At 38.1% G+C, this 144,179-nt stretch overlaps 2 protein-coding genes across 6 annotated transcripts in view; one reads left to right on the forward strand and one right to left on the reverse strand.

The window, feature by feature from the left end:
• Positions 1–5,149: 5,149 nt before the first annotated feature.
• Positions 5,150–77,972, reverse strand: LOC120527653. Of its 4 annotated transcripts, XM_039751298.1 has the most exons (8): positions 77,871–77,972; positions 54,004–54,270; positions 42,450–42,683; positions 35,582–35,689; positions 25,003–25,044; positions 24,317–24,355; positions 17,132–17,205; positions 5,150–7,893 (listed from the first exon to the last, which is right to left on the reverse strand). In XM_039751298.1, the coding sequence occupies exons 1-7, from the start codon at positions 77,956–77,958 to the stop codon at positions 17,174–17,176; spliced, it is 810 nt and encodes a 269-aa protein (XP_039607232.1). In that variant the 5' UTR covers positions 77,959–77,972; the 3' UTR covers positions 5,150–7,893; positions 17,132–17,173. The 4 variants fall into 4 exon arrangements, with proteins under 4 accessions (XP_039607232.1, XP_039607233.1, XP_039607234.1 ...); XM_039751299.1 differs by lacking the exon at positions 24,317–24,355; XM_039751300.1 differs by lacking the exons at positions 17,132–17,205; positions 24,317–24,355.
• A 32,333-nt stretch (positions 77,973–110,305) lies between these two features.
• klhl5 (kelch-like family member 5) overlaps positions 110,306–144,179 on the forward strand; it is a 256,324-nt gene continuing 222,450 nt past the window's right edge. For both annotated transcript variants that reach the window (XM_039751303.1, XM_039751305.1), the window contains exon 1: positions 110,306–110,587. The gene's annotated coding sequence lies outside the window, so the exon portion shown is untranslated. The remainder of the gene's footprint in view (positions 110,588–144,179) is intronic.

Below are 144,179 nucleotides of genomic sequence, written 5' to 3' on the forward strand. Positions count from 1 at the left end.
AAGTGCTTTTAACTTTACTAAGCTTCACTATGCAGTGGTGAATTGTACAGAGACAAAGTCAGAATCTTTATTGTTGAAGAAGAGAAATCTACAGCATGACTCGCCAGCAAGTTTCAGGCCGCAGCAGGTTAAAACAGAAGTCTTCCTTTACCTAGATTATAACATAAATCATTGCCTAAATAATAGCTGACAGTAATTTGTTACTAAATTATTCTGCAGTAGTTACGGTATATAAGCATTTCTCCTCTCAATACTTTTTACTTCTTGTTCTCCAAAGCCTTACATTCAACAGTCCCTCTGCCCAAACACATTAGTGTTAGATGGCCTAATTTTAATAATAATTTCAGGAACCCTAACAATTCCTTTCAACAAAAAAAAAATAATTATAATAACCCCCTAACCTAAATCTTTACACTAATGCAAATCATACTTTATCTTCTGCTTCTTTAGTATTTTCTGCAAGTATTGCAACAGTTGACTCATATAATCAGAAAAAAACAAGTGTTCTGCAATTAAAATAGCAACATTAATGCTAACATTTCTTAAAACTCATAATCCAATGTGTTTCACATAATAAACATATAATTGTAAATAGTTTTCATAATTTTGAAGAGGTGTCTCTGTAGACAACATTTTTTTATACATTCTGTTACCTCTGTATTTATCTTTTTTACTTCCTTTGTAATCTCCATTATTTAAAGCATAACCAAAAATTTTTTACACCATGCTTCATAAAGTTTAACACGCAAATCACATTCTTTTTTCTTGAATTTTGACACTATGTTTTTGCTTTGGTAATGTATATTTGTTATTACATTTGTTTTTCATTTGCATATCTGCCCTACGCACCATGATAGCTTAGTTCATGATTTTTTAGACATGGCTTTTAAGAAATATTTATGGAAATTATATTTATATCAAGATTCGATGCTGGATTTCTGTCAGAAATATTCAAGGGATCACAGAGAAACAATCAGCTTTCTACATTGTTTCCTAGGAGACAACTTAATGCTGCTTATCAGATCTAACGCCTTTCCGTTCTTTTCCTTCTGTTAGCATTCAGAGAGTGTGCTCCTACTGTGTGGGATTTAACTATAATTCCAAGGCTTAGTGTCAAGGAGATTTCAGAAATAGCAGACCTGAAAAAATGAAGTGTTAAGGCAATAGAGGAAGCATTAGTCCAAATATCACACACAAGAAATACGATTTGAACTGTTTGGCTGACACACATTTGTAAGGATGGCTTTTTTGAGATGATGAACAATCGCAGAGGAGAGTGCTGGCCTAGCCTGTTAAGTTAACTGGTGCCTGTAAGTTGGCCTGGTGTTAGTGGTGTGGTGTGAGTGTGTGTGTCCTCTATTCTTCTGGCCTCCCATTCAGGGTTGTGCCAAGTGCTGAATGGCCCCAGTTCACAAAAAAAGGGATGGATGGGTAGCTGCAAATGGATAACAAGTTACTTATCTAAGGGGAAGGACTCAATTCACTAAAAGTCCAGCAGTCATTTTATCATTCCGATAGTGTTACTGCCTATCAAAACTAAAGACTGACACTGGTCATAATTAGCCATACTAATCCTCTATACTGCATCTATAAAGTCAACAGGCAAAGCATAATGTTGAGTAAAGAGTTGCCAGACTATAACACCAAACACATAGTATCTGTGGTCTAAGTTAACATATCTATGGTCTATTTAACATAATGAAACAGTCTTGAGGAAAATATTTATTTTAATCAATTATTATTTCTTTAAATACCTCAATTTTCCCTATAAAAAATCAAACCATTAAAAGCACATCATTTCCACCCTTAAGATATTACCATTTCAGCAAACACCTGAAATGTTGTACTACTTTCCAAAAATGTAAATTACATAAGGAGAGTGGATTTTATTTTTCACCATAAAATAACACTAGATTTGGAAATAAAATAACACTGCTGACGTAAAGTATGAAAACTCTGCATTCAAAGGTCAACTCAACAGCAGTGGGATTTCAACTGGCACCAAGACGTCATTAAAGTGCGAAATGAACTGAAGGTACCGTATGCTGCGTTTCTGACTTATAAATCTGATTGATTAGGGTTATTGTTAAATTACAGTTTTGGCAGCACTCACCTTTACTTGCATACCTGTGCTTGACAGGAATATTAACAGACCTTTATACCAAAAAGATACAAAGGCAAGACTCCAAAAACTTCTAGTTTTAAGTGGCATTTGGCATTTATAATAAATAACAATAGCACCTTTAGTATAAGCCACCTCCTGCTGACAACCAGTGGACTTCACAAATGCGGTCTGAACAGTACAAAATTAAGGATACGACTGTGATGAGTCCCGAAGAATACGTTTGTTTACATCCAGCCATTTTAGGATAAATTGTGCTGAAAATGAGTTCAGTATACTTACAACAGTACCCATCAGACTTTGTGCTTTTCACAGGGCAAATATTTTCACACCCATCTATTTAGTCAGGCAGTGTGGTGTAGCAGGTAAGGCTTTGGATTTCAAACCCTGTGGTTAATAATATAATAATACTAATAATATAATAATAATAATTAAATAATAATTTATTTAATAAGCACCTTTCTTAGCATTCAATGTCACCTTACAATGAATTAAACAATTCAATAATTGTAATAAAGTAATAAAGATAAAAACAAATAGGACAATAAAATCAAATAACAATAATGTACAGAGGTAGTAGCAAACAAACAAGGATAACTGGCAGTAACAGTGTTAAATTCACAGTTGGTATGCCAGTTTGAAAAGATAAGTTTTGAGGTTCGTTTTAAAATGTGTTATTGAATCAAGCTGACCTATATGAGAGGGAAGAGAATTCCCAAATTGAGGAGCACTAGGAGAGAATGCTCGAGCTCCCATAGCAAAGAGTTTGATGTGCAGTACAGAAAGTAGAGCTGCAGATGAAGATCTGAGTGAGCGAGACGACTGTAAGTCTGTAGGAGATTAGTGAGGTTGTGGAGATCTTTAAATGTTAAGAGTGGTATTTTGTATTGTATTCAGTAGTGAACAGGGAGCCAGTGAAGTTGAGAGAGAAGAGGTGTAATATGTTCAGTGGATTTAGAAGCAGGTTATTATCCTGACAGCAGAATTCTGAAGAAGTTGTAAGTGATGGATACGTTTTTGTGGGATGCCAGATAGAATAGCATTACAGTAATCTATACGTGAGGTGACTTGGGTATTATCCAATACTTCAGTACTGTGTTGCGTAAGAACAGGACGAAGTCTAGAAATGTTTTGGAGATGGAAGAAGGCAGTCCGAGAAATGTTATTTATACAGGAAGAAAAAGAGAGAGTACAGTCAAGAATGACACCCAGGCTCTTAACCTGTGATAGTGTTGTTAATTAAAATGGAAGAATGGTTAACTTTAGTGAGTGTAGATCTAGAACCAATGAGGAGCACCTCAGTTTTATTGCTATTTAATTGAAGAAAATTGTGAGTCATCCCATGACTTTATGTCTTGGAGACATGCCATTAGAGTATTTGAAGAGAAAACAGAAGTGGATTTAGTGGAAAAATAAGGCTGTGGATTGTGGGTTCAGATGCCACTGCTGACACTGTGTAGCCATTAGCTTGTCATTTCAGCCGACGGTGCTCCAATTAGAAAAACATGGTGTCAACTGTCAGATGTTATTAGTCACTTTGGATAAAGGCATTAGTCGCAAATGTAAAAATCATTTACTGTATCACTTAGTGAGTCTTCCAAAGACTCAAGTTCCATTTATGGAAGTGGAAGTTGGTTTACAGTTCACACAGTAAAGTTCTTTCAGTGGATTTAAGGTTTTGTAGGAGAAATGGACATTGAAATCAGGGTAGGAAATAATTTTTTAGAATAAGTGGTGAGGGTAGCAGTAGGTAGTGTGCTGAGGACAAACAGACTAAGGTGGTTTGGGTATATGGAGCAGAAGATAGAGTATTGAGTGAAGAGGAGCACCAAGATGGATGCTAAGAGGGAGGCCAAAGAAGAAGTAATTGGAGGTGGTGTCAGATGATATAAAAAGAATGAATCAGATCCAAAAAGATGATCTGGACCACAGGATTTCAGGTAGATGACTTGGGGAGCAACTAGTTAATAATAACAATAACAATACATTTTATTTATAGAGCACCTTTCCCATGCTCAAGGTTAACCTGTTTAATCCCAGAAAATGGCCGTTAAAGTGGAGATGATAAAAATGGTGAAGGTGCCACAGAGCAGTCAATTAAGTCCAATAACAATATACTGTAATTAATATCTATTTTTTATGTTATTGTTAAATAATGATTTTACTTAATACACATTATTAAATTTTTGATTTTTACAATTATTACATACATGAACATTGCAGTATTTAATTCACCACAAATATTTCCAAAATGAATTTATTAATGTACAAGTAAAACCACATGTGCCCAGCTGTTTGTGTAACCATTAAGTGTGATCTCAACATTAAACGCTGCACAGACTCTCTACTCCTGCTGGGAGACGCAGCTTTGTGCCACCTACTGCAGTGACTTGTATATAAAGGCGCTGGTTCTCAAAGAACTCGGCAGAAAGTCACGTAAAAGAGTTAAGCCTGAAGTCTGAATAACTTTTGTTATTTCTTTAACTGTTTTTGCAGTTTTGAGGTCTAAGTACTACAGTAATTGTCAATGTGTTTCTAAAATACATTTTTAAAAACAACTACCATATATAGTCGCGTTTAAGTTCTCCCGCGGATAAGTTAGGCCTTGATTTTACCGTATAATCTCCGGTATTTTATAATGTCAGTCGTATATGTCGAATATGGAAAACTCACACTGTTGGTCCAAGAGATTATGATACGGTAACACCCACATGAGAGAATAACCACGGAGCACAATGCCATTTTTTTTTCTATGTATTGTGCCTAAGTGACCACACAGTAATACCCGAAATATTGCGAAGCAACATTTGCACTGTTTTATGTATCTCACACCCTCATACAACTTTCTTGTAAGAGCATCCCTTATCTACGATGGAGCGTTCAATCAAAAGAAAATATGAAGCTGGTTTTAAATTAAAAGTCGTTGAAGTGGTGAAAGAAATTGGTAACTGCGCTGCTGCAACAAAATTTGATGTGTCTGTGAAACTGATGCGAGATTGGAGGAGGAAAGAAGATGTCGTATTTTTGAACGGGCGTATAAGTCAGAGTCTGATTTTATGATCAATTTTTCGGGTTTCAAGACCCGACTTATACGCAAGTATATAAAGTCATTTTGACAAATGTGCTGTACCAATAAAAACCAAAAAAATATAAAAATTGAAACCCAACATAAAAAGAGTAAAACAAGTAGGAATAACAATCAAAAACTCAATTAGAATTAAAAGATAGAGACTTTGAGGGAATTTTAAGATGTGATTAAAATGTACCTAAAGTAGGTTCAGTCCTGATGTAAAGTGGTAGTTTGGGTCGGTGACTAAAAAGGCACAACAACCCCGTGTTTCAACATCAATCTGGCAACATTCAGCAGCATTTGGTTAGAAGATCTAAGTGGCCTTTCAGGGGTGTGCTAATGCACAAGGTCTGAGCAGCAAGGTGTTGATGACCCATTCAAGGACTTTAAAATCAAACAGTGAAATCTTAAAGTCAATGCTAAAGCAAACTGGAAGCCAATGGAAGGAAGCTAGAACGGTAGTAATGTGTTCTCTGAGTAGCACCGTTCTGAACTGTTCTGCAGGTGGGAGATGAATGACTGACTGACTCCCGTACAGAACGAGTTAAAGTATTCAAGCCAAGATGTAATAAAAGCGTGGACCATGTTCTCCAATTCATTTAAAGTAAGAAAAGTCTTAACTTTGGCTAAAACCTTTAGCTGAAAATAACTGGAAATTATCTGCTTTTCAAACTTAAGGGTGCTATGAAATAGTACACCCAAATATTTACAGTAGGTTTACTGTTAGATGTCCGCAGGCCAAGGTTACATTTCGGTGTATCAACCAAGCCACGGGATCCAAACAATGCAATTTCAGTTTTACTTTAATTTAGGTTAAGAAAATTCAGTGACATCCAAGTTTAATTGTCTTCCAAACAGTCCACTCGGAATTTCACAGAGCCTTGATTGGATAATCCATATTTATAAAAACTAGATGCTAGGGAAACATGTATTGGGGGAAAGGAACTGGATCAAGAATGGATCCTTGTGGACTTGAGGAGAATGAACTGCCACTAAGGTTAACTGAAAAGCTTTGTTGGAAAGGTATCTCCAATCTCTTAATCTCTGTTTGTCCTTTGACAATTCTGACTTGTATGTGAGGGTCAAATCATAAAACTACTAAGCAGATATTTGTACTTTAACGCTCATGAGGCTTGTTTATTAAGTGTTTGTAGCCATTTTGTCACTTGTATGTCTGACTTTAAACTTCTCTTTTAAGGAAACTTTGATTCTATTCACACTCATAGGTCCCATCCATTCAAACACATTCTTTGTCTTCTTAAGACTAGAAGATGGTCTCAGAATTTCGTTTATCATATTACTCTCTCATTCATGTTTGCAGCTAGACATGGCATCTTCCTCAGGGCTGATGCTGGGAGCAATTCAATTTCTTTATAAATTTTCTGATGTAATCTAGAAACATTATGCTAACTTACATTTGTTAGTTAGATCACACCATCAGTTAGTTGATATAGTGAGGTGGACATCCTTCAGATAAGTAACCATCTTGGATTTCCCTTTTGCTAAATCTGCTTGAATGTTTCAGATTACTCTTGACACAGATTTACATTCCATATATTTTAAAACACTTGCACTTTCTCCCTGGTCTCTATTTATAAATAGTAAAGTCAACACCAATGCTTATCTGACAGAACGTAATCCTTGGTGAATGTGCATTAAGTATAGGAAACACAAAATTGTTTATCTTTGAGTAGATGCATCATGCATGCAGTGATTTGAGGATTTCTTCAAAGATTAGCATAGTTTTGTGAGTTTCTAAAAAAAGAATAATAGATAAGCTTTTTCTTATAACAGCACATACCGTATAACTAGACATTCATACCATTCTACAGCACATATTTGTAGGCTGCATTGATTATTTTCTACAAGCAACCAAAGGTGACCAAACATACATGTTACTATCAGCTTTTGCTTAGATCGTGCCAGACCTATCATTATGGGAGAGCCTCAAAGGGCCAGGCTTCTCCATGAATAAAATGTTTTGAATAAAAGCTGAACACAGAAGCATAGACACGTCAAAAAAGAAGAATGTGAAACAGACGACACACCCCAGGGACAAAATGAGTAAAAGGGATTGTGATAGTGAGGACCACAGGAGATTCATTGAGTTTCTGGAACTGTTTAATCCACTGCAGGGTCCAGACAGTGTTCTCCATCAGGCTGTCCACACTCCCTCCCGCACACTTCCATGTTCACTCACACCAAGCCAATGTTGTGGCACCAGCCAACATATTCCTAACGTCTTGAAATGAGCAGTAATCTATGACTTTTCTTAACTGTTCGTCCCCACAAATGTCATAATGTTTACCGTTAAAATTGGTTTGGCCACTGAACCTCATACTAAATGTTAAAATGATCAAGGTATCACATGGTGTAAAGTTTATTTCAAAGGGTAACTCATATGACTCCATTGTCCAAATGTACTTTAGAAGATGGCTCATAAAAAATCTCCTTTGGGTTTTTTTTTTTTTTTCTTCAGTTTTGGAAGTGTGAGTCAGGCACATTATACCAAATTGTCTTCCTTTTTCTCTCAGATTCCAGTAGCAGTTCATGGAAATCCTTCCAAACAGTCATGGGCAGCTTAATAGTGAACCTTTTCATGCAAAACTGCACAGGGTGCTGTAGGTGAAATCTCTGCTGTTGTAGCTGTTGGCTCAGATCCAGTCATGTGCTCCAGCAATTTCTGCCTATCTTTGCATTTCTGTAGGAAAGACAAGACAGATTTAAAATATTCACATGTACAGTTTAAAATTTGCAAATCACAGCATGGGAAACAAGCAGACAGAGTTCCTCCATCACTCACTCAAGCTACAATTTGTACTTTCTAACATGGCAGTCACTATGAGAATTCAGCACCATTGGAGAGGACATATTAAAAATTGGGTAGCCACTCTTCAGCAACTGAGTATAAAGAGGTGCCTCTCTTTCTCTTCTGATCAAAAAATATTTTCCCAAAAACCTCTGATCTGTAGACACAAACCAGCTTTAAAAACAACCAACATGTTGATTAAGGAAGCCACCTCAGTACTGCAGGACTGATTTGATGCCACAGATTGAAACACATTTGTTCTAGATGCAGAGCTAGAGGAACACACATCTGTAGTTCTCTCTTAAATGAATTTTTGTGTTGTGGATGTGACCTTAACAAAGATGATAAAAGTGCTTCCCAATCAGAAGCCGTGGCTGAATAATAAGATATAGACTCTGTTCAGGGCACGGAATGAAGTATTTAAATCTGGGGATGCACAAGCCTGGAAGTACGAGGTAAGTTCAAGAAGGGTTTTATAGATATAAAGAGTAAGTACAAACAGCACATTGAGGGGATTTTAATGTCAACAGCTCCCTGAATATGTGGATGAAGATAGAGACGATAACCCGCTGTAAGGACAGTTCCATTTTTACACACTCCAGCAGCATCAACACTCTCCCAGACACTATGAGCTAGTTTTTGACTCAGTTTGACTGTTAGAATGGAGAAGTCAACATTACAGATGGGCCAGGCCGTAAGATTACATCAGCACCAGGTCAAATCCACTCTGCGTAGCATCAACATCAGCAAAGCAGCTGGAACAGATTGAGTCTCTGGACGAGTGTTGAAGGCTTGTGCAGACCAACCACCTGACATTTTTAATCTCTCAATAGAAAAAGCTCCATGTGCCTTACGTTAACTACATTTGCTCCCATCCCTAAGAAGTCAGCAGTGAATTGTCTGAATGACTATCATCCGATTGTTGTATCCCCCCATTCTCAAGTGCTTTGAAACAGATACCTCCTTACAATAAGGCTGATGTTCCTGCTGATCTTGATCAACTTTAGTTTGCTTATCGGACAAAAAGGTCGATGACTGTTTTTCATACATTTCTTGCTCATCTGGAACAGCAGAATGCATATGGAAGGATGCTGCTTCTTGATTTTAGTTCCGCATTTAATACAATAATCGGATAAACCAGTCACAAAACAAGTAATTTATGCTTGGGAAGGGCACTGTCATACCTCTTCAACTCTGATCTTGCATATAGGGGCACTACAGGGGCTTTTCCATAGCCCGTTACTCTATTCTCTTTTCAACCCTGACTGTTCTCCCATTCACTCCTCCACCATGATTGTCAAATAAGCAGATGACACCACCATAGTAGGACTAATATCCGTCAATGATGAGACAGTCCACATGAAGGAAGTGCAACGTCTTTCATACTGGTGTTTTTATAATAATCTGAATAATAAACTAAGGAGATTCTAGAGGTCTTGGAAAAATGAGAATTCTGACCTTCAAATACATGGGGAGGAGGTAGACAGGGTAGAAAACTTTAAAATCTTAGGAGGACCTTAAGAGGTCGGTGAACATCTCTCACCAAGTGAACAAGGCCCAGCAGAGGTTATATTTCCTTAGAAATATAAAACAAAATCACCTCCCTTCATGGCAGATGTATATCGGGCCAACATTGACAGTATCCTGTGCTACTGCTGTGCAGCGTGGTAGGCCAGCTTGCACAGCAGCAGACATGAAAGAAGTATGTCATGTGATGAAGAGGGCTCAGCGAGTTGTTGGGACTACATTCCCTGCACTAAAGAAAATGTACTCTGGCCGACTCCAAAAGAAGAGCAGTGGTATTGTTAAATAGTCAACACACTTTGGGCACTGTTTGTTTGCCCAGCCGTCTGGAGAAAGATATACAGTAGATCAATCAAAACCAGAATGAAACAATCAGAATTAGGATCAGCTTCTATCCAAGAGCTCTTACTTCTGTTAACCCTGCACCACTTGAGACCGTTGTGCAGTATGTTCAGTACTTCAGTATTTCAGCTGTCTTTTTTCATATTTTATCTACTATTTTATTTTTATATATACTCTGCTCAAAATAATTAAAAACATTTTTTTAATCAGAGTATAGTATCAAGTCAATAAAACTTCTGGGATATTGATCTGGTCAGTTAAGTAGAAAATGAAATTAACAACAGGAGGGACAACAATGAGATGACCCCCAAAACAGGAATGGTTTAACAGGTGGAGGCCACTGACATTTTTTCCCTCCTCATCTTTTCTGACTGTTTTTCTCTAGTTTTGCATTTGGCCACGGTCAGTGTCACTACTGGTAGCATGAGGCGATACCTGGATCCTACAGAGGTTGCACAGGTAGTCCAACTTCTCCTGGATGGCACATGAATATGTGCCATTGCCTGAAGGTTTGCTGTCTCCCAGCACAGTCTCAAGGGCATAGAGGAGATCCCAGGAGACAGGAGGTTTCTCTAGCAGAGCTGGACGGGACTGTGAAGGTCCTTAACCCATCAGCAGCACCGGTATCTGCTCTTTTGGAGAAAGAGGAACAGGGTGAGCACTCCCAGAGCCCTACAAAATTACCTCCAGCAGGACACTGGTGTGAATGTCTCTGACCAAACAGTCAGAAACAGACTGCATGAGGGTGGTCTGAGGGTCCACTGATACCATTGACTAGCTCCCACACTCGCCTGACCTAAATCCAATAGAACACCTCTAGGACATTATGTTTCTGTCCATCCGATGCCGCTAGGAGCTCAGTGATGCCCTGGTCCAGATCTGGGAGAAGGCCCCCAGGACACCATCCATCGTCTCATTAGGAGCATACCCAGACATTGTCAGGCATGCATACAAGCACATGGAGGCCATACTGAGTATGATTTAGAGTTGATGCAATGAAATTTCGGCAAAATAGACTAGCCTGCGGCATCATTTGTTCACTTTGATTTTCGGGGTGTCTTTGAATTCAGCCCTCTGTAGGTTGATCATTTTCATTTCCATCAAACGATGTGGCATCCTTTTGTTACTAACACATTACCCAGTCCATATCAGTATTGTCTGAAAGAAAAGTTAACTGCTTGCAAGCTTCTAAGGGTTAAAAGCTGTTTTATTATAACAGGAGGTTATTCATACAGGCGTCTGTCATAAGGCAGGGTGCAGTAAGCTGACCTAGGACAACTTCTTTCTTTAGGAATGCGTCTGTTAGACACAGGAAAGATGACCTTTCCTTCTTTGGGGCCCCTCTTGACATGTACACAAAAAAGAAACGTTTGGCCGATTTGTGTAATATAAAATGAAATGCTTAGATACTGTTTCATAAGTAAGGGTGAGGGAAGAAAATTAATATAAAACAGATGACCAAAAAGTGAAATTTGCTCTTCTGCCTTGCAACACAGAATCCATGTGTGACTGAATAAAAGCTAATTGATTCTTCCTAGAGGGTTACTCCAAAATAGATATCCAGCATGATTTTTTTCCCTTTGAAATCTGATGTATTTTCAAGGTGTTTCTTTAATTTTTTTGAGTAGTTTATATATATTATAAAAAAAAATCTTGGGAGTAAGACGAAACGTGATCTTCTCGGAAGACACTTTGACATCACTTGAGATAAGGCAGTGAGAAATATATATATATTATATATTATATATATATATATATATTATATATATATATATATATATATATATATATATAATATATATATATGAATGACCTCCAAAGAGTGCAGAGACTTTTGATCACGTGAACGTGTCTGCAAAAAGTGGCGTCTCCTGCCTTGCAAAAGTCGAGCAGCCAGCGCGTGCGCATAGCTGTGCTGGCCTTTGAGACGCTGACTGCGCTTCTGCCTTAAGTCAAAGTGAGCACTTTTAATTTTTTTCCTCCTTCCTCTGAGCTATAGCCCAGACAACTGCAAACACGGGATCCCTTTTCTACACCACGAAAAAATAATATTAAGGAGTTTTGCACTTTCTTTTGCACGTATACTATTATGAGGTCGCGGAAGACACGCACAGGAATGGAGGACCGACAGTGCCATCCCAGCCAGTTAATGGCAGGGACATCTCATCAGTCTACACAAGACCCACCGCGACTGTCCCCAAAAGGCGCTCATATCGTCATCGAAGACATCTCTCTACACTATATAAAAGAAAAAGGCAACTTTCCTTTCTTTACACCTTTTATCCCAAACCAAAGCCTTTCTCTCTTAACAATGCAGAGGACACAAAACTAATTTTCTTTAATTGCTGGTAATGCCGGTAAGGCACATTACCAGAGGCAGAAATTTGGACGTTCACATAGAAAATGTAATTTCTATACCACAGCCGTCGTGTAGCGCCTTTCAAAAGGGATCAACTACCAAGTGATCATCCATATACATTTAAGCTGCTGTTAGTACTACCGTCTTTAAAATGTAGTTTACCCGAAACCACTCCAGTAATGCTCAATGTAGCTTTACTTCTTAAAACGTTAATGTTTTACTGTTTAATAACTTATAGACTACGTTTTATTTTTTTTCCCTTGCACTCAGTGACCAATGCTATACACACACATATAGACACATACATATATATACACATATATATACCTGTGTGTATGTATGTATATATATGTATACTAGCAGAATACCCGCGCTTCGCAGAGGAGAAGTAGTGTGTTAAAGAAGGTATGAAAAAGAAAAGGAAAAATTGTAAAAATAACGTAACATGATTGTTAATGTAATTGTTTTGTCATTGATATGAGTGTTGTTCTCATATCTATCTATCTATCTATATATATATATATATATATATATATATATGTTGTTCTCATATCTATCTATATATATATATATATCTATCTATCTATATATATATATATATATACCCGCGCTTGGCAGCGGAGAAGTAGTGTGTTAAAGAAGGAAAGAGAAAGAAAAGGAAACATTTTGAAAATAACGTAACATGATTGTCAATGTAATTGTTTTGTCACTGTTATGAGTGTCGCTGTGATATATATATATATAGCAAAATACCAGCTTTATGCGATGTCATGTGTTAAAGAAGTTATGAAAAAGAAAAGGAAACATTTTAAAAATAATGTAACATGATTGTCAAAGTAATTGTTTTGTGTATTTGGCAGCGTCACAAAGTTGTTTTCGGTAGCTGCATCAGAAAATGTACCACAACGTCTGACACGCCTCCTTTTTACTGTTTTCTCACAGCTTGGATTACTGCTGTCATATATATACACACACACACACACATACATATATATACATATATATATACACATACATATCTTCATATCTACATATCTATATACATATCTACAGATACACATATATATATACATACCTATCTACATCATATATACACACACATACATACATACACACACACAAATTATATATATGTGTGTATGTATGTGTGTGTGTGTGTGTGTGTGTATATATATATATATATCTATACTAATAAAAGGCAAAGCCCTCACTCACTCACTCACTCATCACTAATTCTCCAACTTCCCGTGTGGGTGGAAGGCTGAAATTTGGCAGGTTCATTCCTTACAGCTTCCTTACAAAAGTTGGGCAGGTTTTATATCGAAATTCTACGCGTAATGGTCATAACTGGAAGCTGTTTTTCTCCATTTACTGTAATGGAGATGAGCTTGAACGCCGTGGGGGCGGAGTTTCGTGTGACATCATCACGCCTCCCGTAATCACGCAGTACATAGAAAACCAGGAAGACCTCAAAAAGCGAAGAAAACATGCATTATATAATTGAGAAGGCAGCGAAACAATAAGAAGCGGCGAGTGACATATACAACCATATTCATGAGTTCTGCTACTTGAAACAAAGCACGATGTAAACCTACACTTTAAATTAAGTTCATAGACAGGCTGCGCTGGCGTTTGTAATTTAGTGCCTGCCCATATAAGGCCGTCCGTCAGCGGCAATCCAATAGCAAACTCCCACTAAATATTCACGGGTGAAGGACTGTGCTTATGGAGAGGAAGATGAGATGGTCAGGGTGGTGTTTGGCACAAACTCAGCGAAACTGCGAGATTTTAAGTGCCAGGACTAAGGTAACATTAAATACAGCTATGGACATAGCACGAGATGGCACCAGCACAGCTGGGAACCTTCGATGCATGTACACCGAGTGGCTCACGTGAACTGGCGCAGTGCACAGATAAAAGCAACAGTTCCAAAGAGCTGAACAAAACCGAATTACACAATTGAAAAGGCAGCAAAAAATATGAAGCGTCTCATACATACAAGCATATTCATAAATCCAGCTACTGCGGAAACAAAGCACACGTTGGAAAAAGTCAATGTCCCGCTAAAGGAAGACAGTGTAAAAAAAACCCGTGCATGCAGTGTGTCAGGTCTCAGATAAAGAAGAAGACGAGCTGTTTATTGATGCAGTAAGAAACGAATCGATGAATGAAACCTGTCATCTTTACAACGATTGACAAACACGGAATGTAACTTGAACACAACACATCCTACAAATACGAACCTGATTGAAAGAAATAATGATAATCAAATCCTTGATGACAGCAACACTCAGTAACACTCACAAAACAAATACTGTATATTGACAGTCATGTTACGTTATTTTTAAAATGTTCCCTTTTCTTTTCTAGCTTTTTAACACACTACTTCTCCTGCGATACGCTGGTATATATATATGTATATATATATAACCCGATCTACATACTCGAATAATGGATACTTTATTCGCCATCAATGATTGTTTTGGTAAAGCCATACTCAGTGTATTCATTAGATGAACGGTAAAAAGTAAGAGCGAGGGAGGATGACTTATTGAGGCATGCAGGCTGTAGTGCGTCAACTCTATCTGAATTGCGATCACATTTGAAAAAATATATCTTTTCAAGTTCTATTTAGTCCATATGTGTCAAACTCAAGGGCGGGGCCACATCCGCCCGGTGTAATTATATCCGCCCGAGATCATTTTATATACTGTATTATTGTTATTAAAGCCGGGTATATGAAGCGCTGGTAACACAATAAACTACAGATCCCATAATGCAGCGCTTCAGCTGCCTTGCCGAACACTTACGCGTTAATCAAGTCTAGCTTATGATGCTGCAAGTTATTGCGAAGCTAGCTCACACGATGCTGAAGAGAAAAGTTGATTCTGAAAATAGAGCCTTTAAAACCGATGGGAGGCTGAGTATATGTTTACTGAACCCGTGTGTCTCATTTGTGGAGCTAATGTGGCTGTAATTACAGAATTTAATCTAAGACGGCACTATGAGACAAAACATCAGGGTAACCTGAATGCAATGCAGAAGATACAGAAAGCAGAAGAATTAAATAAGAATCTGACACTTCAGCGGACGTTTTACCCGTGCACAATCACAAAGTGATTTCAAGTGAAGCTGCTTTTATGGGAGACACAAATGCACCAGTGCAACTTGCCCCACTTTCCCTGTTGCCAAGTAATGTTAAACCAAGTCGTCACTACGGTGTTCCCAAATCGCACTTTGCTGATAAACTGAGCGCACTGAGTTTGCACGGCGCTTTGGTGACTTTGAAGAACAAAAAGTCCGTCTACATGCGGCTCGAACCTTGTGCATGTTTGGTAGCACATATCTGTGTGAGAAGCTCTTCTCAGTGATAAAGACTAACAAAACAGCACACAGGAGTCGCCTCACTGATGAGCACCTGCAATCCATCCTGAGAATCTCCACAACACAGAACCTCACACCAAACAGAAACGAACCTGTGGCCAAAAAAGATGCCAGGCGTCCAGCTCTAAAATGACATATGAGCAAAGACAACTGAATGATTTGATTTGTTATTGCTGAAAGGAACACATTTTATTTATATTTCCAGGTTTTGTTATGCAGCATGTTCATATTTGAATTTGTATAATTTTGACAGGATATATTTTTATGGAGAGCAAAATCTTTTGGGATATTTAAAATCTAAGTTTATTTTTTATATAAAATTACATAAGAGTAAAGAAATTTGAATGTTTGTTCTTTTAACGTTTACTTTATTTCTAACTTGTATAATTTAGACAGGATATATTTTTATGGAGAGCAAAATATTATAAGTTGTTTAAGGTTTGAGTTGATTTATTCAGAATAATATTCCTGTCTGTTTTACCATTCCTACCAAAGATATTTCTGTCGACTAAATAAAAATTCCTTCTATTTAAAATTTAAATAGAACTTGAACAAATCGATAGTTCATAATATCCACGCAGACTTGCACGTAAGAGCGGGAGTTATCCGTTTAACAAGCAGCGTATTGCACTGATACAAAATAGCTGTGTGTGTATATATGTAGATATGTATGTATATGTATATATGTTTATATATGTGTGTGTGTATATGTATGTATATATGTGTATATGTATAGATATGTATATATATATATATGTTTATGTGTGTGTGTGTAAATATATATATATATATATATATATATATATATATGACAACACTCATCACTCACAACAGTGACAAAACAATTACATTGACAATCATGTTACGTTATTTTCAAAATGTTTCCTTTTCTTTTTCATTGCTTCTTTAACACACTACTTCTCCGCTGCGAAGCGCGGGTATTTTGCTAGTATATATATATAGCTGTGTAAACCCGTGCTGTAAAAGCCCGGGGTCCTAGAAACTATTGAAATCGTCAGAATAAAAATGAAATGTAGAAATGTCAGGTAATTGAAAGGAACTACTCTGGGCATCCCTCTCCTAGAAGGTTTCATTTTGCCGACGTGCTTGCCTCACTTGTGTATTAGCAGCAGGAGGACAAGTAAAAGAGATAATGTTTTGCCGATATTAATGGCTAAGTGACATTGTCTTTCTTCAGAGGTTTCGTTTTTCTGACATGCTGCCCTCGCTTGTGTTATTAGTGGCTAAGTGAATTGTCTGTTTACTTGGAGGTGGAGCCCTTACTCCAACTCCACCTCTCGCTTCAGGGCCAGACAGACACATATACACTTCCACGCGTAGACGTGTGTATATAAAATATCTTTATTGTGCTGTCTTAGAGAAATTGTCATTTTAATTTCAGTGACAATAAAGATATCTATCTATCTATCTATCTATCTATCTATCTATCTATCTATCTATCTATCTGTAGTCTCTCCTCATCTATCTATGTAAACATGTTTATTGTAGATACATACACACCTTCTACAACCGCTTGAGAGAGTAGCTGTGACAAAATGCATTTCACTGCTGATTTGTCCTTTGTGCTTCTCCAACTGAAAGCAAAATGAGAGAGCGCCTCCATTAATCAAATGTTCATTTTAAAATTGTAACAGAAGCCTTTGTTAATATTGGCAAGCAAAATAATTAGAAGGAAACGTGGTTAATAGGGGTTTCTTCATTTACAATGAAACAATGTTCATTTATTGCTTTTTCAAATATGGTCAATACAACAGGCATATTCAAATTTACTGGAAGGTACTATTAAGTCTAATATCATGTAAAATAAGCTTGGTAAAATATTAATTGATGTATAAAATCTGAAGTGCCAGTTTCACTTTTTATGTACCTGACGTCCCACTCTGTTTTTTAGTTTATTTTATATAGTTTTTTTGTTGATTTACTTGTACGAAGAAAAGAGTCTCAAAGTCACTGTGGATGCATGTTAATTGACTGCATGTTTTTGTAGTGTTGGTGGCAGTTTTGATGAAACAAATCTGCCAGGATGGTGTATCCTTTCCTGTTGAATGGTGACATTTTTTTCTCAATAATATAGAAAAGTGTTTTCTTAAAATTGGTAATCTGCACGTACTACAAAAGTATTATAAGCACATGAGAAAGTAAGTATTGTATTTCACTAAGCATTAAAAATGTAATAATTATGCCTACATATTTTTAATTATTCTCTATAAGCTCGAAACTGCCAGTATTTCATAAGCCAAAGCTTAGACATGCAGGAGAATTGGAAAGGATGAGCCCCTTCTTTCAGAGAGGGAATGTGAACTTTCCAACTTTAAATATCAGTGGTGACTGCTGAGCTAGTAGGGAGTAAAGATAAGCCTTGTCAGACAGATATGATAGAGTGGGGTTTGACACCCCCCAGATGAGACATAATGGTGGAATCAATTAGAGGCAGGATTAGAGCAGTGGAAAATTAGGAGTCAGATGAAGAGGAATAATGGCTTGTATGTTAAGAATTGTAATAAATGTAAGAGTTGCCCATGGCTGGGCGCTCATTCCATCAGAAGTGATTTTGATTTTTGATTCTGCTGCCTGTCCTGAGACTGCGAGTGCCTTCTTTGGGGCAGCGGGTGCCCGTGCCTACCTGCTTCTACAATAACATCAAAGTAAGAAATACTTTTTAATGACATAAACCCACATATTTGCATTTAAACAAAACAAAATTGTCATGATGAAGGGCAGCTTTCAAAGGACAAATGTGGCAAACAAAGGCTATGTCCACACTACTGCATGTTCATTTTAAATGAAAACGATCTCCGTACACATTAGCGCTTTCACAACGTTTACTGAAATAACTCCGTCCATACTAAAAGATGTCTGAAAATGCATATGACGTAGATACTGTATTTGACTACACTGGGAGTGAATGGATTTGTGGGAAAATCTTTGAAGGGACAGAACTGCCGCTGGCAACAAGATTTATCACAAAACTGTACCAGCTGGTAATTTATTTGCATTTTTGCCAGCATTCCAACTGTACAAAATTCAATTTAGTTGCATATAGGTAAGCAGCACAACAAGTGCCATGGAAAGCAACTCTTTAATGCCAATTATACTGGAATATCTTTTTCTTCTATGAAGGGTGACCAATCAGAAAACCACATTTTTAAAGCAAATGGCAATAAATGTGTTTTCTACTCCCTTTGATATCAGCATCTCTGCTCTGACCACCTACACCAAACAGTAAACTTCTTTATTGTTCTCTTGTGGAAACTCAAAGAAGCTACAGGTAGGTCTTTAAGCTCCATTTCATTATAAATGTTCCTAAATGTAGACAGCACAGAAGTGTGAGTATCTAAAACAATAACAATGAATTACATTTTTAATCATAAGTGCACATAAAACTAGTCATCTGCACCATTCTAGAAATGTAAAGCACATGTTTATAAGTAACTAATGGTGTACAAAAGCCTGTGTTGCTAACATGTGGCCTCTGCTTGGATTATTCCAGTCTCGTCATTGTGAGAGGGCCTTGGGGGCCGTTTCTATGAAACAGTGCTTCGCATAAAATATATATAAACTTTTGTTGAAAATGTAAGCACAATGAGTCACTGTGGGAGGGTCTCCTGGGGCCGTTCCATCCAATCAGAATGCTAGGTCCATCCATTATAATTTTTGAATTGCCATTCTTTTCTGTTGATATTAGTCTTTTGGAGTGTGGGAACTCTGTTCATTGTGGCTCTGATCTTTTATTATGGACCATCTCTTCATTCAAGTGTATCAGCATTGCTGCTGTTTTTTGATTTCAATTCTTTTAACATCAATACTTTATTAAAATAATTCTTGGCACCAAGCCTGGGTGCCTGTGAAAACCAAGATGCCATTGAAAAAGGCATCACAATCTTTAGGAAACAATTTTTATATCTGACGTTGAGAAAGCAAAGGGTTTAAAGGTCAGCACTGACGGCCATGTTCCAGCCGAGTTTGTGGATAACTCGGAGAAACAACTGCGTGTTATTATTTGTGTTCTTTTTTGGTGTCTATAATTCTTTTTTCAGACCTCAACTTTGATTTCTGATTTAATGATTTGGTGTGAGGAAAAATAGGACAGTCTGTCAGTATCAGCTCTTTTTCTGACGTTTCTTCTTTCGGTTATTTATAAAATTTTTCATTGATTCGGTATAGAAACATATGTTCACCAAAAAACAGGAAAATGCATACACAAAAAAAATATGATATATAAGCCTTTATGTACATACATTTCTACTCAATCTAGTAGTTTTCACCCCCTGCTCACTTTGCTCGCTTCACATCTGTGCCACTCGCATATGTGGATTTCACTTTAACCAATCAACAAATCTTTTAATTCTCACAGATAGGCCTCTTCATTGGGAAGAAGCAATACTTTTCCCAGATGGCAACACAAATTAGACGATCTACACGTCTCAGACTTCAAGTTTAACACCAAACAATATCTACATACTTTTGTCATATCACCTATGTCCATATATTCGATCTCTTTTCACTTTTACCTTTTCAACATCGCATTGCATTTAGAATCCGTGTTTGTAATTACATTGTGACAACGCAACGTATCACTGCCTGTGAGTGAATATCGTTTCTTTCTCTTTACACAAACTGTGTCTGGCAATAGCATTCACACAAATGAGAAATGATTGAACTGTTTGTGTGGTTTAAATGTTTTAGATGTGGGCAGGTTTTTTTTTTTTAAGTCTTGTCTTGTGAGATTTCACTTTCACCAAACAACAAATCTTTCAATTCTCCTGGATACACCTCCACATTAAGAAGAAACACTACTTTTCCCTGATGCCAACATGAATTAGTTGATCTACAAGTCTCCGACTTAAAGTTTAAATCCGAACAATATATTCAATCTCTTTTCACTGTTCTGTTATTTCACTGAGTAATAACTTCTGTTTGTTTGCGCTAGTGGGATCTTTACTATAATTTTTTTGAGACTTTCGAATTTTCGTACTTCCATTATATTTAACCTGCTCTGCATGTGTATCGCGCCAACATTTTTGAATTCTTTACGACATTCTACTTTGTCATTTACTCTTTGTCTTTTATTTCTGGCCCCGTGCGTTGTTAAGTCTCTTGGCACAAAGTCTCGTCTCACGGGATGTGTAAGTGTCTTTCTGAGAATGTCACGTCTCCTCTCTCTTCCCAAGATTTTTTTATTATAATAGAGAGATGTGCATACAGGGATACATTTTGAATTTCAACTAGTTGCCACCATCAACTAACCATATATGAACTATTCTGATCAACTTCATACAAGTGCAGTCACAATGTTGCAGCCTTTCATTGGCTGATAGAGCTGCCTCCTCCTGACAACACCTACATTTGAGGAGTCCTATGCAGCACCCCACAACCACATACTAAGAGCATTTGTGTAACTGTAGTGCCTCTCCTGTACCTCCTCTAGCTGGCAAAGGTAATGACATGTTTGCTGTTTGATAAATAGTGCAGGCCATATGAAAGGCTCAGTGTTCAGCCAATTACCTTACCAGCAAGCCAGCCAACATGTACAGCACCATCAGCATGTTTTATGTTTGTACACCCACACCACATGAAAACTAAATGTTGGTTAATGGCATCCTGATGGAGTGGAAGCTTAGCTAACATATACCTGCCCTGTTGTCCTGTTTCCTGTGAAGTCACAACAGTTAGCTGAAATAAATTGAAGAACAACCAAAAAAGATCTTCACTGCAAAGGAAACTAAAATAGAGTCTATACATCATATTCAGGGTGGCATGGTGGCACAGTGGTAGCGCTGCTTCGCAGTAAGGAGACCTGGATTTGCTTCCTGGGTCCTCCCTGCATGGAGTTTGCATGTTCTTCCTGTGTCTGCATGGGTTTCCTCCGGGTGCTCCGGTTTCCTGCCACAGTCCAAAGACATGCAGGTTAGGTGCATTAGCGATCCTAAATTTTCCCTAGTGTGTGCTTGGTGTGTGTGTGCCCAGCCCATGGTTTATACAAGGCAAGAAGGATCCATGCTCTCATGTTATTGACACCAAATTGTGACCCTACCATCTGAATGTTGCTGCAGAAATCGAGAGTTGTCAGACCAGGTAACATTTTTCCAATCTTCTTTTGTCCAATTTTGAGCAGCCCGTGTGAATTATAGCCTCAGTTGCATGTTTTTAGCTTACAGGACTGGCATCCAGTGTGGTCTCCTGCTGCTGTAGCCCATCTGCTTCAAGGTTCAATGTGTAGTGATTTCAGAGATACTCTTCAGCATACCTTGGTGGTAACGAGTGGTTATTTGAGTTACTGTTACTGTCCTGTCAGCTAGAACTAGTCACAAGGCATTTTCACCCAGGGAACTATTGCTCACTGGTTATTTTCCCTTTCTCAAACCATTCATTTGTAAACCCTTGAGATGGTTGGCATGAAAATCCAAGTAGATCAGCAGTTTGAGAAATACTCAGCCCATCTGGCACCAACAACTATGCCACATTCAAAGTCACTTAAATCACCTTTCTTTCCCATTCTGATGCTTGGTTTGAACTTCAGCAGGTTGTCTTGACAATGTCTACCTGCCTAAATGCATTGAGATACTGCCATGTGATTTGCTGATTAGATATTTGCGTTAACAAGCAGTTGAACAAGTGTACCTAATAAAGTGACTGTTGAGCGTATAACAAATCACTACAAATCAGCAATAAGTAAAAAATTTGAGCCTGCCGAGTTCCAGTCTTTGAAGGAATGATTGGTCGTGCCACAAAGAAACAGCGTAGGACTGGCTTGTTCTTATGTTTGAGGTCGTGGCTCCAGGCTCAGCTGGATTGTCTTTTTTGTTTCTGCTCTATTCGTGTAGATACTTTGCACTTTTTTCTTACATCAAGAAGAAACAAACACCTTGTAAATAGTAATGAATGTTTCATTATTATTATTTCACAGGTGTTCATGTTTTTTGTCACTTGGGAAGGCAATGAGGGTTCTTTGAAGGCTTGTGTTGACTTGCAGCTGCTGTATGTGGCTAATTCTGCATGCATTTGGCCACCATTTGAAATTAGCCACCCTGTGTGGGGCCAGTGAATGAGTGCTCAGTGATCAGTATGACATGTTCAGTGACAGTACTCCTAATATTCTTATTACGATCAGCTAATGTAACCCTCAAATGAATATACTGCAGTGTTTTGTTTTATTTCATAAAAGCACGTGGGGTTCAACTGCAGGAGGAGTTCAGACCGAGTAGTAAGAGCATGTATGTGTGAAGCAGATTGAACAGTGACTTAAAATGTGAGGGGGAGTACACTTACAGTATGTATATGTAAAAGTTCTGTGCATTGCTGCTGCAGCTCTGTGATATCTCTCTGGCATCGCAAAGCATCATGGGGCACTGGGAAAAAATGTTTGTCTAAGCCGGGTGCATGGCAAATGTCTTGGAAAATATTTCTTAAATAAGGTCATCAGTGCACATATCATATTTGTTGCAAAAAACACTTTGACAAATTTTGTGACTAAAGAGTTTAGTATTGTAATGAGTTGACATGGCTTATAACCCTAACAAATCTTTTGCTAAACCCTTAAGAAAGACCCCCATCTAGGATCCTTGCTGCTGCTTTGCTAACTTTGTTTTGTGTGCCTCCTTCTGAAAACTTCAGTTTTGTTGTGTTGCCCTTTCTTTGTGTAGTTGTTTTTTTTTGTTATTGGTGTTAATATAATAGCTCTTTGAGACTTTGTATTTTCCCTTATGTCCATTCCTGTTGTGATTCTTTTTTGTTTTTAAAAATACATATTCAGTTAAAAACAAAATAGAAAAGGCTTCTGGGTTGTGGGCTACATTCATTTTACCAGGGAAATCAATTTAACATTATTTTAGCAAAAGGTGCATCCATTTTTTTCACGTTTTGGGTGACTTTACATGTATTACGCAACACGAGTAACATGAGTATTTTTTATGAATATTTTAATAGTATTTGCAGTTGTCCAGCATTGGTCACCCCCCACTTCCAATAAAGCATAAAATTATTAAATCTGCAAAAAAACATGAAATTACACATTTTTCTCCGCCATCATTACAAACCATATGGGGTAAGGTTTAAAAAATATCTTCTTATATAATACGCTACCCTGGCTGTTCATTTGTCTGTCCACAATTTTAAATCAGCTAGTAGCTCGCAAACCATTTCACCTATTGACTTGAAATTTGGTACACATATACTATGTGATGTCTATTATCAGCTTTCGGGGTGATCATTTTTATTACACTTTTTATTTTTATTTTATTTTATTGTAGAATCAACTCTCGGCAGAGTGCAGCAGGGCAGCTGTGCAGCGCATGCGTATGGGCACCGTTTTCATTCCCTACCACCTTCGCTAATCATTCTTGAGGCAGATTGAAGACTTAAGTGCCAGCCTAAGTGAAAAATTCAAGAAAATGTACTAAGTAATTGCAACACAAAAACTAACTTAATCAGTTTTAATGCGAAAAAATGCAGACGAAAGAAGAGAAGCAGAGGGCCACAAGGGTGGAGTAAAGAAAAGCTGCTCAGGAAGCAGCAAGCGCATCAACCTCTGAGCAAATGAATGCTAAACAGAGACAGGGAAAGAGTCTGGAAACTATGAATGCTCAAGTCAAGTGTATTCACTGCACGTTATCGTTATTTCAAGAGGTTTGCATTGTGAAATTAAATATTTCTATTTAGAATCTGAATGCCCCTACTGAATCTCACCATTCACATATAAAGTCTCCTCACCCGCTGGCTCATGCCCTAGAATAAGAAGAAGAACACCATTACAGTAGACAGCTATGAGGCCTTCCACCAATCAGGTTGAATCTAGTGCTGTTACGTGAGCCACTTCATACAGGCAATTTGTTCTCACGTAGACAGCAATGGAGTAATATCTTCTATACAGCAGACCATCTCATCTTCTTGGGTAATTTATACTTTATTTAAAAAGCATTATATATATTTGAATGGAAACCATAACTGGCCCTCCCACAAGGCTTACTTGTCTACTTGGTATAATATGCACATAATGAATGTCTACCACAGCTCCTAATGCATGTAGCAAGTGTGCACTTGACAACTAATAAATGAACAGATCCTTCACCTCCCATACATTTTACATGTAGGACAGTTATTACTTCTTCCTGAAAGAAAACCTTTGCACTTCTCTCATCATCAGCCTTTCTCACATGTGCCGACTTGGTCTAGGCTCAATTCAAAGTACACAATCTTGAGCTCCTGAAGATTCAATCAGTCCGTTTATCAGCAGATTCATTTAGATGAAAGAGTAACAAAAAAACAGAACATCTCGGGTACCTCATCAACAGATTAATATATTGAAAAGTATCATTATATGAGGCACCGGTCCTTCATGCACATTCACCATTCTGGGGCACTCGTCATCTTACCTGATGTCTGTAGTACCTTATGGTATGGGCAATATTTCACACCTGAAAGAAAATAAAGCAAATGGTAAAAATATGGAGGCAGGTGATTGGCTCCAGTGAAAGGTCTGTCTGTAGTGTACTGATTTTCATTTAATTTCAACAGCACCATACTGGAAAAAGATCTTATGTTCATTTAAAGTTCAAGGAGGTACCATCAGGATTTCAAAGGTGTGATTTGTACCCAGTGACTAGACTAGATGAATTTTACGACCTGTTGTATAATTTTCAAAGTTAAAGAAGCACTTCTTCTAGTTGAGAACTCATTGTCCTTGTCAAACTACGTGACCACTTCTAATACCGTCTTCTTAGTTGACGTAGAAGCTGCCATTAAACATTATGTGACTCCTCGCCTTCTACTTCTAACACCAGCTTAGAACATTTACAGTTAAGTTTCAGGGTAGGCCTAGACCAACAGGTTCATTTTCATTGGCACACTACCAACAAGCAGTGCTGGACCAGCCTTGAACTCCCATCTCTCATATTTATGGTCTAACCTAGAGCTCATGTGGCAATAAATAGTGTATTTAAAGAAGAAAGTTAGGAGGTTTTAGCTTATATTGTATTACTAGCAGAATACCCGCGCTTCGCAGCGGAGAAGTAGTGTGTTAAAGAAGGTACGAAAAAGAAAAGGAAAAATTTTAAAAATAACGTAACATGGTTGTTAATGTAATTGCTTTGTCATTGATATGAGTGTTGTTCTCATATCTATCTATATATATATATCTCTATCTATCTATATATATATATATACCCGCGCTTGGCAGCGGAGAAGTAGTGTGTTAAAGAAGAAAAGAGAAAGAAAAGGAAACATTTTGAAAATAACGTAACATGATTGTCAATGTAATTGTTTTGTCACTGTTATGAGTGTCGCTGTGATATATATATATATAGAGCAAAATACCCGCGCTTCGCAGCGATGTCATGTGTTAAAGAAGTTATGAAAAGAAAAGGAAACATTTTAAAAATAATGTAACATGATTGTCAAAGTAATTGTTTTGTGTATTTGGCAGCATCACAAAGTTATTTTCGTCTAGCTGAATCAGAAAATGTACCACGACGTCTGACACGCCTCCTTTTTACTGTTTTCTCACAGCTTGGATTGCTGCTGTCATATACACACACACACACACACACACACACACACACACACACACACATACATACATACATATATATATATATATATACATATATACACATACATATCTTCATATCTACATATCTATATACATATCTACATATACACATATATATATATATATATATATATATATACATACATACCTATCTACATCATATATACACACACATACATACATACACACACACAAATTATATATATGTGTGTATGTATGTATGTATGTATGTATGTATGTGTGTGTGTGTGTGTGTGTATATATATACACATACATATACTTGTGTGTATGTTTGTATGTGTCTATATGTGTGTGTATAGGTTTGGTCACTGAGTGCAAGGGAAAAATAATAAATTATAGTCTATAAGTTATTAAACAGTAAAACATTAACGTTTTAAGAAGTACAGGTACATTGAAATTACATTTTCTATGTGAGCGTTCAAATTTGTGCCTCTGGTAATGTGCCTTACCGGCATTTAAAGAAAATTAGTTTTGTGTCCTCTGCAGTGTTAAGAGAGAAAGGCTTTGGTTTGGGATAAAAGGAAAAAGGTGTAAAGAAAGGAAAGTTGCCTTTTTCTTTTATATAGTATAGAGAAATGTGTTCGCTGACGTTATGATCGCCTTTTGGGGACAGTCGCGGTGGGTCTTGTGTAGACTGGTGAGACATCCCCACCATTAATCGGCTTTAATGGCACTGTCAGTCCTCCACTCCTGTGCGTGTCTTCATAATCCGAGCTGAGGACCTCATAATCGTATACGTGCAAAAGAAAGTGTGAATCGCCTTAATATTATTTTGCCGTGGTGTAGAAAAGGGGTCCCGTGTTTGCACTTGTCTGGGCTATAGCGCAGGGGGAGGATGAAAAAAATGAAAAGTGTTCACTTTGACTTAAGGCAGAAGCGCAGTCAGCGTCTCAAAGGCGGCACAGCTATGCGCGCTGGCTGCTCGACTTTGCTGGGCAGGAGACCCCAGTTTGCAGACACGTTCATGATATCAAAAGTCTCAGCGCTCTTTGGAGGTCATTCATATATTATATATATAGCAAAATACCCGCCTACCGGCGGAGAAGTAGTGTGTTAAAGAAGTAATGAAAAGAAAAGGAAACATTTTAAGAATAACGTAACATGATTGACATTGTCATGAGTGTTGCTGTCATATATATGCCTGCCTAAATAAGTCACCCTCGCTTTGCTCTTACTTTTTACCGTTCATTTAATCATGGCTAGTGGCGAAAAATTATAAAATGGAAGGAGGATGGCTTTACCAAAACAATTATTGATGGCGAATCGATTATTCATAAAGCTTGAATTGGTGATCTGTTTTTCTGTGTTAACCTCATATTTTTCATACTTCTTCTCAAACTAAGGTGGTGCGAGGGTAAAATGAATCGTGATGCGCTGATCAATGTAATCCGTGTACCAGGAAATCATGCATTGACAAAAGCTCCCTTTGCTTGTAATGCAAAGTGTGATTAAATGCATTATTTTTAACGTTATGGAGCACATGCATCAAGCTTCTCAGCTGTGCTTGTGCTAAGAAAAGGAAAGATTTTAAAAATAACGTAACACGATTGTCAATGTGACCTTTTGTAAGTAGTGCCTGGAGGATTCAGTGTGTAGAAACTCTAGAGACAGCGTGTGTATTAACTTGTGGATTTTTCTGTGAGTATTTGGTGGCAGTCTGACGGTTGCTTCGAAGACAGCGTTAACTGAGCTCAGCTCAGAGCAAAATGAGGTGGGAGGGGAGATGATGACGTGACTCCCCCACCCGCCTTAACTGTCAATCCCTCACAAACACAGTCTCTCGGAATTTGCATAAGCACACCCCTTCACCTACAATTTTAACTTAGTTACAAAGTGATCAAAACTCGTTTATATCCTCGCCCTCTCATTAAACTTGTATCCCGCATTACCTGTGGGCATGTGAAACGCCAGCGGTAGCCTGTCTATGAACTTAATTTAAAGTTTAGGTTTACATCGTGCTTTCTTTCCGAGGTAGCAGCACTCATGAATATGGTAGTATATGTCACTCGCTCACTTCTTATTGTTTCGCTGCCTTCTCAATTATAAAATGCATGTTTTCTTAAGCGCTTTTTGGAGGTCTTCCTGGTTTTCTACGCACTGCATTGACAGTCAGTTCACGTGATTACATGGGAGGCGTGATGATGTCACACAAAACTCCGCCCCCCCACGTCATTCCAGCTCAACTCCATTACAGTTAATGGAGAAAAATACCTTCCAGTTATGACCATTAGGCGTAGAATTTCGAAATGAAACCTGCCCAACTTTTGTAAGTAAGCTGGAAGGAATGAGCCTGCCAAATTTCAGCCTTCTACCTACACGGGAAGTTGGAGAATTAGTGATGAGTCAGTGAGTGAGTGAGTGAGAGTGAAAGAGTGAGTGATTGAGTGAGTGAGGGCTTTGCCTTTTATTAGTATAGATATGTCTTACTTTTTAGGACTGAATATTGTGGCCTAGGCAGAGAAGTGCACCTCTAAAGACACTGTAAGAATGGACCAGGAGATCCATCCATCCATCCATTATCCAACGCTATATCCTAACTACAGGGTCACGGGGTTCTGCTGGAGCCAATCCCAGCCCACCACAGGGCGTGCACACACACACACACACACCTACACACTAGGGACAATTTAGAATTGCCAATCCACCTAACCTGCATGTCTTTTGACTGTGGGAGGAAACCCACGCAAACACGGGGAGAACATGCAAACTCTATGCAGGGAGGACCCGGGAAGTCGACCCAGGTCTCCTAACTGCGAGGCAGCAGCGCTACCACTGTGCCACCGTGCCGCCAGACCAGGAGATAAGTGAGTTAAACGTAAGGGCAAAAAAATGGTCTTTGATCAGGCAGGGCATCAAAATCAAAATGAGACACAAAGGGAATAGTCAGAAATAAGTGAACCAAAATGCCTAAGCACAAACTAAAATCTTTCACCTAATTACATGTTAATGAGTTAATATGTGGCATATAGATTAATAAATATTTTGTATATCTTTTACTTGTTATAATGTTTAAAGAGCAAAGAAGATGGAGAAGCTGTTTTTTTTCCACCCCCAAAGTTTAAGGAATGCTGCTTTTTATGACTGAATTGCTGGCCATCAGTGACAGAGAGGGCTAGTTTTGTTGCATAATAACTTGCATTTCCTTTCTTGGCTGTTTGTTTGAAGGATGCTGATAAAATTACTTGAGATGGAGGGATGCGCTTGAGATATTCAATTGGCGAATGGCCCATGGATGGTGTGCATGTTTGTCAGGAGCTGCACAGGAACAATAAAAAAGGGACGCTTGCAAAGGCATGCACTCTCTGCCATGTTGCCTTCCGATAAAAGCAGGTTGCCAGAGCCTGTGCAGATGATGAGCTAACCAAGAAGAATCAAATGAAACTATAGATTATTGCGCCATCTGAAACTGCATATCTAGCATCATCAGGTTGTAGTGTCTTGATTTGTAAAGCCACATTCTATTTGCTTGTATGTCACTAATTATAATAAAATGTATTACCTATAATGCAAAGTTAAAAGTGTAGCTCTTTCACCTGCCTGTTCTTTCACTCTAATTGCCTGAGGTTATAGATAGAGAAGGGGAAAACACTACACTTTGCCCAAATATTGAAAGATTTGTTTTTAAAAGCAAATTGAACTAAAACTGCGATGCATGCTGTATATCATCTGATATCTGACATAAACACTGGCACAGACATCCCATCAATTGACTGGCAAGCTGGATTTGTTAGTAGGCACATCCATATGAAGAATGTACAGAATAATTATGTGACCATCTTATACAAAAGAATAGCAGAACAAAGCTCATAGCACCACACACATAGGGCAGTTTAAAGACTCAAGGGCTGGAGGTATAACCTATCATCAAGTGTAACTCCTATGAATTGGTAAGCTATAGTGTCTCTGTATGATATCAGTGGGTTCTCTCCATTCATGTATGTATATCTAATGCACAATTATATATTATTAGAGTAGTTTTGACAAAAACAGGCCTTTCAGATCAACAGGTTGGTCAATCCTATTCATCTAATTTCTCCAAAACAATGTTGAGTCCCCCAAGCTCTGCTCTCCAACACACTACTTGGTAAATCTCTTTCATTCTTACATTTTTGGGAAATTTACCCTTAATAAGTTTTCAAGGTGAGTTCTTGTCGAAGAAGTAAGTAACAGCAGATGTCCACTGTACTGATTTGCTTCAAAATTTGAAACACTCCGAATCTCTGTTTGTTTAAACTTAAAAGGTTCATCTCTTTCAGTGTCTCCTCATTGTACTTCTCAGTTCTGGAATCAGCCTAGCTGCACTTCTCTGGACTTTCTCTAGTGCTGCTATGTCTTTTTTTGTAAGATGGAGGCCAAACTGCACACATTAGTCTAGGTGAGGCCTCACTAGTGCATTATATAACCTTCTTTGACTTATACGTTACACATTTTGATATATAACCAAATACCTTGTTCACATTGTTGATTGCTTTTGCAGATTGTCTGGATGTAGATAATTACGAGTCCACTATGACTCCCAGGTTCTTCTCATAAGATGCACTTTCAGGTTTCACACCTTACATTGCACATTCAGATTTAACATTGTTACTTCCTTTATGTAACGCTTTACGTTTATTTACATAAAATTTCACTTATCACAAATCTTCTAAAGGAGCCCTAACATCCATCCATCTATTATCCAACCCGCAACATCCTAACTACAGGGTCACGGGAGTCCGCCGGAGCCAATCCCAGCCAACACAGGACGCAAGGCAGGAAACAAATGAGCCCTAACATAACATAGCATATTTTCAAACCTATTTAATCCAGCTCAGGCAGGGATGGGGCAGAGAATTAGAACATTTTAGAACATTAGAACAATGTAAATGAAAACAAGCCATTCAGCCCAACAAAGCTCATTAGTCCTATCCACTTAATTCTTCTAACAGAGCATCAAGCCTAAAGTTTTATTGTCTTGTCCTTGCAACCACTCGTGCACCGTTTTCTTCACGCCGTCATCTGTCTTGAATTGACAACCACCCAAATGTTTTTTTATTGGTCCAAAAAAGTGGAAATCACACGGTGCCAAATCTGGCGAATAAAGAGGATGTGGCAATACGTCAAACTTCAGTTTCTCCAGACAAGCTTTAGTGTTCCTAGCAGAGTGTGGGCAGGCATTGTCTTGTAGCAAAAGGACTCCTTGAGACAGCAGTCCCTGCCGCTTGGATCGAATAGCAGGATTCACATTGGTCTCCAAAAGTCACAGTAACTTGCACTAGTGACTGTAGTACCCCTCAGCATGTAGTGTCCGACAATAACTCAGGTGCACGAATGGTTGCGAGGATAAGACAAAACCTTTTATTCTGCTGGAATTCAGGCACTTCCAGCCAGGTGGTGCAACTGCATTGAGAAGGCTGGAGATTACATTGAGGAATTAAGTTATCAATCTTGTTAAGGTTTGTTCCATTTTCTAGTAAATTCCATTGTCTAACTTTAGCTTGACTCCACCTCGTATTTGCAATTTTCCAGGCCTTCAGAATTTCCCCATTGCATAGTGACTTCCTAAAAATATGCATCAAGAGTTTATATATGTACTTGCTAATCTCCTTAAAAACTCGAGGGTAAGTATTATCTGGTCCTAGTGATTTGTTTGATTTAAGCCTATTTAATCTAAGCAGCATTTCTCCCTCTGCAATTTCCAAATCACTCAGTACCTCCTTAGTAGTCCCTTTTACCACTGAGAGGTTATCTACTTCCTCACATGGGAGTTAAGAGCATCTGCTATTTCAGTATCTGTTGTCAAGCTTGGGTCACACAGTTGCACAGATTCATTCAGAGTTTTCAAGAAACATAAACTTAATTCGTAAACAGCATAATAAAGCATAAAGCAGAGGCAGAGGATGTCTGCGGGAAGATAGACAAGGCAGTGAACAAAAAAACAGCTGCAGTACAGGCTTTTAAATGTTCGAAGCTCTGCGCGAGATGCAGATCAGCAAGCCTGCAGCTGATCTAGCAAAGAGGAGATAAAAAACTGTATTTGTTTCCCGTTGAATCACTGTTTAAGAGGGGGTTTCGGAGGAGTGGCCACATCCCCTTGGGGCTGCGTTCAGCTTCTTCACACTGTATATTTTAATTCTGTTTAACTATTCCTAATGCACTTCACCCCCTCTTTATTAACCTACTGTGGAGTTTTTTTAAATTACCTATTAATTCCGAATTTAGGTATCAGTCCTGCGTTACATGTAAAACATTTTTAAACCTGTTCCACTGCTCCTCAACTGTCTCCGCACTTAAAAGCTTATCCCAGTGTATCCTCCTTAGACTTTGTAGCATCTGCTCAAAATTTAATCTACGAAAGTAAATCTTAGTAAATTTTGTCTTTGCATCCACACTCTTACAAATCACTGAGAACTGTGTTATATTATGGTCACTTGACCCTAGTGGTTCAATCACCTCTGCACCTTCAATTCTATCCTGATTATTACAAAATACTAAATCTGGACAGGCTTCCCCCCGTGTTTGGCTTTAACATACTGTGTTAAAAAACGGTCACTGATTGCTTCTAAAACTCCTACTCTTGTGTTCTGTTATTTGCAAGGTTATCCCAGTTAATAGTCAGGTAGTTAAAGTCCCCCATGACTATAATATCCCCCTATAAACTTGCCCTTATAATATTACTAAAAAATCACTGAAATCACTGTCTGAATTGGGCAGTCAATAACACACTGCTAAAATAAGGCCTCATTCCATAATGTTTTCCAGACAAAGCCAGACGTCCTCACTAAGATGGGGCTTATCATCCAATTGAAAAGTACATGCTTTTAAATTCTGCCTCACATGAACAGCAACAGCTCCTCCTTTTTTGTTCTGTCTATTCTTCCTAAAATTGTGCGTCCCACTATGTTATACTCATCCTCATTCTTTTTATTTAGCCAGGCTTCTGTTATTGTTATAACATCATAATTATGCTCCACTACATACAACAGCGTTTCTCAACCTTTAAGTATTTGCGACCCGAGTTTTCATAACAGTTTTAATCGCGCCCCCCTAACATTTTTTTGAAATGTAGATGCATATTATAAAAACCTACTTTTATCGACATTTATCCGACTCTATATTTATTGTTCTAGTATCAGAATGTAGTTTAAGTTAATTTGTTTTGGTTTCAAAAGATGTTTTTTTTCATATTTTTGATTCTTGTTTTCTTTTTTTCACATCTTCGCACCCCCCCTTTTTGTTACTTTGCGCCCCCCTAGGGGGGCCCGGGGCCCGCCCCACAGGTTGAGAACCACTGACATACAACTCCATCTTACATGTTTTATTTTTGATACGTCTTGCATTAAGGCAAGTTATTTTTAATGTGTTACTCATAATACTTTTGCATTTAAACATTGGGTTAGAATTTATATTACTGTGCATTTTTGTTTTTACACTATTGTTTGCATGTAATATTTTAAACCTGGCCTTTCCTAGACTCCCTGCCCCATCCCATAGTCTAGTATAAACATGTCTCCTCAACTAACCTACTGATACGCCTCCCCAACACATTGGTGCCCCTCCAGTTCAGATGCAACCCATCACGGCAGAACAGGTCCCATCTGTTCCAAAAGAAATACCAGCACCCCGTAAACCTATACCCTTCTACCCTAAACTAAGATTTGAGCCATGTGTTAAGCCTTCCAATCTCCACAATATTACCTAGAGTGGTGTGTGACACAGGCAGAACTTCAAAGAGGACTACCTTGTCAGTTCTGTTCCTCAGTCTGGCACCTAAATCTTTACATTTGGATTGCAGAACTGACAGACTACCCTTATTTACGTCATTGTTCCAACATGGACAATGACTACTGGATCAATCCGTGCTCTGGCCAAGAGCCTATCAAACCTTTTAAGGAGTTCTCAAACCTCTACATCTGGAAGGCAACACATTGTGTGAGACTCTATGTCTCTGGAGAAAACCTGCACTTCAAAACCCCTAATGACTGAGTTACCAACTATCACTACCTCTGTCTTTATGGGAACTGGTTTTGAGGTGGCCTGTTGGCGCTCTTCATGCCTTCCTACCACCTCAGAATCTTCAGAGACACTGTCAAGCACCACAAGCACCGGAAAACAGTTTAACACTTTCAATTCTGGAGTTGATGAAATTTGACAGAACTTCAATAATTCTGCAAGGAAGATGACCAAATATTCTGTAATCTAGGTATACAAAGCTGGTAGACCCATATCCAAACAGACCGATGGCAGTCATTAAACTAAAAGGAAATCAAGGAAGTTGTCACTTATTCAACAAGGTTATTCTAGGTTTTTTTTTTTCATTTTTTATTGATTTTTCAGAACTGCTGCAGTTTATGCTACTTCAATGGTGTAAAGCAAAATCTACTATATAATAAAACACTAAGGTCTGTGTGTTCAGTATTTCTGAGCAATCAGATTGGTAAGTTTGGCTTTGGTGATGTGACCAAAGAGGAAGTGGGAGTGTGAGGCGCACAAGATATAGGAGGCATGCTGAGAGAGTCAGCTGAAAAGATGATAAGACTAGACAGGAGAAAGAAATGTGCCTCAAAAATAATGACAGAGTATAAGAAGCAGGTTTTATGGGAACACGCCTGAGAAAGGGAGTGAAACTGAAGAGCAGTTTAGACATATACAGATGCAGGGAAAAGGCACTGAAGATACGCATAGGGCAGGAGATAGCAAATATTTTTAAAATAATATATTACCTGCCTTTTACAGGTAGCATGGCTAGTGTATAAATACACCTGGAGGAGGTCATTTTAAGAGGTTTTGATATCAGGCAGAAAGACAGAAGTGACTATTTTCAAGGGGTGTGATGATTTTCAGTAGGCACCTTATGTACTTATTTGAATACTCGGTGGTCGGAATATTGGACTTGAACACATCAGCATGTGTGCTAGTGACCAATGATAGAACGGCAGCGCACCCAGGATTGGTTACGCCGTGGCACGCCGGTGGGATAGGCTCTGGCTCCCATGATCCTGAACTGGATCCAATGGGTCAGAAAATGGATGACTGGAGGGTTACGCTATCATCACCTGTGACTCCTAAAGGATAAATTTCCATTTTATATGCAGTACTTCTATCTTTAAGAGAAGAATAATTAGTTGTAGGAGTTAGAAAGAGGTCAACATAAAAGTGAAAGATCCATGTCTGAAGGCTCAGTAGACAAGACTTTGTTTTCTGTTTTTCAACATTAGATTGATGTTAACCTATTTTTAGTTAATATGTCCATTTCGGACGTGTTGATATGCCTAATGAAGGTGCTGTGACACGTTATCTTCAAAACACTTAGCGTAAAGCCAGCTGATTTCTTATTTCACATCAGCAAGTAACTGATGTAACATTAATGAGTAATAAACATAAATTAATAAATAAATACATACACCCTTGCTCTCTGGGGCACAATAATTGACTTGAAGCAATGGAGAGAATCATTAGAATGACTGTTAGCATTAGGGTCACCCAAACTATTCGTAGAGTCAGATAATCTTCTGTAAAAAAAGAAAAAAGAAAATTACATTATTTAAAATCTGAGATGTGAGCCCAGAATACATAAACAGGTACTACAAAGTTACAGATGACTGCTTGAGAAATCCTGAATAATCTGTGTGAGTTGTAAAAATAATCTTCTCGCATACTTTATCCAGTCTCAGTGGGGTCCTATCAAAATCATATCAGGTGCAAAAACAGGAACTGACCCTGGACAGGCCACCAGACCACCACTTGACACCCTTTTACTGGACTAGATTAGAGTCACATCACATATTTGTGAATAAAACCCAGAGTAGTCAGAGAGAAGCCCACACAAAAATGGGAAGAACAAACAAAGTGCATAATGACAGTAACCAGGTATGGATTTGAACCCAGTCTTCTTCAGCTCAGTGGCAACAGTGCTAACCATTGTGCCTCCATAGTCATTCGAAGGAACATGAATAATAGGTGTGATAGAGGAGTACCAGGGTTTCATTGCAGACTATTGGGGGAGCTGTATGATATGGACAGTGGTCCTGAAAAGACAAGAAAGGTGGTACTGGTGAGAGAGATAGATTTAGCCAGGTTTGACTTTAGGGTTGCACCCTTATGCTTTTGAAGAGTACCACATAAGTAATAACTTCAGAGTATAGGAACAAGGAGGGGACTCTGTGGTACCTGAAATTTGTCAAGAGAATAATAGTATTCATGTCCCCATTATTATACTAGAGTACTAGCTAGGAAGATTTTTTTAAAGGTGATTGTGAGAAAAAACATAATTAAAGACAGAAAAAGAGGTCAAAACCAAAAAGACTTGAATTGGAAATCTTAATCAATCTTAAAGCATTGAGGAAGCAGATACTCTTCCCATTCCTTTTTCTTCTCCATTTATCTTTATCCGCCTATTAAACTCATCAATTTACTTATTTTTACTAGCTTTAAGGTTTACTCCGTTGGCCATGCTCTCTTTCTCAGGGGTGGGGGTTGATTTGTTTTCAATCCTATTTTTTGTAAAAATGTATCTATTTGTTAGGAATGATTACAATAAAATCAATAAAATTAAAAAAAAAAAAAGAAAATCTTAATCATGAATTCAGTCACAAGTCGAGACCAAAAAAGTAGTTTAGAAAAAGGTCTGCTTTAAATAAAAGGCCGATCATCAAAAAGGATTTTCGAATCCACAATCTCGGATGAAGAAGTGCCTGACATGACGACCTTTTTACCCAGTTGCATTGCCACTAGCAGTTCACAACCCCTGATAACACTCCCGCTGACAACTCAGAGCTGTCCTAACAATGGTATGACCAAAATGGTGGTGCAAACTGTACAAAATAATTCACAACAACAAAAGTCAGCTTTCCATTGAAAAACTAATAGATTCAGAATCTCGGGCAATAAGAGATTCGGAATCTAGGGCTCCAGAAATCCCTAAAATGTGTGCCTATACTGACAAAGAAAAACAGCTAATAAATCGGCAATGAACCCTTTCACAACAAATATGTTATGGTCCAAACTTTGGGTGTTTAGCTGCCTGGGGTTGTGTAGCTCTGTAGTCTCCTTAGTTTTATGTTTAACCTAGAAAAGTGTGCAAAAACGTTGAATTAAAAAAAAATTACTATGTTTAACAGATACTTGTAAATACCAAAACATCAACATAAATACCATATTAAAGGTATGTCAAGAATCCACTGCTGTTCTGATGTGGATTTAGTGCACATCGTTTGTGTGATATGTTTTGAGACGGTCACAAACTTGCAGCCCGATGTTGCAATCAGGATTGTACAAGTGTGTTTCTGTGCACACGTTTCTTATATTTTCAGTTGTTGGTGCATGAGAGAGTAGAATATCAGTACCTGATCCACACGATTGATGCAGTCCTTGTTATTGTGTGCTGCCACAGTTACTTCCACATATTCCCTGATACAGACATTGACAATTGCTGCACTATGAACAGTGCTTAGGGGGATAACGTCTTTCTTGTCTTTCAACTTGATTGCAATCCTTTTACCTTTTTGCCACCCTTAAGTTTCACCCAACCATATTCATTGGGCTTATCATGGCAGTTCATATTTACAGTGCCGTATGCATCAGTTTCACTATTCGTGCCAACATCTGATGACCAATTCACATTGTCATCACTTATCACTCAATTTAACTAATTGCCAAGTTTCAGTTTGTTCTAAAACTTGCTTTACATTTTTTCATTTCCACACCATTGCATGCTTTGGTTGAAGACTTCACCCGACATATATATATTGATCAGTTACGATGGAGTGGGGCAAAACACATAGAAATTCATGATTTCCTGCAGCATGATTTTATTTTATCCACTAGATGGCAGCAGAATACCGTTCTGAGAGTTGTTTGGACATAAAGCTGTACATCAGAGGTGGCCAAACAGGTTAAAATGTATGCTAGGGGTTTAGGACTGCAAGAACACCTGGAGCTTATAGTGGGAGTTCTAGATGGATAGCCGGTCCCAGAGGAGATTTCTAACCCCATGTGTGACTGGGGCTATTCACCCAGAAGGGGTTCCTGGTTGGGGTATAAAAACCCCACCATGTCAGAACATAGTTGACTAATCAAATGATAAAATAAACAAATGAGGTTTACAAACTATAATATTCTCAGTCTTTAAATTCTCAATGAACAATACCCATTTAAACTTATAAAACCTTTCTATTTAACTACATATCACCATCCCTTTAACTGTAAAATACTTGTGTTACCTTTCAAATAACTGAATTCTTGATGAATAGCAAGAAAAAATTGAAATCTTAGCATATGCATATTATTTCACACTGAGATTAATATCATCAATCCATTTATATTGCAAATGCACTTTATCCTGAGCAAGGGTTGTGGGGATCTGGGAGATTATCCTGGCAAGTACAGGGCACAAGGCTGGAAAAATCTCTAATCAGGGCATTAGTCCATTGCAGGGTGAACACACATTTACATTTATTTATTTTGCTGACGCCTTTATCCAAGGCAACCTACAACATTTACGATACAATTGGTTACATTTCTTTTGGCTTTCCAATTGGAGCAGAGGCAGGTCAAGTGACTTTCTCATAGTCACACAGTATCAGTATCAGAATCTGAACCTACAACCTCAGGGTCTGAAGTCCAAAGCCTTAACCCTACACCATACTGCCTGCTGTACAACACACACACACACACTCTCTAATAGCAGCATATAATCACCCAAACATATAAACGTATAATCCCTTAACACTAGAATTACCAGAGCCTACGAAAAACTTGTAGATCCGTCCTACTTTAAAACGCTTCTCACCTCTCCATCAGCGTCTTTTGTCCTTTAAATGTGTTGATAAGCAGCAAACAGCAAGCAGTCTGCTATCACATCCCCGACCAGCGCACAGTTTTCTCAGCTCAAGTCTGTTTACCTGCGTGTCAGTTGCTTAGAGTTGTATAGAGTGAGAAGTCAAGCAAAATCACACCTTTTATAAATACTATATCGTTATTTGGAACACTTGCATTTCATGTGTGTTCCGTGTCTTACAACGATCTATGCAAAGTAAGCACACCATTAAAACAGAAACGTTTTTCGTGTTTTAGTAATAATTGACAAAATGTAGACATGAAGTGTATAATGTGTGAAGCCTGAATTACAAATATCAAAGAAACACTTTCACAAAAGATACAAGTATAACAGAACAAATGTGCTTTTTTCCCCTCCAAGACTATAACTGAAGAAAAAGAAATCAGGTTAGCGTTGCATGTTGTCCTGACTTCTCGGGTAGTATACTGGTTAGAGCTGCTGACTCCAATTCAGAAGGTTGTTGGTTTGAGTCTCAACGTCTCCCAAAATAAATGTTTTGAGTAGTGAGCTGTTCTTATTGTTAATATTATACAACAAAAACATACATTTGATCTGCGTCTGTAACAGCCACTGTAAATGTATAGTACTTGTCAAAGTCTTTTTTTAGTTTTACTAGTTTTACTTTATTTACTTATCTTCCTACAGCATAAAGTCACAAGTATACTGCAGAGCTTCCTCTGTTTGATCGTCAAGGGCATGCTCACAAATTACACATGCCACGAAAAATACCTGCTGACACTTTAGTACACGAGCAATGGCACGAGAATGCAGTTAGACTTTTTTTGGGCACATACACCATGCTAGCGTTGGCGGGCTCTGTAAGCTGTGCTGTTTCTTTGAAGGACAGGTGATTGGCAGGATGACACCGGACTTTCACCTTTACGCCTGGAGCAGCTGCGTTTTTCTTATTAACCATTAAGTAGTGCAAAATGAACAAATATCCAAACTATCAGAAAAAAGTCTTAATAAATAAAATGTAAATTAATTAGAAGGATTGTCATAAACATCAAGTGTAGGATGGTGCAGCAAGGCTGAAAGAGAACTAGACCCTGCTGCGGTGTGATGTGATACCCTCCCAGCCACAGTGCGGAAGTCACCTGGAGGACCCAAGTTCACGGCCAGCCTTTCCATGTGTGGATGTGAAATTGGATTAACAGGACTCTGAATGCTTCTTAGCAGCAAGTAAGGAGGGTCAATAAACCAGGAGTGCAATTTATCAATACACTTCAAGGAAGAAATGTAAACAAAACTAAACAAATAGGAAAATATGAACTAGAAAGAAGCAATCACCAAATAACCAATAATTTTAACATTACAGGAAACCAAAAAGATAAGAATACTGAATAATGCTTAGTGAGCAAGAAATAGCCAATGTCACAATAATGACTCCTCTCAGGTATTTGGATTTGATGGCAGAGAAGAGACAAATTTCAGAGTTTTATTTTTCCAGGTAGGATACAGTTCATGGGCCACTGAATGGAGAAGCTGCTTGTGTGGATCGGATGCCATTGTTGGCCTCTCTATCTGAATGAAAGTTAAAAGAAAAGAGTTTTTGTGATCTGACATGGGGGTCCTCTCCAGAACCAGCTTTCACTTGTACAGACAGCAACATTGTGGCCATAAACATCATTAGATATATTTGAACCTTTCAGCAAACATCAAGCATCAGTTTGAAGTTGTTGAGAATATTCCTAGTGTGATGGGCAAAATCATAATAACCTCTCAAAAATGAGCGCACAAATAAATATTAAAATGTTTATTTTTATTATTTCACAGTAATCAAATATAACTTCAAGTACAGGGTGAGTCAAAATTATGTTAACAATTGAATGACGGAAACAATTTATTCACAAAGATGATTTACAGGGATTTCTCAACCTGTTCACTATCATGTTCAACACATGTACCATATGTGGCACATAAATTGTCCACAAAAATCGTATATACAGTAAGTATATACATAGCAGTACCATTGGTGTTAACATAATTTTGACTCACCCAGCATAATAAATAGGACAAATAAGAAGAAGGACAGGACAAATATTAAGAAATTAATTTGCACAAAGAGATAAATGGAACTAACTACTTACCTTAAAAGCCCTAACTTACAGGTAGGAGTAAAGAAACAGGAATCTAGGGTTTAGTACACTCAAAACAAAAAAAACCCAAAGGCATAATCCTTTCAAATAAAACCATACAAAACTAAAGCCAACACCTAATATTACAATAATCCTAATTCTATCTAGGAAAAATCACAATGTCAAACAAATAGCAATATTCATTAAAGCCCACCTAAGTCAAAAACAGATCCTAAGAAGCATAAAGAAAGGCTAATGTCAAGTGCCGCCACAAAGAACTGAGACAACAAGGGCTGTTTTATTTCCCTCAGGTGACATATTTTTTTTTTTTAGCTTCACTAAAGTTGTCATTGAGGAGCTAGTTCTTGTATGCAGGCATTCACCCTGGTTTTGTAGGTCCCAGTAGACTCTGCCAAAAAAAACTCTTCACCAGCTTCACTTTTCAGGCAAAACAAAGTCTGTCATGACATTTGGTAACAGATGCACTTCTCTTTGCTATTATTTTAGTCATTGTATCAGCTAAAACAATGTAGAATTATAAAACATAAGTTCCCCCAAAAGTATATCTTGTGGACACTGGAGCTCCCCAACACCTGACATAAACTGACATAGACACAAGTCCAACACAACACAGGCTTTTATTGTGTCTTTTCATGGGAAACTCTTCCCCAGTCATTTCCCACAGCAATAAGTGTAAGTCACTTACAAGCACAGTACAAAGCACAGTCAATACTCTCTGTTTCTGTCTTCTCCGTCTCTCTCCGCATCCTCTTTCGTCCATCAAGCTTTGTCTTCTCCCTACTGACTCAGGCTGCTGGAATGAATTGAGGCTGCTCCTTTTATGCTGCACCTGGGAGTACTTCCAATGGTTTGTTAGCATAGCCCAGAAGCACTTCCGGGTACGGCAGAAGCCCTACAAAACTGGCAGTCCCCTCAGTACCACCCGGTAGCACCACCAGAACCCAACAGGGCTGAGCCAGCATACTTCAATTTCCAGTGCACCCTTTGGGAATAGGGCTGCTGCCACCTAGTGATCCAGGGGGGGAGATAATGCCCTGTGCATGTTCTCTACCCCAGTCTTTCCATAACAAAGGTGTCCCAGCTGGCTAAGAGGCCTGTAGGCCATCAGTCCCAATCTATGAATTAATCAATCAATCAATTAATTAATTACTTAATTTGTACACTCAGTATTGTAAATCAGCACGAGTGCATAGTCCGAGAAAAACCATTAGAGAAAGTGCTTGGGAAGTGAGCCTGTTGCACGGGTACGGATATGAAGTACTTGTAAGTAGAAATTATGTTAAAATTACTTTTTTTTCTTTTCACTGAAAACCAAGTGGAAAAGGTAACATTTACCTGTACTTTGAATGGAACACTGGAATAGAAGAGTCACATTTCCAGAAATCTGCTCCTCACAAAAGACCCGACAAGTGTAGTTTAATGAAGTCAGCTGCGTCATGTTTGAGGGGTGAACATGGCAACTTTCCACACTATAGCAAAAACTGTTGGTTATGTAGTTTAAAAAGATGTGACTTTCTGGCTGAAGAGGGGCTGTCACAGTGATCTCCAAAGTTGTATTGTCATTAGACCCTACCAAAAAAAAAACAAAAAAAACAAGCAAATTACTTCAATGGACTATATTCACTTCTTCATAACAGCAACCAGCATCTAAAATTTACACACATCTAAATTTAACACATCTAAAGAGCTGTAACATCCAACTGTTTGAGTTTTTTTCTTCTTCTCTAAGACTGTCCCAAGATTTGCTTTAGAGGTTTGTTTCTATTAAAATGTTAATGTTGCAGTTTGTCCAGAATGGAAAGTCACAATGAATTATTTTTCAAGAATTAAATTAATCTAAAACGAAAAAAAACAAATTTGAAAATCTACATTTCTAAAATAGCAAATTATTGAACTTGAGAAAAATGGACAAAATAAGTACTCAATGTGAGGTTAGTAACACTAACAAAAAGTTTTGAGATGTGATCAGAAGAATAGACGTAGTCAGGAAGACAAAAAAGGTCGATACTGAAAAGACAGCCGCACAGTCCTAAAACGTGAGATAAGAGTCAAAGTCATGAATCAAAAAAAACAGAAAATCAAAGCAAATTATTAATTTGGAAATGTAAGAAGACTGTTTGAAATCTGTTTGCTCGGACAAGAAAGAAATCTGTTGGGTCTTCTTTTAACCTTGAGCATGGGAAAGGCGCTATATAAAGAAAATGTATTATTATTATTATTATTATTATTTATTAACCTGTCATATCATTGTTCCATGGTTTTCAACTAAACAGGGCACCACACTAACAACGTGGGACTCCATCCTATTGTAGGGAATGAACAATGAACAAAAAAAATAATGGCTGGATCAGTTGTGAAATGTTTTAGCAACAACAAAAGTACACAAAGTAATAGAAAACTGAGTTCAGAATTAAAATCAGTGACTAGAAAAACTCTTAAAATAATAGCAACAAAGCACATAAAAATTTTAACAAAAGTCCAAATTATAGCAATAACTGAAAGAAAAAGAATTTAAAGAGAAAAAGTAAATATAACGAAATTAAATGTATTAACAAAATACTAAAGCAGATATGCCTCAAAGTTGCAAAATACACAATTACTAATTTCAGAAGATTCTGAAATGCCTGAGGATCAAGAAAACAAAATGGTCAGAAGAGACTACAAACTTAGCAAAAGGGAAAACAAGAAAAGGCAGAATACAAGTGTAATGCAGTACTCAACAAGGATGTCCCCTATCACCATTGCTCTTTGCAATCTCCATTGAGCCACTGGCTGTTTACTTTTGAAATGCATCAGAGATAAAGGGGATTTTCGGAGAAGATCTTGAACAGAAAATATCACTAAAGGCAGATGATATGGCACTGTGTATATCAGACCCACAAAATTCTGTGCCAGCAGTCCTAAAAGCACTCGAAGATTTTCAGAAGATATCTGGACTCAAAATTAATTTGAATAAAAGTGAGCTTTCTCACTCTAGCACACAATATTTGACTGAACTCCTTCCCGTTTATCTTAGCACAGTGGTTTTCAACCTAGGTGGGCACGAATTAACAAAAAGCGGGGCACGAAGATATGAAAAAAAGAAAACAAGAATCAAAAATATGAAAAAGGCATCTGTTGAAACCAAAACAAATTAACTTAAACTACATTCTGATACTAGGACAATAATTATAGAGTTAGATAAATGTCGAGAAAAGTTAAGTAGGTATAATAAAATATGCATCTACATTTGAAAAAAATATTAGGGGGGGCGCGATTAAAACTGTTATGAAAACTCAGGTCACAAATACTTTAAGGTTGAGAAACGCTGTCTTAGCAGATCAGTTGCGATATATAGGGGTAAATATAACAAGCAAATATGAAACTCTTTTTCAACAAAATTTTGCTGTCTGCATGGAAAAAAATTAAATGAGACGTGAATAGATGGTCTACCCTCCATCTTACATTAGCAGGGAGAATCAACATTGTTAAGATGAATATCCTTCCCCAGCTTCTTTTTATATTTCAGACCATCCCCATATACATTAACAACTCTTTTTTTAAGAAATTACATTCAATCATAACCTCATTTATGTGGAATTCAAAAAATCCACACATCCAAAGGGTGACTTTACAACAACCTATAGCAGAAGATGGCATGGCACTACCTAACTTTTGATTTTATTACCGGGTGACAAATACACAGGCAGTAAAGACCTGGACATCAATTTTCCACCTCTCAAACAATCCATCCTTACTCACCACCTGTCTTACCTGACCCTCATTTCCTTGTGCCCATTGAGATTTTGTTCAAAATTCACCTCCAAACTCAAATGTCGCATGCCACAGAAAGTCTTCAAATTCCTACCTCTTCTGGGTGTCACTTATAAAATCTATAAACATGTAGAGAAGCCTTTTGGTTGTATGGCCAACATCCCACGCCAAGTGTCTTGTGAAATCTGACTTTGTGCTGTGGGAGAAAACTGGTATGGTCACCAGCTTACTTTTACAACCATTCATCTATTTAAGTGTATTAAACGTATAAAGATCTGCTGCCCTACTCATATGAATGTAGTGTGAAGCTAAGAATGAGTATACAGTACATTTTTAAATTCTCATAATGCATATTCAGTTGAGTGAGAGGGGTGGGATTTATCAGAACTGGATGTTAATTATGTGATATTCTGCATTTAGATCTGGGGGTGAAGTGTACACCCATTGTTAAAGACACTGCAAACAAGACTCATTAATGATAACTCACAGCAAAAATCTACTTATACAAACATCATTCTGTGATAAGTAAGACAGGAAATCAAGAAGGGAAGTAAAGTGACCCCTTTTATTGAACAGTTTACAATATACAAGCTTTTGGGGCAGCTAAGGAAAGAAGAAGAAGAAGGGGTCTGATAAAGGGGCTGAGCTGCCTCGAAAGCTTGCATATTGTACACTTTTCGGTTAACCAATAAAAGGGGTCATTTTGCTTGACTTCTCATTGCATCCATAATGGCTAAAACAGTACAGCACCCTACTACTACAGGAAATCAAGAAGACAGAGATGACTGCCTCGCCTTCATATCAGCTACAGCATAGTAAAACATAATAATTTATGAGCCTTACCTTCAAATAATGTGTCCCGCTTGGCACTACAGAAACTGCCTGTCTAAGAAGATAAACATCATGGCTGTCACTACCCCACTTAGGGACTTACCACTGAATATTAACCTGTCACCTGCGGGGAGTGGCACTTTAAGAAGAGAACATGCTGTGGGATAACTGCCAGCCCTAAATTTAAATATCTCTATGGCTTTGGAAACTTAGTTTAATGTGTTTAGGTACTCCCCAAGTAATAATTAGCTGCTGGTAAAAATACTAAATACCCCGCAAAATGTGTTTTAGCTTCTGCATGTTTGTTTTAATTACAATGAATTGTTCTCATCAAGACCCAGTGGCTAATCAATAACTATTCAACCGAGCCACAAAGATAAATCACCCAAAGCTCATGCAGCTTTTAAACACATATTAGCGATGGGAGGCATATTGATCAGCTCAAGTGGAGGGGGCTGATTTCACTTATTGTCTTTAAAGCTGGTCATTATGGTCTGATGGTTGTGCGTGGGATTTTCTAAAATGCTAGGTTTACCTAAAAGAAGTCACTCCTGACACCCTTTGAAAAAAAAAAAATAAAAAAATAGTGTTTTGTTAGAAAAATGTGTTAAAGTTTGTGCATAGCACAGTGGTAGAGCTCCTATGTCAAGTAAGGAGACTAGGGTTCACGTCCATGGTCCTCCTTGCATGGAGTCTGCATGTTCTCCCCGTGTCTGTGTGGGTTTCCTCCCACAGTCCAGAGACATGTAGGTTAGGTGAATTGGCGATCCTAAATTGGCCCTAGTTGTGTATGGTTGGTGTGTGTGTGTGTTTGCCCTGCAATGGACAGGCGCCCTGTCCAGGATTTGTACCTGCCTTGCATCCTATACTAGCTGTGATAGCCTCCAGCAGAACCCCGCTACCCTGTTCAGGACTAAGCCAGTTATAAAATGACTGACTGACCAAAGCAGGAAATTAAAGTACAATCTATTTCAGCAAATACAATGGATTATTGCAGTCCCCAAGGCAGATTATTGCTGTGGCCGATGTTTGTTGGGTTTTGTAGTAAATGAACTGATGGCAATGGTTTCTAAAATTATAGACCTGATTATTGAAACTGTTATCTTCTATTAAATCCATGTGTAGAATGATAAGGTCACTCTGTCTGTCATGTAGTTACTTGCAAATTACTGGAGCTAGAACCTTGATCAAAAGCTTATGACTTGATATATACTGGTGTCATGAAAAACTTGAGGTACCGGCAGCCTTGCAAAACTGACCTGTCCTTGTGCATTTCTTACAGCAAAGTGATAGGCAACTAAAGTGATTGGCAGAAAAAGAAGACCAGCAACATCTGCTGAGCATCAGGCAAATTGAGTCTGATAATGTGACAAGGAACATCATAACAGAAAGAAGAAGAAAAGAAACACCATCTACTAAACATCAAGTGCAGGATAAAGAAAACAAGAACAAGAAAGATGGAGAAATGCATGTGAGGTCTGCATGTAACTACTGGATCTGAAACATTGATCTTGTTCTTAATCAAAATCTTATGGCCTTATATGTTCTGGTAATGCAAAAAATTTCAGATTGTACCAGCCTCACCAAACTGATCTGCATTTGTGAGTTTCTTACAGAAAAATAATAGGCAAACAAAGTGACATGACAGAAAGAAAAAGAAGACCAGCAACCTCTTCTGATCACCAAGCAAATCGCAAAGTCCAATTATGTGATGAGGAACATCATAACAGGAAGAAGAGGAAGAAGAAAAGCAGCACCATCTCCTGAGCATCAAATGTGGTATAACAAAAGCAAGAATGAGAAGGAGAAATGTATGTGACAGGAGGTGTGTGTACAACTACTGGGTCTAAAACTTTGATCGAAAGCTTATGGCCTGATGTGTTCAGGCAAGGCAAACAAATTCTGATAGCACCAATCTCACCAAACTGACCCGCTCTTGTAGTTTTTTTACAGCAACATGATAGGCAAACAAAGTGACATGGCAGAAAGAAAATTGAAGACCAGAAACATCTACTGAGCTTCAAGCAAATCACAGAGTCCGGTGATGTGATGAGGAACATCATAATAGGAATAAAAAGAAGAACAAGAAAAGCAGCACTATCTGCTGAGCATCAAGTCTGGGATTAAAAAAGGCAAAAATGAGAAAGACAAAGAAATGCACATACTGTAACTGGAGGTCTACTGTATGTGTAACTACTGGGGCAAGAACCTCAACTTTGTTCTTCATTGAAAGTTTAAAGCCTGATAAAGCCTATGACCTAATATGTTTCTTTAACACAAAAAAATTCAGATAGCGCCAATCTCGCCAAACTGACCTGTGCTCATGGATTTTTACGGCAAATTGACATGTAAACGAAGTGATAGGGTGGAAATAAAACCAAAGACATTTGGATAAACGTCAATTAACTGAGTGTCAAATGAAGGATAGAGTATGCAAGAACAAGAAAGACAGAGAAATTTAACTACTGGATCTAGAACCTTGATCTTGGTTGTGGTAACCTTGGAAAAGTGACCTGTCTTAATGGTCAGAATCCACAAGGAAGAGCAAGTTCTTATGTGTGTAAACAACTGGCAGAGAGTTTACTGTTGTTTAATAGCCCTGGGTTTGATGCAGCAAAGTGATCGGCATAAGGGAAAGAAAAAAAAAAAAGTCCAGCGACATCTGCTGAGTGTCAAAATCAAATCAAATCAAATCACAGTAGCTGATGATGTGATGGAGAACACCATACTGAAGAAGAAGCACATCGCCATCTGCTAATTGTCAAGTGCGGGATGCAGATTGACAAGTGTAAGCAACTGGCAGAAAGTATAATGTTGCTTATATCTAACCTTTTGTTGTGTCACATAACCCGTTCCCTAACACAAACACTTCTTACTTTGCCTTCTTAAAACAACGTACTTAGAAAAATAACATCTTATTCTGGCATGCATTGTATTTACTGATCAGCAAATTTCACACTTTATTACACATACCTAAGGGACAGCATAAAGATCTGTGCTTATGTGGCGACAGCAAACTGATGGCCAAAGAAAGTGCTGAGTACCATAATGCCGCAAAAAGAAGAAGATTGGCAACACTGCAGAAGGCACTTCAGTAATGAGGACAGAGAAACCATACGAAGATAAGACACTGAAGTGTCAAGCAAGAAGTAAACCTGAAAACAGAACAAGTGAGCAACAGGCAAAAATGACGTCTAATAGCCATGTAGGACAAAGTCCATCTTACAGAATGCAACATAGATTGAAAGAAGATGATTAAGTGACGAAGACCATGAAAGAATAAGCAGACAAGACATCGACACATACTGACAAGCAAGAAGTAATCCTAAATATAGCCTGATATGTTCTTGAAATGTAAAAAAAATGTTTGGTCACAGCAACCCTGTGGCCACTTTACTGATTGGCAGAAACCTTTATTGTAATAAAGACAAGGTGCCCACTAGCATATCTATTGATAATCCTCCAGGATACAGTACAGGCCTGTTCAGAATTCATAATCAAGTGGTAGGATTGTGTTTATTGATCATTGAACAATAGGAAGAATGTCAAGCACATCACAGAAGACACTTCAGATGGAGCAACAGAACAGCAGGCAGGCATATAGAACAAAATCCATGAGACAGAATGCAAGAACGAGAACAACAGAGAAATGCATGCCGACAAACAAGCACTATTTTAGGAGAGTTACAGCACCATAGGTTGGCATGCTTCACTAATTTAATTTCAAATGAACATTTAAATAGTTAAACAAGTCTATCCTCTTACCTTTCGTTTATAAGCCTTGCTGTGTCTCACTTTTGGGACCTTAAGAGGTTATATGTGTTTTGGACACTCTACCCACAAACACAGTCACATTACGTATATACCGATGAAAGAAAGAAATTGAAGTTTTCTGGAATGAGAACTGTAGTTGTAGCTTGTGTACTTTCACAAAGGCGTACCAATCTGTGTTAGACTCCCTGACCAGAAATCCAACTTGTTCAGTGAGACCTTGCAACTTACCTCACACACAAATCTCATGACGTGCTTTTGTACCCAAGGAGGTCCACGGTGATCAGTGCTTGATCAGGCCACCTTTAAAAAGGCTGCAATTCATAACGAAGGCCACATAAAGGCAAAGGCCACGCTTAGTTTTCTGTGCAATCCATGAAACCTCAAATGTCACCAGAATGAAGAGAGAGAGCAATCGGGATATTAAGATTGTGACTTTGGTTTTTGCTGTTTTTTGGTATTTGTAGATTTTGTATTTTTTTCCCTCTGCCTCGCCTGTTCTTTTATTATATAAATTGGTAATTTTGCCCCAGTCCCTTTCCTCACTAAGTGGTATTCTTATGGTCAAGCCAGGTTTCCTGCCCTGGTTTATGTTTAAATTGCTTATTTTTGTTCACTTTTTATTGCTTTTCATTGTTTTCCTTTATTTTTTTATATTGTTGTGTTTATTTTTTATTGATCTACGTATGTATTATCTGTTAAATTCATTCCTTTTAGTTATTATATACTATCTATGAGTGTTTTGCAGTTCTCATGTGCTCCTTGTATTTTTTGAGCAGGTCCTCCCAAGTGGCTGGGCCTCCCAGCCATAACTGTTAAGGGACCACTCCCTGCCCTACGAAGGCTGCTGGGAATTGAGGTGCAGGGCAGTTCATTTTGAATGCACTCCATTATATTTGGGAGAGATCTGTGAGTATTATATTATACTTGATTTTGATCTTCTGTGGATTTCAAAATGATACAAGTCTTTCTTGCTTATTTTATGCTTTTATGTTGCATATTTGCTGTATCTCCAATAAATCCTTCTTTTATAAAGTTTTCTAATGCTCATGCTTTATACAATTCAGGGACTGACTGTGCACCCCTCCCTTTTGAGTGTGTTTTGGGATATTTCTTAGTACTGTATATTTTTTTAAGTTTGATTTCAAAGGACATTTAGGCCTGATATATGCCGAAGCCAGCCACTCTAGTGCAAGTTAGGTCAGTTCCTTTTGTACCTCCTGTGGGCTGATCAGTGGGATTCATGCCTGCTTCCCAGGCACCTTTTGGCCACTTTTGAGCTCCCTGCTGAACCATTGCATAGTTCCTTTTTGTTATTTTGTTTGGTTTCTCTTTTGTAATTCCAAATTATTGTTACATTTTTGTGGGTCTTTTGGTCATTTTCATATTTTTTGACTTTTGGGCTTTTCCTTTTGTATTTCAGGCGGCACGGTGGCTCAGTGGTAGCGCTACTGCCTCGCAGTTAGGAGACCCAGGTTTGCTTCCCGGGCCTCCCTGCGTCGAGTTTGCATGTTCTCCCCCACAGTCCAAACACATGCAGGTTTGGTGCATTGGCGATCCTAAATTGTCCCTAGTGTATGCTTGGTGTGTGGGTGTGTGCCTTGAGGTGGGCTGGCACCCTGCCCAGGGTTTGTTTCCTGCCTTGCGCCCTGTGTTGGCTGGGATTGACTCCAGCAGACCCCCGTGACCCTGTAGTTAGGATATAGCGGGATGGATAAAGGATGGATGGATGGATGGACTTTGTTATTGAATTAGAGCTGTGGACAAATATGCAAAAGACAACACTTCCCTGTTGTTATGATTTTTATGATTTCTCCTGGAAATATCCTGTTCTTTAATCATCCCTTATTAGAGTTTGGACTAAGAGGATTCCAAATATTGGTTGGAAAATGGACGGATGGATTCCTTTTGTATTTCTCTTGGCTTTGCAAATTATTATACTTACAGTATATACTGGATTATATTTTGTTTTTTTTTCTTTTGTGCATTTAAGCTTTTGAATTCTTTGATTCTTTAAAAACCTTGCTTTTGATTTGATTTGGTTATTATTTCTTGAATTGCACATCTTTGGAATTCCATTATTTGATTATTTTACTTTAATGGACTGTTCATTATTTAAGTTAATAAATTAAATATTTAAGGTGTTCAATCAATCAATCAATCAACATTTATTTATATAGCACATATTCATACAAAAAAATGTAGCTCAAAGTGCTTTACAAAATGAATAGAGAAATAGAAAACACAATAAAAAATAAACATAAGTCAATATTAATTAACATAGAATAGGAGTAAGGTCTGATGGCCAGGGTGGACAGAAAAAACAAAAAAAAACTCCAAAGGCTGGAGAAAAAAATAAAATCTGTAGGGGTTCCAGGCCAAGAGACCGCCCAGTCCCCTCTGTGTTGCCTATTTATGCCAGGGCTTTTGGCTGCCCTTCTCTCCCTTTAAGTCATTGTGAGGTCTCAAGCAATAGTACCTACAAGTGGTGCTCACACAAGGCAACTATTCCTAATTTTTAAAATTGGTTTTGTTTGTCGTACTGTTTTCCTTCTAGTTATTACCATTTATTGTTATTTTAGCAACGAAATTTGATGTTTCAGCCAATTAACAATTATACAATACATTTCTCCATCAACATATACCCAAAACAATCCAGTTCAAGAGCTCCACACTGGTTACAGGCACCAAGCGGTGGATTAACTCACTTATGCCAGGAAGCAATCTGGCTACATGTTTTTTTTTTCTACAAAATGAAGAATGACAATAAAGAGCCTGCTTCTTTCAGTTTTAGGGTTGCCAGGCCAGAAGTCTTTTAGGCAGAATGGAATTAAGGCAGAAAATACCCCTGCATGTGTACTGCAGAGCTCTGACACACTCAGCTGGCCACTTTAGTGTCACCAGTCCATCTAACCTGCATGTCTTTGAGAGGTGAGGGGTAAACTGGAGCACCCTGAGAGACGATAGCACAGCAGCACAACTCCCATTGCATTGTACACAAACAGATTTAATTTATTTTGCTTTACATGAAATTAAGTCATGGGCCTAATACAAAAGACTACTTGTTACTTAAACACAATAGGTGACAGCACAAGAGAGACACATCAGCAGCACAAAAACAAAGTCCTGCAGCAGGAATCCGAAATAAAGAATATAACAAGATGTAAGCTTTTCAAAGTATGCTTTCCTTTGGTAAATCCACAGGGACAATAGTAGCAGCTTTACAGGATTACATGCTCTGTTACATTTGTTTTGACAGTCTATTGAAAGGTGTTAATGAATGCTGAAGAAAGAGCAAAGAAAACTGGAATGTGGTGGTGACTTGGAGGAACAACTTGATAAGAATAAAGAAATTCCATTGATTTTCATTACCTTGGATAAAGGCGTAATAATAATAATAATACTTTAGATACTGAGATGAGGTAATAGAAAAAATTTAATTAAATACGTAAATTTTGAGTTTCCTAAAAATTCAAAAACTCATCCATCCAAAATAAAGATGCTGCAGATGTTCTACCAGACGGTTGTGGCGAGTGCCCTCTTCTACGTGGTGGTGTGCTGGGGAGGCAGCATAAAGATGAAAGACGCCTCACGCCTGGACAAACTTGTTAAGAAGGCAGGCTCTATTGTAGGATTAAAGTTGGACAGTTTAACATCTGTGGCAGAGCGACGGGCACTAAGCAAACTCCTGTCAATCATGAAGAATCCACTGCATCCACTTAACAGTGTCATCTCCAGACAGAGGAGTAGCTTCAGTGACAGACTTTGTCACTGTCTTGCTCCACTGACAGACTGAGGAGATCGTTCAGATGTGAGCTTGTTTATCAGACGTTGGTTCTATCAGTGCCCTTTGACATCTCAATCTCCTGATGTTTTTCTAATGCTAAGTAAACAAATGTACCTGAATTACCTCTAATGCCTGAGCTGTTGCCCACAACTAAATAAAATGGCATCAGAATGGCACAGAATATTTTCAACAATGTTCATTAAATGTTTAATGCTTAAAACAACCAAATATTTGGAATCCTCTTAGTCCAGACTCTAATAAGGGATGATTAAAGAACAGGATATTTCCAGGAGAAATCATTAAAATCATAACAACAGGGAAATGTTGTCTTTTGCATATTTTTCCACAGCTTTAATTCAATAACAAAGTCCATCCATCCATCCATTATCCAACCCGCTATATCCTAATTACAGGGTCACGGGGGTCTGCTGGAGCCAATCCCAGCCAACACAGGGCGCAAAGCAGGAAACAAACTCCGGGCTGGGCGCCAGCCCACCGCAGGGCACACACACACACACACACCAAGCACACACTAGGGATAATTTAGAATCGCCAATGCACCTATGCTGCATGCCTTTAGACTGTGGGAGGAAACCGGAGCACGCGGAGGAAACCCACAGAGACACGGGGAGAACATGCAAACTCCACGCAGGGAGGTCTCCTAACTGCAGCATTACCCACTTTACCACCATGCCGCCCTTCAATAACAAAGTGAAGAAAGAAATTCCAAGTATGGGTTCCACTCACCAACTGATACAGCTTCATGACAGCGCACCTGAGTGTGATTGTTACAAGCCCTTGATGACCACTGTGAGTAGGTGTGATTCTTCATGTCTCCTAGTATGCAGAAGATACTCCCACCTCGGCCAGTGGTTGAAGAAATATTTGCGAAGCTTTCAGATTTGATGTTTCCCTGTTGATGGTCTTTCTGGCAGAACCAGAGATGGGAGATGTTGACAAAATCTTGAACTGAAAATTCCTTGGGACAAATTCTGACACATGAGAATGTAAAACCTGTCAGAAAATAGACAAATCAGAGAAAGACATCGTTATTTTATGGAGTAAGAAACTAAAACTGTTTGTGACACAGAAACATGAAATGCTGAGCATATGAAGAGGAAATAATATTATTTAGACCATAAAGCCTAGTTTGACAAGTCCTATTATCTCCACCAAACTCTATTTAAAAAGCCAAGATTTCTATTTCAGCCTCATGTCAGTAATGTAACAAATTTCCATTATGCTTTGAGTGAAAAAGTGCTTCTTAGATTCTTTTGTCTAAAATAGGTATACGGAGGTCAAATTCACAAAAGCACAGAAAAATCACAATAGAAACTCACCAACGCCAGCACATTCAATGAACCACAAGGGACTACAGGTTTTCCTTGACCTTTGTAGGTCTAAGGGCAACCCCTTGATTATGATGTTGGCCCGGCCTCTTGGGCAACCACCAACCAAACACAAGGAACATGGCAGACTACTCGATGACATATAGGTACTAAATAATCAACACTCCTGGCATAAAAATAAAAAAATAGACACAAATATGAGATTTGAACCCCATCCAGGACTGAAATGCTAGCTGAAATATAACAGACGAAAAACAGAGCACAGAGGTCAAAAATCCACAAAATTGAAAAAAGCACAATGATAATCAAAAATCCAATAAATCTCACCAACACTAGCACATTCAATGAGCTGGTAGAAACTGTGGGTTTTCCTCAGCATTTACAGGACTTAGGGCATTCCCTTGATGATGTTGGGCAGGTGGCCTGACCTCTTAGGAGACCACGCACAAAATTACATGGCCCATACAAAAAGATACATAGACATACAGAAATTAAATGATCAACAGTGTTAACATAAAAAATGAAAAAAAAACATATACATGAGAAATTTAAACCCCAGGCAGGTGGGAAACTCTGGCTCAAGCAAATCAACATGTTTATTTCAGAATAAGACTAAACAAGATAGTACCATACTTAAAAGTAGAGAGAACACTACGGCTCCTCTCTTCTAGGCCATCTTTTATAGCTGTTAATTCCTATTTATCTGGCGAGGTGGGCTCATCTATTTGCTCATCTTTTAGGTTCCTCAGATTCACTCCTTTCTGGTGTCCCATCTCACTGTTTCGCTCTGAGGACTTCAGCCAGTAAAACCCTTGTCCAACCCCTATGTCTAGCTCTAAACACGGCACAGCTCTGGTCTTAGGCATCCCTTTTTAAGCTACGTTCAGAGTTACTTTCCTTTGACTCCAAGCCTGGAGTTATGGATAAAATGTTTTGAGTATAGGAGTATTCTTCCAGTACTGAGAAAAGACAATATTTTATTTGGCAATGACTGGAAGGTGACACAAACAACAGTCAAATAACCTGTACTATCTTTCATAACCAAAAATTGGAACCCTAAAATTAGATCGATAGATAGATAGATAGATAGATAGATAGATAGATAGATAGATAGATAGATAGATAGATAGATAGATAGATAGATAGATACTTTATTAATCCCAAGGGGAAATTCACAAATTATAGTGTAAAAATAATTGCAATGTTTCTTGCTCTCCCACAGCCCATACCAAACAAGCAGAATTATGTTTTCAATGCAAATTGGGATAACCCAGCAATCCTTGGGATTGACATTTATGAAGTCACATCAATAACGTCACAAAGTTGTCGGCACTTATAATAAAAACAGAACTGTCTAGAGAGATGTGAAAAAAACTTTTGATGCCTTTATAAACAGATTCAAAAAATATTTGAAGGGGAGAAATTAATTCTGCATATTTCAAAATTATGAGAGTAAAAGAAACTAAAAATGTACATTATATATTAATAAAAACATTATAAACATTTTGAATTATAACAAGGGCTATCGGTTTACAACTTCTGGTGTCCCTTCACCCTTAAGCCCCTTAAAGGATCTCATTGCAACCTCAGCTTCCATACTAACCATTTCCTAAAAGTAGACAACAGGGTCTTACTTCTGTCCAACAGCAGCTGGATAGAAGATTACCTTTTATTGGCAATCTGGTGACTATAATGGACAATGAGAGGAAACAGAATGCCCAACAAAAAATAGTGAGCAAGGAAGGACCAGGAAACCAATGGCACAAAAGCAGCAGGCCAAAATAATCATGGTCTGGAGTGAGTGGTACCAGAATAAACAAAGACAGATTGTCAACCAAAACTACAAAAAAACAAAGTTAAAGGTGAAAATAAACAATGCAAAAAATCCTAACCATAGATACAAGTCCAAAGCTCAAACTACAATAAAATGCAACACAAATCAAGTGAACTGTAGTTTTATCGAAAGTTTGGTTTGTGTCCCCATTTTAGACAGGAAACGAAGAAAATATTCATTTCTTGATTTGATCGTATACAACATGGTCACAAAATTGCTAGAGTAATAACTAGAAAATAAATCAAATCAGCAAAACAGAAACAAAATCAATCAAATAAGGAACCTGGATTTATGACAATAGCAATAAAGAATTTTAGCAACTGGAAAAACAAATTGCACAAGGTCAAAATGATTAAAAAAAATGATTGCCATCGGTTCAAAGACCTGGAAGCCTGGACGGTCTCATCCTCTACAGCTAGTTCCTGCTCTCCTCCCTGAAAGCCTGTCTTAGTTCACTCCTCAGTGCCTACAGCAGAGAAAAATAACATGACAGAAAGGATACACATAGTTTATATTTTTAATCTTGGTTTACACTTCCAAAAATAATCTGTTTTTACGAAGCTCTTGGACGAAAATGATGCAGAAGTGGGGTCCCTGGAGATCGTCTTCATCCATTTCAAAGAAGCTGAAGGCATTTTTTTGGGTATAGGCAGCTGGGGATGTCTTCTGTCACGTTCATAAGATGAGCTTAAAAATAAGGGAGCTTAGCTATGCTATTTTATACTCTTAGTCTCTTTATTTAAAACTAATGTATTACATGTATTACTGCGGGGGCGGCACGGTGGCGCAGTGGTAGCGCTGCTGCCTCGCAGTTAGGAGACCCGGGTTCGCTTCCCGGGTCCTCCCTGCATGGAGTTTGAATGTTCTCCCCGTGTCTGCGTGAGTTTCCTCCCACAGTCCAAAGACATGCAGGTTAGGTGCATTGGCGATCCTAAATTGGCCCTAGTGTGTGCTTGGTGTGTTTGTGTGTGTCCTGCGGTGGGTTGGCACCCTGCCTGGGATTGGCTCCAGCAGACCCCTGTGACCCTGTATTCGGATTCAGCGGGTTGGACAATGGATGGATGGATGTATTACTGCCAAGGTTTTGTGTCATTGCTTGTATTTGTGTTTTCAGGAGCTGAGGAAGCCCAAAATCCTGGTTCAGTTTTGAATGTGCCTCAACCTTGCATATCTGCCGCTAATAGTGTGTGTACATTTTGACCTTTGCTTGCTTTTTTTGTGCTCATTTACTCCTTTGTGTTTTATTATTCCCATTTTAGCATTTCTCTTTCTCTACTTCTCAGTCACACAATCAATTTTGTATAATAAGTATTAATAAAACAGGCAGCTGCTTTAGTCCTTTCACGTTCACCTAAGACCGATGAGATCTTGCTGGCTGAAAGAGATACTTGTTGTGGGCTGGCCTGAGAAAAGGGACCCTCCACACCACCTAGAATACACAACTACTGCCCCAGTAAACTCCAGTGCAAACTGGCTGAGGAATGTCAGGTTTGCCTTACAAACAGCCCTACAGTGAATTAAGTTTTATATATTATCTTTCAAGGTGAATGTTATTATAAACTAGCTGTCCCCTACGGCTAGGAAACAGGATAGTGAGGAGGGCCCTGCCCAGCTCCCTATTCCTGATGTCACGTTTTTTTCTCCGCTCAGCCTGCAGCCTCTGTCTCGGATTATCGCGAATATGTCGCTCCTGCAAGCAAACTGTGATTCTTAACGTGATGAGAGAAGTCACAAATTCAACTCTAATGTTCAAGCAAATTATAGACAAAAACTCAATTTAAATCTGTTAAGTAGTTCTTCCGTGAGAGCCCTAAATACAAAGAGGACTGTTTCAAGGGGACTGGGCGGTCTCATGATCTGGAATCCCTGCAGATTTTATTTTTTCCTCCAGCCGTCTGGAGTTTTTTGTTTTTTCTGTCCTCCCTGGCCATCGGACCTTACTCTTATTCTATGTTAATTAACGTTGACTTGTTTTTGTTTTATTGTGTCTTTAATTTTTCTATTCTTCATTATGTAAAGCACTTTGAGCTACATCTTTTGTATGAAAATGTGCTATATAAATAAATGTTGTTGTTGTTGTTCTCTTCTTTGCTAGCTAAGCGGAGGTAAGGAACACCCCAAGGCTGGCTGGTGAGTGAGGAGGGTCCCGCCCTGCAGCTCAATGAGTCTCTCTCAGATTTGCGCAAATAAATCGGTACCACAAGCAAACTATGATACATAGCGCGATGAGAGAAGTCGCAAAATCAACCAGAATGCAAATTATAGAAAAAAAACCCGATCTAAATCTGTGAAGTAGTTCTCTCGTGAAAAGTGGACAGACAGAGAGACAGACGTTGGATTTTATATATAGAGAGAGATGTATTAACGCAAATATTCAGAGTTGCCAGGGACATTTGCTTATCTCAGTGGCACTGCACACAGGCCAGGGATCTGTAGGGTACATTCCCCCAAATGGATCCAATTTAGAGTAACACCCTGCCCTAAAACAGAGGTTAATGGGACGTGGGAGAAAAAAATGAAGGATCCGGAGAAAATGTGCAGTACCGACCCTACAGTGACACTGGCTGGGCTCAAAATTAAACTCTGGGGCTGTCATATGCCAGAGCTTACCACTAACAGGGGTGGGCAAAAGTAAGTTTACAGTTGGGAATACACAAAACACAGAGTTTATTCTTGTATTAGTATTTATTAATTATTGCATAATTTATTTGTATTATTTTTCTTCGTCTTCTTAAAGCTATATTGAGTTAATAAAGCTATTGTAATAATCATAGCTGCATGTCTTCTTCCATACGAACAACTGTAAACCTACTTTTGCCCACCCTTGACACTCCTTGCTGCAAACAGAATGGCATAAAATGTGGTTTGTTTAATGGTAGGGCAGTTGTAGAATCTGAAGTTTATGTATTCTTGCAATTTTAGAATTATCTTCTTAGTCAGACAGCTGAGCTGCCATACTCATTCTGCTCTGCACTGAAAAGCCTGAGTATTCTTAGAAAGAAATGTATATTGTAGTTCAGGGTTAAGTGTCAACACTTATCAACTTTGCAATCTAAAGAGGAAGATCTTAAATTATTGACCTAATTATAAAGCTGTATTCACTCATAGGCCATTATTAACAACAGTGCTATGTGGTTAGGGACTGGATTTTTATTAAATTTTTGTTCGTTACTGCAACTGTCTTCTCAAGACGTCAGTATAACATCTGTATTGCAAAAAGGAAAACCTGAAAAGGAAGTGGTTAAGGTTTTAGGGTTTCAGTAAGAAGTTAAATCATGAAGTATCGCAAAAGAGGATACTAGTCTCCTTTATACGAGAATTGGCAGATGGATCCAAACATGCAATTATATAATCTAAAAAATATTTTTTCTCCATCTTTCAGTTCAATTTCCATTCTCAATTACTGTAAATTTCCTGTTTTAGCCTGTGGAGTGAACGGCCAGTGTACTTCATTGTTGCACTGCTGCCTATATACGATTTGAAATTAACAAAACGTTCTCAAGCTTCTTAATCAGGTTCACAGTTATTGGGAAGCAGAGCCTGTCCTGGTAGCAATGGGGATAAGGCAGGAACCAATCCTGGATGGGATGCCAGTTCGTCACATGTCACCTTACTCATATACTCACCAACACAGGGCTAGTTTAGAGTAACCAGTTCAATCTATCATGTGCTGTTAGAAGAACGCACAGAGTTAAAGCTTAGGACATTTTGGTGATGAGGTGCAGCAGCAGTAACCACTTCTCTGCTGAGTCATCAGCTTTAAAATGAAGACTTCACATTTTTTTAGGAAGTCAAGTAAGTAAGTAAGAGGGCAGTGGGCAGTCTAAAATCTAGTGTGAGTGGCAATGGTATTGAAGTGGATCAGGCCTACTGCATTCCCAGGGTTTACATTTACTGACATCCTGAGAAGCCTTTGAATCAACACAGGTACCTTTTACATGGTAAATGTATTTGTGTGATCAGTCAGTCAGTCATTGTCCAACCCACTATACCCTAGCACAGGGTCACAGGGGTCTGCTAGAGCCAATCCCAGCCAGCACAGGGTGCAAGGCAGGAAACAAATCCTGGGCAGGGCATCAGCCCACCACAAGACACACACACACCAAAAACACACTAAGGACAATTTAGGATCGCCAATGCACCTAACCTGCATGTCTTTGGACTGTGGGAGGAAACTCACACAGACACAGGGAGAACATGCAAACTCCATGCAGGGAGGACCCGGGAAGCGAACCTGGGTCTCCTAACTGCGAGGCAGCAGCGCTACCACTGTACCACCATTTGTGTAATCATCTCACTCCAAACACATTTGTGTTCAATGAGGAAATGCATTTTCATTTTTTTAAATAAAATGTATTTATGGTGATCAGTTATTAATAAAAACCCTAACTAGTTCAAACTGTATTATCCAAATTCAGGAGCTGAGCAAGCCAAAATGTATCAGATACCTTCCTCATCAGGGAGATCCTGCAGACCCCAACTCTGGATGGGGCTTCCAGTCACAGACACCTACAGGTCACTTAACTTGGATGTTAGAGAACAAACATAATACTCAGAGAAAAATGGACACAGATATACTGAGAACATGCAAACTCCACACAGACAAACAACCATATTGTCGTTTTTAATTCTTGGTCTGAGTTTTGTGTTTAGCTACTAGGGTTTAAGCTTTGAAAATAGTGATAATTTGGCTTTGTAGCATTCTCAGTGGTAGTTTATTACTTATTTCACTTCCTTCTTCTTTTCAAAAACCCTCTTCTTTAGTTCCTTTTTTAGTGGTTATTCTGCTTTCTTTCTTGAATTTATTTTCTTTCTTTAGTCATTTACGTTTATTGTCATTGTTGTTGGAACTTCAGATTCTTTACTTAATGTACTCAGAAGATTTAAATTAAATAAATTTAAGTATCTTGTTGGGCATATTTTTGAAGATTTTGTCCTTGGTGTTTGAGAAAGTACAGTACATGACAGAAACATATTGAAATACATAACAAATAATAACTGCATAGCCAACTAGAAAAGTACAAGAATTAATTTCCTAATCTCTGAATGCCATTATTGTCAGAAAGACGCCACTGAGGAGTGATTGACAATTTTTCCACCAACCACCAATCTTCTTTTCTGAAAGGTCCACATCAAATCCTTGCCAGATTTTTTGTGTCTGCCACTTTTTAAAGCTTTTTCCTCTTATATTTTCTGTGTATAGCATAAATGTTCTGCTGTTTGCGCTGTACTGTAGGTGAGTAATGTGGAGTCCGAAGGTGTTTTGGGCCAAGAGCTCAACTGGTGGCTGTACTAAAGTTACTTTTGTTAATATTTTCTCCATTTGGGTCGATCATGTACTTGATTTATGGGTTTTTGAGATAAGAGGTTTCAGTTGCAGAGTTTAGTCTTTAAGTAGTCAATTCTCCTGCAAGTTGTATTCTTTTTTGTAAAGTTTTGGCCTCCATTTTGGTTCATTCCAGCCGTGGCCATTTTGTGAAACCATTGTTAGTACAGTGCCCATATTATCAGGGATGTGTCCTCAGAGGTGATAACCAGGTCAATCGATGTGATGGGTAGTTACGAACCTTAAAAACAAACCTTTACCCTTCTTTATCTCATAACGTGTACTTGGCTGTGAACCCTTGCTTGTTTTTGAGATCAATTTTTGGCTTTTTCCTCAGTACTCTTTAATCTCCCAGTTTTAACCCTTTTTTGGCTCACATACATCTCCTGGCTTTCCTATTAAAACTTTTATTGTCAGTTTGCTGACTACACAACAGCAAGGTGGTAGTGCAGCCAGAGTATTTGAAAGCTATAGGAGAAAGAAGGATTTGGTGCTTTAGCTTTGATGTTTGAGGTCAGCAAAACAATGAACACTCACCAGATTAAAAAAACATGTTATAGGAAAGCCCTGTACGCAACTCTGGGCATTTATCCCAACAAGCTCACCAATCCTGTTCACCATCATTCTCTAAAATAACACTGAGTCAAGATTTAAAGGTCCTTCAATTAATAATAAAATAATAATAATCTTCATCATCTTTTGGCTGCTCACATTAGGGATGGCCACAGTGGATCATCTTCTTCCATATCTTTCTGTCCTCTGCATCTTGTTTTGTTACACCCATCACCTGCATGTCCTCTCTCATCACATCCACAAACCTTCACTTAGGCCTTCCTCTTCCCTGGCAGCTCTATCCTTAACATCCTTCTCCCAATATACCCAGCACCTCTCCTCTGCACATGTCTAAACCAATGCAATTTTGCCTCTCTGACTTTGTCTCCCAACCATCCAACCTGAGCTGACCCTCTAATGTCCTCATTTCTAATCCTGTCCATCCTCGTCACACCCAATTTTTATTTATATAGCACGATTCCCATGTTCAAAGCACTTCACAGAAATTCAGAAAGGGCATATACAGCATTGTATACAAATAATGCCTACATAAGTACTAAATAAAGATATATGCAGGATATACAAAACATTGAAATACAATAAGTGACAATAAGCCAGAAAACAATACAAAAATACAAATACTACAAGAATACCCTAAACAAATAACACAATTTGTGGTATAAACCGTCAGGGCAAGTTAAAGGCCTTCTTGAACAAATGAACTTTAAGTTGTTTATTGAAAGAATGAATGAGTCAGCAGATGTAATTAATTTAGGGAGGCCATTCCAAAGTCTGGGCGCTATACAACTGATGGCTCTGTCACCCACAGAGTGCACATTAGTGTGGGGCACAACAGGATTGCCAGAATCAGAGGGACCTTAGTGGGCGAACAGTAGTAGATGTAGTCAGGTTCAAGACCATTTAAAGCTTTGTAGGTTATTAATATACATTTATGTTCAATCCTGTAAGACACAGGGAACCAGTGAGGGTGGAGCAGGATGGGTGTTACAGTATGTGCTCGCTGTTGGGAGTTTTGTGTAAAGATACCTACAACAGACTTTTAAACAAACTGAAACTGTGATAAAAGATTATTAGAATGGGCACCTGACAGTAGGGGGTAACAGTACTCAGTACGGGATGTAACAAAAACATGGACAGGTTTCTCATCATTGGAAAAAGAGAAGAATGAATAAACATGGGATGTGATACGAAAGTGGAAGTAAGAAAGTTTTTCAATGTGATGAATCTGGGTAGAATAAGAAAGGGAGCAAACAAAAATGACACCAAGATTCCTAGCAGAAGAAGAAAGTCTTCTGGCATCATCCAACGCGTGATTGAAAATAAGCTCCTGTTCTTAATCTGAGCTTTAGTGCCAATTAGCAGGAATTCAATTTTGTTACAGTTTAATTTTAAAGAGTTATATTCCATCCAGGTTTGAATTTCATTGAGACAATTGTGAGCTGAGAAACCTAAAATGAACTTTGTACACCGAAAAAGATCTGAGTGTCATCTGCGTATAAATGATAAGCCAGTTCAAAGCTACAAAGTATAGAAGCATGTCGATACAGAACAAGAGCCCTGAAGACCGAGCCTTGAGGATCTCCTTGCGAACTGGCACTGAGCTGGATTTGCTGTTGCCAAGACTAACAAACTCTTGCCTATCAGTCAAGGCAGGACTTAAACCACTGGAGGGCAGTGCCAGAGATACCCAGAATGTTCTCCATTGTGGACAGTAGAATGTCTTATTTGACATTGTCAAAAGCTACACTTAGGCCTAACAGAATTAATATGCTGGTTTGTCCAGAGTCTGCTGCCATAAGCAAATTATTAGTTACTATAAGCAAAGCAGTTTCGCAGCTAATGTATGCTACCCTCTGAAACCAGACTGAAAGGGTTCCATCAATATATTACAAGTTAAGTAACTGAAGAGTTGACAGGCCACAACATAATGAAGAACTAAAGACAGAAAAAGTAAGTGAGAAATAGGCTGAAAATTGTTCAGACTGTCAGCACCAAGATCAGACTTTTTATTGCTGGGGTTACAAAAGTAATTTTTCAAAGTAGCTGGCACAGACCCTGTGTCAAGGGATGTGTTTATGATTGTTGTAACAGTCAGGATTTTGGCACAAAGGAAGGATTTGATGCGTGTGTGAGGATGGGATCCAGTACACAAGTAGCAGGCCTCATCTTACAAAGCAAGTTATTATTAAATGCAGATGTGACTGGTGAAAATTTGATAAGGTCAATGGATGGAGAGGGAAGACACAGAAAAATATGAAATGATTATGGATTTGTATTAGTTGAACTGTTTAGCTTTTTAAACTTTATTACAGAAAGAAGTGAAGGAATTTTTCAGTCTTTAATGGAAGAGGTGATTGGGCCAGATTACAGATTGAAGTAGTTTATTAACCACAGAGAACAAAACCCTCGGGTTATCATAGTCACTTTCCATTCCTATGGTCTACCACACTATTTGCTCATTTAATTCCAGGAGTCTATGGTTAGATTGTGTGGCGTATAGCTAGGGTCCTTGCCTTGCCAGAATGCCTCTGTACTGGAAGGACCAGGGGAGAGAGATTATCCAGGATATTATCTTCCCTGGAGCACTATAGGGCAGCCCTTGACGATTGCTGAGCCCTTGGTTGCAGCACTTCCGCCACACCCGGAAGTGCTGCCGGAAGAAGGTCTTTGGACACCTGGAGCTCTTCTGGGTTTCCTATAAAAGGAACCAGCCACCACTCCTTCTGCTGGAGGAGGAGTGGAGGCAAAGAGAGAGAAGAAAAGTGTGTTTAGTGTTCTGTATTGTGCTGGAGAATGGTGCTGTACAGGTGGGAATCGGGGGAAGGCATGTCTGTGTTAGGTTTGGGTGGCAGGAGCGCCCTCTGCAGGCCATAATTGTTATATTTGCTTTCCGTAGCCAGGCTGATGATGCCAGATAATCTCATCTGAATGACTCTGAAGAAAGTTTTTGGTTTTTTTTGCCTACAGGGACCATTAAGTTAGAAATCTAATTGTAGATTTTAGATTTTAGAATAATTGCTGTCTGCTAGATTTACACCATTTTGACTGCAATCCTTTCATGACTGAATAATTTTATTCATTTTCTGCTGTGAAGTGTAAGGCGGCTAAAAGATTTCTATTTTAGCTTTTTTTACTGCAGATTTGATTGCTCTAGTTAATAAGGGAAATGTTAAGGTAAACTGTACTTTTCTTTATCCATTTTACCATTTTTACCATTTTTACGCAGTGCGGTGGTTAGTGTTGTTGCTTCACAGATCCTGCATCTTGAGCTCATCTCGGATGCTCAGGTGTTGCCTCTGTGTGGAGTCTGCATATTCCTATTGATTTTCTCTGGATTTTCGGGTTTTCCTCTAACATTACCAAAGCTGCATGTGTGTTAAGTTAGTTAGGTGGCAGTTGCAAGTTAGCCCAGCGTAAGTATGGGAGTGTGTGTGGGCCCTACTGTATAATGTATTGATTCCTGCTCTGCACCCTGTGCTAGCAGGGTTGGCCTGTCCCCTGTGAGCCTGACCATATATAAGAGCCAAGTGAGAAAATTACAAATTTTAGAAACAAAGTTAAACTATTTCCAGCGCTTTTTCCAAGTGAGAATAATTAAAATAATATTACAAATAATGTATATATTCTTTATAGAACAGACAATGTAATTGTTAAATGAAAGGAAATGAGAAATGTTGTAAGGCTGATGTAATATGCTGTCATTTTTGCAATAGCTACTTTGGTAATATCAAGTCATTTTGAACTCTACTGAGAAGCTAAGAGAACACATGAAAAGCTGATTCTGGTAAGTAACCACAGAAACAGGAAATCCACACCAGTAATTGTTGACAAAGTTTTCTGTACTGTATTGAGACACTGGGCATTTTTCACACTCTTGGGACGCTTCTGCAGCAGGCATGAGAATGTCCTGCTATGTATCTAAATAAGAGATACACATCAGTCACAAATGCAGTGCCTTGAATTAAAGTGGCATTTTTAGTATGAAAATTGTGGTGAGGCCATAACAAAATTGCTCTTTATTTGTGCAGGCTTCTCGAACTTTAACTTACCTAACTATTAATATATGTCCCTATAGGGTGGTCCAGATCTAATTATGCAATTTTCATTACGCTATAACTTATTCAGTTTATTACATAGAAAATCACCCGAAAAATCCCGGACCATCGAGAAGTGTGCGAACTGACGACATGAAGAATCATCTTCTCGCCGAACTGGAATCGTTCCTACATAAATCAAAGTCATCCAGATGATCTGGATCTGCATAATTAAATCTGGACCACCCTGTATTGTGGTGATATCTAGCAAAATGTGAAAGTTCACACATTGCTCATGTAAAAAACATGACTCAAACAATGGGATGCTGGCACCTGGTCTGTCTAGATTGGCATTGTGTCACCCTCTGATATCATCACCATCTGACAAAATACAACAAAATTGATTTTAACATTAAGCAAACTGAGAGCCTCACAACTACCTGCCTCTCCAAAAAAAATATTGGCTATGAACTGCCTAAATTGAAACAGCAACATCTTGAGTTTAGAACTGAATGACTTTCAGGTGAAAAAGAACAAGCCATAATAACACAGAAAGAATTCACAGACTTTCCAGACTGAATGACTCAGAGGACTGAGGGGCTGCCCGGTTGTAGCTCTAACCACTGAGTGGACAGGTGTTTGCCCGACAGTATGAGGCCAGCAAACAGAAAGAATGATTTTCTACATTTGCACTTGTTATTTTCTCACAAGGTTTCTGCATATCTGTTAAATAAGGGTGTCATACTGCCGGCTTCTTATCCAACAGACATAAGCTTAGTTAGTGGCTTTTTCACATTTTGTGGTGTAGTCCTCTTCAGCAGTAGATAAAGGTCAGGATGCAGCATAATGTCTCCCTTTGTTTCAGATTACAGTATCTACCTTTAACAGAGCAACCGGTACTGGACTTGTTGTACCTCTTCCGTGGTGTGTGCTGCTGGGAAAAGCCTGAACCAGAACTTCAAATGCACGATAAAAAAAATCAAAAAGCAACAACAGATGTACTTATTTTAATGTGACCTTTTTATGAATAACAAGCCCCATCACAAAACTGGAAAGTTCAGATTGCACATGCGCGCACACACACACACAAAGGTACAGAGAACACTGCAGGGCCAATTGGTCCAGCCCTTCAGCCAGAACAGGCTTGCAGCACCCAGCATAAAGAGATTTTCACATACTGCAAAAAGCAAGATTTTTATAGGTAACTAAATTAAGAAGATGATGGAAAATTATGTACAAAATGCTTAAGAAGACAATGTTGAAGGTTGTTGTAAGCATTTTAATAATTAAGATAAATTACAGAGGGAAGCTTGTTACCTCTTTTGCAAAACATCTGGTAGGGTTGTACCACAGTGGCCTTAATCCAGAAAACACAACTAGTCTTTGTGACATGCTGGCCCCGAGTCCAGAACTGGGTAATGTCTTGCACCACATATTTCTGTTAATGGGCTGCAGCCTTTTTCAAGCCTAAATTGGATTAAATGGTTTTGATAATGTTGCGTTACATGCCTAACCTAGACCTTACCTGACTTGTAACAGTACAGTTTGGTTGTGGTTTGCAAAAGCTGGACATTATGTCTCTTGGCCAAGAATGTGCATTCCTGCAAATAACTAGACAAAGTCTGAGGAAATTCACCCAAATGCAAGAAAATTGTCCTTTCTACTTAAGTGGAGTTTTTTTTTGTAGATTACTCAATGATCAAAAAGTACAACAAAAGGGTGAAAAACAGGAAGTCCCAACAAGAGGTCTTGGGTATGTTCTTCTTTTTAAGTAAGTTATCTTTTTTATTATAATTACTGAGATCTTCATTGATACGTGTTATGGTTACCATTTAAGGAGAATGTCTGTTTGCCTGGGTGCCAGTGCTTTAAGGATTTTCTGTAGATTTTACTGATGCAAACCCACAGTCATCTGGCCACAGAGTAGCAGTGCAGGGTGTCTAAGAAATGGAGCCATGGTGGAAATGTACTGGAAATAACATTCAGAAACAGTTAATGGGCCATAGAGGAATATGGGTCAACCTCACAAACCCAAGATAATAAAGAATACCAAGACTGAGGTGACTTTTACTGTTCAGTAGCATCTAAATAAAATAAACTTATATTTCTTACAGGCAGTCTGACAGACTGCTTTCTAATAAACAGTACATAAAAAGTTAAAACATACAAATTATTGAAATCAAATACATATTTAATTATCATTTATAACTACACATCTCAGTGACATCTCTTCTATGGTTTTTTTTTTCCCTGATGAAATTTTTGTTGAATATTGGAAATGAGAGATTCCAACTAAATTCATACACAGAGGACAGTGAGATTCTAACCTGATGAACACCTTAACTGCAGGATTATTTTATTATGCTTTAAGTTGCACAAAATTAATCAATGGCATTAAAAGGTCAATTAGGATAACTAAGCCACCCGGATGTGCAAGATAAGACTCTGCAAATAAGTTATTGTGCAAAAAGTAAAACGGGTGCAGTAAGTAAGTCTGAGCTGGGTGTGGATAATCTGCTAAGATAAAATGTGGTAAGGATGCTTTTTAAAAAAGGAAGTTGGTGTGGGACGAAACCTAGAATATTGTAACTTTAAGTCACGTATGCTGGGAAAAACAAGGTCATAAGGTGTAAGTAATGTGTTAACCAATCATTTTGTATGTGAAAGTTGTATAAATCAGCTCATCTCATGTAGCCACCCTAAAAGATATAAAAAATATATGAATCATTTTATTCTGAGAGACACTCTTATCAGTTTGCTGAAAGGAGGTACTCCCTCTTTGCAAAATTCAAGACGCAATGGTCAAGTTTCCTCCTGCCTGGTTCCTGACTCAGAAAGGTGCTAGTTGAGGACAAGATTTCTTTCTCTAATATATTTCCAATTTAATTTCTTACACATAATGCATTGGCTCTCACAGGCCCCATGATCAGAAAGGAAATGAATCAAACACGGACCTTTGCTTCAAACCTCCAGAAACATCTTTTCTCAAAATTTCAAATCAAATAGATAAATGAGGGGGAACAACCCTGTGTGGAAATATCAAGGTACTAGGACCACCACAACAGAAGGGGGCAGTCTAAACAGCAGGCTACAAACTAAGTCATTGAGGGAAAAGGTCCAAAGGATAAGGGCAACAGCAGGTCTGTGATCACTGTGTGCCCGGCTCCTGTGGTCTATCGTACACTGTGGTGCAGCAACTAGAAACTCTGAAGTGACTGCTGCCTTCTGTGTATTTCATTACATGAAATACAAAAATGACATGGCACCGTTATTGGTGTCAGTATACAACTGTAGTATGATTAGGAAATAATGAAGTTTTGCAGATTGCATAGTTGGAGAATTCCCTTATAGAAATTGCTGAATTGTGCCTATACAGTAAAGGCCTATTGAAATTAAAGATAAGTAAGACAATAAAACAAGATATACAGCAAGTGGTCACAAATAGTACTTGAATACCGTCACTGTTAAGAGAAGGCTCAATTACCCGTTATGTACTGTAAGTTGAATGAACTGCTCAAGCCACCTAGAGCAGAAGTTTTTTGTCTAACATTACATAATGTCAAAGTGAAGCTTTTAGACAAAGTAAGCGGCTTCCTTCTTCATCTGCAAAACCAAGCACACTCCCATAATCATTTTAATCACCTTAGGTGCATCAATTTTCTATGCAAAAAAGATCCCTCTTCCCCCATATGTATATTTCATTGTTCCTTGAAAGAAAGAATTACATCTCTTGGCATTTTATAATCATTCTTTGCATTTATATTGTGCTTTTCTCACTACTCAAAGCGCTCAGCAATTGCAGGTTAAGAGCCTTGCGCAAGGGCCCAACAGAGCAGAGTCCCTATTGGCATTTATGGGATTCGACCCGGCAACCTTCTGATTGCCAGTTCAGATCCCTAGCCTCAGAGCCACCACTCCTCATTGGCAATAAATCAATCACAATCTTAGTATTCATGCTTGGGCAGCATAATGGTGTCTCACAAATACAGCAGAAGGAGTGTCAAGTCCCACTCCAGTTGCTATCTCTGTGGAATTTGCATGTTTTCCCAGGTCTGTGTGAGGTTTTTATAAGATTAGGATAATTATGACAGGAAAAGGCCATTCAGCCCATTAAGCTCATCCATCCTATTCATCTAGATTGTTCAAAATAACATTAAGACAAGGTTTGAAGGTCCCTAAATTTCTATTCTGCACCACATGTCTCTAAGATTTTTCCTAACAATTGTCCAAATTTTGCCCTGTTAGTTTCCAACTGTGTCCCTGTGCTCTTGTTGTAGAATTCATTTTAAACAAATAGCTGGGATTTACTGTACCTACTTTGTTGGTCTCCCACCTCACTCAGACGTGCCTCTGGACCACGCTAACGGGCCAATGGAAGTACTCCTGGGAGTCACATAAAAGAAGCCTGCTGCCAAAGTTCCAGAAACCAGAGTTGGGAAGGAAAAGACAGAGCTTCTTAGAGGAAGGAGGAGGTGGAGAGAGAAAGAGAAAGATCGAAAGAAGAGAAACTAAAGAAAGAAAAGAGAAGGAATTGTGGTGTACTTTATATTGGTGTTGGTGCTCTGGGAAACGTGTGGGAAAGCATTTTTCTCAGTACATATAAAGGAGACAAATGATAAAAGGATGAGATGACATTTTCTAAGAATACTGATATGGCAGCAGCAGTTTTACTCTGTTCTTCTGTTACACTTGAGTGTGCATTTTATGGTGGCTTATTTTCATACTTCAATTTTTGAGCATGATAGGTGATTCCCTGAGGTGTTCTAATTAACTGATTTTGTTCTGTTGTACACATAGGACTGTGAACTTTAGACACGTTCAGAAATGGGTTTGTGCTAATTAAATTGCTGAGAAGCTTGCTGAGGACATGCCTCCGTTGTCAAGGATCTGCCCATAGGAAAATGATCTGGCATTATTCTGCATAAAACTATAATTAAGCAAATGATGAACAGGGTTCCTCTGATGATTAGAGGTTAAATATGAAAATTTGACTTCCAAAATTCAGTTTCGATTAAGTTTCCAGTCTTTTTTTTTTTTTCTTGCTCTCTCACATCTGTAACCAGGTTTGTTTTCAGAATCAGCATGTCAGAGTTCACATCCACTTTTGAAGAATAAAGTGAGCCTTCTGAGTAGGCAGGACTTTTATTTCTTTATTTATTCATAAGTTCATCTTAATTCGATCCCCAAGATATGGCCTAATGTCATTTGTTAACCTGTGGAGAATTGTAAAGCAATGGTGGACTTCATTCATTCATCACCAGCCTGGAAAAAGCAGTATCTGCTGGACATGTGCTCAGTAATATTTATATATAACATTTTAAATAAAAATCCAAAACACAATTATTACAGTAAATGCAGCTAAAGAACTCAATAAATTTATAGAGATTAGAATAGACAGTGAAACTAAGGACATTAATGACTAAGCAAAGTGTCACTATCCCATTAAAGGACCTTCTGCTTTGCGTTTTATCATTGACATTTGTCAGAAAATAATTAGACATTAAGTTAATTATTCTTTTGAAATCTTATTTTTATTTTCGTTTATTTTAAATATTTTATTGTATTTTCCATGACATTATTGAGGTGCCAGGTTTTTAACATTTTATTGAAAGGTATCTTCCAGTACTTAATGTGTTTTACCCGTGGTCAATGCTATCTTGATGACAGCAATGGCACCCATTGCTAGTTAGATGGGCCAACAGTGGCACAACCCGTCACATCGTTGCACTCCTACCTATTAAAAGATAATAGCTAATCCAGAAGTTAACTGGGCTGTATGATCAACCTTTCTTCATAAATTCATTTTCAAAAATTAGCTTATTCTAATATAGTATTCTACTGTTGAGTTCAAGGCAGCAAACAAACCTGCAAGGAGTGCCATGCCATTACTGGGCAGCCCAACACTTACTTGTACAGGCCATCTTAGTGTTGCCAATTAACCAGACCCTGCTCTTATTGCTCTGATGCTGCCTGCCTTTCAAGTTACACAGCAATATCATGTGTGGTCAACCTGGAGAAATTTTGCTGCCACCTAATAATTTGACTGAATTCTCCTTACCATCTTCAAGTATCTCATTACCTCTTTTTGTTTTATTCCAGTGCCTGCAGAGCAAGTAATTCTGATTATCACTTGGCTGTTCTATGTTTACTGTCATGTGCAAGAGAATATCACAAACCTTATGGGAAATGGTTAAAAGGTAACACCGGGTGAGGTTTTAGAGGTTGTTGCACAAGTTACCAATATGGCTGTTTTTCCACAGTCATGCAGAGAAAGAGCTCTACTGAAACCACATTTGAATTCTTGCCATCTCTCCCTGCTTCAGTCTGAAGACCCAGCTACAGATCATCACTTTCAGCCAGCAACCTAAGATGGAATTGGTATAATGGGAACATGAGTTGTGTTTTGTACACCAGGGAGCATAGTTATTTTTTAGCCGCTTTCCTGCAATTTCACTCGGCAATTAAACTGGGATTGTTTTTGGTGGTGTAGCCAGTATGATCCACAATGATATGTTGGTGCTACAGTAACTGAGCATCAGGAAATCCTTGAGAAACTTGGCTGCACTCTTACAGCAATTCCAGGTATAGGTTCCAAAGACATGCAGGTTAGGTGCATTGGCAATTCTAAATTGTCCCTAGTGTGTGCTTGGTGTGTGTGTGTGCCCTGCGGTGGGCTGGCGCCCTGCCCGGGGTTTGTTTTCTGCCTTGTGCCCTATGTTGGCTGGGATTAGCTCCAGTAGATCCCTGTGACCCTGTAGTTAGGATATAGTGGGTTGGATGATGGATGGTTCCAACACAACAAAACAAACAATGATCAGCAAGAAATGAAGCTGAAGGAGCAACTGTGGCCCATTGCAGATTTGAAAACCCAGCACAGTTGTTGACTTAATATACAGACTTGGTGGATACTGAAGTCTTCCTTCTGAGTCCTTGAATTTAAATCTGCCCACTACTGCTTGCCACCCTAAGACTGGGTTCACATCCTCACCCAGATCCTGATGGGGATGCCCTGCAGCCCTACTACAATACGGAGGACTAACCAATGACTATAATAACCTCCACAAAGAGATCCTGGCCTTGTATTTCATCAGCTTTCATGGTCTGGCCCTTAGCTATCACAAGTGGAAATTCAAGTAAGACAAACCTATTAGTGCCCAAGTGTCCAGTCTCTAGAAGCAAGTACCTTGATTGTAGCATTCATGGTAGCAGATTATCTACTAGAATAGCTCTGTCAATCATAGAGGAACACGAAGGAGCTCACTGAGTTAGTCAAGTGCCATCAAGAGATACTGCCCAAAAGAAGAACTGAAGGAGAGCAAATGGCTAACAAAAGTAAGATCAGACTTTCAACATTTGGTTTTCAAGATCTGGAGCCTTTTAAATAAAGTAAGACTGATACCAGAGTCACAAACGTGAAGTGTGTATGAGCTTGCTGACTCTGTACTGAGGAACCCATGGAGTGTTTCTGCACCCTCTACAAATGGTATTGTATTTAAGCAGTGTATTCTCCTAAATCCAGTCTCTGGTGTGAGATTATAGTGAATTGAGTGGCCAAATTCTGAGGGTGGTGGTTCTCCTGAATCTCTGTATAAGATCATTCTGGAGCAGGATTGGCTGGATATGGAAAATAAAGCCATCAACTCAGCTCAAAAGCACATTCTCCAAATTGGAGTAGGCCATTAAAATGGCTTGTACACCCTACAAAAAGTATGTTTGTTCTGGAATAAAAAGTCTTATATGGTGGTAATGCAAATCAAATTTCAAGCAGGGAGGAGCTGATATGCCAGCAAAGGAGATGTATTGAGAGGGTCCATCAGATGTTAACAGCGTGTTTGCACTAGACGTGTTGGAGATTTAAAACCTGAACAAAGGATGTTTTCTGCAATATTGGAATCTGACAACATTATTCAAAAGGAAGTAATTGAACAGCGACTTCCTAAAGAACACTAGAAAGGCTTAGGTGTCTGTAAACAGCACCTCCTGGTGTGGAGAACATTCCACAGGGCTTACGTTTCATGCAAACGCATTATCAGTAGTGATGAGCAAAGCAGGTAAGGTTTGTTTTGAATGCAGTTCTGTGATCCTGACACTAAAATTCGTTTCATAGGTGATTTTGCATTTGTTAAACATCAAATTCACTTAAGAATTTTTTGAGGTTTAAGGGTTTGTTTTTGGTGGAAAACAGGGAATGCTGCTTCTTCAAGCCTCATTCATACTCCCGTATTTATGTCTGTTCTATTCTACAACTGCTTAAAGCCTGTAATCTGTACCACCCCGGCAAAATCAATTCTATTTATGTTTCTTGTTCACATCACTATAGTAAAGAGCTTTTTTATTTTAAAAAAAAAGTGACATATTTTTCAGACTAAGACACACCAAAATGCACCATCGGGCACATTAGTTTGTTGCTGCCAGAAAACCCAACCCAACCCCTGGCATTACTGCCTTATTCTTGTTGAAGGCATGCTCCCTTATAGTGATTTTTCTTCCACTACAGATTTTTATTTCAATACTAAATGACAAGCAGGCCCGTGTGAAATTAAAACCTTTCCTTTTGTATGAAAATAACAAATTTCACTGGAAGTGAAACACAATTTCATAAATTTTTTTGTGAAGCAAAAACTGGGAAGCACATTAATTTAGGGACTGCAAAAATGCATCTATTACTCATTTACTTTAAAAGGCTTCTTTTGGACTTCATAACACTTCTAAAACATCAGTAGACGAGTTATTCATCTCGGTGCAGTGTGACATATTGACATGATGGTAAAATGACTTGTTAATATGAAGGATTCACAGGTCTTGTACTAAATATGTATCAAGAGAAATGTGTGTTCAGTTAGGCCAGCTGAGACCACTCCAAAGTGAAATTTTATTAGTAGGTCACATTACGAAGATAATACTGATGCTTTCTAAATGTTATGAAGAAATGTATGTTAAGGTCTTGTTACATAAGAGTAAATGAGTAATAGATGCATTTTTGCAGTACCTACACTAAAGTGTTAACAAAAACTGAGCCTCACTGCAAATTCAATTTTCATATGAGTTGTTTTGCTCATCACTAATAGTCAGGTTGAGGCATGCAAAGACCCATGACGCTTATCCTACTTATAAATCTGGAAAAATAAACAGATCAGCCTGCCTGACAGTTTCTTACAGTTAAGCAAACAGAAAAGTGCATCAAGCATGGCAAGAGTGCGTTTAGTAAAGAATAACAGAAAAGAAATATCACTTTAAATTATGATTATTTGTATTTGAATGCAACAAAGAAGAGTTCCAACCTTAAGTTTGGATATGAATGGTGACAAGGAAGACGCTCCATGGATAAAGAAAGGAAGAGAGAAGACTCACTTCATGTCATACTTTTTGAATTGAGTATAGAACTGGATAGTAGTTAGATCTAATAAAGGTAAATGTAATGACTATGGCCTTTAAAAAGGGTGAATTTAATGGTCATCTCATTTTCAAATGGCAAGTGTTGCACTGGCAACTCAAATGGGTTCCTTAACCCCCCATAGTTGATGCATCCATAAATTACATAACAACATTTGTTCCATATATGTAAAAATCAGTAAAGAGTGTTTTGTTCAATTTTAGTATCGCTTTTAATTAAATCAGTCCCGTAAATACAGTATCATGGTAGCAATGCCACCTACAATGGACTGATAACTCACCAGGTTTTAGTTCCTGCCTTGCACATAATGCTGCCAGCATGGAATACAGGCTCCATGACCCTGAACTGGGTAAGCAGGTACAGAAATTGGAAGGAAGAATGAATGGATTTTTAAAATCCTACATTGATGGATTAAAAGCCAAATTCTGCATGACCATCATTATCAAGTCCTTCCAAGAGAGCCCTAAATACGAAAAGGACTGTTTCATTTGTGTTATGTAGAATGCCCAGAGGGGACTGGGCGGTCCCGTGGCCTGGAATCCCTGCAGATTTTATTTTTTTCTCTCCAGCTGTCTGGAGTTTTTTTTTTGTTTTTCTGTCCTCCCTGACCATCAGACCTTACTCTTATTCTATGTTAATTAGCGTTGTCTTATTTTAATTCTTACTTTGTCTTTTATTTGTCTTTTCTTCATCATGTAAAGCACTTTGAGCTACAGTATTTGTTTGGAAATGTGCTATATAAATAAATGTTGTTGTTGTTGTTGTTAAAAGGAAATACACAGATTGTGCAACAAACAATACATTCCATGAAAAATCTATAATCAGTGAACCCTGATTTTGATCCCCAGTTTTATTTTTCTCATTCAAAAGTAAGATACTTCTTTCATCTGTCTAGCCATTCAAACCACTATTTTGTCCAGAGCAGAGAGGCAGGCAGCCAGAAAAAATACTAGCAGAAGCAAAACCCTAGAGGCCAGTCATGACAACGAACACACCACCCATACATGTCACCATTCAACCTCAATCTTCCTGGGAAACTCACTCTGAAAAGGAGAAACATGAATTGCTTACAGATAACTTGGATTACTTTTTTTGCACGATTTAAGCCATCCAGATACCTTTTTCAGGAATTTGGTGGTGCAAAAATGGAAAAGTAAATACTAATCATACATTTCACTAATCACTTGTGTATTTTCTAATCAGATGGTTAAGTTCAGGGATGGTGGGAATTGGTAGCCATGCAGACAGTATGAGGTGCAAGGCAAGAAGTGCCCTGGCCATTGAACCTTACTCTTATTCGATGTTAATGTTGATTTATTTTGTTTTATAATTGTGTCTTTCATTTTTCTATTCTTTAATATGTAAAGCACTTTGAGCTACTGTTTGTATGAAAATGTGCTATATAAATAAATGTTGTTGTTGTTGTTGTTGAAGAAGTAGCCATCTGTTGTAGAGCACACTCACACTCACATATGCATTTACTGATATACTGAGTTGGCAGAAAAGTGAACAGAATATGAAACTCTCTATGGATGGTGAGCCACCTGAGATTCAAGTTCAAGTCAAGTTTATTGTCATGTGTCCATAGTGCAATGGAATCTGTACTTACATGTTTCCTTAGAACAGTCGACAAAGTACAATATATATATAAAGTATTCATAGCAAGCAATATATATCTCTATAAATATATATACACACAGACACACACACACACACACACACACATATATATATATAAATTGAATTCTTAGTGATTGACTATTCACCAGCCTTAATACTTGTGGGTAGAATCTACTGGTGCAAGTGCCAATAGTCCTATACCATCAGGATTTGAGAGCTAATGACTGTGCCACCATGCCATTCACTTGGAATTATAACAGAATAAAATGGGCAATTTAAATATAACACAGGAAACTGCCACTGTATGAACAAACCTGCCGTCAACAAGGTAGTCAATTTTGTGTAGCCACTTCTACTACCAACTGACAACCAAGACTTCTAAAACCATCACATACAGGAAGATATTTCTCTTTTTGCATTGGGGCAAATGTTACCTAGTAATTTATATAAATAAATAAATCAATCAAATAAAAACTCCACTTACTTTGTTGATTGTTGAAAAACTCTGGAAGACATATAATGAATATGATCAATATTAAAGTTAGAAGTTTCAGGCAGGTTGCTTTTGTCATAGCTGTCTGCGGGCCATTCAAGACACAAGCATGCTTCTGTCACTGACTTCCTGGCTCCCTTGATATCAGGCATGCGTGAAATGGTCTTAGTCATTTCCTTTTCGTGTGTGCTGTCTTTCTTGTTTTGATTCATTCGGGCTACACACTTTTACACCCTTTTTTAATATCTTTTTTTTGTTGTCCAAACACAAATAGAGAAAAAGAGAAAGAGATGTAGGACAGAATGGGACATTCACCCTAACCAGAATTCTAAACTCATCCCAGTGTCTCTATTTTTTGTTCTACTCATTTAAGATTTGATGATATAAAAAGATTAAAGATGTCATCCTGATAGATGCTTACATTTTATTCTAAAGCCAATGCACTTTGCTTTATCTCTTATTTTCTACCCAGTCCCCCATTGTAGAATTTCATTTGAGGTACAGAGTGACATTCAGTGCAGCATCTGGTCTTAATTTTAAAATGATTTATATTGTAAGATCATCACTGTAACAAACATATTAAGGGAACAACCAAGTGGATGGCACTGGATGCCCAGTGTGGAATACTTTGTGTTAAGTGTGTCACTGCGACATTATTTATTTATTCAGAGGTTCACACAATGCTTTTCCAGATGCTTTGATGTGCTTCGAGCATGGCGTTCAAGTCTGTCAATGTGATCTAAGAACTGCGTCATTTCATGCAATTAAGCAACTTCCTTCTCAACTGTTTGACATGCAACGAGTTAAGGGGGTAGGAGGAGTGTGAGGTTGTGGAGGGCTTCTCTGCCGGCACTGATAATTCTGATTATATGCACTGGGGCTAGGAGGAAGAAAACAACCACTTCGGCTCATGCTAGCAGTTAATAGTGAGTAGTACTTCTTTTTATTAAACATGATAAAACTATAAACTACCAGAAAACATAAGTAAAGGAATAATCATAATGCTTTAAAAGATAAATGTTAAATAAAACAATGTGATGTAGTCATTTCTGCATGCCATGAAATAGTACTCTTACATTAGAGTTATGGCAGCATTACTTCCCGAGTCATATCAGGTCAGATCAGGTTGAGGAGCAAGCACTGGTACAGCTCGTTGCCGCACCCACCACACAATGAAACAGCTCAGGATTCTGGTTGGTAACCCCCCAGGCAGACATGCGGTCCTGTACCACCCTCCAGAAAGCCAGGTGGGAATCCTCTTTGCCTGGTCCAGCCACTCAGGTCCTCAACAATCCTCAACGGATCACCCTCAGGGAATCACGCCACATGGCCGTAGTGCCGTAACCAATGCTCCTTCACAATACAAGTAATGTGCCTTATTCGGGACTCCATGAGCAACTGCTCATTCGACACAAAGTCAAACCAGTAGTACCCAAGGATTCTCCGAAGAGAAACATAAGTGAAGGAGTCCTATCTTCATCTCAGGTCACTTGATAGCGTCCATGTCTCGCAATCATATTGAAAGACAGTAAGCATCAGGACTCTAAAGACTTGGACCTTCGTTCTTTTGAATAGATACTAGGAGCACCAAACACCCCTTTCCAGCGACCTCATGACCCCTCATGCTCTCCCAATCTGTCTACTGACTTCATAGGAAGAGTCACCAAAGACATGAATGTCACTGCCAAGGTCGACATTCTCTCCGCAGACAGACACACTGCTGACAGTTGTGCCTAAGAGGTTATTAAAGACCTCTTAATGACCTCTTCCTTCCCAGATCAAACTATAATTTAGAAAAAAATTAAGCATCCACTGAAATACTGTTAGGTGATAATCAAAACAAACCCCACAATCACATAACCCAACTCTTAGCAGTCCCTCTTGGGCCTGGAAGATTCAGGGTTTTGCCATATGAACCTGGCTTATCTATTTACCTTCCTCAAAGAACTTCCAAAAACTCTCTTTGCATTGCTCCTTGGTCCCACTTCAGGGATTTGTTTGTAAAGTCTCTCAACCCAACCTTCCTTCATAGGCTTAAACTCACTGCACATTGGCTGGGGTTCATAGTTTGTACTCTTATATGAGGGTCACACCAGCATTACTTCCCAGATCAAACTATAATTCAATTTCTGTAGACCAAAGAGCCTTTTTGTTAGCAACAGAATACATTACACCCCTGATTCCCAAAGATCACATTTTAGGCCCAGGCATCAGTCTCTGTACACTGTGGGTACCCATCACTTTGGTTTTGGACATCTCCACAGACAGAATAAGCATTTATCCTGATAAGGTTTAGAGATTATCATGACCTAGCAGACACAGATGAGAAATTTCCATTTCTTTATATAAAAGTTCTAGTTCTAGTTCTTCTTTCATCGATTCTTTCATCATCAGTAAGAAATTTTCTGGAGCACCAACCAGCTCCTCAGTGTTATCTTCATATAGCTGAAGTCAATTATCAATGATCCCACACCTTATGGCAGTCAAACATCCAGTTACAACAGACAATTTATCAGACTACCCTTGGCAACATACCTTTCAGTACCTGAGATACACTCTTCAGTTGAAACATCTCTCTCTTAGCTTTGGTAACTTTTGCCCTGACTCCTGGTTTCTGGCCTTAGCCTAGGAGTTAACATAACAAAATGCCTCCTCTGAGGACGATCTGATAAGAAGAAAGGAGCATTTGGGTGCAAAACAGTAGTAGAAATGTGTACTCAAAGTTTTTCAAGTACCTCCAATCTTCCAGAATAAGATAAAATTACAGTACCACATATAAAGGTATTTTCCCAATGCATTTTTTTCTGTACTATATACCTTACATAATATTGTGCACTGTTGTAGTGAGTTAAAAAAGAGACTGAGGGAAAAAACTGTGTATCTTCTATTTGTTTTGTGATAAAGATAATGCAACCATATTATGAACCCCAACACCCCCAATATCGCAAACTTGTCAAAGGGTTATTGGTTAAAGAACCTGAAGAAACAATCAAGGAATTTGCATTATTGGCAAAAACATTTGTTGTTTTGCCACATAGTTTTTTTTCTTTTGTGTCAATATTTTTTGTTTTATTTTCTTGATGAAGTTCTATGTTCATGTTTATAGTGGTTGTGGAGTAGCGTGAAGTCCATCTTTGTGATCTGATTAGTTGCCGAGAGGGGACTGGGCGGTCTCTTGGTCTGGAATCTCTACAGATTTTATTTTTTTTCTCCAGCCTCTGGAGTTTTTTTTTTTTGTGTTTTCTGTCCACTCTGGCCATCGGACCTTACTTATTCTATGTTAATTAATGTTGACTTATTTTTATTTTTTATTGTGTCTTCTATTTTTCTATTCTTCATTTTGTAAAGCACTTTGACCTACATTTTTTTGTATGAAAATGTGCTATATAAATAAATGTTGTTGTTGTTGTTGTTGCATAATCATTCGTATATTATCATTGAAACAGAACTGTTCATTCCAAAAGCCTTCTTGTCTTCATTATGTCATCATGTACTGTTGCAGTGAATGAAGGAAGCCAGTTTTACTGGCTGAGACCAACTTAGTTTACATAGAAATGAGGATGAATAAAGGGACGCGACAGCCTGGATACTTCCGCAACAAAGTCTGTCGGTGGGACTGAACTATTTACTTTTGTTTAGAAAACTTCAGTCCTATCACAACCTGCCATCTGATTTGGACATTTAACTGGTTCTTCAAATCAGGAAATTGTTTTTCATTTGTTTTTCCTTCTTCAGGATTGTTGTGACTTGTTTCGTCATTATTTGTTTGGATTTTGTGTGGAATTATTTTGTTATGTCTATTATACACATTTACTGTTTGTGCTATTTAAAATATTTTTTTGATTTTCAAAATCTTTAACCTTTAGTTAAATTTTGATTAGCCAGTAAAAAATAGGATTTCATTTTTGTTTGTTTCCTGACATTTTGGCTTTGCAATTTGGTTTTCCCTGTTTAAAAGTGCTTTGACTCTTTTTCTTACCTAAAAAGACCAAAACACATTCACAAATATTATGACGATATAATGATATATAGAAAATCTTGGCCATGTGTTGTTCATTTGGTGCATGCCAACAAAGATTTGACAAATGCATAAAGATTTTTCATGAATGGTAATTTCTTTCAAGTTTCTTTTTATAATCATCTTTACTATATTGTGTAAAGTGTGACAGAGCATTTCTTCTGCACCTGAGGACTTTAAAAGTATTATATTTTAATTAACTGCAATAACAATTAATGTTCAAACTACCCAAAGCCACTGCAAACTTGTTTTATTGCATCAAGTTCTATCCTTTGTGGTTACCGCATATTTTTCAAATTGCCTTTTACTTTTGGATTTACTCTCATATGGCCATTTCCATTGTGATGCCTTTCTATGTTTGTTTGTCTGCATGTCTGTGGCACCTACAGCTTGTGAGCCTATCAGTCAATAAATCAATCAAACACAAACAAATCTGGGACTTGTACCACAATTCTGAACCCAATTCTCTCTCCTCCTGGCTGTTTCAGCCCCTTGGTGAGGGGTAAGCTGGATGGGTTCGTCTTTTCCATTTGGTTTTGTCCTCCGTGTCTTTGGATGTAAGTTGTAGTTCTTCATTTCTTGTTGTACTATATACCTCCACCTCTTCTTCTGCTGTCCACGACTTTGATGCCCAAAATACTTCACCTACTAATAATCATTTAATGCAGGCAGTGTTCTCTCTCTGCTGCATGTGTCCATGCCACCTCAGAACTTGATTTCCACAGCTTTCCTCTATTGCCTGCTTCCCCAACTGTACGACAAATGTCCTAATTCCTTTTCTTGTCTTTCAGCATAACTCTAATAATCCAGTGCAACATTATCATGTCGATTCTTTCTAGAAGTTCCTCTTCTTCCCTTCTCAGTACCCATGCCTCTACCCCATACATTAACACTGGTCTTATCATGGTCTTGTAAGCCTTCCCTTAAAATACTGACTGGCATCTTCTTATCACATATCATGCAAGACAGTTCTTTCCACTTCTGCAAGGCTTCTTAAATTCTATGCTTAACATTCTTCTCACATCCCCCTTTGGAATTCACTAGTGACCCTAAATACTTGAAGATGTCAACTTGCTTTAGTACATTTCCTCTTATATTTGTAATTCTCTGGACTTCATCCATCCTGGAGCACGCCATTGTTTCAGTTTTCTAGACTTTGACTTTGAGTCCTTTACTTTCAAAGGTATACATATACATACAGTACATTAAACCTAGATTGTAGGTTGCCAGGTGAAACTTCAGCCACAATCAAATTGTCTACATACAGTACATCATGCCCTATGGCTATTCTCCTCTTCCAAACTCACTAACAGCATCCACCACAATTATAAACAATAGCGGACTGAGGCAAGATCTTTGATTGAAACTAACTTGTATTTCAAAGGCTGCTGTCTTGGCTTTCCCATGTTGTACTGTTGTTTTTGCACCGTCAAACATGACCTGATGACCCATGTGAGTTTCTCGGTAACTCCCTTCTTTCTCAAGCTCTGTTACACCACCATTGCACCCGGTCAGATGCCTTCTCATGATCCACAAAGGTCCAATATCTGCTATCATTACCTGTATCTTTCCTTGCACCTGTCATCGGATGAAGATGGCATCGATCATGCCTTTCCCTGGCATGAAACCAAATTGATCTAAGTGAATTTGCATTTTCTCTCTAATTCATCTTTGAATCACTCATTCATATACATCCAATACAATTTCCAACAATTTTATCCCTCTGTATTTTCCTCACTCAAGAACATCTCTCTTTCGAGTGGTCTGAAATTCTTTCTTCTTCCAGAAATTCATTGGGAATGATGTACATCTGGTTACTCCATCATGACTAAGTGCTTGAAGCATCTCCGTGGTAATTCCTGATGGAACAGGTGCCTTGTTATTTTTCATCTTTCTCAATGCTAACTCAGTCTTTCTTTGAGTAATTCTAAACTCCGGTCCTTCTGTAGGATCAGCTGGTTTCAGTGGTTCTCTGGTGTTTTCTTCATTCAGTAATTCTTCAAAGTAGGATTTCCACCTCACCTGGAATTTCTCTTCATCTGTTAATATCTTACCCTCTTTATCCTTGATAATGTCTATTGATAGCTTATCCTGTTTGCTTCTCTGCATGGCTTTTGCAATCTTGTAAATCTTGGCTTGACTTTGGTACTGAGCTCATCATAAATGTGTTTCACAGATCCATTTTTGGCCTTTGCTATGGCTCTCTTTGCCTCCTGTCACACACATGCAATTGGGAGACATCTGAAAGGCCTTAAGAATAGTACTACCATGCCAGACCAGGGGATGGCAAGCTGGACTAACTCTTTTTCTCAATCTTCTGCAGACTATACACGGGAAATCTTGCTAGGTCGTGGTGCCATGGATGACGTCACTTCCGGTTCTGGTGCCATAGATGACATCACTTCCCAGTCCTGGTGTCATGAATGACATCACTTCCGGTTCTGGTGCCAGTAATGACGTCAGTTCTGGTCCAGAAGACATCACTTTTGGTTTCGGTCCCAATGACGTAATTTCTGGTCCTGGGCTTTAAATCCGCCATCTTTTCCTATTACATTCAGTTCTGTTTTGGATTCGAACCTGTGATCATCTCAATCAATTTCTACCCATTTGCAGCCAAGGCACAATATACGGGTGGATGCCCCAAACCTTTTATGTCTGTGGTCTGTTTTTGTGACACTCCTTACATGCCTACTTATATACTTTTGACAGCATCATCGCATCATCCTCCTTGCCATCTCCTAAATACTTTTTTTGGTTTCTCTCTCCTTGCGCTTTTAGATCCTGGTAACTTTACAGATATGAAGCTACATGTCACATCTGATACTGTTCCAATTTTCTGCTGTACTTCCTGTTTAAATTCTAACAGTTTTTCTCCTTTCAGTTTCCAAGTTCTGATGCATGCCTTCTGTTTTGTTCTCTTTTCCTTCTTTTTACATTGAATGTTGAAATCCATTACGAGAACACAATGTTGTCTAATGGATGTCTCCCTGGGAATAACTTTACAGTCCCGGATATGCTTCCAGTCAGCTTGCTTTACTAGGAGCAATTTGACTTGCATTTGGCCTCTGTGTAAGGTAATCCTGTGCTCTGGACTCTTTTTGAATAAGTGTTGGAGATAACCATGTCCAACCCTTGTTCCATTTCCAAAAAAATACTTCCTTTCTCATTTCTGTCACCATAACCATACCTACCATGCACACCTTCATACCCATCAGCATTACTTACAATGTGATGATTCATATCTGCCCTATTACTTGTTCTGTAGCCAGTACAGCTCTGACCAAATCCTCAATCTCCTGAATAAATGTATCTTTCTCCTCGTGTGCTAGCCCTGTCTAATGGGGCATAAGCTGAGACAATGTTTATTGATTATCCATATTTTACAGTCTTCACCAGTAGCAGTCAGTCTATGTGTCTGACCACATCAGCCACTGCACTCTTCCATTCTGGATCCAGTATCACACCAACACCATTCTGCTTGCTACCACCACCACTATAAATAAACTTATATCCATTTCACAGCTCCCTACCCAATCACCCTGTCCACTTCACTTCCTGTATACACAATACATTGATTCTTCTCCTCACCATAACTTCTACTAATCCTCTAGATCTCCCCTTTAAGGTGCCAACATTCCATGTGGCTACCATTATATTGAAATTTGTTTGATCTTCACTTACAGAGAATTCCCTTGCCATCCCTTGCTCACTTCTCATGACCCCCAGTCGATGATGCGCATCATATGTGAAGAACACCCTAGCTCTGTGTGTCTTATGCCTGCCCTGCAAACCCATACTCTGAGACTGTAGCAAGTTTTTTTCTGGCTGCATGCATTTCCTGACATTAAGTTGTCAGGAAAAAATATTATGTGTTAGTTTGAACTTTTTCTTGGCAGTCTTTTGGTTTACTTTATTGGCCCTCACTGCAGTCTCCTGCATTTCCAAATGAACATTGAAAAGTGGTTGTGTAGAAGTCCCTGCACAGATACAAGCCTTGTACTCTCTTTTTTCTTCTCAGTGCTAGTAATCTTCTGTCAAGAAATGTCTTGAGAGAATGCAGCAAGAAATGCCGTTAGTGTCAATGACAGAATACAAAAATAGTAAACTGCCTGGCATACTTTAAGTAGCACACAGGGCAAGAAGAGTTGATGAGGGTTTGAAAACAGTGTGGTCTCTTCATGTGGAGGGCAGTGGTCAAAACACTCCACTTACATTTATTTATTTCTTGCTTCAGTCAGGAAGTTGTGAAGCCACATTCACCTATGAAAGTAACCAAACTGCATTACCATGTAGTAATCTGATGATGCTTAGTAGGTACAATGATTGAACATTCTGTGACCTAAAAAAAAAAGTATAACTACATGAATGTGCAAATATGTGACATGATTAAGCCAAAAGAAAGAAGACAGCCACATGACAAGGACCGATTCAGAACTGAATTTGCTAATGTCTTGATGCTCTGCTTACTTTTAAATCCAGAACTGACACTGAAAAGCACTGGTATTTTTACTGCATTTAGCTTAGATCATATTAGATTTGATTACATAACTTTTAGTAAGCCCAAGGGGAAATTCAGTTGCATACCTCAACTGAAACATAAACTCACAGAATAAATAATACAGCTAATCAATCAAACAATAAATCGATCAATAAATAAATAAATACTGCACAAAAATTTCAAAATGAACTTAAAGAGTACATCTGGAAGAAGCATTGGATTTCCTGGTAGCAATGTACAAAAAAGGACTCTCAGAGACACTTCTTAGCACCCTGTGGTGGAATGAGTCTGTGGCTAAAAGTGCTCCAAGACAGTAGCTTCTGCAGGCGATGGAAGAGATTCTTTTTATGATGCCATCCAATTTTAACACCATTCTCTTTATCACAACAGCTTCCAGTGTGTCCAAGGTTAGCCCTGTAATGGAGCAGGACATCCTGATAAGTTTGTGCATCTTCTAAACTCATGTTGCTTCCCCAGGATAGCACAGTGTAAAACAATACACTGGCTACTATGGACTGGTAGAATATTTCCAGCAGTTTGCTGCATGCTTTAAAAGACCTGAGTCTCCTTAGCAAGTAGAGTCTGCCCTGGCCCTTCTTGTACAGTGCCACTGTGTTGTCAGACTAGTTTAATTTGTTGTTAATGTGATCTCCAGGTACCTGTAGCTATGCACTACTTCCAGCTTCTCCTTCTGGATGATGACTGGTCTCAGAGGCTTCTTGGCACGTCAGACGTCCACCACAAACACCACCATGGGGGAGGGTCAATTCCCTGAGGTGCTTCAGTATGTTTAACACACAGTCTCTCATCCTCACAAACTACTATCTGTTGGTCAGGTAGTCCATTATTCTGGAGATTGTGGGGGCATCAAGATTCAAAGCACTGAGCTTTTTCTCCAGTCAGTGTGGCAGAAAGAGAGAGGTTAGGAGCATGTGCTGATAGCACGTTAATGCACCCACCACACAATGAACCACCTGGATTGGGACCCAAATGCAGCAGGTGACACTTCAGCACCACACTGGAATAGTGTGAGGTTTTCTATGGTGGCTGGAGTGCCAATTTGGCAAGTTAGAGGACCTGCTTGCAGGGCTGGATGCAGATTAATGTCATACTTAAGACAAAGTAATTGCAGGTTAATAGCCTTGCTCAAGGGCCCAATGGAGTAGTCAGTTCTGCCGCTTACGGGAATTGAACTGGGAGGTGAGGCAGAATGATGTTAAAGGCACTGGAAAAGTCAAAGAACATTATTAATTATGACTGTGGTGCTGGCTTTGTCCAACTGGGACTAGGCTCTGTGGAGCATGTAGATAAGATCATCTTCTACATCCATATGTGCCTGATAGGCAGACTGCAGAGGATGCAGATGTTCTGAAACCAGGGGTCATAACTGTTTTAGGACCAGCTTCTCAAAGGTCTTCATGATGTTTGAAGTAAAAGAAATTGGTTTGACATCCTTAGGATCACTGGAATGACCTTTCTTTGGCATTCAGATCACATATAATGTTTTCCACAGCTGTAGAATCTTCTGCAAATTCAGGGAAAGGGTTAATGGGTTCTGGAAGACATCATAGAGCTGGCTGGTGTATGTTTTCAGCATAATGGGGCTGATTCCTTCCATTACGTGTAATGTGGTAGTAAGTGAAAGTGTTGATGTTGCTCCCTCATACAACCAGGGGCTTGAATTCAGTTTCCAGTTTGGTCACTGTCTTTGTGGGTTCAGACATTATCCATATTTCTGTATGGATTGTCACGTCTCAAATAAATGCACTTAGGGCCATTGTTGACTGTGAATTGGACATGTGCAACTAAGTGCTTGGTGTACATTTGGAGTCCTTCTTGTGATTGAACTGACCGAGATAGGCTCTGGCTATTTTCAAGCATGGCTGTATATTTATCGATTATGATTCTGCCTACTGGATGCCTCCTGTAGCGAAAGTGAACACCGTTTGTGTGTTTCTGGTCATACACAATGCATACATAATGATCATTTATCTAAATATATGGGTGCAGCATTTTAAACAAGTTAGACAATGTACACATGGAGCAACATTCAGATGCATTCAACGACTAAATTAACTGATATGAAAGCTGAAGTATTTCATATTTTATATTTACTCCATCTAAGAGTATAGAGAATATTCAGAAATAATGGAATGCAATTGTATGTGTTAGTAGACCACTTTAAATATGTGCTTTATAATATTACAGTGGAGTTAAAGCACAAATAGATTTGTGGAGGCTCAATAGCTTTTACACACAGCAGATTCCATTGATGTAAAAATAGCATCAATTTATGTGTATTAGTAGAAGGTGGGGGGGGTTATCAGTGAACTGTTGTTCAGTTTTCTTAAACATAGTACTGTATACCCAATAGAGTGGTACCCAGTAAACAGCAAATGAATTATAACTATTAATACAAAAAGACCAATAGTAGGATGAAAGTGCAATCAATATTACCATATGAAAGAAGAAAAGCAACTGAAATAAGTTTCACATCTAGCTGTTAATCTCTTATATATATTTCTCTTCTGGTTCGTCCTGCTTCCACTTCAAAACTGGTCCCGCCCACATGTAGCCGACACAGCATTTCTCGATTCCTATTCGTCCTCTTCCAAGCCCTTCCCCACGCTGCCTGCAGCTCCTCTTCAAAACCGGTCCTGCCCACACGCAGCCAACATTCAGTCCACCAACGCAGTCTCAGCAGACATACACACAATCCTCTTCCCGTTACTACAGGTACTTCTTCACCTCATTCCTATCTTCCCATCCAAGAGTACAACATTGGCACTCCAGACCAGAGTGCAAACACTGTCATGCACTATACTGGCCTGCTGAGTGTGATACATCCAACAAGTACTCGAGGTGCCGCCACGACGGTACTGTAGCTTTACCACCTTTGCAGGAGCCACCTGTATCTTTACAACAGCTTCTTACACAGCAAACATCAGAAGGTAAAAATTATCGTGAATACATTCGAGAATACAACTCTTCTCTAGTGTTTGCTTCCATGGCTACACAGATAACTCAACCTCCTGGCCACAGACCATACTGTTTTAAACCACACGGGCAAGTTTATCACCAAATCTCTCCACTATACGCTAACACTTCTACCTCTCCAGGATATGGACAGTTGTATGTTTTAGACACAGCGCAAGCTACTGAAGTACGCTTACAAAATACAGAAAACTCTGCATGCAGCAAAAATTTACTTCTCCAGCTAGATTCCATGCTCAGAACCATCAACCCCTTCGCTAAATCATACAAACACATGCATTAAATCGCTCAGTCCAACCCAACAGCATCTGTACGAATGGTTTTCAAGGAAAACCCTGGGCAGGATTTACGACGATGCAATGCCCCAATATGTCACACCGATCTTGCAGCAATTTTCGTCAGAGAAGATGTTGAACCCCCTGCCGAAAGGGACATTTGCATCTATCCCATAGGCAACTCCTGTAAACAGATTTCCACACTCAATATGAATTGCGACCCACTTTTATTCCCTTACGGAGACATTGGCTGTCACAAAGATTTGCAACATGTTCCCGATAAAAGAACCACCAACCGAATCAGGCTTACTCAATGCCAATTTTATGCATACAGATTAACAATGAGGAATACATTTAGTATTTTGAACTCCAGCAGCAAATTATCCCAACAGTACATCGTAGATGTGTATGTTAAAACAGAGGGCGCGCGTCTCAACTATCTTGATTACATCAACAAGTTCTGCGTGTGGAACAATACAAAGGACTATGGCAAAATGATCATATTATTTCCACATTTTCAGGAAGTCCAAGATACATGCAACAAAACTATTGTTGTACGTGGCTTTTTCTAGGGTTAGATCTGTCAACTCTGTAGCAAAACACCTATTCACAACTGCGTCTTTCAAGAAGTATTTTGTATTCTTTTTGATTTCTGAATTCCTTTCTCACAGTTTTCCGTTCCTATTCTTACACTGCCGTATGGTACGGTGGGCATTGGCTAGTATTATTTAAAACTCAGTAATTTGTTGAAATTATATAAAAAGTAAGAACTTGGAAATAAATTGATTTATGATCTAACGGGAATATGAAAGGTGACAATTATCTTAAACATTTTTAATTTCAGTCTGAAAATACTCTTCAGGCACAGATAAACTGTAACACACAATCGCTTTTGTTGTACATTATACTGAAAGAACAAAAACATATCAAAAAACATAAATCATAAAAGAATACAAAAAAGACAATAAAATAAATACATAAGCAGAAAAGACACTACAGTCAGAGATAAAATCCTGTCAAGACCATGACATAAATGACTGATATTGTCTCAAACTGGGCCGCCCCCCGTTAAACTTTAATGCAAGATTCTAGTTCTTTTTTGTTTCATCGAGAAATTATTTAAAATGTCCTTGGTAATATTTTCATGCTATTCATTCATACACCATCCATAATTGGGTGTGATGGTTCAGGTGTGACAAGCCAATTAAGGAGCCTTTTGTTTTTCTAAGTATGTGCATTTCTCAAAAAGAAGAATGCCAGCATGATTATGTGTTGTAGCTTCCCCAGGGTGTTTTTTTTTTGAATTTATGAAATTTTTAGATACATGTTGAGGTTCATTTTTTTGTGACTTGCAGCCACTACCAGTTTGTTTGTTGTTTTTATAGACACTGCCAAGTTGTTATTAGCAAAGTCCAGATGGTTCCTGGTCTTGTGATGTCATCACATCACCTATCCTGCCAAAAGATGATATGTGACAGGTATGTAGGACTAAGAGACCAGAAGATGAAACTTTAACAACAATAAGGGTTAAAAGAGAGATTAGAAATTTCAAGTTGTCTAAAGCCAAAACTCAAACCTAATTTTCTGTCAAAATTTATTGTGAAAAGGTGAGTGATCTTAAAATGATGTTAAGTCTTCTCTGATTGTGCTATGAAAAAGAATAAAGAGTCAAACAGATTCAGTCACATCTGTATATTTCTCCCCTTGTGGATTCTGCTGTTTTAAGAATCACATAGGCTTTGTGCCCAATTAAAGTTCCTTTTTAGCTGTGAAAATGGAAGAGATAGAACTTTTTCCAAGAACAGTTGAGTGCGAATGGAAGCTGTATGGATTTTTTCCAGAAGGAGCTGGAAGTGGAATTGTAAAATCAGTACTGCACAGACATTTACCTCCCACATCCCTAAAGACATGCCACTAACATTGGTGGTTGTCATGGTTTGATTTTGTTATACATTTATTACAGTTGTTTGCCATTTTTTCTTGGATGTTCTGGTTCATCTAAGAGTTTGGAAGATTGACAACTCTTATTTTGATAGCATTTTGTTGTAAACACTGTTATTAAATGATGATAAATATCTTTCCAAGCTGCCTTTTTCTGTGGGTGCTGCTATTTTGAGTTTAGTGTGCGTACTGTTGCTAGCCATGTTGCAGAATGACCAGTGGCCACCATCCATGATGTCATGAGGTGAGGGTATAAAGGTCAGCTCAAAGACTTCCTGGTCGTCCACATTTTAGATAAAATCTTTAGTGGCAAGTGCAGATCTTCTGGTGGTACAACCTAGGGCTTTGTTATCTTTTGATTTTGATATCTGGTGTTTTGATTAGACTTGACGGGCAGATCTCGGTTTTGAACTTTAGACTATGTTTAATCCCCTGGTTGCTTCTTATTAAAAACTGACACTCTGTTAAGCTCTGGTTACTGCCTTTCAACCGATGCTTCTGGGATAAACTATAGCAGTTTTGAGAAGAACTCTTAAAGAGGAGAGTTTCTGGGCAAGGTTAGTAGTTTCCATTCCTGAACAACCTTGTTCCAATTGTAGTCAGCATAAGAGAGTTTAGATTACAGAAATACCAAGGACAAAAGGAGAAATTAAGAAAATCAACCACACATTGAGCACTTGAATCTCTCAAAGAAAAAGTATGTCATGCCTGCCAGCATTTGCCATTGGCAAAAGGATAAAAAAAGTATTAGAGTCTCTTTCCTTACTAGTCTGGAAAAGAACAGCAAAGTCGTGTCAGTGGTTATAAACCAGGAAAAAACAGCAGGCATGAATTATTATTTCCCACACGATAACTAATTAATAAATAACTGAGTGGCTGAAATACGATCTGCCAAAATCCTTTTCATCACAGAAACATTATTAATTAACTGCAAGGCGCTTCTGACCTTAACAATAGCATTAAATTGGTTCTGCTACAGAAACTATACATCTGACAACTGTAACACACAGACTCAGATCTTGAAATGCAACTGTAATAAAAGTGTTTCAGCCCAATCCCCATTTAGTGAAACAAAGTTAATTCTATTTATATGACAGTTACAGTTAGGTCCATAAATATTTGGACAGAGACAACTTTTTTCTAATTTTGGTTCTGTACATTACCACAATGAATTTTAAATGAAACAACTCCGATGAAGTTGAAGTGCAGACTTTCAGCTTTAACTCAGTGGAGTGAACAAAACGATTGCATAAAAATGTGAGGCAACTAAAGCATTTTTTTAACACAATCCCTTTATTTCAGGGGCTCAAAAGTAATTGGACAAATTAAATAACTGGAAATAAAATGTTCATTTCTAATACTTGGTTGAAAGCCCTTTGCTGGCAATGACAGCCTGAAGTCTTGAACTCATGGACATCACCAGATGCTGGCTTTCCTCCTTTTTAATGCTCTGCCAGGCCTTTACTGCAGCGGCTTTCAGTTGCTGTTTGTTTGTGGGCCTTTCAGTCTGAAGTTTAGTCTTCAACAAGTGAAATGCATGCTCAATTGGGTTAAGATCAGGTGACTGACTTGGCCATTCAAGAATTTTCCACTTCTTTGCTTTAATAAACTCCTGGGTTGCTTGTATGTTTTGGGTCATTGTCCATCTGTATCATGAAACGCCGCCCAATCAATTTGACTGCATTTAGCTGGATTTGAGCAGACAGTATGTCTCTGAACACCTCAGAATTCATTCAGCTGCTTCTGTCCTGTGTCACATCATCAATAAACACTAGTGTCCCAGTGCCACTGGCTGCCATGCACGCCCAAGCCATCACAATGGCTTCACCATGTTTTATAGATTCTGGTAGTGGTTGATCTTGGTTTCATCTGTCCAAAGAATGTTTTTCCAGAACTGTGCTGGCTTTTTTTAGATGTTCTTTAGCAAAGTCCAATCTAGGCTTTCTATTTTTGAGGCTTATGAGTGGCTTTCACCTTGAAGTTCACCCTCTGTATTTACTTTCATGCAGTCTTCTCTTTATGGTAGACTTGGATATCGATACGCCTACCCCCTGGAGAGTGTTGTTCACTTGGTTGGCTGTTGTGAAGGGGTTTCTCTTCACCCTGGAAATGATTCTGCGATCATCCACCACTGTTGTCTTCTGCGGACATCCAGGTCTTTTTGCATTGCTGAGTTCACCAGTGCTTGCTTTCTTTCTCAGGATGTACCAATCTGTAGATTTTGCCACTAGTAATATTGTAGCAATTTCTCAGATGGGTTTTTCTGTTTTCGCAGCTTAAGGATGGCTTCTTTCACCTGCATGAAGAGCTCCTTTGACCGCATGTTGTCTGTTCACAGCAAAATCTTCCACATGCAAGCACCACACCTCAAATCAACTCCAGGCCTTTTATCTGCTTAATTGATAATGACATAACGACAACCTTGCCCACACCTGCCTATGAAATAGCCTTTGAGTCAATTGTCCAGTTACTTTTGAGCCCCTGAAATAAAGGGATTGTGTTAAAAAATGCTTTAGTTGCCTCACATTTTTATGCAATCGTTTTGTTCACTCCACTGAATTAAAGCTGAAAGTCTGCACTTCAACTGTATCTGAGTTGTTTCATTTAAAATTCATTGTGGTAATGTACAGAACCAAAATGAGAAAAAAGTTGTCTCTGTCCAAATATTTATGGACCTAACTGTATTTACCATGTAATAATCAGAAAATGTAAAACTTGTAACAGCCCTTGCAAACCAGCAAAATCAAAGATCCTCATTTTGGACTTTGGCCATTTAAAATACCTTTAAAAGAAGTGCTTGATGTGGGCCTGGTATTGTGTAAAATGTACAATGCATTGTGAGCAGGACCAAGTAGCCGTGAAAACCAGAGTTCTGACAATTACTTGTTTTCACTTGCAGCACTGTCTAATAAGAAGATGGCAGTAAGGCTGGGGCAAGCATGTGCTTGCATGCCAGTTTGCGCTGCCTTATATTCAGGACACAAACAACCCTCGCAGTACAGTTAAAGACATCAGCCATCCTGCACAGCCACTCTTCCAACTGCTCCCTTCTGGCAAACAATGCAGAACCACTTGCACCAGTAGATTCAAAGGTAGTGTCTTCTCACAAACCAATACTAGTGCTACTCCGTAAAGAGATCATGGGTTTGTGTCCTGGTCCTCCCTGTGTGGTAGCGCTCTGACTAATGAGAAAAGCACTATATAAATGTAATGAATTTTTATTATTATTTGTTATAAAGCCATAACGTTGATGAGCAGTCAATCATAAGAACAAATATTGTAACAAACTGTACTATATACAGTGGATTCAGAAAGTATTCACACCTCCATTTTTTACACATTTTTTTCTGTGTTGTAGCCTTGTGTTAAAATAATTTAAATTAATTTTTCCCTCATCATGCATCACTCAGTACCCCAGAAAGATAAAACAAAAACAAGATTATAGTAATTTTTGCAAGTTTGTTAAAAAATAAAAACAAAAATATCACAATGACACAAGTATTTATTACTCAGTGCTTTGTTAAAGTATCTTTGGCAGAGATTACAGCTGGAAATCTTCTTGGTTTTAACTCCAGGCTCCTGATGGGCACTTCAAGGCTATTCCCTGAGTTGTCCATAAGCCTTTTCTGTGTTTTCTTTAATTTGTGCTTAGTGTCATTGTTCTGTTGCAAGGTGAGCTTTTGGCCTAGTCTGAGGTCCAGAGCACTCTAAGTCAGGTTTCATTAAGAAGATCTTTATACTTTGCTTTGTTCAGGTTTCTCTAAACCCCGACTAGTCTCCCAGTGTCTGCCACTGCATGATGCTGTAACACCATAATTCACCAATGGAATGCTATTGCCCAGGTGAGGAGTGGTCCCTGGTTTCCTCCAGACATGAAGCTAATCTTGGTTTTATCAGACCAGAGAATCTTGTTTCTCATACTCTGAGAATCATTTAGGTTCCTTTCTGTATATCTCCTAGCATTGTTCCATGTGCCTTTACTGAAGAGAGGCTTCTGTCTGGCAACTCTACCATAAAACCCAGATTGGTGGAGTGCTACAGTGATGGTTGTACCACTTGAAGTTTCTCCCTTCTCTAAAAAGGTTCTCTAGAGCTCAGCAAGACTGACCATGGGAGTCTTAGTCACCTCCTTTATCATGGGCTTTCTTCTATGATAGATCAGTTTGGCCAGTTCTAGGATGAGACATGGTTGTCCCAGACTTCTTCCATGTAGGAATTGTGAAGGCAACTATGCTCCTGGGAACCTTCAATGCTGCAGAATTTTTTTGAAACCCTCCCCAGATCTCTGCCTCAACACATTCCAGTCTCTAAGCTCTGCAGACAGTTCCTTCAACTTCATGGGTTGGTTTTTACTCTGATAAACATTGTCAGCTGTGGGACCTTCTATATAAATGTCCAATCAATGAAACTGACCACAGATGGACTCTAAACATCTCAATGATGATCAATAGGATGGTTGCACCTTAGCCAAATTTCAGGTGTCATAGCAAGGGGTTCAAATACTTGTGTCAATGTGATATTTGAGTTTTTATAAACATGTAAAAACTTCTAAAATCCTGGTTTCATTTTGCCATTCTAAGGTCAGTCAGTCAGTCAGTCATTGTCCAACCCACTATATCCCAACACACGGTCAAGGGGGTCTGCTGGAGCTAATCCCAGCCAACACAGGGTGCAAGGCAGGAAGAAATCCCGGGCAAGGCGCCAGCCCACTGCAGTCATTCTAAGGTATTAAAATTAAATTAAATTATTTCAGCAAAATGCTCCAAAGTAGCAAATTGCCAAAAAATTGAGGGTGTCTGAATACTTTCTAAATTCACTGTATATATGTGAAATTTACATTTTTATGTGAATATATGCAAAATTGTATATAATTTGATATGTATTGTCATGCATGTGTGTCAGAGGATTGCCTTCCTGGCTCTCTTAAGGCGTACAATACCATCCTTATACAAGAGGGGGTGCTGTCACTAACAGTGTTGCCTCTCTTTCCCTCCAAGAGACAAGAGACACCCAATGAGGGCAATTGATCTGGAAGAGCTTATCTCCTTCCGGTTGAAACAGTATAAAACCAGACATCCCAGGAAAGAGGTGTTGCATTTTGGACTTGAGCCACCGTAGGATGGAGCTCTCCCACCTCTACTGAGTCTTTTATGTTTGATACTCAGCAAGGTGGATTCACCAGCGACTGCCCATTTTTGGTTTTTAAGCGGCATTATGTGCCCGTGTATTTTCAAGTTTTGTCTCAGTATTAAGCATGGTGACCTGGCTGGCACGCTAACTTACTTTTGGACTCTTTCACTTCTGTCACTCATCCACTATATATATTATTGTAATATTGTGTGTGTGTGTGTCTCTCTCTCTCTCTATACATATATATATATATTGTGGCGAGTGGCTGGGGTGGCACCTCCTCCAGACCACAAGGGGGCAACCACCCTGGTTGCTTTGGGGACCACAGGTACAGAGCTTTGAAGCTCAACCCTGTAGAAGCCCGTGATCACCGCCAGGGGGTGCCCCAGTGCCTTTGGAGCCCTGGACCTCAGCACTTCCGAGTGCACAGGCGGCAGTTCCACCACATAGGGGAGTGCTGCCGGAAAAGTGTCGAGAAGCACCTGGAGCACATCCAGGGTTGTATAAAAGGGGCCACCTCCCTTCATACAATGGCTGGAGTCGGGTGGAAGTGGAGGAGAGGAGTGGAGGCGGCCAGAAGAGTAAAGGCATTGAGAGAGAAGGCCTGGACTTTGGGGGTGATTGGTGCTGCGGCACTGGGTTGTGTGTGCCAGAACTGTAAATATAATTGTAAATAAACATGTGTTGGGTGACAAAATGATGTCTGCCTGTCTGTGTCTGGCCTGGTTCCCACAATATAAATTTTGTGGAAAAAGCTCTCTGTTGGCTTCGACCCAACATAGACTGACAGCGGAGTCTCATAAAAATTAAACAGAAAGATTTTATTTTCTTCAGCCGTGGGCCATGTCTTCCCCGTGTCCCACAGGCCCTACACAGTCCCCAAAATACACAAAAGAAAAACACAAACACATACTCTTTTTCCTCCAGTCCTCCCAGGCTGCTTTTCCTCCTCCTTCTGACTCTGGCATCTCGAGTAGTGGCTGCAGGCTCCTCTTATTGCCCACCCAGAAGTGCTTGAGGTGATAATTAACCTAAATCAGGCTGCACTTCCGGGTGTGGCTGCATTACAGCTCACATGGGCTCAGGAAGCCGTGCAGCTCCCCCTGGCGGTGACCACGGAGCCCAACAGAGATGAGCTCCGCTGTTCCAGAATAGTGGTCCTGATGCAACCCAGGGAAGAAATAAGCCTCCCATGGCTGCTCCCCCGGGTTCAGTGCCAAAGGGGCATCCCGGCCAAGTGTCCACCACTCTATATATATATATATATAAACTGCTCAAAAAAAAGAAATCCTCCTGGATATCTATACTGATATAGACTGGGTAATGTGTTAGGAATGAAAGGATGCCACATCGTTTGATGGAAATGAAAATGATCAACCTACAGAGCCCTGAATTCAAAGACGCCCCAAAAATCAGAGTGAAAAATTATGTGGCAGGCTAGTCCATTTTGCCAAAATTTAATTGCAGCAACTCAAAATTGTACGCAGCACTTTGTATGGCCCCTGTGTTCTTGTATACATGCCTGACAACATCGGTGCATGCTTCTAATGAGGTGACAGATGGTGTTGTGGGGGATCTCCTCCCAGATCTGGAGCAGGGCATCACTGAGCTCCTGGACAGTCTGAGGTGCAACCTGGTGGCATTGGATGGACCAAAACATAATGTCCCAGAGGTGTTCTATTGGATTTAGGTCAGGAAAGTGTGGTGGCCAGTCAATGGTATCAATTCCTTCATCCTCCAGGAACTGCCTGCATACTCTCACCACATGAGGCCAGGAATTGTCGTGCACCAGGAGCCACTGTACCAGCATAGGGTCTGACAATGGGTCCAAGAATTTCATCCTGATACCTAATGGCAGCCAAGGTGCCTTTGTCAAGCCTGTAGCGGTCTGTGTGACCCTCCATGGATATGCCTCCCCAGACAATCATTAACCCACCACCAAACTGCTCATGCTGAATGATGTTACAGGCAGCATAATGTTCTCCATGGCTTCTCCAGACCCTTTCACTTCTGTCACGTGCTCAGGGTGAACCTGCTCTCATCTGTAAAAAGCACAGGGCACCAGTGGTGCATCTGCCAATTCTGGTATTCTATGGCAAATGCCAATCGAGCTGCATGCTGCTGGGCAGTGAGCTCAGGGCCCATTAGAGGACATGGGGCCCTTGGGTCACCCTCATGAAGTCTTTCTGGTTGTTTGGTCAGAGACATTCACACCAGTGGCCAGCTGGAGGTCATTTTGTAGGGCTCTGGCAGTGCTCATCCTGTTCCTCCTTGCCCAAAGGAGCAGATACTGGTCCTGCTGATGGGTTATGGACCTTCTATGACCCTCTCCAGCTCTCCTAGAGTAACTGCTTGTCTCCTAGAATCTCCTCCATGCCCTTGAGACTGTGCAGGGAGACACAGCAAACCTTCTGGCAATGACACGTATTGATGTGCCATCCTGGAGAAGTTGGACTACCTGTGCAACCTCTGTAGGGTCCAGGTATCGCCTCATGCTACCAGTAGTGACAGTGACTGTAGCCAAATGCAAAACTAGTGAAGAAACAGTCAGAAAAGATGAGGAGGGAAAAATGTCAGTGGCCTCCACCTGTTAAACCATTCCTGTTTTGGGGGTCATCTCATTGTTGCCCCTCTAGTGCATCTGTTAATTTCATTAACACCACAGCAGCTGAAACTGATTAACAACCCCCTCTGCTACTTAACTGACCAGATTAACATCCCATAAGTTTCATTGACTGGCTATACTCTGATTAAAAAGTGTTCCTTTAATTCTTTTGAGCAGTATATATATATATACTGTATATTGTTTGCTATGCATATCTTTTACTTATACTCTTCTATAGCGTGCATTCCCTCTATAGATTCCTGATAAACTATATGTCACCACAGTAAGCTGAATAGTTAATAAAATGACTCTGTATGTTTGTGAGTGCAATTGATTTTCCTTTTAAGGTCTGATTATTCCTTTGACTCCTTAAATTGTAATTAGGCCATTTTTGTTTAATTTGTTACTGTTTAAAATTAGTAGGTTTGTTTAAGGACCTGAATAAAATTCTGAGATGTATGAACGAGAGGAGGTATACTTGTGAATAGATGCTGTGATTCTCTTGCACCCAGGGCTCCAGGGATGGATCCTGACTATCTTATGACCCTGTAACAGAAAAAAAAACAGGATTTAGAATTCTTTTTCTGTTCATGTTGTTTATTTTGGATTACCTAAACAGATTTGCAATCAATGTAAATGGATCTGATAGCATTTTAAAACTGCAGATTTCGCTAAATAAACTTTGAGGAGAAAGTAATATACTGCCAAAAAATAAATCATCTGAATATATCCTTTACATCTAACCTCAATGTTAAATGCGTTCACAAAAAAAAATAAAAACGGTCACTTAAGTCAAAGCTATGAAAAGCAGCTTATGACTGCTCTTCTTTCCTGCCACGTACAGAACATTTAAATCCTTCATAGTGACTGAAGGAGGATTTTATTAGAGCCACTGAAATCCTGTACTGCTTGCATTTTCAAGAAATAGTCTTGAAGATTAAAAATATACATTCTTCAGCTATACAGTATTTGTGTTTGCATTAAATTTTATCTGTTAAGCCAGGTATGAATCTAATTTAATGAACAAGCTGCCTAGTAAATGCTTATCCTAATCGAGTCTATAAAGTCAGGTCCTGAAAGGTGACTCAGTAATTTGATAATATTGAACATTGTGAAAGGAATGAGAAATACTTATGTGAAGGGCTCAGGTACTAACCAGGTACTCTGTGTATTTGGCAAAGCTTTAGTGCTAGTAACAAAGTAACTGCTGCAATAATTAAATGCTTCCTTGTTGCTGCATGTCCCATCCTATTGAGAAGCTGATTTAGAAATGATCCTCTGCTTCCAATCTTCACTCTTATACCATTTGTGGACTGGAAAGGGCAGGATTTTGGATAAGTGGCCGAAAGTGAGGTCACGAGTCTGGAAGTCTTTTGTTCTCAAATTTATAAGGAAACAAGGAAAGGAAGTTACTGATTATGTTTCCTTTTTATTATTCCCTGTATTGCCTACCTCCTCAGTGGCAGGAAGATGTCCCCTAGGCGTGTGTGTGTTACAACATACACTTAGATCCATAAGTATTTGGGTAGTGACACAATTTTCATAATTTTGGATCTGTACAGCACCGCAATGAATTTGAAACAAAGCAATCAAGATGTGACTGAAGAAAAGACTTTCAACTTTAATTCAAGGGGGTTAACAAAAATATTGTATGAGCTGTTTAGAAAAGACAGCCATTTTTATGGTCCCCCCATTTTCAGGTGCTCAAAAGTATTTGGAACAAACTAATATAATCATAAATATAATGATCATTTTCAATATTTGGTTGAAAATCCTTTACAGTCAGTGATTGTCTGAAGTCTGGAACCCATGGGCATCTCCAAGTGCTGGGTTTCCACCCTAGTGATACTTTGTCAGGCCTTTACTGCAGCTGTCTTCAGTTACTGTTTGCTCGTTGGACTTTCTGCCATCAGTTTTGTCTTCAGCAAATGAAATGCATGTCCAATTGGGTTGGGGTCAGTTGATTGACTTGGCCTTTGAAGAATATTATACTACTTTGCTCTAGAAGCACTTGGTTTGCTTTCGCAGTATGCTTAGCTTATCGTCCATCTCTATTGTGAAGGATTGTTCTATCAGTTTTGTAGCATTTGGCTTAATCTCAGCAGATAGTGTAGCCCTGTACACTTCAGGATTCATCCTGCTACTACTGCCAGTAGTCATATCATCAATAAACACTAGTGACGGACATCCATTTGCAGCCATGCATGATCTTGTAGTCATCAGATCATAAGCCATTTCTTCTCTTCTTCATACTCTTCTCTTTCCAGTTTCACGTATATATATTGATCTTAGTTTCCTTTGTCCGAAGAAAATTGTTCCAGTACTAAACAGGCTTTTAAAAAATATTTCTGTCAAAGTCTAATCTGTCCTTCCCATGCTTGACATTTACTGGTGGTTTGCATCTTGTAGTCTTTACTTTCATGAATACTTCTTTTGATTGTAAATTTTGGCACTGATTGGCCTGCCTCCCAGAGAGTGTTCTTGGTTTGGCTAAATGTTGTGAAAGGGGTTCTTCTTGACCAAGGACAGAATTTTGCCCTCATTCAGCACAGTTGTCGTTGTGGTTTTCCAAACCTTCTGGTGTTGCTGAGTTCACCAGTATGTCCCTTTTATTTAAGAATGTACCAGATGGTCGATTTGACCACTCTTTCTTTCGTTCGTTTTTTTTTTCTCTGTCTAATGATGGACTGTTTTTACTTTAATGGACAGCTTTTTGAACCTCATACTGAAAGTTCACTGTGATGGCTTCCAAATGCAAATTCCACACTTAGAATCAGTTCCAGACCTTTTACTTGCTTAATAGTCAATGAAATAATGAGGAAACTGCTCCCACCTGGCTTGTCAGTCAAATGTCCATATACATTTGAGCCCCGGGGAGGCTATACGGGAAAAAATGGCACATGCAATATTTTTGGTAAACCCCTTAAATTAAAACTGAAAGTCTACATTTAAATCACATAATGATTGTTTTATTTCAAATCCATTGTGTTGGCATACAGAGCCAAAACCATGAAAATTGTGTCACTGTCCAAATACTTATGGAACTGACTGAACATTTACTGTACATTACGCTGACATCAAGAAAGATACATTAATGTTTAGAAGATGCAATGCTTTGCTATGCAGAAAATTAGTGTAAAAGCAAACTTGCTTGATTCAAAGGATCATGGGAAGCCTTGGGTACAAGGCAGAAAATAGCCCTATGGTGGGTACCAACCCCCCTGCAGGGTCCACTCAAGCAGGTACACACTGACAAGATGCCAATTTAAAACCTCCGGCCAACCAACTTATACCAACTAGGGTATAAGTCAGGTCTTGAAACCCGAAGAATCGATCATAAAATCAGACCCTGACTTATATGCCCGTTCAAAAATGTGACACTTAATTTTTAATTTTTTTTTCTTCTTGCTTCCTCCAATCTTGCACCAGTTTCTCAGACGCATCGAATTTTATTGCAGCAGCGCAGTTACCAATTTATTTCGCCACTTCAACGACGTTTAATTTAAAACCAGCTTCATATTTTCTTCTGATCGAACACTCCATCGTAGATAAGGGATGCTCTTACAATAAAGGTGTATGAGGATGTGAGATACAAAAAACACAAAACAGTGCAAACATCGGAATAGTTTGGGTATTACCGTGTGGTCACGTAAATAGGCACAATACATAGAAAAAAAGGCAGTGTGCCCTGTGGTTACTCTCTCAGGTGGGCGTTACCATATCATAATCTCTTGGACCAATAACCAATGAAACCAATAGAGTTTCCCGCATTCGACTTATACGACCGATATTATAAAATACCAGAAATTATATGGTAAAATCAAGCCCCAACTTATCCGCAGGAAAACTTAAACACGAGTATATGCAATACTACTGGTTCAGGATTTGAACCCAGGATGCTGGATCCAGGAGGCAGCAGCAATGCTAACCTCTGAGCCACCATGCTGCCCATATATTGTTGGAGCCATTTGAATTTGCGATGAAACATAAGTGAAACAAATCATTTTCACATGAAAATATGACTGTCTAAATGTTATCTGAATATAAAGAAGATGCAATTGGGTTTACCGATGTCAAAGTTTTACCCTAGATGTAATTCTACATTATGATAAACTATGTAAACTGCATTAAATGTATATTGTCTAGGGAAAGTTCAGAATTATTCATTTTCATGAAAAAAAAATTACTTTCCTGATGATTTTTTAAAATTATATTCATATGGCTTTTTCTCTTTCAAGTAAACTGTAATAAGCAAGTTCTACTTCTGGTAAGTCCATTTTTTTTATTGCAGAAACTTTGTATATAATAAGAACTTACCATGTTTTTGTAATAAATATCAGAAGTGAGTGAAAAATATTCAAATGCTCTAAAGGAAATTAAATAGTATTATTTGCATATAAAATAAAAAAAAGCTTCCTCATATCAGCCATTCATTTGCTTCTTTGATTAAAAAATAAGCAAAAAAGCAAATTAATTCCTCAGCCATTACTCTATTTTACCCTGTTATTTGTGAAAGGGTTCAGTATATTCACATTTTGGGATAAAATTTTTCTGGTATCTGAGAAAATTAGTTCTTACTGAAGCTTCCTTTTTTCTCCATCTAACGTACTCTGCTTTAAAGTTGCAGCTTTGGTTTAGGGCATTTACAATTTGGAAAGATCCCCTCTTAGTATGCATGTGAGGCGCCCAGACCTTTAAATAGCTGGACAATAAGTTCACATTTAATAGCCTCCTGCGGCTAATGGACTCAAAGGTGCTGAATTGTATTTATAGAATTGCTGCAGTTGGTTCAAAAGTGTCAGACTTCTTGTCTCAAATACAGCAGAAATGGTACTACACTCCTCTGTGATGTTCATCTTCTGTTAAAGCAGTGTGTACTGTCATGGCACTGCCTGGGCCAGAGTCCTATCTGAAGCTGATCCCCAAGGCTATGCTGTCTTTTTCAAAGGTATACTGTCTAATACTTCTAGGCTTTTCTAAAGATTTAGATGATGCAGTCCCTCATGGAATTTTGTGAACTGAATCTTCAGTTGCTGTACAAGCTTATAATGCTTGTAGACATAGTCCCTTAGGAAGTTACTGTCAGCAGAGTCAATCATTCTGAAAGGCAGAGGGTGCTGTGCTATGCTGCTTTTAAGTGTTTCAGTAACTCTCTCTTCTATTACATTACTTTGCAATATCGGGCTGCTAAAATTATCATTAACAGTATTATCTTGGCAAGAAAAAAAAACTCATACAATAAAATGCACTGTAAAAATTCAAAACACTCTATGAAATGCAAAGAATTTACAATATCTTGCTGTAGAGAGCAAAACCTCAGTTGTTTTAGGCTGATATGCCAACATAATTGTTCTTGTCCATCTCATTTGTATTTATATACCAGCAAATATTCAACCATCCATTGTTCACTCTTTAGAAACTAGACAAATAATTGCAGTTTATGAAAATTTAACAAATCATTTAATGTTTATTTTAAAGGTAAGACATGTTTCAAAAAGAGGGAAATTGTCATATTTGTAATTGACTAGACTTAGTGGAGCTTCTGTAAAATCTTGACATTAGAAACATATGAAATAACGGCATTATAGCTCTACTTACTTATCATAAAAAAACTAGCTTCACGTGGCTTTAGATCTCATTGCTTGTAATTTAAGTGCATGTTTCCAATTAGAAATAAATTACATAAAGGGTAAAGCTGGTAAAACATATTTCTTGTCTGGGCTTGAATAACTTTTTGATTAATCAAAATGCTTATTTATAGTACAGTGCTGTATGGTGCTGAGCTGGTCCTGACACAAACCAAATGCCACCAGGTATAGGCTCTGTCTTATCACACTCCTGTAGTGGACTTAACATGGATAAAGAAATGACAAATCAGGCAGTTTTAATTGTAGAAAACACTATTCAAAGTGTGATCTATTACAAGGAAAATAAATAATACTGTTTTAAGATGACAAAATCATAACTAGAATACACTTAAACTAAGAGACACTGGGAGGAGCAGGGAAAACACCTACCATCAAAAATACAGAATCAAGCATTACAAAATGGAGGAAGCGTTTCAAATTTACGAACCCATATTACAATGAATCCAGTACAGCCATTTCAGAGGGTTAAAGCCTGAAGATACAACTCTAAAAGTCCAAAATAAAGAGTTAGCTTTTCATCCTTGATTTAAAGGTTAATGAAGTGTCACATAATTAAGCAGATGATCGTGAGCAAACATTAAAAATGTATTTATCATTAAATCCAACTGTAATGGTTGTCTTACATGATTGGTCAAACACCGTTAGTCAAGTTTTACTTCAGGAAATGGACAGTGATGCTCAAGTCTGTCTTCATTTATTATAGGATAGACTCAAAACTTAATAGGAACTTGAAATGTGTTCACAAATTTGATTGGAGTCTCTTTAATAGACAACATCATGAGCTGACTGCTGTCCAAACACAACTGGCGTAAAACCAAAGAAACTAAGAGTTATCTAAGAAGTGAGTCTTTATTAAAACATGCACACAGGCTAGGAAGGATAAACACATGTCAGGCTTATGTATTAAAGGAAACACAGACAAACGAGATAGGAACCAACATTAGTGGGGTACATATTCAGTGTAGAGCACAATCACTCATGCTAGGCCACTTTATGGTCTCAGACTAACCTAACTGGTATTGCTTTGGGATAGGACGGGACTACTTTAAACATTTTAGTAACAAATTACAGGTAAGAATTTAAGGAAACATGCAAGATGACAAATTAATTCCTGCACATGGACATCCAAAGTATAGCTGGACATTTAACTTTGTGGCTCACATCTTGTCCAGTTTCAGAAAGTGCTGCTGCTATGGTAAACCCCCATATTGTTCCAGTTCCAAAGGAATTAGCTGCCTATCCACCTAATGACTACAAGGCAGTAAACCCATATCATGATAACCTTTGAGAAGCTGGTCATGGACTCTGTGAGTCCTCTTGTGAAAGACTACTGGGATCCACTACAGTTTACCTGAAGGACAAAGACTGGAATAAAAGATACAATTACATAATTTGCCATGATACTGCAAAAACCTAAGCATCTCAACAAAACTACCTTTACTTGACATAGCACCTAACTACAGTGAAAATTGTCCCATGGTAGTGATGTACACCTTTATCCAAATAAAGCACAATCTGGCAGGATGTTACTTGAGGTAAAGGTGGGCACTGAATGGTCAGCTGTTTGGAAAACATTCCAGTCCTTTAGCTGTTCAACCACATTCTCTGTCTAGAGTACATTTTTCTAATTACTAATATTATAAATTAAAAACAGCAAGCCCATAATTTCTATTTATTAGAAAACTTAGTGGATCATACAGTAGATAGAGGTGTAGAATAGAAGATCAGAAACTGAAATCTAAATCACAAGTTAGTCAGTTCAGTTTCCACTCATAGTGTGACCCTGGGAATGTCACTTAATGTCTGATATTGTATTTACTATATGGTGCTGCAATCGTTTCATGGATTTATTACTTTGTGCAAATAACAATATGCTCAAAGGGATCTAATGTAATGTAAGTACACATTTGCACAATGTACCTGAGCTGAACCTCAGGAACATATTTATAATATAAATCAACATTTGTTTGTAGGTAGAGGATGTGTGCATAACTGAAGCTTTCTTTTTTGCTATAATTTGCATTGAGTTACGAAGATCTGAAGGAGAATGAGAGTTGTAATGTGATAATCCACCACTCCACACCCCCATTAAGAAATGGTCGTTTCAGAAAATCAATGCAGAAAATCAATTTAATGCCAGTAAATTTGGACTGTATCACCTTGCAGTCTTCACTATTACAATTCCAGCCATTTGTGCATTCTGTGACTCTTAGCCACTGACCTGAATGTACTCCCATTGTAGAAACAGGGCACCAGTTATTCCAATGTGTAATACTATGCAAAAGTCTTAGGCACTTTAGATTATTCACAACAAATGTTGTCTTAGACAGTTATTTTATGTCTTCTGGATTAGTGTGGCAATAGAAAACAGGGTCTTTGTGAGTTCTAAACATTCCTTTTGCAAAACGAAAAGCTAAACAGTAAGATACTTCAATGACTCTAGACAAAGAAACTAATATAGTAATAAATCACTTTCCAGTCAGAATTGTGAGATCTTTGTAGGCAGGCATATAGCCCAGCATTTGATTAAGCAAATACAACAAGCAGATGCTAAAGATCAATGGCATGATGTGTAATTGAACCAAAGTGATTAACTGAAAAAGAAACAGCTGGGCAAGTGACAACAATAATAAAAAGATGTGGTTGCGTTAAATGTGGCAGTTTAAAATCTTAGACCATGGAAAAGGTGAGGATACAAACAAGACACAAGGTAGTCATGGTGCATCATCAAGATCTCTCCCAAGCAGAACTTGTGTGGAAGACAGGCATTTCCAGACTGGCTATCCAAGCTTTTCAGCAAAAGCATAAACAAACGGACAAACTTAAGGACTGGAAATACAGTTTGGCCAAAGAACCTGAGTGCAGCAGACATAAAATATGTCAAGTTTACTTCACTTCGCAATTGGAAGATGTCCAGCACCACCTCCAGTGTTGAACTGACAGAAACCATTGGGACTCTGCTACACCTATCAATAGTCTCTGGAGCTGTCATATCAGGAGTAGCCTTCATGAAGAGTTACAACCAAAAAGCCACTTTTCTTCTAAGGTGGAAATAAAACCAAAACATTCATCTACATAAAAAACACAAGGACTAGGGTACAGAAAAATGGCAGCAGCTGATGTAGACTGATGAATTACAATTTTTGATGCTGAAGGGCTGAAGAATAGTACATGAATGAATGTCTGCAGGCAACAGTGAAATTTGATGGAGTTTCCCTGCAGATCTGGGGCTGCATTTCTGCAAAAGGAATTGGTGAGCTGATCAAAACTGACAATCTCCTCACTTCTGAGAAGTGCAGGAAGATTACTATCTATTGTGTAATATCACTAGGGAGCAATCTGATCAGTCCCAGCTTCATTCTGCAGCATGACAAGGACTCTAAACACACATGAAAAATTATAAAAAAAACTAAGTGTAGTGAAAAGAGGAACAGGGAATCCTGCAACTGATGGTATGGTCCCTGCTAAGCCTTGATCTCAACATCATGGAACCTATTAAGGATAACTTACAGAAGAAAGTGAAATCGCCAAAGTCTACAGGCGAAGTGGTGCAATTTCTCTGTGAGGCTTGGAACAACCAACCACCCGGGTATGTTCAGAAACTGCAAACAACTGGACCTAAGACAAGGGTGTCCAACTCCAATCCTGGAGGGCTGCAGTGACTGCAGGTTTTCATTCTAACCCCTTTCCTATTCAGTGACTAGTTTTCGCTTCTAATTATCTTCTTTTGCCTTCATTTTAATAGCCCTGTTTTTAAGAATTCAGTCCTCTGAATTAATTCTTTTCTTCATTTAAGAGCTTCAACCAATTTTATTCCAACCAATTACTTAATGAGAAGCCGATTCATGCTGTTAATTAAACCCATTATTTAAATTCCAGTTTGCTGGTGCCTTTGTTCTGCCACAGTAAGCATTTCCAAAACTGTTGATTTTCTGTTTTTTCTAAGAACACCGTCAAAATGTTTTGATGACCTGAGCAGATCAGCCTTACTGAGATCTTCACCTTTCTTTATTTTCACATATTGTGTGATGGATGCAGGTTAACTAGTTGTGTGTCTGCTTGTTTTGTGTCTCATTATTGTTTGACTGCTAAATAAAGAAAAATTAAACAATTCAGGGGTCTGGGTCAAGTCAATTAAAATTAAGGTAAAAGAAGTTAAGTAGTAGCACAAACTGACCACTAATTAAGAAGTTAGTTAGAATGAAAACCTGCATCCCTCCAGGACCAGAGTTTGACACCCTTACCTAAGAGAACTGGAGGTGTTTTTAAAGGCAACAGTGGCTATACCATATTCATTTTTTTTTATTCACTGCACTTTCTATAATGTTTACTGATTAAAAAAATAGGCATGGCATTGTTTCTGGAAGCATTCCTACTTAACAGCATTTCTTCGCATGTGCCTACAACAGGGGTCCGCAGCTTTGGTCCTGGAGGGCCACAGTGGCTGCAGGTTTTCATTCTAACTATCATCTTAATTAGTGACCTGTTTTTGGTGCTAGTTGACGTCTTTTGAATTAATTTTGACTTTTTATTTTAATGATTTGTTCCTCTGAATTGCTTCATTTCTTTCTTTAAATGACACCCAAACAGAAATGAAATGTGAAGTGAGTGAGCCAACAGAAGACCAACTAAGTCAGGGCCTCAAACGTAAACCAATGTTTTGGCTCCAACCTGTTTTTTAATTATGCGCCAATTCTTGTTGTTGATTAAACCTGTTCTTTAATTCCATGGCTTGTTGCTGCTCACATTGAGTAACAGCGTACATTTCCAAAATTGTTGATTATTTTTCTAAGAGCACACTTAAAATGTTTTGTGGTCCTGAGCAGATCAGCACTCCTGAGACCTTCATCTTTCCTTATTTTCAGACACTGTATTATGGACATAGTTTGCTGGTCATGTTTTGGCTCATTTTGTATTTCATTATTGTTTGGCTGCTAATTATGGGAAAAGAAACAATTAAGGGGTCTGATTCTTCATGAGTAAGTCAATTAAAATAAATCCAAAAAAAGTTAATTAGTAGCAAAAACAGGTCACTAATTTAGGAAAAGGTTAGAATGAAAACCTGCAGCCAGTGCGGTCCTTCCGGACCGGAGTTGAGGAACCTCGCCCTAAGCCTTTTGTACAGTACTGTAGAAGTTGTGCAGTTTAAGCTGGTTATTTACTAGAGGCTGATCCACCCATCAATTATGATAAACCAGCAGCGCGAGGTTCATAAACCGCTCTTTCGAAATTACGTTTCTAGGAATCGCAGCGAGTTTTTTGTCTTCTCTTTACTAGTCAGCGCTCAGATCGTTTCTGAACTCCTTCAGAAGCTCCCACTCTTATCCTGATACGGCGCGAGCGACGCACCGCCTTTTCGAATAACAGTGGTGTGCTCGTGCTCTAACAAAAAAAAAAAAACGTAACAAAAGTGCCGCTTGAACTCCCGGAGCAAGTGGCTCAGTGCTGCGGACAAGTCAAGTGGCGAAGCGCAGCTGCCTGGCACTCGAGTGGCCGCCGTGCGGTGCCAAATCCGGATTAGACGGCCCTTTCGCCGCCGCCTCCAGAGCCCCCTACCCCCTCCCTTTCCCGCCTCTCGCCCCCGCGTGCCACCAACAAGGTAAGGAGAGCCCTTTAATCCGCCTTTCTCCTGGTTTACAGCTAGCTGGCTGGCTGGCTGTCGGACGGGGAGGATGCGCGCGGGCGCGATGCTCCGCTGAATGACGAGGTGCGGCATCAAGACGGGAGGAAAACGCCCGGCTTGATTCAGGGCCTCACGAAGAAGCAAACAAGTTTCAGTATGCTGGGATGCTATTAATCCACTGGGGCCGCGCACCAAACTTTCTGCCCGTTCCTTTGCAGCTTTCTTATCACTCTCTTTCTGATCTCTCTGACCATTAAGCACAAATCGATGCATTTTGCTTGCTCGAATGTGAGCCCCGCCGACCGAAAAGTGCGATGTGATGGGGTTTGGTTGGCATGGCAGGTCAGCTTTGCATCCGCAGGGACTTGGCTTCCTAGTACAGAAGTATGTGCTCGATTTGACTCTTAAGTTCAACGGATCGGCCAAAAAAGGCAAGACCCGGGCGCTGGCATGCCGTAGCCTTTTTGTTTGGAGCTGTCTTATTTAATCACTTAGAATTATTGTTAACGATTCATAAAAATGACAGCCGTAAACTTTAAGTAAGTTGATTAAAATAAACGTAGATCCCCCTAATTCTTTTGAGCATATCCTGCATACGAGACACTCATTCTGCAAAAGTAAATTATCCTGTCTCCTTCCTTCCTTGTTAAACCTGCATTTTTCAATCCAGAGCCGACGGGGGGGATTGGGGGGGCAGAACATTGCTCATGTGGCAAAGGATGCCTCTCAAGAACCAGGCAGACTGGCAGGACACGCCAACCAGTTTATACCTGACAGTAAACCTAGAATCCTGTCTTTGTAGTGTATAAGACAATCCTTAGAAAAATTTGGGAGAACATGTAAGTTGCAATGAATGGCACCCAGCTGGGTTCAAATGGTGTGAAAAAACACAGCTTAGAATTCTATAAACAAAAATGTGTGTAGTGTCCAAAAAATAATGTCATCAACACATACATTTATAATATTAAGTTCTTTGCAGATTGGGCAGGCAGTGTGGTGTAGTGGTTAAGACTTTGGACTTCAAACCCAGAGGTTGTGGGTTCAATAATCACCTCTGAGATTGTGAGTCCCTGAGCAAGTCACTTGACCTGCCTCAGCACCAATTGGAAAGCCAAAAGAAATGTAACCAATTGTATTGTAAATGTTGGTAGTTGCCTTTGATAAAGGCATCAGCCAAATATGTAAATGGAATGAATGTATGTATAGATTGAGTTAATTGGCGAGTGTGTGTATAGGTGGAAGTTTGCATCCTCATCTAAGATTCGTTACTGCGTTGTCCCTAACTCTACCAGTGTAGGCTGTGGACCCACATGGCTCTTTTTCTAATTAAACAGATCCAGAGAATGAATTTTCACTGCTAGTTCTTTTAACTAGTCAGTATGCTGAAACCTTGGGTATCAGACTGGTGTGGTCATTATTATTGTTGCCTTACAGTTCCAGAGTCCAGAGTTAACATTCCTAGCCCATGCTCTGCCTGTGCGATGTTGGCATGTTCTCTCTGCATGGGGGTGTCCTTCAAGTTCTCTGGTTTTTATCCCACATCTCAAAAACATATGTTAGATTAATATAGAATCCATTAAATCATTATAGAGGCATTTGGACAGTATTAGGCTTAGGCAGATTTGTTGCAGATTAAATTTAATGTAAGTAAATATAAAGTGTTACGCATATGAAGTAAAATGTTAGGTTTGAAAACACAATGTCCGGTTCAGGTTTGGGAACATGCACTGGGTACAGCGTGTTGCTATACACACCACACAATGAAACAGCTCGGATCTTGGTTGGCAATCCCCCCATACAGACATGCAGTCCAGTTCCAGTCCCACTCACTGGAAATGACCCTGCATCCAGATCACTCTCTGGGAGTGTCACATGGCCATTGTGCCGTAACTGATGTTCCCTCACAATGCAGGTAATGTGCCTCATTTGGGATTCCACGAGCAACCACTTATTCGACATAAAGTCAAACAAGTGGTACCCAAGGATTCTCAGAAGAGTCGCAGAGCCAAAGGAGTCCAATCTTTGTCTCATGTACCTGGATAGCTTCCATGTCTGACAACCATATAGCAAGACAGGAAGTACCAGGACTCTAAAGACTGTAGTCCTTTTACATAGATATGGGGATCACCACACTCCCCTTTCCAGCGACCTCATGACCCCCCCATGCTCTCCCATTCCGTCTACTGACTTCATAGGAAAAGTCACCAAAGACATGAACGTCACTGCCTAGGTAAGTAAACCTGTCAACAAGCTCGATACTCTCTCCGCAGACAGGCACACTGCCGATGTCTGTATCTAAAGTCATTAAAGGCTTGGATGTTGTTTTTTATCCAGGACACTTGCAAGCCCAGACACTCGGACTCCTTGCTCAGTCTCCCTAGAGCCCTGATCAGAGCCTCCATTGACTCCGTGAAGATCACAGCAAAGTCAAGATCAGTGAATCTTTCTTTGCCAACAGATGCCTCACAGCCACTGGACTCCACTACTTTTTCCAACACCCAGTCTATGCAAGCACTGAACAGAGTAGGAGCAAGAGCACACCCCTGACGAACCCCAGAATCAACTGGGAAAAATGCAGCAGTTAGAACCCAACTAGGTGTTATTGCCTCTTACATGTGCTCCAAAATATTTTAAGGATTTCCTTATACACTATGGCAGGTCTAAAACTCAAAAGTACACCTTATGAGAAGGATTTAGGAGTCGTAGTGGATTCAACACTATCAACTGCCAGATAATGTTCAGAAGCCATTAATATTGCTAACAGAATGTTAGGTTATATACCGCCCTGATGTGCAGAGTGACAAGTCCAAGGAGGTTATGCTCAAGCTTTATAACACACTAGTGAGGCCTCATTTAGATTACTGTGTACAGTTTTTGGTTTCAAGGCTACAAAAGATCATGGCAGTGGTAGAATAAATCCAGAGAAGAACAACTAGGCTGATTCCAGGGCTACAGGGGACAAATTATAAAGAAAGATTATAAGAGCTGAGCCTTTTCAGTTTAAGCAAAAGAGGATTAAGAGATGGCATGATTAAAGTGTTTAAAAATTATGAGGAAAATTAGTACAGTGGATTGAAACTGTTACTTTAAATTGAGTTAATCAAGAACACAGGGACACAGTTGGAAACCTGTTAAGGGTAAATTTCACACGAACATTAGGAAGTTTTTCTTCACACAGAAAACCATAGACACATGGAACAAGCTACCAAGTTGTGTGGTAGATAGTAGGCCTTTAGGGACTTTCAAAACTAGACATGATGTTATTTTTTAAGTAATGGATAGGACTGGTGAGCTTTGTTGGGCTGAATGGCCTGCTTTTGCTTAGATTGTGTTAATTGGTGCCTCTAAAGGCCAGAAATGTTCAGTCTTATTCCTCATTTACATAGTCTTAACCAAGGCAGTCGGCAGCTCATACCCGTGAAGTACATTGGGTACGGAAAGTATTCAGACCCCCTTCAATTTTTCACTCGTTGTATTGCAGCCATTTGCTAAAATCATTTAAATTATTTTTTTCCCTCATTAATGTACACACAGCACCCACATATTGACAGACAAGCATCAGACCAGAGAATCTTATTTCTCACCATTTCAGAGTCCTTCAGGTGTCTTTTAGCAAACTCCAAGATAGAACTTTTTTGGCCTTAATTCTAAGTGGTATGTGTGGAGACAACCAGGCACTGCTCATCACTTGTCCGATACAGTCCCCACAGTGAAGCATGGCGGTGGCAGCATCATGCTGTGGGGGTGTTTTTCAGCTGCAGGGACAGGACGACTGGTTGCAATCGAGGGAAAGATGAATGTGGCCAAGTACAGGGATATCCTGGACAAAAACCTTCTCCAGGGTGCTAAGGACCTCAGACTGGGCCGAAGGTTTACCTTCCAACAAGACAATGACCCTAAGCACACAGCTAAAATAACGAAGGAGTGGCTTCACAACAACTGTGTGACTGTTCTTGAATGGCCCAGCCAGAGCCCTGACTTAAACCCATTTGAGCATCTCATGGGCTAGGAATGCTAGAGTGGTGGCATGGTGGCGCAGTGGTAGCGCTGCTGCCTCGCAGTTAGGAGACCCGGGTTCGCTTCCCGGGTCCTCCCTGCGTGGAGTTTGCATGTTCTCCCCGTGTCTGCGTGGGTTTCCTCCGGGCACTCCGGTTTCCTCCCACAATCCAAAGACATGCAGGTTAGGTGTGTGGGTGTGTTTGTGTGTGTCCTGCGGTGGGTTGGCACCCTGCCCAGGATTGGTTCCTGCCTTGTGCCCTGTGTTGGCTGGGATTGGCTCCAGCAGACCCCCGTGACCCTGTATTCGGATTCAGCGGGTTAGAAGATGGATGGATGGATAACAAAGAGTGAAAAATTGAAGGGGGTCTGAATACTTTCCGTACCCACTGTAAGTTACGTAAGATGACATTCCCAGCTACTGAGTGCAACTTGTCTGCGGCTTGCTTCGACAAAATCAAACGGGTTTCATTTTGTCATTTAGGGGTGAACAGCCATTGAATGCTTATCTGAAAGCACAATGTATATTATATAGCGGCAAGCCATAAAATGATGAACGTGTGTTTTTAGGACCTCATATCTGAAAGGAAAGCACATATATCTGAGGTCTCATATTTTACTTGCAATGACAGAATGAAAAAAGGAAAAAACAGTGTACAGATTGCACCCGAACTTGCCTTAGCTCTTAACCCTTTGGCATTGGCAGCTCCAGCAGGCAACACACTATTTGCTTTACAAAAAAGGACAAGCTAGACTTTGCTGAGACATCAGCATGCAGTCAGTTAATGTGAAATGGCTATCAATATTTGGTCATTTAAATTTATGTGGTCTGGTAATAAGATCGGCAACTGCAGTCAGCAAGTCTAACATGTCCCACTACTGGAAGTCGCTTAATGTGACATTGGCCTTAATGTACTGGAGGTCTGTTCAGAGTTAGTCCTGTACTGCTTTGGGACAGACCCTGCCACTCATGACCCTGAACAGGACAATTGCTTTAGAAAACAGCAGGTGGATGCTGCAATTCCACTTGTATTTCCTGATGAATGTTTAAATTTTCATTTTCAGTTGTGTTCCTTTTCATTTTTTATCTTGTAGAATTGACCAAGTGTTTACTTCAATTAGCCAGTAAATAAGGTATAATAATAATAATACATTTTATTCATATAGCACCTTTTTCATGCTCAACATACCTTGAGGTAGACTCCTAAGACATTTGAGGTCAACTGCCTTTTATTCAGAATTTCCAGCTAAACAATTGGAGCTGCTGAAAGACTCATTCAAATTTAATTGTTCAGCAGACTTTTTGTATTGACATTTTAGAGAGGCTGTTTGACGATATTAATCTTGGCAGCTTTTGTCTTGCTTTCTTACGTTATAAAATATGTTGACTGCAGTCATTTAAATTCAGCAAGAGCTTTGGTGTGTTTAATTAAGTACAATGATTGATTCGGCAGAAACTGGCCATAAATGTAATCGTTCTCTCATCCTGCAATGAAAAACTCTACTAGCAAATTCAAGTTTAAAATTAAAAATAAAAAAACAGAAAAAGAAAACCAAGAAGACCAGCAGTCCAATAAAAATGTGCTTAACTCCCCTGAACCCAGCTGCAGCTCTGTCCTTTTAGAGAAGTTTGCCATAAACACAACATCCTTCCTTTTTGTTCAAGCATGACTGAGGGATGATCTGTGTAGTTTTTCTTATGTTTTCCCTGGTGTACACTAGTTGGCCTTTGACAGCTTAAATGTTGTAAGCGCAGTTTCATTAAGAGATTTTAAATATCTGAATACTTTTTTCTTAGAAAACTTTTCACTCTTAGGTTAAGCACTATCGTGGTTTTTGTGATGTCTTATAAATATTGTATTTTGAAATTATTGAGGATTGCTTTCCTGGTTAGTTTGATAATATCTGTTTGGGCTGTTTTTTCATGAAAGGTAAATTTTTACAAATACTTTATCAGTAAGACCAAATGTTGACACAGTAGTTGGCACCAATTCTTCACAGCTCCAGAGTCCTGGGTTTGAATCCAAAAACTGCCTGTGTGAAGTTTGCACATTCTTTCTGTGTTGGTGTCAGTTTTTCTTGTGGAGTGCCAATTTTCCTTTCTTCATCTCATAGACATACATGGTATAAGTTAAATGGCAAATGTTATATTGACCCAGTCTGATTAATTGTGCATGAAATGGTCCAGCAGTACCTCTCTAGTGTGGGTTCCCAACTTGAACTGGATTGACACTTGCCCCCCACTTGTGACCCTTAGCTAAATACATGCATCAGGTTAGAAACTGGAATGATGGTTCATACTCTAATGTGTGAAATTCAGTTATCTTCTCCTGATTTACAGAAACATCGTATTTGCTGCAGCATTGTTAAATTTGTGAAGCTTGGTAAATATGTTCACTGACCTTTAACTATTTACCACTTATTAAATAGTGTTATAGGCCCATAGCCTTCTTATGGCATCTGAGTTCATAAAACATTAGGAAGTGTCAGACAGAATTTTTATGTGGACAAATCATGGATCTAGTGCAATGAACCTTATATAATGAGTGACCAAGTATAGGTGGAAGGAAAGCTTGTATTTTTTATCAGGGGATCTTGGTGCCACAAGCAAATCACAGTATGCAAGAAAACTATAAATCCAGGAGGGTCATATGAAAACTTCCCATTCTTTTCTGTACAATGCCTAGCCAACCACTTTGTAATCTGGATGTCCAAAAACCTCATTGGTGTTAATCTTAGGTAGGTTCCAACCAGCCATGTTTCTGCGATGTTCACGCTTAGTGCCAGCTTTGTACTACTGCTGACAATCTGGCACCTCATTGGTGCACATTTATGGCTAATACCAGTCTAATGTCTTTTGATCATGATTATGTGGACCATTTATGATTTTTCGATTATAGTCTGGTGGAGAAAAGTAGTTGTTGAAACAAAATACTATAGTGAGCAGTATAGGTCACAGTAAACTGTTAGCTTTTTGCACCCTGTCACTTTCTATACGTGTGTGTGTTATTCAGTCTCCTCATACTGAAGGGCATATTGGGTAAAACAGTCCAAAGATGGTTCTGGTCCTCAAACCGGTTGTTGCAGACACCCATTTTCGCCAAATTATGTGTGAATGTCATTTTTCACTCATTATGAAATACCTACATTTCACTTGTAATGATCACTATGATGAAACTAATCGCCCAGCACCGAATCTATACAAACTGTGGTATGTGTATCAGGTGATCTTCAAAAATATTCAGATATGCAGTCGCAAGATAAGTTTTAAAGAAAGCCTCATGGATTATAAGGGAAGGCTGAAATGGATACAGTATATCACATCCAAATGGGCTCAATTTGGTACCAAGTACTACATGCAGCATAAATAAAGCACTGGGTAAATCTGGAACTTGATACTTTACACCAATAGAGGGGCCAAGTGGGATGGCAAGTACAGTCAGTGCAGCATTGCTACATTATCTGAGCTATCACTGGCGAAACCTTTGCTTGACCAAGGTTTCTGTATAACAATAGGCAGTTTCTGTACCTCACCTGAACTGCTTGAGATTTTACTTCAAAGGATAACTGCAGTTCAGTCGAACAGTGCTGTATGCATCAATGATATGTCTTGTGACTTCCGTCACGTGAATGTGTCAAGCTGCAGTTTGGTGCTGTAGCTGTGTGACAAAATTTTTAAAAGATTGCAATCAAGTGGAAGGACAAGAAAGCCATCTGTCTCCTAAGCATTGCTCACAATGTAGCAGCTGTCGATGCTCATGTCAGGGAAAATGTGGAAGCCACTATGCCTTGTGCTGTGGTAGGCTACAACAACACAATAGGCAGTATCAATAGTATGGTTCAGGCACTGATATTACTCCTTTTCATGTGCAAGCAACAGAAAAAATGTAAGAAATTTGTGCAAAGAAACGATGGTGACTGTCTCAAAACATATCACTCAAAGAATGTATATTAAATGTGCAACAGTACAGAAAGTGACAATATAGACATACCTCTTCCACTGTATTGATATTAACACTTTGGTATTTACATGTTTCTGTTACACATAATAACAATTTTTGTTTTGGAAAAAAACCCAGTGCTTCTGGCTGTTTTTGCCAGGACTAAACAGAACACTAAGGAGGCAGCACATAGCCTGATGTGTTCTGCTCGAATGTGAGCCTCACTGGTGCGAAGCGTAATATGAGGGCAGTTTTTACATTGCGTGGACAGCATTAAGTAACTCCTGGTGCACTTGCATGATTTGGCATGAAGTTTAATTTATGGGACAAAGCAGGGAATCTCGCATACAGATGTAGTGTGCTGGCAGGCCACAATACCCAGTTTCCTGACATTTATTTTAATTGTTGAAAACTATTTACAAAATGGATGGATGGATGATTTAAAATAACAGCTTTTAAAGTTTAAGAAGAAAGTTGATATAAACAGTAGATCTATTCTAATAGTAGGTACTTTTTGGTATAGACTATACTTGCCTGCAAAAATCAATTTTCACTCCATCCTTTAATTTTTTGAACACACACTGCCAGTGTGAAATCTGCTCTTTCTACCAATGTCTATTAATTTGTTCAAGATGCTCCCATGTTCCTTTGACATCCCAAAGGTGTTCATGGTAGAATTTAATTACAAAAATTCAATATCAAGAATTTTTGCTTAATTCATATTCAGATTGTAGAGTGGACATGCAAGTAAGAATTTTTACTGTATTGTGTACACATCACAATACTCCTACTATTAGCACTACCATTTAATAAAATTGGATTTTTTTTAACGACACTGAAATAATAGCAATTGTGCCATATTACTAGGATTTAATTTTTTTCTTAAACAAATTAATATTTTGCCATTCTAAAAACAGCATGGATTATCTGAATTTCCCAGTTATCTGCATGTATTTGCATTTGTACTCTGTTGCTTTGACTCTGCGTTGACAGTAATCAGGAAAAATCTTGTAGTGATTCACTACAATGTCTATGTTTCAATTTGCTGGACTGGCAGTATGGTGGTCCAGTGGTTAGAGGTGCTACCCCAAAGCTCCAGAATCTTGGGTGTAATTCAAAGTCCAGGCACTGTATCGGTGGAGTTTGCATATTATTTCCATGTCTGTGTAGGTGTTTCTGCAGTTACATGCAGTTAAGTTAATTGGAGGTGCTAAAGAGGACTCATACGAGTGATTCTTGTTGTGTGATCATGTTCTTAAGTAGACTAATGATGTGCCCAGTGATTGCTGTTGGCTTTTGACCATTGTTGCTTGGACAGACAATACCTGCAGTGGTTCCTGAACTGGATATAGAGTTTAGAAGATGAATGAATGGATGAATTTCCAGGTGTTTTGTACTAATCTGTGGCCTCATGTAGTAATAACAAATACTTTACTAGATGTGCCGGTCTAAGATGGGTTGAAATCTAAGTAATCATATTAGACCTCAGCATTAAAATTTAGAGTGCAGTGTGTCCATTATACACATTTGGTATAGGATTTGTAAAATCAGTGTTAATGTTTGTGATGTGCTATCTGTTGGATAGCAGAGACATAGCAATCATATGGACACGCAGACAGATGCACATATGCTTGTCCTTAAATTAAGGTGAATTGCTTATATAGGATTTAATTATTATAAGATGTTGTGTGTCTTTATTCCATTGTTTTACCATTAATCATGCAGTGGCTGATACTTTCTGGTAGTATTTCTTGAGATTTTAATTATACATGAATATGTTAACAACTGTATGTAGTTCATGAGTTTTTATACCTATTTTAAAATTAAGTCCCATGTAGTAAATGAATGATCCCGCTTGAAGATTTAGACTATAGTGTGCATTTTTTATGAATTTCATTGCTTACTGAACTAGTAGCGGAAAATATAAAAGTAAAATTTTGTCACATGAATATATAAAATAAACTGTCTTTAAGTATCTCTTTACCTAATTTTCTTGTCAGTTTTAAGCTGATATAGGTTATTTTTTCTGTTTCACTCTGAAAAGTTTTTTGATCCTGGAGAAAATGAAAAATAAGATTTCCTTTCCCGGAGGTGTGGACGCAAAAAACTATGTCTAATTTTTGAAACCAACAGTGGCATCATAGTATACTATACTATATCCACTGAGCCCTGGGTTCAAATCTCGGCCGTCGTTCTGCTTTTGTCTTCTTGGTGATTGTCCTTGAAGTACTTGTTTTTCTGTCTCACTTCATCAAGACATACATGTTAGGTTAATTGGCTAAACTGTACAGTCACAGTATCAGTGTGTGTAAAATAGTGCACCCATTCTGTGGTCAGATCTGAGCTTGTGCCCAGTAATGCCAGAATAGCCACTGGACTCTAGAAGCCCAGCACTGAGTAAGCAGCTCAGTAAATGAATGGAGTGTTCAATGAAATACACAATAACTGTGAATGTTCTGATTTATACTTTAGAAAGTTTTACTGCTTGTGGCAGCTCAGGTTATGTCTGAACAAAACAACCAGGATATTTCTTTCATGGTTTTGGACAGGATGAATATCTTCCTGTATAAAGTATATTCAACTTGTATAAACTGTGACTAAATATTGTTTATTTCTTTACATATCAAAGAACCACACATCAGAAAAATAGCCAGAATGCTCAACCACCTACTAGAAATGGTAAAGCATCTGTGGCTTGTTTATACAAAATTAGAATATTTTGAAATTGATAAAAGTAGTTCTCAAAATTCCTGAAAACAATTTATTTCTTTGCACTAAACCGTGCTTTTTAAACAAGTCAGTTTTCCGACGTTTTCAGTTAAAGTGCAGTACATTGTAGTGATGTCGTAGATTGCATATTCTTCTTAATTTACCCACCTATAGCAGTTTCAGTTTACATCTGGGCATATTTTCCAAATCTATACTTATTCAGGATGGTGAAATGCCTTTTAAATAGGTCAATAAAAAAGAGGAAAGATGGCAGGAGATAGCATCTGCCTAATCAATGCTAAACTTAGAGTCTGGCTCCAAATGGATTTTTGCACAAACTACAGCACAGCCCAGAGACATTAAAGGAGTTTATTGAACAGAGGATGTTCTCTTCTGCAGTGTTAACATTGGCATGATTTGCATGTGTGTTGAAAATGCATCCAGAAAGTACTGGTTTATGCTCTGAATTGCTGAAACACGGATCACAAACAAAAGCAATGTCCAGATGGCTTTACAAATAAATACAGGATGTTTCATTCTAGGGTTGACTTTGGAAAATTCCTTGAAGTTAGAGAGAGCTTTAGTGCATTTTATTGGCTGTCTGTCTCAATGTACCAAGCACCGTCACAGTAAATCACAGCATACAAAAGAAAAATGCACAAGAGTGGTGATACTCTCCTAATGTTATAACTACATTATGAAATATTGGGGCAACACATGAAATTCATTTTCAGCCAGCAAAATTTTTTTTCTATTTTTTTCCTAATTGGCTTCATCCAGTGCAGGATTGTGGAGAGCTGGTGCCTATCCTGGCAACACACATGAAAGGTGCATGGATTCAATTTCAAGTCACAGGAACTGTCACACCTCATTATCAGTTTAAATAATTTATCTTGTTTTTTGTAATGTGTAAAATATTGATGATTGAATATCTGTTTTCTGTGTAATGTGTTGGGGTTTACTCCTTCATGTACTGCTCTGTTTTCATTGAATATCTACAAAAGATTTTTATTTCAGTTATTAGCCCAACAGAATTTTCATAAAACATCTTGGAATTCAGAAACTACCAAATTGGACCAGTTTGTGACCTTGTAAAGAAATAACTGTGGTGACCTGTTTGTACTTTCCATTTTCATTGTGTCTGTTTTAGTCAATTTTATCATTGATTATCATTAATCTCATTGTATTTTTGTGATTTAGACCTTAGACAGATTTAGAAAGCATTTGATATTACAGTGTGAGACTGCTGGTGAGAAAATCCTTTTATATTCATCATTTGCCACATTTATGTTTTTATTATTATTTATTTACTTATTTTACATAACTTCTTCTCAGTTTACTATGATACAGCTGATTTGGCAGGCCTAGTGGCTACAATAATACTGTTTGCATATACATAAGCAGCTGACATAGAATTCGGTACTACCTTGAAACCCCAAGGTTCTCAAAATGAAAAGCCATGGTTGAGATTTCAAATTGCACTTATAATAGTCTCACTAGATGGGGAGCTGCTGCAGTTGTCTTCTGCAATCTGAATAAACCTTTTTAGTACTGTACTAGCTGTAAAGGTAATGCTTTTTTTTCTGTAGACTAATTTACATACCAATTGAGACCACACAAAGACTTTATTACCAAAGGGGAACTACTGTGTCAGCAAAACAGTTGTTAAAGATGAATATGTTGAGAAGTAATGTTGAATGCTTTAAGACACAGTACTGAAAGTCTTTAAAAATGTATAACCTCTAAAACTTTAGAATTGGTTTGCCTGACATTAATTGATTTTCAAGGCTATGGAACATCATTCTTTGTTTTAGGTAGTAAAGATTATATAGAACAAATCCCATTAGTCTAATATTTCCTACTGTTATCAGTGGCAGTGATTAAGAAGGTGTTTGTAATGTCCGCAAATTTTTATTTTCTTCTGATGCAAAAAAGAAATGGTCTGTTTGAGCTGGTGGTATCATTAAGTAGCCATATTATGCTGCAGTTAAACTGTCTTCTGCTTCCACCTTTACCAACCCCAAATACATACTTTGTCTATTCTTCTAACAAGTTTATTCAGTTCAAGATGGCATACCAATCCTAGTATAATTAGACAAAAGGTAGAACCTATCTCAGTATGGGGCATCAATCCATTGCAAACCACACTTGCATGTACTGCACCCTCTCCCAATCATACAGGGTAAATGTAAAGTCACCAGCTAGCCTACAAGTCATGTCTTGTCAGTGTGGGATCAAAACTAGAGAACCTGAAGAAGATTACACTGAGAAGAAAACGAGAACATACAAACACCACACTCCATAAGGGCAGTGACTGGGCTAATATCTGAACTTGGGTCTCTGAAGCCATGCTATCATTTTTTTTTTCTGGAAAGTATATATTTTCAAAAATGTTTAATGCCTGTATAATGTAATTTCCAATGTCTTAGCTGGTTTTAGTTCAAACCTGCATAGTGGCAGTGTGAACATCACAGGATTAATATGGCTTTTGTAACTTTTTGTCCTGTGTTTGAAACCTAGTGGAACTTGTGTGTCTGACCTTGGTTGCACATGTGTGCCATATTTTAACTGTCAAAATATGGATAAATTAAATATTTACAAATGGGCATATTATTGAAAAAAGAACCAAACCACCCCTGCTTGCAAACAAACTTATCCAGTAATCAAGTTGCATATATTATTCATAAGTTAATTAAGTAGATGAAATTTACTTTTAACACCATATATTTAAATACTAAAAAAATTTGTAGAAAATGGCTTCAGTGTAGAATAGGCTATTAACTTATATCCATAGTTGGGATGTGATAGGAAAGCCCACACAAACACAATCAGATGATGACTGGTCACCATAATCTGACACAGAATTATAGATGGGTGAGGCAGCACTGCTGATGCCTACATTATTGTGCTGCCTCTACGAAACTATACATCAACTAATTCATAACTAATAATGATTATGTTTATCATTAAATCTGTACATTTACTGACCACTCCAGTGTACCACATATACCCTGAATTTACCATCTGCCATATAAATGTATTAATTCATTTTCAGAACATGCTTTTTGCACAAGACAAGATAGCTGGTAATGAATGACAACAACTAATCTGATATAGTAGCAATTTCTATTAATGTATTAGAATAGACTATGGTAAAGTACAGTATTTTAATAAGAACATGAATGCAATAAATTGAGTCAGTAAATATTTGTAAATTATGCTTTGTGTTTAGAAATTAAAATACTTGTTTAGTGCTAAGCACATTTTATGTAGAGTAGAATGGATTATTTTTATTATGTGAAATTATTTTCAGACAAGGCAGACATTAAGCTTTGACTTCATAATTAGATTTCAAAATTAAAACAGTGGACTGCCTTATTGTATTATGATTTTTTTTACTTCTTATATGTTTTTTACTTAAATTTTAAAGATATAGAGTCAGTTCACTTTCCTTGTATCACTGAATTTCAGCTACTCCAAACTATTTCTTTAAAGATAATTCAAATATCAAACCGGTTTACAATATCTGTAAAAGAGTCTGCATTGTGGCATTTCATATTAGTATATACTGTAGATTACTACGTTAGGCAATCCTTTTGAGAAAAGAAAGAATAAAACTCATGAACATTGAGGATGTTTTAACTTATAAAATAAAATCAGATGAGTGTGATACATACAAGCATTAGAAAAATGTTAATGAGAACAGGCAGTTCAGACCAACAAAGCTCACCAATCCCATCCACCTAATTTCTCCAAAATACTGTCAGGTTAAGTTTTGGAGGTCCTTAAAGTCCTGCACTCCACCACATTACTTACTTGGTAATACTTTGATAATGTCACTACTTAATCTCGTTTTGTTTGAAATAAAAATGTTTAACCCTTTAATGCCTAGTTGCTGTTCTCTGGGCTTTTTCTAGAGCTGCTGAGCCTTTTTTGTAGCCTGGAGACCAAAACTGTTTTCCAGGTAAGGCCTCACCAGTGCATTGTTTTGCTTAAGAACAACCGCTTTTGACTTGTACACTTCATTTTGTGCTATATAACACAATATTCTGATAACCTTATGTACACTGTCCAGATGTAATATAGGGTCCACCGTGACTCCTAGGTTCTTCTCATACAGGATACTTTCGAGTTTCACACCTCCCATGCATTCAAATTCACATTTTTGCTTTGTTTAAGTGTAATACCTCACATTTGCTTACATTAATTTATATCTGCTACAAAGTACTGACCCCAGAGTGACATGTCTTTTAGTATTACCTTATTCTGATAAGGTTAGTTCTGGAGTTAGCTGTTTTGTGCGTCTTATGGAGCTGTTTTTTTTTCTATTGCAGCTTCTTTTTAATCTCCTTATTTACCTATTAAATGTTCTTTAATTTTTACTGCTTCTACATTTCAAATGAACTTCTCCTTCATTAGATGTAAAACATTTTTAAACCTATTCCACTGCTCCTTGAATGTCTCCACACTTAGTAGCATCTCTCAGTTTATCCCTTTTAGTCTTTTGCTAAATCTGCTCAAAATTTGCCCTACTAAAGTTAAACTTTAAAGTTAAATTTTTTGCATATGTCCTTTGCCAAAACACTGTGAAATGAATTATATTGTTCTCACTAAGCCCTAATGGTTCAATCACCTTAACCCTATACATTTCTGTCCTGGTTATTACAAAATACTAAATCTTGACAGTCTTTCCCCCGGTTGTTGCTTTAACATAGTGTGTTACAAAAAAAAAATCACTGATTACATCTAGAAACCCCTTCTGGATTGGCCCGATCAATATTGGTCCCAATTGACCACGACTTTCAGATCTCCCTCTAATATTTCCTTTTTATTATTATTAAAGAGATGCATGTTGCAACTATATCACCCTCACAAAATCAGGCCTCTGTCCCTCCTACTGTCTAGTCAAATCCACATATCCTTACTAAAATGTGGATTGTCATTCAAATGAAGAAGACATGCATTTAAATTCTGTTTTACATAAATGGCAGTCACCTCTCCTTTTCTGTTTTGCCTATCATATGTATTTAGCGAGGTTTCACTTATTGCTAAGATAATTTTGCTCAGCTGTAGTAAAACTACAACTCACTTTCTCCTAGCATTAAAGCAAGCCATTTTTAATCTTTTACTTATATTACTTTGACTCTTTAGCTTTTGACTAGAAATTTTTAAGTTAGCTTGTGGATTTGTTTTCACACTACTTTATATTATGTCCTAAAAATTTAAATTCTGAGTCTATTTTTTAGGTTGTAAGCAAAAATATTTCATACAATATCTATAGAAGACAAAATTTTAGTTGTAGTTGTAATTTTTTTGTTTGCCTGTCAAAGAATAGGAAATAAAGCCTTATTCACTAAAGGTTTTCAGGTTTCACAATTTCTTCCCAGATCTGCCTGCTTCTGCGGTTTCTTTAAGCTACTTCCTGCATTACTCTTATGTGAAATAGATGGATTTTTTTTTTCAAACCAGCTTTTATTGTTACTTATTTGTTTTCCTAACAGGTTAGGCTTGTTTCAATCTACAATAGAGACCGAATAAAATGTAATTTTATTTTCATTTATGGACTAAAATAAAAAAAAGGTGGAAATTGTGTTTTTTTGGCTTCAAAGACTTTTATGTTAAAATCTAAATATCAATGTTTATTTTAATGCTCTCTCTCAAAAGTATGAAAATGCTCAATGGAAGAGTATACATTTTGCAGAACAATTTCTCACTGCACATTTCTCTCTCTGGTTATATAGTGCTAAAGTTAAACTACCAATCTTGTCCATGGCAAACTAGTAATGTGTAATGATGCTGCATAGACAAGTGACTGCTGTTCAAGGACTTACTCCAGTCGGTGTGGTGTTATGGCTAGGGCACTGGGCTTGAAATTAGAAGGTTTACAGTTAAATCCTTACATTTGACAAAAACCATTTAACCCTCCTGTTTTGCAATGTGAAAGCATGTAAGGTATTGTGATCCTATCAGTCTAAATGGTTAAAGTGAACTGCTAAATGTCTGTTAATCATGGAAGGTTTAAATATGTTTAAAATTCAATTCAGTGTCGAAATGTTGTTTTAATTTAAAGTACAGTACTAAATTGTGTATATGTTTCATTTTGTCACATCTTCATTTTTTCAGTACGTTTTTGGCATTAGTCATTCTCCAGTGAAGAGCTCTACTTTTGTTCCTGGATTTATAATTACTGAGTATAATACATGGGTAAAAGAAGATATATGAGAAAGTCTCTGAAAGTTTTTTAATTTCCTATAAAGTTATCTAAACTTAAATGAAGACATAAAGTAGCTAGAATTGACATTAATGGATATGATATGCTGTAAAGGGAGCAAGGTCAGTAGTGCATTAAATGACCTAACTTAATCTTTCCCAGTGGTCTGTCTCGTCTCTAATCAATGACTTGACTTAGACAACACAGTAAAACTGAGCTGCACAGCCTATATTGTTTAAATGGTTTGGTGCAATTTGGTAGTATGCATTTTGACTTTTGATTTCTTTTTTCAATGAATATAAATTCACTTATTGTGAAACTTCTATAAAATTCTTTCATAGAGCAATATATAGGTCAGAAAACTGTGGCATATATATTTCTTTTGCTATTACTTGCCTTATCTTATATAAAGAACTATATTAGATGGGACTGTCTACTAGTGTTGCTCACTTTTTTTGGGAATGTTTATTGTTGATTTCTCTTATTTTTCTTTTGCTTTGATTAATTTAAAACATATTAAGTCTTTTTACTACTTTTTTACTATCACTCTTTAATTTGATATTGGTTTTTTTGTATCAGTATACTGCTGCTGGATTATGTGAATTTCCCCTTGGGATTAATAAAGTATCTATCTATCTATCTATCTATCTATCTATCTATCTATCTATCTATCTATCTATCTATCTATCTATCTATCTATCTATCTATCTATCTATCTATCTATCTATCTATCTATCTATCTATCATTGAATCTGAAATTTCTTTTATTTGTTAGAGCTGTTTTGTTTTTTTTTAAATAAAATGGCTTAAAATATACATGCAGGGACACTGTTGCAAAGTAAAACAAATATATAATTTTTTAAAATATTTTTGTAGTGTACACTGTGTACTGTTTTTGAGGTGTGGTGTAATTTTACCATCAATACAGCGATGTTCTTTCAAGACGTGGTTCCTTCCTTGTGCCTGATTCCTCCTGGGATAGACTTTGACTCCCATGACTCTGAACTGAATTAGGCTAGTTTGAGAAAGTATACTAAGTAATAAAAAAACAACTATTAATATTTTAAAAAAAAACAGCTTGGTTCCAGTTAAAAATGGTTGTGACTGGTTTTTTTTTTCTTCTTCAATTCATCCATTCGTCTTTTTTTTTTTTTTTTGCAGGTTTATAGGGAGTCAAAGCCTATCTCAGAAACATCATGCAAATAACATGAACCAACTGTGTCTGTCTAGTTAATTATTATGATTATTATTGTTGTAATATCATCACATGTACAGAGAAATTCTTACATTCATGTCCAACAAGCATGCAACACATTACCATAATAATAACTTCAGTTTAATAGAAAACACAGATTAGCTCACCTCATGTACAGTACTTCTCACTCCTGTTTTCATAAAGCTTGTTTTGTTTTAAATTAAGAATTGCAATGTTTGACAAATCATTAGTGGAAGGAAGCATTATAAACCTATAGAATTACAGTGGGATGCAAAAGTTTGGGCAACCTTGTTAATAGTCATTATTTTCCTGTATAAATTGTTGGTTGTTACGATAAAAAATGTCAGTTAAATATATCATATAGGAGACACACACAGTGATATTTGAGAAGTGAAATGAAGTTTATTGGATTTACAGAAAGTGTGCAATTGCTCAAACAAAATCAGGCAGGTGTATAAATTTGGGCACCACAAAAAAGAAATGAAATCAATATTTAGTAGATCCACCTTTTGCAGAAATTACAGCCTCTAAACGCTTCCTGCAGGTTCCAATGAGAGTCTGGATTGTGGTTGAAGGTATTTTGGACCATTCCTCTTTACAAAACATCTCTAGTTCATTCAGGTTTGATGGCTTCCGAGCATGGACAGCTCTCTTTAACTCACACCACAGATTTTCAATTATATTCAGGTCTGGGGACTGAGATGGCCATTCCAGAATGTTGTACTTGTTCCTCTGCATGAATGCCTTAGTGGATTTTGAGCAGTGTTTCGGGTCGTTGTCTTGTTGAAAGATCCAGCCCTGGCGCCGCTTCAGCTTTGTCACTGATTCCTGGACATTGGTCTCCAGAATCTGCTGATACTGAGTGGAATCCATGCGTCCCTCATCTTTGACAAGATTCCCAGTCCCTGCACTGGCCACACAGCCCCACAGCATGATGGAACCACCACCATATTTTACTGTAGGTAGCAGGTGTTTTTCTTGGAATGCTGTGTTCTTTTTCCTCCATGCATAACGCCCCTTGTTATGCCCAAATAACTCAATTTTAGTTTCATCAGTCCACAGCACCTTATTCCAAAATGAAGCTGGCTTGTCCAAATGTGCTTGAGCATACCTCAAGCGGCTCTGTTTGTGCTGTGGGCGGAGAAAAGGCTTCCTCTGCATCACTCTTTCTTGGTCTGCCACTTCGAGCCATAACTTGAACTGAGCCTGCGGTCTTCCATTTCCTCAATATGTTCCTAACTGTGGAAACAGACAGCTTAAATCTCTGGGACAGCTTTCTGTATCCTCCCACCAAAACCATGATGGTGAACAATCTTTGTCTTCAGGTCATTTGAGAGTTGTCTTGTGACCCCCATGTTGCTACTCTTCAGAGAAAATTAAAAGAGGAGGGAAACTTACAATTGACCCTCTTAAATACTCTTTCTCATTATAGGATTCACCTGTGTATGTAGGTCAGGGGTCACTGAGCTTACCAAGCCAATTTGAGTTCCAATAATTAGTTCTAAAAGTTTTGGAATCAATAAAATGACAACGGTGCCCACATTTATGCACCTGCCTGATTTTGTTTGAACAATAATTGCACACTTTCTGTAAATCCAATAAACTTCATTTCACTTCTCAAATATCACTGTGTGTGTCTCCTATATGATATATTTAACTGACATTTTTTATCGTAACAACCAACGATTTATATAGGAAAATAATGACTATTAACAAGGTTGCCAAAACTTTTGCATCCCACTGTATGCTAGTTTGTTATTATGACGTACAGTAAATGTATAGTATTTAAAAGAATTATTTTTATGTGCCTATTTTATTTTTAAAAATATATATTTATATTTTCCCTTTAGATCAATAGAGCAGATTAAGATTAATTAATATAATACACTACCATGGCTGTTCGTTTGTCTGTCCAGGATTTTAATTCACCTGTAGCTTGCAAACCGTTTGACCTATTGATCTGAAATTTGGTACACATATACTACGTGACCTCTACTGTCCGCTTTCGTGGTGATGATTGACCTACAACATTATTCCTCGTTTTATTTTTATTTTATTTTATTGTAGAATCAACTCTCAGCTGCAGCCATGTGGCACATGAGTATGGGTGCCGTTCTCAGCCCTACCACCTTCGCTTTCACTTCCCCTACCTCTTCATATCTTAAATCATTCTTAAGGCAGATTGAACACTTAAGTGCCAGCTTAAGTGAAAAAATTAAAACGTACTAAGTAATTGCTACACAAACACTGACCTAATCAGTTTTAAGGTCAAAAGATGCTGACAAAAGAAGAGAAGAAGCGGGCCACTAGGGTGTAGAAAAGAAGAGCTGCTCAGGAAGCAGCAAGTGCATCAGCATCTGAGCAAACCAATGCTAAACGTACAGAGAAAGAGTCTGAAAATTCTAAGTCAAGTGTATTCACTGCACGTTATCATGCAGTGCGCCGTTACTGGTATGTTCATAATTAAAGTAAAATATTTAAATTGCTGAAAAGTATTGTCCAACCACAGGATATGTCATGGATTCTAATGTTCACCACTTATTTACTCCATGGTTGCAGATTAGTCTGAAAACTTCAACAGGATTATATTTAAAATGGGATGTGTATAGGGAGATGATAAGACTCAGGACAGTTGCTTGGGCAGTCCTTGTATTGCTGACTACCAGTTTTGATGCACAGCACTGCAATACCACAAATTGTAGTCACTTTGTGAAACATTAATTCATTCAGGACACTACTGGGATGTCCAGCTTCATTGAGCTTGGCTTATTTTCCAATAGCAAGGGCTACTGTATATGGTGTTATAGACGCAAAAAGAAGATGAAAATCCCAACATTGCAACCTACCCTTTCCTAATCAGAACAGGACCAATGTATACAAGATATATGATACCAAACATACAGTTCATTTGGAAGTTTAAGTTCACAAACTAGCATATATAGTTTATTGTACATTTTGCTAATTCCAGTAGAGGAAGCCTCTCCTGGCAACACTGGAGAAAAGTCAGAAACAAATTCTGGACTGTGTTTTGGCTGATCACTCACACACCACTCTCGTACAAAACCAATTTATAGTTAACAGTTAATATAACAAAGGTGACCATGAGAAAACTGAAGAAGAACATGCAAACTCCATATGGACAGTTTCCTACCGAGATTTTTGTCCAGGATGTTGAAGCTGTTAGAAAGCAGTGAGAATCACTGAACAAATGCACTGCTCTAAAATAATTATATGTTTCATTAGTTTTTTGATGTTGTCAAGTTGGCTTGCTCATATTTTGAATTTATAGTCTTGCATTTATGTTTCATGTTAAGTATTGTTTATGTTTAAACCATACTTATACACTGCTGGAAGGAGAGTATATTTACTAGTAATAACATTAACAAAAAAGCAAGCATGATATGTTTTAAATGTATAAAACCTAATTAATTTAAGAACACAACTTTACCTTGTCAAATTAATCTATATCATGACCCATCTGATCATTCTTATCTCAATTATTTCCATTTTTGCTTCATGTTCTGCCTTAATTGGCCACATCTCCTTCTTACAGAGCATACTGCGCCTCAAACAGCTTTAATAAACATTTATCTTCAGAAGTAAGAATTGGGGCCAACTCTATGAATATCTTCCATGACAATCTTACCATAACTTGTTGTGGTTGAACCTCTATCTTTAACTCAACATGTCACCTTTCCTACTTTCTCCAAAGCAATTCCTTCAATTTTACTTCACTTTTTGTCATTCTTTTCTTTATCCTTCAATAACATTCATTACCTGCTCCTAATGCTTGCCTGCTTAAAAGGGTGACCCTTTCCTTTGTATACTGAAATAAGCACAATTCTTGTCCAGTCTTCAGTAATCCTCCCTTCACACAAAATCGTGTTGCAGAAGTCTGTCAACTCCAGGAACTTCCTCTAACTTCAGCATTTCAAATATTACTTCAGTAGGGCCTCCTGCTTTACCCATCTTTTTTCAGCAGTTTTGTGACCTCCTTTTTTGAAAACTTACAGCCCAGTCCTTCAGTTTTCTCATATTGAACATCATTATACCATTTGTCTTTTTAAATATTCTCATTTGTCATTTGCACTCCTCCTCCTTATTCTCATTGCTTTCAATCATGTTGTGCTCCTCAGCATTTTTCAAGTATTTAACAACAACTGCATCCTGTCTTTCTTTTGTCATGTGCTTTACAACTCTGAACACATTTCTCTTTCCCTTCTTATTCTGCAACTTGTAATATCTCCTCTTCATGCCATCCCTAATTTCACATTCTATCACCTTGTGTCTCGGCAGTCTCCTTGTCTAATCACATATTCCTCCTTGTGTTGTTTTCACTTAGAAATCACTTCCCACTTGCCTTTCACACTTGATACATCTGAATCCTCATTGACTCTTGGTAAACATGCGGGTGTCCTTGTGACACACATGAAGTCTCAACACTTTGCTTGGTTTATGAAAGGTATATAACCAAAAATGTTTTACTTCCACCACATTTCTACACTGGGTGCCCTAAAATTCACAAACATACACACACACATTCATCAACACAAACAGGGTGCAAAACATGGATACCCCAAAATCTTGCCAACTACGCCAATTGTTTTGTCTTGGTAGAGTTCTATATTATCTACATAACCCTTTTGTATTACTAATGTGTAGCATTTGTCAGAATGCCTCAAACCCCATAGATTTTCCACTGTTTATAAGGTATTGTATGTTATAACTTCTCCCCACCTTACCTTCTGCATCTCTAACCTAAGGCAATTACATAGAGTAAAAGGCAAGGAGTTAAACTACAAATTTAAGTAATGAATTAATGTTAATATTCATAAATAATAACATTAAGAAAAATACATACTGGCAATCATACAAAATGATAAATGATAAAATGATAAAAATGATAAAAAAACATGAAATGGTTTACATTATGTACTTTTGTGAAGTATAAATGTGTTTAAATGTCATTTCTTTATGAAGAAGATATAAAATCAGTACTAAACGGAGTATGTTGTATCATTAAAACAGAACAAAAGAAAAACATATTTTGTGTTATGAATAATAAGGGGAAAGTTAAATTTGTATCAAATTCCCGAGACAATATTTATAAGCAATTCTTGCAGTAGGCCTACTTCTCTCTATTTTTAAAACATTTGGTTTCCTTTTCAAAAATGTAAGCTGTATAATGCAATTATATATGTTTTAAGAGTTTGAAATGCTTGTAAGTGTGTGTTAAAATAATTTTATAAGTATAAAATTCAGTTATTTTATGGTAATCGGTAATGAAAACAAACATTTAGCTTATTTTTAAGTATAACTGCATGCCTTAAATATTTTTCTAGACTTAATGATATTTGGTGACCTTTTAAGATTAATGCAGGTTTCAGTACATATTCTCTACAAGATATGTTTTATTAACCATAAGAGAACTAAAACGTCTCCACTCATCAATAAAGAACAGATATTTACTGATGTTACTTTTCAGTAACTTTGATCATCTTTTATGGCTGTCTGAAGAATACTTTTATCAGCTTTATCATTTTGGTGAGCCAGAAGATGGTGTGTCTTGCTAGTATGCTGTTTTACCTCAACAACTATCTTTTCAAATTCACAATATAAGCTTTGTGTGCTTATTTCTAAATATCCTTAAAGATCTTCATATCATGTGGAACAAAACCTAGATAAGTAATATAAGTAGTGTATTAAATAAGTTCTTCTGTCAACTTAACATTCACTCTGAGTGGAAACTAAAATGACTGATTAAAGTAACTGCCATTTGATACTTGTTCAAAGGTGCAGGTGTTCTGATGCTGTTTAAGAAACACTACAGTCCATGCTATATTTGTCAGGTACATCTTTGAAGTGTTTCCTCAAGGTTTTGTAATTTGAATCAGTCTTGTTCATCCATCCATCCACCCATTCCTCCCTTATCTAAACTGGTTAATTGTTTCTGGGTCTCTAAGGAACTAGTGCTCCACACTCACTAATAAGGGCCCAGTTTAGAGTCGCCAGTTGCCACACACAGGATGCGGGAGGAACACTAAAACACCTAGAGAAAATTTTCACCCAGATATGCAGACAACTTGCAAACTCCACATCAGCATTGCTTGGTCTTTCATTTAAACCACAATTCTGAGGCTGCGAGGCACCCTGAATCATTACTATTTGTCTGAAAATGTAATGTATTCTTTGCTAAATACAGTATGTATTTATTACTTCATGTAACATATCAAGGAGACCCGGGTTCACTTTCCGGGTCCTCCCTGCATGGAGTTTGCATGGTCTCCCCGTGTCTGCATGGGTTTCCTTCTTGGTGCTCCAGTTTCCTCCCACAGTCCAAAGACATGCAGGTTAGGTGCATTGGTGATTCTAAATTGTCCCTAGTGTGTGCTTGGTGTGTGAGTGTGTGTGTGCCCTGCAGTGGGCTGGCGCCGTGCGCCCTGTGTTGGCTGGGATTGGCTCCAGGAGACCCCCATGACCCTGTAGTTAGGATATAGTGGGTTGGATAATGGATGAATGGGTGGATGTAACATATTAATGTGCATCCCACCCAATTCAATTCAGGATCCCTAGAGACCAGAACCTATCCCAGCAGCATTGAGCAGGAGGAAAGAGTTGTGGATGGGGTGCTAATTTATTGCAGGACCTTCTCACACACACCACAATAATAAAAGAGCACATTATAATTGCCAGTTAACTTAAAACACATGTCTTTTGAAATATTTGAAGAAAAATCTGTAGAAAAAGTCTTGCAAACACAGGAAAAATGTACAGACTCTATACAGGTAGCAACTGCTGAGAACTGCATTATTGTGCTGCCATATCAATATACAGTATGTATAATAAATTGTTAACACAGAAGATCAGTGAATAAATGATGAGTAAGTCAGCATGTCGAGGGCTTCATCCAGGCATTATTCTGTTTCTTTTAGCCTTGTTTCTGGTAAATGAGTGGTTACTGACTCACAGTTGGCTGAGGCGCAGTGCAATTAATTGTGGCAAGTGACAAATTTAGATTCTTCAGTGTTAACCTGAATTTGGCTAAAGAACTTGTTCTTAATAGATTGCTGCTGTTTTTGACCTTTCTTAGTGTGTAAATAAATTGTTGTTGTGTACAAACTAAATTGACCACTTTAGATTTCTTTGAAATAATGTGTAACCTTTTAAAGACATACATTTTTTATTCTGAGTACTTCTATGAGCTTCATTGAATTTGCAGTTTTGTATAATCACTAATTTGTATGGTTAAAACCAAATTTTTATGTAAAATTGAGTAGTCATTTTGTTACTCTTGGATTATTTGCTTAAGATCCTTTTTGTATTTTTTCTATTATATAAATCGGATTCCCTAAATGATAAATTTGATTTTGAATGTAAACCATTTATTTCCAAGAAGTAATAACTAGATGGTATTAAACCATAAAAATAAATGTACTATATATAGTATGTCATGAAACATAGTAGTAGTTCAGGCAACACTGTATATTGCACTCGGACAGACATCTGAAATAACCCTAATATAATCTCCAGAGTTAGATTAGTTTTTGTTACAAGGAAACAATCTGTTCTCTTTTGTTTGTTTATTTTAACAGTTATTGCTACCTTGAATAGATTATTATATCCATTTGCTCATTTTTGCTTATAAATTACTGTGGATCATGATTGTTGTATTTGTAATGATAATAAAAAAACATCCATTATAAATTATCCTATTAGTGTAAAGTGTTATTAAGCAGTTTTAGGTGACCTATGGGTAGACCCAGCGCACAGTACATGCCTTATGTTTTTCACCCAGTCTTGTAGGGCCACCAGCTAGAAACTGGTATGTTTAGAAGGTGTATCAACTGACTGCATAGAAACTAAGGCATAAGTTTGGGCATTTGATGAAATTACAAATGAATGTGAAACAGCGTAAATATGCACAATGTATTTAAGTATCTGAATTAATATATATTAAATTATGTGATTATTTTGTGTATGCTATCTTCCAGATTTTGTTATATGTAATTGGTTATCCAGTTATATTTTATAAGATTCAGAGTTTGCTTAGCCACATGGGCTGTGTGAGTGCTGCTTCACATCTCCAGGGGGCTTGGTTCAAATCCTAGAGCAATCACTGTCTGATAAGATCTCCATTTGTTTTCCTTTGGTTGTTGCAGTTTCCCCCCATCATTCCAAACACATTCATACTAGGTTAATCAGTTGCTCTAATTTGGATCTGTGCTTTGTCCGTGATTGGTTTCTGATATGACATGATGCTACTGGACTTGCCTGTGGCTGCCTGCAACCAAAAACATGAATTAACATGGTTTAGAAAGGGAAAAAGGAATAGACTGATGAAGTAGTGCATGTATTTGTGTAAGTGTTTGTCAGAGAGACCTTTAAAAAGTTTACACTGTGCAACAGAAAATAAAAATGACATACAGCGTAAAATCCAAATACTTTTATGATTCTATCTGTTCAGAGTATACTTCTTCTTCTGAAAATGTCAGAATTTGATGATGCAAGAATGTGTTCAAAACAAAATGATTGTTCTTTTTCATACTGCAGTAAGCTAACACTACCTGGGCTATACCAGATGTCTAGTTTTTCTTATTTGGCCACATCTAATAATTCATTGAGTCAGAAATGGATTTGTGGACAGGTCTTTGCTAAAAGAATGGTGTATAAACTGCCCATGGTATAGTTTTGGGATGATCAGAAATCTGTTAGTTTTTTAGCTTATAAGAAAATAAAGATGTGGTTATAGGAGGTGAGAGCTGGTTAATTGATCAAGGTCCAAGGTAGCAGAAAGAGACAAAGGGAATAAAAAGAGAATAAAATTCAATGTCTGTTAACCAAGAAAATTAAATACTCAATCACCAGGAAAAAAGGTGAGGATTACAACAGATTCAGACAGTGAGTGCATGAGCAAAATTAGGTCTCACTTAAATATCCTCAATCATCAAAATCACATATGTGATCACTGCTACATCCACTGATAAGCAGATAGTATGTAAGTATGGCCTTGTGAGAGGGGAGAAAGCACAATAAGGTGATCTGGCCTTTACTGTTATAGAAAACATAGATAAGATCAAACTGAACTGGTATGCCTAGATGAACAAATTGTTTTCAGTTTATACGAGGGACATTTCAATTTTTGTCATAATACTGTAGAATTGTAATAAATTATAATGTGTATTACCACAGTATTTCACATTTATTTTCTTTTGGCAAAGGACACAGGATCTTTTCAGTACCCGCTCTTGTGTTTTAAACATATACTTGAAATGAGATTCACTGTTGAAAGATACATAGTTTACTTTGCTGAAAGAAAAATTGTACATATCATATCTAACAGGAGTGTGAATTCTTAGGGAACCTGCATTACTATACAATACTTGGGTCATGGTATGCTAATGCTATGATTGATTTTTTTTTAACAAATAAGTATTGTAATCCAGTTCTGCAATATTTTACAATGGATTTTATTACTGTATTATTTGACTGAATTTGAAATCATAACCCTACAGGCGAAAATTGAAATTGTGTCTGTTTATAATACCTAATAAGAAAAACTCTTCATTTAGTTCATCCCCTTCATTATGACTGTGAATATTCAGCTATAGTACATAAGACACATCATTTAAATTCATGTGTGAGTAAATTCTTATTAGATACACTTATATCGTCTATCGACCAGACTGTCAACCACTAACTGGGATTAGAATGTTTTAATATTTAAAATATCCTTGAATTTATGTAAATTTGTTTTGAAAAACTTCGGTTAACTTAAATGCACAATCATCGGGAGACACATATAGACCATTATCTTTCTGTTTCATCAGTAAATTATTAAATTCTCATACACAAGCGTAATATGCTGAACACTATTAAGTTCTCAGAAACTCGGTTTATTTTAATTAGCCATTGGGAAAAAGTTGTCCTGTGGTGTTTCACATTTACTTAGCATTTTTTTAAATGTTATTTTAATGGCATTCCTTTATTTTCATTGCTCACTGAGATTTGTTGAATCTCAGGCAGAGGTGCACTTTGGCCAGTCAGAATGGGACCAATTAAAGAGCACAGAGACATGTGCGAACACTGATAAGAATTTTCAACTGAGTTTTTGCTTCTCTGTAGTTAATAGCAAGTCAGTGTACTTAATTTTAATATGACAAAGCTTGTGAATTGCCTATTAAGTTCTTCATAACATTGTGTAACCAAAATAAACCTTAAAAGTAATTAGAGCATTTCTTACTAGAAGCTCTGCAGTTGTGTTTCTAGAAAATATATTTTTATGCACATACCAATAAAATGTGTTGCTTTTTCCCTCATATGGCACATTGGAAACATAGGAACTACTGCAGAAATTCTCATACTAAAACACAAAGCAAGAAATCAAAAAACAAAGCTAGTAATATTTGTCCCCTTTTTTCTCTACCTGTAATATCTAAGATGGGTCTCTAAATTAAAAAAAAAAATCTCCTGGCTCACAGTATTCCTGTTTCATTGCAGTCCCATCTTTGAAACTATTTTTTGTTCTTCAGTATAAGCTATATAGTTTGAATCCAGAACTTACTGCTTTGCTGCATTCTTCTGTCATGTTTCCGATATATTAACCAATTTCTTGTTACTCTAATGAGGACATAACTTAAAAATAACTAGAAGAAAGAACTTCTTAAGTCAAACATGTCCAAGTATTTGGACATTCTTGGCATCCATCTCCTTTTTTTGGGTGGTTTCAGAACCCTGGAAAGTTTAAGTGAGCTGAGAATGGAGTGCAATCGTAACAAAAATTAAACAAAATGCAAACCCACATACTTACTCATACCACACTAATTTAAAGTCACAAACCTGAAATGCATGTGTTTGCAATATGGGAGGAAAAGAAAAATCTATACAGATACAGGAGAATTGTTCATAGACACTGACCAGGAGTTGGAAGGGAGCAGCACAAACTGCCATGCTCCCATTGCAGAAAATGTGAAAAATAATATACCAGGTAAATTAAAAATAATTGAAACCTTTCAAAAATGTAGTACTCAGTAACTAAGTCTGCACCAAATTGTAGAGTTAAACAAATATAATTGTCTGATATACCACTTGAAAACCTGAAATATGAATTCATACACAAAAGATATTGTTCAAAAAACAGAAATTACAATATAGAGTTTTTATTACAATACACTGGAAAGTTACCAAATATATATCCCATATAACACGCACAGGACATTAGGAAGAAACGATTACAGCAAAGTCACATCTACCTATATTACATATTAAAAGATCAATAGCACACACAAATGGATCCGGTTGACTATGAGAGAAGACACTGCAGGCTGACAGGCTTTTCCTGCGCACCTTGGATGCAAGAATTGTGTCTCTCTTAGTTTCAAAATAGAGTAAGCAATAGTGTTAAAGGTTGAAACTGCTGTGTTTCAGAGATACTATATATTTAGATTAAAAACATTGGGAGTTTTCCAAGTGTAACAAAAACTTGCTAGATATCTATAACCAATTTGTGGACTTTTATTTTCCACTTTAAATGGGGTTTCTTATCAATTGCCACTGCCACACATATGTACAATTATCTGGAGATCCACATGGCTTGCCTGGTTAATTTTTGATCCACATGTGAAAAAACTTCTTGAGATCTTTGCTGTATTGAACACATCCATGCTTGACTATCAGCTGAGTCCCAAACAGTACATGGATGTCAAAGCTCTTTGAGGACATTCACAATACACTGTGTGCACAATTATTAGGCAAGTGAGTATTTTGACCATATCATCATTTTTAATGCGTATATTCCAACTCCAAGCTGTATTAACTTGAATGCTTATTGGATTTAAGCACGTCAGGTGATGTGTATTTGTGTAATGAGGGAGGGTGTGGCCTAAGGAGATCAACACCCTATATCAAGGTGTGCAGAATTATTAGGCAGCTAGTTTTCCTCAGGCAAAATGGGCCAAATAAGAGATTTAACTGACTCTGAAAAGTCAAAAATTGTAAAAAGTCTTTCAGAGGGATGCAGCACTTTTGGAATTGCTAAGATGTTGGTGTGTGATCACAGAACCATCAAACATTTTGTTGCAAATAGTCAACAGGGTCGCAAGAAACGTGTTGAGAACAAAAGACGCAAATTAGCTGCCAAAGATTTGAGAAGAATCAAACCTGAAGCTACCAGGAACCCATTATCCTCCAGTACTTTCATATTCCAGAGCTGCAACCTACCTGGAGTGCCCAGAAGTACAAGGTGTTCAGTGCTCAAAGACATGGCCAAGGTAAGGAGGGCTGAAACCCAACCACCACTGAACAAGAAACATAAGTTGAAACGTCAAAACTGGGCCAAGAAATATCTGAAGACAGATTTTTTTCAAAGGTTTTATGGACCGATGAGATGAGAGTGACTCTTGATGGACCAGATGGATGGACCTGTGGATCAGTAATGGGCACAGAGCTCCACTCCAACGTGGAGGTGGAGTACTGGTATGAGCTGGTATTTTTAAAGATGAGCTAGTTGGACCTTTTTGCATTGAAGATGAACTCAAAATCAACTCCCAAACCTACTGCCAGTTTTTGAAGACACTTTCTTCAAACAGTGATACAGGAAAAAGTCTACATCTTTGAAGAAGACCATGATTTTATGCAGGCCAATGCTCCATCACTTGCATCGAAGTTCTCCACTGCGTGGCCAGCCAATAAAGGCCTTAAAGATGAAAGAATAATGACAAGGCCCCCCTTCCTCATCTGACCTAAACCCTATCGAGAACTTGTGGGCACTTCTTAAACGCTAGATTTACGGGGGAGAAAACAATACACCTCTCTGAAGAGTGTCTGGGAAGCTGTAGTCACTGCTCCACAAAAAGCTGATCGTCAACAGATCAAGAAACTGACAGACTCCATGAATGGAAAGGCTTATGACTGTTATTGGAAAGAAGGGTGGCTATATTGGTCATTGATTGATTGATTGATTGATTTTTTTTGAAATGTCAGAGATGTTTATTTGTAAATTTTGAGGTGTTTGTTTATTATTCTCACTATAACAGATGAAAATAAACAAGTGAGATGGGAAAATTTTCATTTTTTCTTTAGTTGCATAATAAATCTGCACACTAATAGTTGCCTAATAATTGTGCGCACATATGTATTCCCCTGATGATGTTCACACTCACATTTCCGTTGTGAAACATTCAGGTTTCAGGTTTATTAACATTTTGGATTGACTGATAGCACTGTGTTTGTTCCATATTAAAATTAATCCTCAAAAATACAACTTGCCTAATAATTCTGCACTCCCTGTATTGCTTCCTGCAGCATCATGTTGAAAAAAGTCAACATATGCATATTAAAGTTTTACCCAATTCTGTAAAGAATACTGAGACAAGACAAAATCATGGCCAGTAGGCAAAGCAATGGGTCTTAAATATAGGAAAACAAAACAAAAATTCTAATATGAGAGTCACTGGAGGAACCCAATGAACAAGGAAATATGCGTGAAAGTTATCTTGCTTAAATGCTACTTCACATTGAACGTCAGATGAGTTTTAATTTTTAATGCATAGTAACTAGTAATGTAGTTTGGCAATAGTGCGGAGAAACATAGAGACAGTATGTCCATCAGAGATCAATTCGCCCCATAAGTGGACCAGGTTCACTGTTAGGAAACGCACTGTGAAAAGGTGTTTCCGTCCATACTAAAGCCATAGTGGCATCAAGATAACAAGAAAAAACAACACAAAGAATAACTTTATTTTTAGTTTAAAATAATTATTCAAAATGCACTTCACTGCAGGCTGTTCTGGAAAAGCCCCAATAGAATTCTGCAGCTACAAAGATTAGGATGCTTGCTCTTTCTCTGTCTCTCTTTTTCTCACTTAGTTGAGGTACTCTCAGTGATTTTCCTTTTATCTTCTCCTGGCGCCGTCAGAGCAGGCAGAATTATAAATGGTAGCCACAATTCAAAATACTTAGGGTTAAGCAGGCCAATGGTTGCTGGAATGCAGGGTTTCCAGACTGCAGCAGTTGTGGGGTAATGCTTTTGATAACATTTAGATAATATTTGTTTTGGTAAAATAAACCAGTCATTGTTTAATTGTAAGCTTTGTCTCCTTTTGCTAGAAAACTCTGAAAACAAAGAATGCTTTTTCTGGCAGTGCCCAAGAAATACTTTTCACACTGGGTGATATAAAGTAGCAAAAATCAAGACAGTATAATAATATATAACATAAAATTAAGGAATGTAACATAATACAAATAATCAAGGCAATATAATATATTACATATAAAAAGGAAAATGAAGGAATGTAACATAATAAGAAGAAGAAATAGAAATAAAATAAATATTCTGTAGGAAAGACGAATAAGATTTTATTAACAGATTATGTATATGAATGCAAAGCTTATTAAATACACAGACCACAGCGACATATTGGATATTGATTGAACGTTATTGTTGCCTACAGATAATTAGCATACTGATGTGAAAATAATGAGATTGCAATTGTGTGACATATTTTGAAATGAAATGTATTGTTTCTGAACATTCTTCACTAGAGCAATGATCTGATGTGCTTTTTATAATTAGCATCTAATCATTAGATTCTAATGTATGGCTTAAGCGTAACAATAATCCTTTACAGTTTTGTGTGCACTAGTCCTCATATTATCCAGAGTGGATTATACAGTAGTTATGAAAATATGTATAGACTTACATTTTTCATGATTCTAAGTGGATTAGAATACTTGGTGTGTTTCTTTTCTTCTTGAATAGGCAGTATATCTTTTCATCGTTGCTTGGTTGTTTTTCTATTTGCACATTATTATTTTTCATTTGATCTCTCATGGGATATATTCCAAGAATAAAGACTTATGTATTTCCATTAACAGTGTGTAAAATAATGCAACAAGTGGGGTATGAAAGGGAGTTAAAATCCAGCACAAAAACCCATTTTAATTACCTTTGACAATGACAATAATGCTAAGGTTGGAAGAAGACAGGGCTTGTTGATACATGCTATCACGACAGTAGTGTTGCCTCCAGTCTGTTAGTCTGTGGACTGATGACTTCTCATTGTCGCCTTCTTTATTCAGCCAGATGAGGAGAAGACAGCAGTAGAAGTGATGTCATCAGTTTTTTTTCTGTAGTGTTAAAGACTGTTCAGCACTTTCTCTCTTTCCCCTTTGTACCCTTAAGTCTCTCCCTGTAAGACACCCATCATACTCGACTTATTTGAAATTATATCATGATGAGAAAGTTAAATATACAGTCTTAGTAACGGACTTCCTCTTCTGTACTCCCTTTATCTGATTTCAAGTTCAAGTGCATATACAGAGTACAGTAAAATTCTTACTTGCTTGACCAACATTCAACACATTGCCACTCTCAGGCATCATGCTGGACAGACTTTAACTTAATTGTTGCTTCTTAAGAGTTGGCTTGTGTCTTTAAAACAATGCACCGAATGTAAGTTAATCATTTTGGAAAGTTATTACTTTCCAATAATTTGACAG

Source organism: Polypterus senegalus, chromosome 4, assembly GCF_016835505.1.
Source record: "Polypterus senegalus isolate Bchr_013 chromosome 4, ASM1683550v1, whole genome shotgun sequence".
Taxonomy (NCBI): domain Eukaryota; kingdom Metazoa; phylum Chordata; class Cladistia; order Polypteriformes; family Polypteridae; genus Polypterus; species Polypterus senegalus.

Excerpts from the sequence above, each read along its gene's own strand:
- LOC120527653 (XM_039751298.1), bottom strand. The coding sequence starts at position 77,958 with ATGACAAAAGCAACCTGCCTGAAACTTCTAACTTTAATATTGATCATA. Across the intron at positions 35,690-42,449 it reads GTGTTCCATTCAAAGTACAG|AAGATTATCTGACTCTACGA; the intron begins GTAAATGTTACC and ends CTTTTTTTACAG. Across the intron at positions 17,206-24,316 it reads GGAGACTTTATATGTGAATG|TTGGAGAAGCACAAAGGACA; the intron begins GTGAGATTCAGT and ends TTTTGCTTTCAG.